Source organism: Arachis hypogaea, chromosome 19 (assembly GCF_003086295.3).
Source record: "Arachis hypogaea cultivar Tifrunner chromosome 19, arahy.Tifrunner.gnm2.J5K5, whole genome shotgun sequence".
Taxonomy (NCBI): Eukaryota; Viridiplantae; Streptophyta; class Magnoliopsida; order Fabales; family Fabaceae; genus Arachis; species Arachis hypogaea.
In genome coordinates this window covers 5815054-5939069 of record NC_092054.1, presented here as the reverse complement: position 1 = coordinate 5939069, position 124016 = coordinate 5815054, and the positions used below count along the sequence as shown (strand labels likewise).

Sequence of the window (124016 nt, the reverse complement as noted above, 5' to 3'; positions counted from 1 at the left end):
AAAAGAAGTAATATATAAGCGATAAAAATATTATATAACTAAGAATATATAATTACATAAAAAATAGAAAAATAATAAATACAATTATACAACATTTAGTACATACGTTTTTAGCAACTTAAAAAAATTATAGTTATCAACCAAATTAAATTTTAATTGTGCAAAAAATTAGTAAAAGTAAAGAGCAAGAAAGAAAAAGAGATATGAAACTATGTGCGAGGCCGATAAAGAATATGTGTAAAATGAATGTTAATTTATATAATAAATATAGAAAGAGGAAAGTATCGTTTTTGTCCCCAACGTTTGGGGTAAATCCTATTTGTATCCTAACGTTTGTAAAAGTGATTTAATGTTGTCCTGCCGTCAATTACACATCATGAACGCTTTAGTTTGAGTTTAAAAATCTCTTCTTGAAGTTAGAATACAAATGTTTGGGATAGAATCAATGATCCACTCCGAAAAATAGCTCATCAAAAGTTGAAACTAATTCCTACAACATTTACATAATTTACTTTTCTAGGGACATAATTGAATCTAAACACAAATAGTGGGTATAATATTAAAATCGAACACATGCAAGTGAGATCTAATTGAGAATGAATATATTCAAGTGAGAATAATTGAAAATATAATCTGATTTGTTAGTATAATTGATAATAGGATAACATTGAATCACTTTTATAAACGTTAGGGATACAAATAGGACAATTTAAACGTTAGGGACACAAATAGGACTTACCCCAAACGTTGGGGACAAAAATGATACTTTACTCATATAGAAAATAGTAATGAATATAAAAAAAGAGAAGGAATTATATTTTAATTAAATTTATATCTATTAAAATTTCATTAATCGTAACAATATTATTTTTAATAATATTATTACCACTAAAGAATATTAAAAGAATGTAAATTATTAAAAGAAAAAAAAGTGATGATATATAAGCCACAAAGACCTCATGTGTCTTATAAATACAATTACACACCAAAAAAAAAAAAAAAAACTATACAATCACATAATTATCTAGTATATATCTTTAGCAAATTTAAAAAATAAAAATAATTATGGTCATAAATCAAATTCTGGTTATACAAAAAAAATTAACAAGAGTAGAAAAAAAAAAAAAAGTATGACCGAATGAAATTATATGAGAGGAAATAAAAAAACGTGTGAAATAACTGTTGATTATTTATATAGTAAATATAAAAAATAGTAATAAGTATGAAAGGAGAGAAAAAATTAAATTTTAATTAAATTTTTATTTATTAAAAAAATTAATATTAATATTAAAAGTATCTGTTTAACCTACATAAAATAAAAAGTAAAAAATATGAAAAATTAATATTAAACATCAATTTTGTAATGAAAAATAATGAAAACTGAGAAGCAATAAATTTGATATGAAATAATAAAATAAATTTTATAATTTAATTATAGTTCTTAAAGAAAAATAATATGAAAAAATATTATAATATTATACAAAGATATATAGGTTATTATAAATGGATGAAAGAATAAGAATTTTATGACGTATTATAAAGATAGAAAATTATTATGTTATCTAGAAAAAAATTATTTAATAATATAGAGTGAAATTAAATGTCTAATAAATAATAATGATTGTAGAATTACTTTGTATTCTTTCTATAATATCAAGTTAAGGTGAAACACCAATTTTATAACGAAGAATGAGAAGCAATAGACTTGATATAAGATAATAAAACAAATTTTATAACTCAATTATATAATATTAAAAAAAATTTATGAAATTATACAAAAATTAGTTATTATGAGGAGATGAAATAATAGAAATTTATGGTACATTGTAAAAATAGAAAATTATGTTACCTAAAAAAATTTTATATATGTAGCAATATAGAAAAAATTAAATGTTTAAGAATGATTGTTGAATTATTTTGGACCTTTTTTTAATATGTTATATTATGACATTATATAAAAATAGATTATTATGAGAAGATAAAATAATAAGAATCTTGTAACATATTGCAAAAATAGAAAATTATGGCACCTAATTTTTTTTATGTAATAACATAGAGCAAAATTAAATGTTTAAAGATAATTATGAAATTATTTAGACTCTTTTTTAATATATTATAAATAGATAGATATTTGTATAGTGTTAAAATATGGATAATAAATAATTGATAAATATTCATAATATTTGTTATAAAATCGTTTATTTAATTTATTTCTTGCGTCATTTTAGAAGATTTCATTACCAATAATCTTATTTCTCAACATAATAATAAGGAATTGTTTCTTTCAAAGATTTATCATTTATTTATCGGCCTGGAAAAAATAATAATGCTATATACTAGAACAGTTTAGCGTATATAAAATACTTATGGTGAATTTATAAACTAAATTGAAAATGTATTAAGGTTAATTTATTTGATTAGAATAAGTATCCGTTTAAATAGGTCTATAATTAATTTTTTTAATTTTAATTTATAAAAAATTATAGTATTAATATTTGGTACCATTTTTAAAATTAAATTATAATTTTTTAAAAAATTGTTTAAGTGCTTACAGAAAATTAAAAAAAAATGTACTTTTTTATAATAAAAATATTTTTATCATTTTTTTAAAATAAGAAATTTTATGACAAAAAAATTAAACACAAAATAACTTATTTATAAACTACTTTTAATATAAATATTTATTGTTTAAACTATGTTTTTAAAAGGAGTTTAATTAAGTTATTTATCCAAACTGAGCTTAAGTAGTTTTCTCTTTTTATTTTTGACTTAAATTCTATCATGTATTAAAAAATAAACCAAAAATGCCTAAGGAAATTTTCATTTGCTGTAGAGCAACCATATAAAAGGAATGTTATATGTACAAGTTTTTTTTTACAACTAAATTTAATCAAATTGATCTAATTATAATAAAAATCATTCTCAAAATGACACGCAAACATTTTCATTAATGCACAATTTAAAGAGTTTGCACTACATGTACAAGCATTTTTACATTTTTTACTATACACAAATTTTTGTTAGAGAACATACAAATTTTAAAGCATAACACCCAAATTTTTAAAGTATAGCACACAAAAATTGAAAAGTAACACAAATTTATCGATATAGCACACAAATTTTTGTTACACCAAAATTTATGTGTATATTCTTTTATTGAATTCTATTATACCATACTATATCACATGTATAAATCAAATAAAGTGAAACAACGCACACATCCCTTCATTTTCACAGCACACAAGTAATCGAAGTTAATAGCTTGGTAGCTCATATTATTTTAACAGATATCATTAAACATATTTTAGTTTATCATAGCACACAAATATTTAAACGTGGCATACATTTTTATTCATGATAACACACAAATTCACATTTATTGACTAAGATCATCATAAATAACTATAATCAAGAAAAGAAAACACAAATATTGAGTATAGAAAAATAATACAAGTAATCGAAGTTAATTGTTTGATAACTCACACTAATTTGTCAGAAATTATTAAACAAATTCTAATTTATTACAGCACACAAATATTTAAACATAGTACATATTTTTGTTCAACATAACACACAAAAGTCCACATATAGCACATAAATATTAAATATAGAAAAATAATATAAAAAGCATTGGTATCTTTCCAATTTCACTCAATAAAGGAGATACATACAATTCTTAAAAAAAAAAATTAAACAACAATAACATCAACAATAAGAAGACATTAAAAAAAAGAAGAAGAAGAAGAAGAAAGTGACAGCTGCAGCAACGGCGACGACGATGGAAAGAAGAAGATAGTGGCAGCGACAGCAGTGACAACGACGATGATGGTAACAACAACAACGATGACGATGTTAAAGGAGGAAGAGAAGGAAGAAGAAGAGCGTAACTGAAGTTTAAATTTTAATAACTTGGTTAACTTGGTTAATGAAAATACTTATACACCTAACATTTTTGTAATTTAATATTAATTAATTTAGAGGAGTGCTAGGGACAAATAACTTTTATGATTTGTAGCTATTAAGTAGTCATCAATGATTTTTTTTTAATTGTGTGAGATTTTTTTTAATGATATGGGATTACTCACTTTTTTTTAATGGTTATATACGAGTCAAAATTTAATAAAATTGCTAACTCCTAAAATTTTTCCATTAATTTACGAATATGAGTTTTAGTTGAATTTTGGGTAATTTCGTTTACACCTCTGTACCTTTTTAACACTTCTTTGTGGCAGATGCAATAATTTAAAATTTCAATGATTTGTGGCACCTTGGATCCACATGCAATAATTTAAAATTTCAATGATTTGTGACAACGTGGGTCTACATGCAATAATTTATCCCTTTTGATAATGATAATATATATAGTGGAATTTAGTAGGACCTTTTTTATTTTTCTTCTGCATGATGCCACTTTCACCCGTACTACTATTTTAGTTCTAGCTGGCTGAAAAGTAGGGGTGTTCACGGTGCGATTTGGTTCGATTTTTTAGAGAAAGTCATTCGATCCAATTAATTAATTAAATTGCGATTCAGTTTAGTTCGGTTTTTTTATTAAGATCATCCGAATCAAACCAAACCAATTAAAATCGGTTTGGTTTGATTCAGTTTTTCAATCAATTCAAACAAAAACATGTCATACTATTTCATAAAGTGATAACATTAAAATTGTAGTATACAAGTACACCATAACTAACAAAAGTCTTGATCCAATAAAATTCAATGACAAAAGAAATTAAAATACGACAATTAAAGAAGTTTAAAGGTTCAATAGTCAACACAACAAAAAATAAAAACAAATTTCCAGCAATAGATAGCCATTTTTTGGTGTCCTCTCCAACAAAACAATGAAACTTCTTTAAGCAAATCAACTTGAAATCAAAAGATAGTTACATAATTAATAAGAACAATAATAATTGGAAAAAGCACTTGATCATGTCACAGGTGAATCTTCACCATCATCTCGTAGGACCCATTCTAGGGGCTACCTTATTCAAACAATGTTAAAATTCTACAACTGAAATGGTCTAATACTCCAATCAAAAAGGATCCACACACATAGACCACTACAACCTTTATTTAAAGTGCACTTGATTTTATGATTAATTTGACCAATTATTTCAAAAACAAGATTACAACATTAACCATTTTAGTTGTTAACCTGAAACTTACTTAACAGACCTATGATCAAGATATATGAAAAGCACATACGAAACCATGCAGTTAGATAGAGATGAGTTTAAGTAAATAGTTACCTTCCAATGCAATGGCGAAGTCACCATGGATAGTTCCACGCTCAGATGCCTAGGGGTTTGTTGCTCCCATCAACTTTTGGCCAGTTGCAACAATACCTTTACCCTCCCAGACATGGCAACAATAGAACCAGAGATAATGTATTAGACCAATCTATTAAAAAAAGGCTTTGTAGATAAGTCAGCACAGTGCTTTTCAGCATAAGGCTAAAAATGTGTGGAGTTTCTAAGCTAAATTGTTAGCACGTGTGTTAAGTAGTAACAAAAACAAAAGAAGTTACCTTTTCAAGTAAAATCCCTTCTTCTCAAATCTGCTAATAATCTCCCCAACCTGAAACAGAAAGTAGGTTTTTTTCAAATATTATAAGGGGAAAAAGAACAACATTGACCTACTTTATAAAATAGCTACTTTCATCAACCTAATTACTAACAATTTTAAACAATCAGTAATAAACAAATAATTAAAAAATCGGTAATAAATAACAATCATAAATGAACAATGAACAAAGAATAACAATCAACCATGAACAATGAACAACAATCATCAATTACTAGCAATTTCAAAAAATCAACAATAAAATAATAAATAACAATCAGCAATGAACAACAATCAACAATCAACAATCAAGCAACAAATATATAGAACAATAAAACTGAATACCTGGCTCGGAGGCTCCATAAACTCGACGTGGAAGAGACGGTGCTGTGGGTGCTGTCCGCGAGGGAGAAAACGGTGCTGTGGGTGGCTGGGTGTTGTCGACAATGACGCAAAAGGCTGCTATGGGTGCCGTTCGTGAGGATGCTGTCCACTGGCTGCTGCCCGCGAGTCGGCGACGGTGCTGTGGACGGTGGAGGACGACGGTGCTGGAAGGAAGGGGTTCGGCTGGGGTAGTGGGGCTTGAGGCTTGAGGTTTCTTACTTTCTTCGCTGGTAGAGAGTGATAAGCGGCGCTAGGTTTAGGTCTGTTTTGGGGCAAGGGGTTGGTTTTCTTAGAGTTTTTTTAGATAGCCGGTTCGGTTTGATTCGGTTAGAGTTTTTAGCGTCAAAATCGAAAACCGAACCGAACCGCAAAAACAGCAAAATATGATTTTTTTTTTTTCAATTTTTTCGATTATCAGTTTGTTCGGTTTTTAATTTTTTCGATTCGGTTGACCAATTTTGTTCGGTCCAGATCGGTTTTGAACACCCTTACTTAAAAGTAGTGTAAATTGCATATTTATTCGTCGTATTCATACACAAGAACTACAAATTATTGCCACTATTACAATCTTTTTAATTTTAGGAACATCAGAATTTCCAGCAACACATACTTATAGTCAAATTTCTCCTTCCTGAACTTACCTCGACCTTTCTGAGTGAAAGTTTCAGGGTAATTATATTCTTCTTTTATTTTTCTTTTACAAGCACAAACACGATAAGAATTAGTAACAGATTGCTACAAATTAACGGATATTTCACTTTAGTCTTTCTCACAATTATATTGATGGTTGTGCAAGTACAAATTAAAATAGTGGGAGAAATTATAAGAAAAAAAAAAGAGAAAAAAATTGTAAAAACTTAGGTGATCTTATGATAGCTAGGAAAAAAAATATTATACAAGTTGAATCATAGATGGATTCTGAGACATAAACTTCGTCATCACTCGCTATTTTGCTGTCAGCTATGTAGCACATTAGAATATCCAAAATTCAAATATGTAAGAACTCAGATCACTTAGACAGAATGTAAATGGTAAGAAGAAGCTTACACGATCAATGAAATAGTGTATCTGTTAGGATTTGATTGAATTAGTCCCACATTGCTCAGGATAGCAAATGGAGTGGGTGGCCTAGGCTATAAATATGAGGCTAAGTTCTCCATTTGTTTTTGCACCAGTCAGAAACACTTTAAGCTTGTATCTGATTTTTCTTTTCCTCTGTACTCTTTATTAGAGAGTGTTGTGAGGTGTAGTTAGATATTTGCTTTGAGAGAGTGTGGGTGTACTGGGGTGCCGGTGAGAGAAAGAAGTCTATGTGTTGTAACAATTTTCACATAGTGATATTCTCTGGTTGTCATTTGACAACGGCCGTGGTTTTTTCTCCGGTAATTGGAGTTTCCACGTTAAATTCTTGTGTTGTGATTGTGTCTATTTTATTTCTCTGTCAAAGGTGTTTTTTCAAGGGGGAATGGTATATTATTCCCAACAAGTGGTATCAGAGCTTCGGTTCGGTAGGATTTATTCTTAGTATGCTCTGTGGTTGCAGCCTAGTCTGACCTTCCACATCAGAAAAGAATTTTGTCCTGTGGCTTGAGGTTGATCTTTGGTTGTTGTTGTTGCTGGAAGGCAGTGTGACACTGTGAGAGTGCTGTTTGGAAAGGTTCTGGCTAAGGAAAGACTTGGTATTTAAGTGTGTCCATTGTGACCCACCTCTCTTTCCTGGGGACCCTTCCTAGTGCACGGTTGAGTTATACTATTCCAGTATACGGTTGCAACAATGTCAGGATATTCAAGTGCTGTGAAGCTTGAAATAGAGAAATTTGATGGAAGAATCAATTTTGGCTTGTGGCAAATACAAGAAGGATGTGTTGATACAATCAGGTTTGCACAAGGCGTTGAAGGAGAGGATCTCTGGTATGAAGGATGAAGAATGGGAGGAACTAGATTTGAGAGCTGCAAGTGCTATTCGCCTGTGTTTGGCTAAGAATGTTCTTGCAAATGTGCAAGGAATAAAAACAGCCAAGGAACTTTGGGATAAACTCGAAGGGTTGTATCAGTCAAAGGGCATCTCAAATCGGTTGTTATTGAAGGAGCAGTTCCATAATCTACGCATGGATCACAATGTGAAAATCTCCGACCATCTTAGTGCTATCAATGGTATTGTCTCTGAATTAGAGGCAATTGGAGTGAAAATTGATGATGAAGATAAGGCACTAAGGCTCATATTGTCTCTTCCCTCTTCCTATGAGTATATCAAACCTGTTTTAATGTATGGGAAGGAAACTCTGAATTTTGAAGAAGTTGCCAGTAAGCTCATTGCTGAAGAAAGAAGAATGAAAAATGAGGGTAGCACTTCATCAGATTTGGCGCTTGTAGCTAGAAGTGACAATTATGGAAAAGGAAATCGTGGAAGGAGTGTAACATGCTGGAAATGTGGAAAGTCTGGGCATGTAAAGAGAAATTGTCCAGGTAATGCGGTTTCAGAAAAAGACTCTCAATCTGATACTTGTAATATTGCTCTCTCTATGAGAGAAGATGATGTTCTCTAGAAGACAAGAAGTATCCTCATGGTATTACCGCACTGCCATGGATAAGGATGAGTTGTGGCAATCGGGTCCACAATTGCACACGGGCATTGGTTGGCGTTGAGATGCAAGGTGTGTGGCGGAGTTAGGTCGATGGCTGAAGAACTTCCAGGAAAAGCCAATTTGGAAGTTGCACCATGAATTTTCAGCAAGGTTTCGATCTGTACCAAGGTGAAATGCTTGGAGTGGTCTAATTCCAAGTGAGTATACTTTCATGGTGGAGTATGATAGTTCTCTGAACTATGATTGTCGGTATAGACAATGGCAGCAAAGAATTGTCGGTGTTGACAATGGAAGCTGAAGATGTGTGACTATTTCAATCAAGGTGGAGATTGTTAGGATTTGATTGAATTAGTCCCACATTGCTCAGGATAGCAAATGGAGTGGGTGGCCTAGGCTATAAATATGAGGCTAAGTTCTCCATTTGTTTTTGCACCAGTCAGAAACACTTTAAGCTTGTATCTGATTTTTCTTTTCCTCTGTACTCTTTATTAGAGAGTGTTGTGAGGTGTAGTTAGATATTTGCTTTGAGAGAGTGTGGGTGTACTGGGGTGCCGGTGAGAGAAAGAAGTCTATGTGTTGTAACAATTTTCACATAGTGATATTCTCTGGTTGTCATTTGACAACGGCCGTGGTTTTTTCTCCGGTAATTGGAGTTTCCACGTTAAATTCTTGTGTTGTGATTGTGTCTATTTTATTTCTCTGTCAAAGGTGTTTTTTCAAGGGGGAATGGTATATTATTCCCAACAGTATCCATACCAATAAAAGAAATACTGAACTAAAGCATACACCCAATGTGAGATTACAAAATGAATTTTGATACTCTTTGCCAAGTTGCAATTTGTAGTAAAAAATTCAAGTCAAAGAATGATGCTTAGCATGTACCTAAGGAAAGCAGGCATAAATTTAGTTTGGACTTGAGTCAAAAAAAGATTTGGATCCTCTAAATTTTGAATTTCATCTTAGAGAGTAAAATGTGATCTCTCACTATTTATTTCATAGGTAGGACCAAGAATAAATATGAGAAAGAAACCATTTAAGGATAAAAGATCACGCTTTACCCTCTAAAGTACAAATTCAAAATTTAGAGAATCCAAATTTTAAAAAATATAGGCATGCATATTGCCAACACATACATACAGCTTGCAATTTCAGGTACCTAACACCCAATAATTCATTTTTTTTTGTTTCCCACGGTATCCCCCAACCCGACAGGTTAAGAACTAATCCGTCGCGGATCTGAGCTCCATTTAAGGGTCTGTCGTTGGCCAATAGGTTGCTGTATGCACAAGGCGAGATTCGAACCCCCGACACTTGTTTAAGTGAACAAGTGAGCTGAACAATTGACCAATCCAAGTTGGTTCCAATAATTCATTTTTAATAAAGCGTTTCTAGGAACATACTTGTTGATAAAATCTACAATAACATGTGGCCGGTGACAAAGTTGTGCGCGTCAAGTCTTTTGATTTCATATCCACAGTGAAAAGACAGAAACCATATCACTGATTAGTGAGTTCACTGCTAAGCACTTTTTTAGTTTTAGAGAGAAAAACAAAAAGGAGGAAGATTGTTATCTTAATTTACCAGAACAAAGACTATGGTAATGAGATCAGTATATCTTTTGGGTAATCATTTTATCAAAAATAAATAGGCTAAAATGATACTTTACCAGTTTACCATGGGATCAATTAGTGAATATCGATTTTCACTTTTTGGGATAGAATTCTCTACCCTTCCACCTATCACCAACGTTCTCGAGATTTATCTTGTTAAAAATTTCTCAAAGCCACAAACTGAAAAGGATCATGTGGTATAATAACCCTATAATGCTATTTATCTAAGCATAGTCCTTAATTTCCATTCTCATTATTTATAACTTTTCGATTTAAATCTATGTGTGTAGAGAATGACTTAAAATAATTTTGAACTGGTGTTTATCAAAATAAATGGTAGTTGATGCAATGACAAATATGATTTACTTATAAATTTGTTTCTTATTTTGATATTATTCCTTGGTTTTGCTGCATAAAATGTTTTCATTATTAAATATGGTGTGGGTGCATCCTGTTGCTATTAAGGCTGGTGGTCAATTCCGTCTTAATTTGAACAGAGGGAAGCTCGATTGGAACGGATGAAAAACCGATCCTTCTTTTCGTGAAGTTTTCTTCTGGATTTTATTATTGTATCATAGGAAATGAAGTAGAGTTTACTAGATTGTTGGTTTATCTCTTATGAAGTTGTGACAAGAAAGCTGTTTCAATAATTTTGTATATTGGTATTTACGGTACATTTTTAGGTTCAAATAAATTTTTTATTTAGTTAATCTGAAACCATTTAATATATATTCCTTTCATGTTTCTGCTTGTTGTTATCTGATATTTTATCCCCACGTTAAGGTGGCTTTTTTTTAGAGGAATATTAGAGACCAACAGATTTTGTAATTTGTAACTACCAATTAGTTATTATTAATATTTTTAATGGTGTGAGATTACATTTAATAGTATAAAATTACTTATCTTTCTTTCACTAGTTAAACGCTGGTTAAATTTTAATAAAAGTGCCAGCTCCTAGACATTCTCTTTCTGTTATTATTATTTTGTACTAGTTATATTGCAGTATTTATGTTTAAATTTTTAAGACAACTATACCTTTAAAGATATTGGCTGCATAAGTGCATAGTGCATACAATGTAAATTCCAAGAAAAAGAATAAAGCAATTTAATTGAGAATTTATGACCATATTAATCGCTTATTGGGATGCATTATTTGTATATTAACCAAATGAGATGAGATAGGTACTCACAAGCACTTTAACATGGTAAGCTTAGAGATGTCATCAGCTGCCAATAGATGTTCTCAATTATTAAAAAAAGTTAAGAGTGTAAAGTATAATTTTTAATTTTTTATTATATTTTTTTATATTTATTTTTAATTCCACTTATAAAATTAATGGTAAAAAATCACACTTTACTCTTTTAATTATTAAAAAAAATTGAAAGAATCCATTTCCTAACTTGTATATCTCTAGTGAGTCCACTTGAAGACAAATTCCTCTATATATTTCATTTTAAGAATGGATTCTCTCAATTTTTTTAACAATTGAGGGAGTAAAGTAAGATCTCTCACCATTAATTTTATAGGTGGGACTAAAAATAAATATGAGAAAAAAAATAATGAAGAGTTAAAAATCAAACTTTACAGTTTACACTTTTAATTTTTTTTAACAATTGAGAAGATCAATTCCCATTCCATTTCCAAAAATATTATTATTATTTCAATCATGAATTTATATATAAATTCTATTAATAATATATTAGAATAGAGCTTAAGATAGTCTCTAGATATATTATCAGCGTATAATAAATACCTAATTCATATAATTTGAATACAATTTATCTAATTAAATTATGTTTTAATCTTTTTATTTCTAATTAAATACTTCTCAATCCTTTTAATGTGTTCTCATTATTTATCAAGTTTAATATTGATTTTTAAATATAATTAAAAATCCGTTACTATTCATTTATTATGTAATAAAAGTAATCAAATGTTACCATTATTTTTTATAGGTTTAATTATTTTGTTAGTCCTCGTAGTTTCGTGAAATTTTCAATTAGGTCCCTATATTTTTTTTCTTTTTAATTGGTCCCTGCACCAAATTTTTTTTCAATTAAGTCCCTCTTAGTAGTAATTGGCTTAATTTTATAGGGACCCAACTAAAAAAAAAAGAATTGGTACATGGACCTAAATAAAAAGAAAAAAAGGTGTAGGTATTAAGGATAGAGAGTAATAGTGTACAAGAGCTGTGTGTAAAACTGCATTGTTGTCTTTCTTTGTATTGCTGTCTTTCTCAATTAGTGACTAGTGTCCTTCTTGATAAGTATTGAGCTTTAATAGTCACTAGCCATGTATATATATAGCAAACTTGGCTTAGCAAGTGTGTGATTCTAAAATGAAATGAAACTTGATTACACTCTCATAACAAGTCTTTGTCTCTGTTTTAATTTTTCTTTTCAAACCTATCACTGCTCTTTCTCATAGAGCTGAGCTTACTATGTTCTTTTTTCTTCTTTCTCTGAATCTTTTATGGTATCAAGAGCCTATTGCTTAGTTTCAGCTCTACAATGGAAATCATCCTTTCTGATTCAACAAAGAAGACCTTCTCCCCAATTGCTGAAAAACTAAATGAAGATAACTATTCTACATGGAGATACCTTGCAATTCTCACTATTGAGAGTCTTGGTCTTGAAAGTCATCTCGATCCCTCAAAGATCCCTGAGCAGTTTACAACTGATGCTACCAAGAAAACAAGAACAGAATCTGAAGAATACAAAACCTGGCGCCAGAGAGATAGAACCCTCACAACGTGGCTCGTTGCTTCCATGACTAATTGCTTCAAGAACAAAGTGATTCACCTCTCAAGATTTTCTGAAGTATGGGCAAAGATTGATGATTACTTTCAGGCAGCCTCTTCTGCTCGTGTTCAAAGTCTCAAGAGTCAATTGAGATTGTGCAAGAAAACAGGTTCCGCTGCTGATTACTTGTCCAAAATTAGAAGAATTGTTGATGCTCTATTTGCTGTGGGATATGAAGTGCCAGAAGATGATCATCTTCAGGCTATTATTGAGGGTCTTTCTGAAGAATATACAGTGTATATTTCTTCCGTAACAGCAAAGAGAGGATCTTTTAGGATTGTAGAGGCTGAAGCATTTTTGCTTTTCCATGAAGAAATGCTTGAACGCTTCAAGAAACCAACCTCTGGTATGCCTATAGTCCATTATGTGCAGAACCCTTCTCCAAATTTTGATCCCAACAGAGGTAATACTTTTAGAAGAGGACGTGGAGGCAGAAATAATAGAGGAGGAGGCAGATTTGGATACAACAACAATAACACAAGAATGCAGTGTCAACTATGTGGAAGGATGGGTCATGTGGTATGGAACTGCTATCATAGGTTTGATCATTCTTTCAACCCTAATTCTGGAAACCCTAACTCATCTTCTCAGCCTCCCTACCTTAATGCTCAACCTCCACCACCCCCTTCCAGTTTCCATCAACCAACTGCATATCTCACAGGCTCTTCCTCCTCCATAAGTGATGCTGCCTGGCTTGCAGATTCTGGTGCGAGCCATCACTTGACCCCCGATCCATCCAATTTGCTAACTTCCACTGCGACCAACAATGACTCCGATCAAGTGTATGTAGGTAATGGGTCAGGTATTGCCATTCAAAACTATGGTTCTTCAATTTTGCATGATCCATATGTTAATGTAACTTTTCGATTACAAAATTTACTCCATGTACCCCAAATTTCCCAAAATCTGCTTAGCGTTTCTAGGTTTGCAGCTGATAATGGTGTCTTTTTTGAATTCTGGCCTGATTTCTGCTTTATTCGTGATCAGGCTACCAGGAAATTTCTCCTACAGGACATAGCTAGGAATGGGATCTATTCCTTTCACAATCTCAGAGTTCCTAGGCATGCTTCTGAGAAATCTGCTTTGTCTTACAACTCTACCTATTCTCATAAACCTTTTAGTAATAATCATCCTTCTATTTCAATACAATGTAATTCAGATAGGATTAGCAATCAAGAAACCAATCCTCCTAATTTTTGTGCTTTTAACAGTTCTTGTAATCAGAATAGTAATAATACAATCTTGTGGCATAAAAGACTTGGCCACTGTGCAATGAAAACAGTTCATATAGTAATGAATCAGTGTTCTATTCCTATCTCTAATTCTGGATCATCTTTACAATATATGTGTGAAATTTGTCCATTGGCTAAAATGCATAGACTTCACTTTAATGAAACTCAAACTACATATCATCAACCATTAGAATGTGTTTTTGCTGATCTTTGGGGACCTGCCCCGGTTAATTCCAGAAATGGATTTAGATACTATGCATGCTTTGTTGATGGTTTTTCTAAATTTACAGTTATCTTCTTGCTTGAAAATAAATCTCAATCTTTACTAGCTTTTCAAAACTATAAAAGACTTATGGAAAAACAGACAGGACATCAGATTAAGGCTTTACAAACTGATAAAGGAGGTGAATTTTTATCCACAGCATTTGTTGATTTTCTTAACACTCAGGGCATTCATCATAGACAGTCGTGTCCCTACACACATCACCAACAAGGAAGTGTGGAAAGAAAACACAGACATATCACAGAAATGGGACTGTCCCTTCTTGCTTCTGCATCTCTTCCCTTCCAATTTTGGGAAGATGCATTTGTAACCTCTGTCTATATCATAAATAGATTGCCTACACAAGTTTTAGACAATAAGAGTCCTTATGAAATTTTATTCCATCAAAAACCAGATTTTGCCTTCTTTAAAGTTTTTGGATGTGCTTGCTTTCCTTATTTAAGACCTTATAATAGACATAAATTTGATTATAAGTCTGACTTATGCCTCTTTCTTGGATATGATTCTACCCACAAAGGTTACAAATGTATGAATAAGAATGGTAAGATATATCTTGCAAGACATGTAACTTTTATTGAGAATTTGTTTCCTTATCAATCTATGTTTTGTGATTCCTCAATCCAATCTGCTATAGAGACTGTTGCAGATTCTGCAGAATTGACAAAATTTGTAATTGATCATCCTTCATCACTTCCACTCTCTACACAGCAACCTTCTCCAACTTCTCATCTTCCATTAGCATCACCTAATCCTTCCACTACTCTTGCTCAGCCTGCTCCTCAACCCTTACCAACTCAAACTCCATCACACCATCCCACACCCATTTCTATCACTGACCCTGAGACAAATTTACCTCCCATTATACCTTTAAATACTCATTCTATGATCACCAGATCAAAGGCAGGCATCCGTAAACCTAAGGCATTTGTCACACAAACCACTGATCTTATACACCATACCCCAACTACTGTCAATCAAGCCCTTAACTGTCCACATTGGAAATAGGCAATGGATGCAGAGATACAAGCATTACAGCGATGTCAGACTTGGATTCTCACTGAACCACCACTAAACTCAACCATTATAGGAAGCAAATAGGTCTTTGCTATCAAAAAGAATCAAAATGGTGAGATACTCAGGTATAAAGCAAGGTTGGTAGGTAAAGGTTTTCATCAAAAGGAGGGGATAGACTACGAGCAAATCTATTCTCCAGTTATTAGACCAACCACAGTGAGAGTTATTCTAACTATTGCAATTTCCTTAGATTGGTCATTAAGACAATTTGACTTTGATAATGCTTTTTTGAATGGCAGATTGGAAGAGAATGTCTTTATGACCCAACCACAAGGATATGTTAGTACCAATAGTCATTTAGTTTGCAAACTAAATAAAGCAATCTATGGCTTGAAACAAGCTCCTAGAGCTTGGTTCAAGACATTAGAAGATACCTTGTTCCAATTTGGTTTTAAGAATACAAAATCAGACATTTCATTGTTCATCAAACATAATCATTCACATGTAATCTATTTATTAGTATATGTAGATGACATTATTGTAACGGGCAATAATTCAAAAGAAATTGAACTATTGATATCTCAATTGAATAGAGTTTTTCCGTTGAAAGATCTTGGTAGGTTTAACTATTTCTTAGGCTTAGAGGCAACTTATCTCCCTCATGGTGACATGATGCTCTCTCAGGCCAGATACACAAGAGAGTTGCTTCTAAAGGTAGGAATGCAGAATTCTAAATCATTACCTACACCAATGGCTACAGATGTCAAACTCTTCTCCAATGATTCAGAACCGTTTGAAAATCCAACACAATATAGGTCTATAGTGGGTGCACTGCAGTATCTCACTATGACAAGGCCTGATATCACATTTGCTGTTAATCGTGTGTCCCAATTTGTGCACGGTCCAACTTTGCTACATTGGAAAAGTGTAAAAAGGATCCTCAGATACTTGCAAGGTACGTTGGATCATGGGATTGTGTTCACGAAAGCCGCTGATCTTCGAATTTTCTCTTTTGCAGATGCAGATTGGGGAGGGGATTTGGAGGATAGAAAGTCTATCTCTGGATTCTGTGTATATCTTGGGAACAACCCTATATCTTGGAAGAGCAACAAACAAACTAAAGTGAGTAGAAGTAGCACAGAGGCAGAATACAGGGCTATGTGTGCAGCTCAAACAGAAATTATGTCCATACAACAACTTCTACAAGAGCTTTGGATACCTCAAACCATGGTGCCTACTATCTATTGTGATAATCAGAGTGCGTGTCTTCTTACTGCAAATCCTATACTTCATAGCAGATGTAAGCATCTGGAGCTAGATCTGCATTTTCTAAGGGACCTAGTTAACCAGAAATCTCTTTATATTGTGCATATTCCCTCTTCTGATCAGATTGCAGATTGCTTAACAAAACCACTGTCACAACACCTATTTGATAGGTATAAGCGCAAACTGAGAGTATTTCAGAACCCATACCTAAGTTTGAGGGGGGATATTAAGGATAGAGAATAATAGTGTACAAGAGCTGTGTGTAAAACTGCATTGTTGTCTTTCTTTGTATTACTGTCTTTCTCAATTAGTGACCAGTGTCCTTCTTGATAAGTATTGAGCTTTAATAGTCACTAGCCATGTATATATATAGCAAACTTGGCTTAGCAAGTTTGTGATTCTAAAATGAAATGAAACTTGATTACACTCTCATAACAAGTCTTTGTCTCTGTTTTAATTTTTCTTTTCAAACCTATCACTGCTCTTTCTCATAGAGCTGAGCTTACTATGTTCTTTTTTCTTCTTTCTCTGAATCTTTTCGTAGGGACCCAATTAAAAAAAAATCTTGGTGCAGGGACTCAATTAAAAGAAAAAAAAGCATAGGGACCTAATTGAAAATTTTGCGAAACTATAAGGACCAGCAGAGTAATTAAACCTTTTTTATATCTTACTATATATATCACGGTGAGTTCTATGGTGCCTTTGTTATGGTGCCTAAATTGTCTAACTTTTCTTTTAAAGTAAAAAATAAAATGTTTAAAGTAAAAAGTAAATTATATAAAATTTATTAAATATTATTTATTTATCTTTTTTAGTAACTTAGGTACAAAGTGATAGGCACCATAGCATTCACCATATATCACATCAGTTTAAGTGGTTAATTGACACAATTTATTTATTATTTGTCTAATTAAATTATTTTTTAATTATTTTACTTCTAATTGAATTGTTTTTTAATTCTTTTACTTCTATTTTTTATGTGTTTGTCTATTTGATGTATATCATAAAAAAATTCGTTATTATTTTCATTATTAATTGTGATATTGATTTTTAAATACAATTAAAGATAACATAATTGTTTATTACGTAAGGAATTACTACTGAAATGATAATTAATTAAGAAACGAAAACCTCTCTTTGAATATTCAACACAAATGATAAAGCATCCTTACTTCAAGACTAGAGGTTCATAACCTCTCCAAACATCTCACTCTCCTCTTTGTTTGATTGTTGACTCATTCATTTTTCTGTGTTTATTTTTTTTTATCTCTCTCTCTTAGATAAAAGCTATAGGTATAAAAGCTTTATCTAGACCTTGTGATTTATAAAGTAAGAAAAGACTAATTATACATGCATATTTTATTAATTTGGTTTGCTTTGGTTATCTATTTTTTTATTTTTACAAAGTTTAATGATGTATTAACCCATTTATTTATGATAATTTGGATCATGTAGAATTGTAGAAATTAGAAGAATATTAACAACAACAATCACACAAACAAGAGAATAGGTACTCTATTTGATTGATTGATGGTGTAATGTCTATAGTGATGATTCTCTACAATATTAATTTTGCTATTTTTCAATCTATTGTCTATCTTAATCAGTCTCTTTTTTATTTATAAATTATAAGCAATAACTATCTGAAATTTTAATAGTATTTATATCGATAATTATCTTTATGACCATGTCCAAGGAATAGTATCGGTACAGTATATGAAATTTGGGTGTTTATTACTACAATTTATCAGATGATGAGAATTAAGCTAAGCTAATATAATTATAATTGTGATTGGATTTGGTATCTAAAAGATATATAGGGTGACCAAAGCTTACAGGAAATACATTGTTGAAGGAAATTTTGGCTAAAATGGGATAGTTCATCATCAAGACATTCTTGGAGTAGCGTTTTATTATCGGGTGTATCTAAACTTTGTAAAAAGGCACTTGGTGTATTGTACTGGTTGCATGTATTTGCAAGTTTTGTATTTTTATTGTATTTTTCTTTGATTCTGTTTTAGTTTATTGGAATGTATTAAATTTGTCATTTGATTTCTTTGGGACTTATTGGTCAGCTAATTAATTTGTGCTTTTAAATTACAATGAGAGTTATTAAGATAAAAACTATTATTTCAAGAAGAGATACTATTAGCATAAGTGAATTGCTCTACTTGTAGCTATGACCTATGGGTTCTTGATTTTGATTAAGATAGTAATTTATTTGGGATATTTAATTAATGGTATTAGTCTTTTTAGTTTGTATTACATTATTGTTATACTATCTCTCTTTCAATTCATTTATAAGATGTTAAGATAACTATAATTTACAAAAAGTTTATTTCCATTTTTATTTATTTCAGTATACCAATTTTTTTCATCGTTGTTATGTTATATACTGTGATACTATAATTTGTTCTCAAATAATATTTCTTTTCCTTGTACTACATAATTATTAAGAATTACGGTATTAAAATAATACATAAATTAGTCGCGCGAGTCTTAGTCTAGTTTCTAATTAAACGGTTACTAGTTTTCTAATTTATGTTGATGAATGATAAAATTACAAGGATGAGATTCTTAGAACGCCATCATAAGAGATACACTACACCTTCTCACATGTATGCAATTGGGCACATGGATCTCCTTGCCAGTTTCTGATACGCTTATAGAGTTATAAGAATGGAAGGAGCAAGCTTTAAGTTTAGACAAAATAACAAGTGTTTATTCATATTGATAATATAGTTCCTATGGACATAATAGGTATATATAGAGCAAACAAATTTACACCATAAATAAATAGTGAGGAGAGAAAAAAAAAATATATCCAAACACTCATAGACCTATGCAAAGTACTCTGCTACAAGAAACCTCAGCCTTCAAAGGTTAACTGTCTCATGGTAGATACAATCATCTTCTCATCTAAACATAAGAAAATCGGTCTAAAAACAGGTAACATTATAAAAAGGATAATACAATTATACAATGTAAAATTTGGACTGGATTTCTATTAGTTATCAAATTCAAGGGAGACATTGATAGCCGGACAAATTTGAAAAAGATATAATAAAAATGAACTCTATTCACTGATCCTCTCCACCAAATCAGCCACACAATGAGCATTTCAATGACTTTTACTTAACACAAAAAAGCGAAACCTCAGACACAGAAGTTTGTTTTTCGGCTTCCATTGAAACAGCAGAATGAGACGAGACATAGCACGTATATATGGATGATCCACTTTGATGTTCCATTTGTGAGTTCAGCCATAGATCAATTGAAGTTACTCTGGTTGAATATAAGGTTAGCCTGGTGAAATCCAAGAGTACTGTAACATCAACAAATAATTCATACAATAAGTATAATGTCACTTTCGATATAGTTAACAAATAACACATCACTTATCCACAAAGTCTTGAGTGTCTGAATTAAACATCATGCTTGGGCATTAAAAATTACAAATTATAGACTTGAAAGACACCTGAATATATATACATTTGGAAAACATATAATAACTTTTGGAGAGAATGAAACAAGTACGAGGAATGATGGAAATTATAATTAATGCATAACATGGACACAAAAAGCTATAGACTGTACGTAACCTTGATTATTTGCTTTCTTTGCAGCAGAAGCAAATTCTTTAAGTTGCTCCATTCATAAACCTGAACAAAGCAAGGTAGGATTATAAGGTCAATAAAAGTGTACAGACAGCACAAGAGGTAGTAGCATCGCAAGACATGGACAATGCAAACTTACCTCAGTGCACCCAAATTCTCACGTTGCCTCAACCATGTGTTAATGTTGACTCTTCAATCTTCCCTATTTATTGAAAACCAACATTTCATTTCTTTTAAAACTCACAAACTATATGACACCCTATGACTATGAGTATATCAGAGATTGTTGATAATGACATACAGAAGTATATTGGGATACTAACATTTGGTTTTTGCATAAAAAAGGTAAGCCTTTTTCTTGCTAATTGGAAATTGGAATGACTTTTCACAAATATAGCAAACTTATATATATTTCATGAAGTACGTACCCAACTGTATGCCTCTGACCGCTCTCATTGCACATTCATTTGTGTAAAATCAGAATCAATCGTAATTGGAATCAACTCTGTCCGGGACTGAAATAAACCATACAAATACTGTAAGCAATAAAGAAGCCATCATGAAAAAAGTGTACTTTTTGTTCTTTACTAAGCATCTAATTTGTTATCCTTAAAAAATTGGCACCCACATAAGAACAAATTATTTAAAAACTAAACTTGTAGTGAAACGGGTACCTACAGAGAAATGGCTAAGAATGAAAAGATAATAAAATTGTGTTGGTTTATTAATTAACAAGGGAATGAAAATGGGTGATGCAAAAAGTTAGCATTGTAATTGGAGAGCACTGAGTTTAGGGAAGATCAGAGCAAAAACACTTACAGTCGTAGAAAGTATCAAAACGAATCCGTGGGTATTTCATCTTTTCCAGCTTACGAGTCAAAGGCGGACTTGACTATGCAAACCCTTTGATGTTATCCACCTCGCTAGTTTCTCGCATCCCTTGACTTGAAGAGTTTTCAAACTCGCCGGGAGGCACTCGTCAGCAAAACAATCAATTTCCGGGCAATCGTTTATACGCAGATACACCAGGTGGGGCGCAGCCAACCCTAGTGCGGGCAAGGATACTAGTCTGGGGCAGTGTAAGATGCATAAATGACGGAGACCTGGAAGAGCCTGTGGCACCTCAACACATTTCATGCTTGGACATTCATTAATTATCAATTTCTCAAGATTTGGAAGGGGCCCCAATTGAAACGACGACAGTGAACCACACCCCTGTACATGTATCTTCGTTAGTGAAGCCGGCAAATAATATGCTGAAATTGATATCAGCGAGTGACAGTTCAAGATTTGCAGAGCTTCCACACGTAGCGATTGCAGGTGGGGGACCCACTCCAATACGGGTTGCGCCAGCTGGGTTTCTGAAATCTCCAACATGCGTTTCGGCCTAGATTTGCCAAAACATAATTGTTGAATCTTGGGAGCCCTCGGCAGCGAACATACAAGCTCTGAACATTTAAAAATGTGAAGTTCCTCCAGAGCAGGAAGGTGAGCGGGCAGATCTCCACTTAACACAGGACAGTTTCTTATTGAAAGGATTCTAAGCTCAGGAAAACCATCAAACTCATCAGGAAAATGCCACTCCCGCCAATGAGCCATCTTCTCAATTTTCAGAGTTTCAAGACATTTGAAAGGTGTCTCCTGCTCAAATGATCCACTATTGTTGTAAAACGCCAAATCAATTTTCTCCAACCCATCAAGTTCAGAAAACTCCAGATGCTGTAAAGAGGGTAACTGTCCCAGTGAAGGAAGCTTACAACAATTCTTACAACGCTGCAGACTCAATTTGGTCATACTGGAGTAGCGAGAAAGGCCTAACCAATCTGGGAATGTTTCGCCCCGATAACCCTCAATTGATAACTCTTTCAAGTTTTCATGGGGTTGTAACTCCTCAAGTATATGCCTTTCAGTTTCGACATCCATGTAACCTCCTGTAAACCAATACAATTTCAAAGTGTTGATGTGCCTCTTGTTACCCATCTTTGCCTCCAAAGCTTCATCACTATTCTTGACGTTCTCCAAGTTGAGAATGTCAAATGAGCCGTCAAGATTGTCCAGTGTTCCCAATTCTCTTATTCCATTCTCTTCATGCTCGCCGATGATATAATAACTTAGGAAGTTTAGATGCTTTAGCTTGCTCATTTTCTTCGGCATCTCTTTCAGACGAGGAACACCTCGAATATCAAGATGTTGTAGGTTCACAAGATCTTGCATGCAGCTGGGAAGCATCTCTAACTCATAACAATCCCTCAATATCAAAGTTTGGAGATTGTATAATTTACATATTGACTCTGGCAATGTCACAATACGTGCTTCAGACAGATTTAAATAACGCAAATAAATCAATTCACCTATTGATTCAGGCAATGACTTTATACGAAATGACAAAACTCTCAATTGTTGTTGTAAGAGCCAAGGAATGCTTTTAACATCAATTGATTCAAGATATTCATACCAAGTAAAATCTAAAGCTGTTCTCAAGTGTACTGCTCTCTTACAGGCCTCTCCAAATGACTTGTACGTGTTGATAGTGATATCCGAAGATCCTGAAGAAAAGGACAAATGACGAATTTTGCTATCTATCCCCTGTAGATTCTTAAATCCCTCGAGTTTGAAATAGAATTTCCCAGCAAAGAACGTTGCTAGATCATGCATGAGATCATGCATTACAAATAAACCTCTCTTAGTACTAGAAGGTTGAAAAAATGACCTTGCAACTAATTCATCAAAATCTTCACAACCAATATTTTTTAATGTCTTGTCTTTCTTTGGTTGTAAGAGATCTTCTCCCATCCATAACAAAATTAAATTGTCTTTCTCAAATTCATAATCTTGAGGATATAATGAACAATAAACAAAACACCGCTTCAAATGTGAAGGGAGATAATGATAACTGACTCTTAATGCTGAAACAATTTTACTGTTGGAGAGTTCCCAAATTTTACTATCAAGTACATTCTTCCAATCCCTTTCATTATAGTTGTTGCGCAATAAACCCCCAAGTGTCTTCACAGCCAAAGGTAACTGCTTACACTTTTCAACAATTTTTCTACCAATTATTTCTAGATTTGTATATTGTTTAAAATTAGTAGAAACAGATGAATGCTTCAAAAACAACAACCAACAATCTTCCTTCGACAATAAATTTAGTCGATAATGTAGATTATTTGGTGCAAACACAGAAGCAACCTTTTCATCACGGGTTGTTAGGAGAATCTTACTCCCATTATTCCCACACCGAAAAGGTTTTAGGAAATCCTCCCACAGCCACATGTTCGGTTGATCATGCCAGACATCATCTAAAACAACCAAGAAGGTCTTTTCTGTCAATTTTCCCTTCAGATTAGTCTGAAGTAAATCAAAATTATCCTGGTCACAGGGAGAAGAATCTATTGCCCCTATTATTGTCCTTGTAAGACGAACAAGGTCAGGATTTTCAGCAACACACACCCATACTCTAGTGTCAAATTTTTCCTTGACTTTGGCATCAAACCAATTGAGCCAAAGTAGTTTTTCCTATCCCGCCCATACCCACAATGGGAATCACAGTCACATGTGATTCAGCATCACAGGTATCATCTAACAGCAATTTGATTATGTTCTCCTTGTCTTTGTCCCGACCAAATATGTCAGGACTATCGAGAGACGTGGATGGAAGTCTCCATGATGTGTCCAACTTGGCACTCTTGTTCAGACCAAGTTTATCTTTTCGTTCAACAAGAGACTCTAGTGTGCTTTCAATGACATTGACACCACTATCTTCAATACATGAATCAACATAGTGAGACCAGGAAGAAGAGTTACCTTGATCCCTTGGAGTGGCAGTGGCAGCTTTAGTGGCGAGTTCATCGAGCAAGTCATCAGCCATATAGAGAGCATCTTGGAGATCAACAAGCCACTTCTTCACTCTATCGTTATCGAACTGCTTCAGCTCAGCATCATCAAGCACAGGTTCAACATCACACAGATAATCATCCGACTTTTGAAGGGACTTCCGAGCAGAGTAGTCATCTTTGAGGATAGAGTCACCTTCAAGTATTGAAGACAGCTTCTTTGAAATAGCATCAACAAAAGAAGAGAGATAAGGTCCACGTTCATGTTTTGCAGCCATGATTTAAAATCAGGTGCCGCAGATGATGAGAAAAGAATGAAAGGGGTTGAGGGAAGTTGTTGTAGCTAGATTGATATAATGTATTCAGGTCTCTGGGTTTTCTCAAGCACAAAGGATCTCAAGTATATGCGTTTTGCAGTGAACTATGAATGTTCTTTGCTTAGCATTATATACTTGTATAGTGCTGAAACATGTGCAATAATTAATTAATTAATTTATAACATGATAAGCATATTCGTATATACCTAAATAATTGTTATTTGTTTATGTATAACACAACAAAACCAACCTCAACCCCGCATTAAAAAAGTTACATGTGAACAAATCAAATCCAATTAAAAATCCATTTTAATTTTTTATGCGTCATTTTATAAAGTTTCACTTTCATATTATCAATCTTAATTCTCACACATAATAATATAGAATTGTTTCTTTTAAAGATTTATCATTTTATCAGTCTGGAAAAAGAATATTGATATATTGAAATAGTTTAGTATAGATAAAATACTTGAGCTGAATTTATAAATTAAATGTGCTAACCGAGGTTAATTCGCTTGGTTAGACAATAAGTAACTTTTATCTTTTTTTCTTAGCTTTGACACTCAAATTTTATAAACTAATTAAACTAAAATACTAACTGAGGTTAATTCACTTGGTTAGAGTAAGTAATTTTGTCTGCTTTTTCTCAGATTTTAGACTCAAATTCCATTGTGTTAAAAGACCGAAAAATTTTTATTTGCTGATCAACGGCAACCAGCTACTAGAAAGTTTTGACTTTCGTTTCTTCGACAATAGTTGTGTTCACACCTATTTATTTTTTTAACATTTCTTTGAAAGGTGCTTCATGATAAATTAAGAACACCTTACAGATAGTCACCCAAAAAAAATAAAGTAAAAAACCACTTGCAAATAAAATAGCAACTTAAAATTTTAAGGATTTGTGACACCTTGGCTCAACATAAAAGAATTTAAAATCCTTCCAAGACAAAGAAATGCTAATGGTGTCTCCTTAGATTTCTAATTTAATGCTAATGGTATGTTCTAGTGATTTGAGTTTGTTGCGTCAGGGATTAGCCTAGGAAAAATTTTCCTTTGCTGAAGGGCAACTAGTTGTTGGAAATAGAATATTAATATTAATTAATATACGAATCTATTAAAGAATTTTACCTTTTTTTGTTAGTGTTGAGCCTAGTTTAATTTTGGGTTAAGTTATGATGATAAATATTGTTTTGGGTTGAAAGCTCAATATTGTTTAATGTGTGTTTTATTGTGGCAAGCCCATTAATTCTCTCACAGCCAAACAATGCTACTTGTTTATTCCTTTGATGTTCCAAGTAAATGCACAAGCCCAATACTTCATCCTTATTACACCGTTCAGCAAAAATGAAAGGCTATGCATTTGGCAAAAGAAAAAGGGCAGCTGTCTACATCACAAGTAAAACAAGACAGCTGGAAAACAAAGAAAGCAACAACACACAAGGACAATGCCACTACACAAAAGACATCAGCAAATCAAAATGCAGAAGATCATTAGCAAGTTTGGAAGAGCAAAACAAAAATGCAGAGCTATGGACAGCAGTTGAAATGGCTCAAAAATGGAAGTGCTTTGCATGCCAAAGAAGATAGTAGCTCCAAGGACAACAGAGGTGGGTGGAGCAGCTCCTCCAACAAGCAGCGTTAGTGGAGCAGAATGGAAAAAGGACAGCTTGCTAGTTGTGTCAGCTCAAACGGACAGCAAGAACAAGCAAGAGGATGAAGCTACAATGAAGTCAAGTGGAAGATATTTAACAAGCTTCACTCCACCATTTCAAGTTAAGAAAGAGAGAGTACATACTCAGAGCACCATCTCTAAAACAGAGCTGAAATATCTTTCTTCTACTCAAGCTTAATTCTGATCTTTGTGTTATGGCTGTCTTGCGTTGTTTTCTGTTTTGAGAAAAGGCAATTATGTGAGGTTCAAAAGCCAAGAGAGAAAAGGCAAGAGTGATGCAAAATAGCCACAGTTTTCTTATGTAATTTGAGTGTATGAACTAGGTTTAGTTCCCCTTGCCAAGTTGGGTTAGCACTTGGTGAGAATTGAATCTGTGTAAATTCCCCTTCCAAGTTGGGTTAGCACTTTGGGGTTGCTAAGCTTTGGTATAGAAAGCTTGGGGTAGGTACTAGTTGAATTAGGGAGTAATTCAATAGTATTGGTGTATGTAATCTGAAGATTATAGTAAAAATTCTACAATTGTTTGTGGTGGAGACTAGATGTAGGATTCATGGCACTGAGAATCCGAACCAGGATACATGCTGGCCCCTTTCTCCTCTTCTCTGCTCTTTTAATGTTCTGCGTATAAGATAATTTCAAATAATTTCCTGCAACTTAAGCTTCCACTGCAACAGAGTTTGAAACTCTAAATTTTAAGCTAACTTGATTCAACCCCCCTTCTCAAGTTCATCTAGAACCATCAGTTAGGAAATTTTATTCGGAGGAATTTTCACTCGATGATTGTATTTGAATGTAGGTCGAAGAAGTTAATACAAGTTATGATTCAAATAAATGTGATAAACTGATAATGAAAGTTTAGATAAAAAATTCGATGACAGGCTTATCTTTTTAGAAGTTTTGGTTGAAACCTTTCGAATATTCTTTTTGTGGTTGTTTGTGTTGTACTGTGACTTCAAATTTTCTTTTTGGGGCCTTTTTTTTTGAGCCCTCAGTAGTCTGGAGAATTTTTATTGAAGAATTTTTAATCTCATCTAAGATGCGATTATATTGAGAATAATACTTAGTCCACCATTCCACAAAAGATTTAGTAACAAATAAACTACGCACGTAAAGAAGACGGGAGTAGTTATTTCAGTGTTGATGATTGACGGCGAGACAGTTCTCGATGTTTTTCTTCGATTTGAATTTGATATGACAAAGAGCTTTGTCATTTCGAGGAATAGGTGAAGGGATAGCTCGAGAGAAGCCCATCTGTCTAGCAATATAGTAGGAGACATAAAGGGTTACCTTGAACTGTTCTTTCTTATATTGAGGTAATCCAATCGGAAATACCTGAACAGCAAGGAGATTTGTCCAAGTTGTGTTGGCCACTTCATTTTCTTCATCATCGGATGGAAAGAAAAGACATTCGAACCTTGCTGGTCCACAATTTCGACGTAGAAATGGAGTGAACATCAAATTATTGTTGTTGAAGCTCTTGCAGGAGTGAAGGAGAGAGAAGACAGTCCAAAATAAGTCTTCAATGGAATTGGTATTTTCAAAATTTGGTTGAAAAGGGGCCAATTGAAACCCTTCAATATGTTATTTTTCTGAAGCATTACTCCCATCTTGCTTCATGTATTTTTCGAAAACAACATTCAAATAGAGTTGTAAAAGCCAGAGAGGACCACCTACACTTACTGATGAATTATTTCGAAGACCATCAACTAAATGTCCCAATTCATCGTACAAATTCCCTAGAATCAATTTGGCTAAGTTGAATTTGTAGCCTTCATGCAATAGGGCAGCTAAAGGGAGAAATAACTTTTGCATTTGAATGCTTCTTGAATAGAAAACGATGGCATTCAACCAGTAATACAGGAACGCCACACTCTCTTCATCAGTCACGGGGTCGTCTCCATGTCCCATATGGTGACTGATGAAATCGCTATAAAAGTTCTTTTGGGCTATCTTATAGGTTCGATCTGGATGCATATCACATGTTACTTCGGGGAAGTTTGTTGGGAGGCCAGTAATGACGGCCACGTCGAGTAGTGTGGGCCCTACCATTCCACAGGAAAGGTGAAAGTTATTAGTTGGTTTGTTCCAAAAACATGCAGCTGCTCCAATCATTTAGTGGTGTGTGGTAGGTGAGAAATGAAAAAGATGGAGAAGATCATGAATGCCTAGTGCCTTCCAGGCATGACTCTTTGTGGTTTCGAGACGTCGATACTAAGCTCAAAAATCAGCTCCTCGAGGGGTGACTTTAGGATTATTTCTGAAGGATTTTTTGGGGTCGATAAAAGAGGCAATGAAAAGATCTTGTTTGATGAGTAAATCTTCAGCCGCAGCATTAGGAAAGAAATCGAATTTCTTGCTGGCACGCTCCAAAGTCTGAATAGGGCCAACGAAGCAGCACGTTTCATCATCAACAATGAAAGGGATAAGAATCATCTTGTTAATAGGCAAAAGTTGAGGATCTTCAATGATTTCGTCATTAAATTGGCTCAATACTTGCAGATTTGGTTGTTTAAAGGTTTTGGTTGCAAGTCCTTTGTCTTCATCTTGGTCAATGGGGTTTGTTGGAAAGAAGAAGAAGCCATTGATGGATGTGAGTAAGGTTTATTGGTGTTTGAGTTGGTTGCAGAAGGTGAAATTGTGTGGGAGAGTTCAGAGATGATAGTTTTAAAGAATGATGGTTTTTGAAAGGAAGGATATTGAAAGATAGAAAGTTAATGGTGAATGATGATGGAAATTCAATTCAGTAAAATAAAAAAGGTGTTCTGCGGTTTTATATGTTGAAGTTTATACTTTGAAATTGGGTAACTTCTTGAAGAAGGTAAAGGGGTGGAAAGAGAAATTGAGAGTAGTGGGAAACGTGTCGGAATAGCCACGAATAAATGAAAAGTAATGGATTTCATTTATGGTTAATTAATTTTTCATAATGATAAAGATCGAGCAATTAGGATTAAGTGTTTTTATTTTGAGATGATATTGAAAAACACATTAATTTTTGGGGGCAATTTGTTAGTAAAAAATAATTAATTTCGAAGGAAGGTTAGATTCGAGATTTAGTAAGCGCGTGTCTTAAAGAAAAGGGCTGCATCGAGACAAAGGCCAGCAAACTCGACGGAGGTTAGCTGTGTCGAAGAAGAAGTTAACAGTGCAATTTGTTTGTCGGAAAAAATAACAAGTCGTGAATTTTAAGGTAGAGAATATCTATTTTGATTCATCGAGGATGGTCAATCGATGAAGGAGTGGATTCTGATTGACCAAAACTCATCGAGAAAGAGTGAAGCAATTGAAGGAAGTTAATAAGTGAAGATAGTTGGTTGCAGTTACAGACAGCACTCAACGAGTAGGAACGGTTACTCATAGATTAATATACGTGGAGGTTACATTTTAATTTGATTGGTTGAAGATTCTTATAAATAGAAGAAGACTCGAAGAAACAGGGGTTGGAACTTTATTTCAGAAAATACTCAAGCACACTCATATCCCAGAGACTTACTGAGTTTGCAATCGAATTACTTTTCTATAGGGTTCCTTCCACTGAGTTTTATTACTTTTTTATTTACGTTTTCTGCGAACTTTACTTTCCTTGCAAATTTATCTTTCAAGCAACATTTATTTTCTCTGTCCGACTTTAACTTCCAATATTTTAATTTCCATGTCAAAAGTTATTTGATCTAATCGAAGGCATTTTTACTGTTTTATTTAAAATTCAATGCAATTCATTTCAAATTAAGTTAATTTATTGTCAAAGTTTTTTATTTTTGTTTTCAGATTTCTTGGTTTCTGTTTGATCGAAAGGTCTTTGATGCACTTTAAAAAACTTGGTACTTAAATAGAGGAATAGGTTTCGTTCCTAAACCATTAGATATCGAACCACCATCGTTTTGCTAAAAATCGACAAAAACATATAATAATATGAAATTGTTTCTTTTAAAGATTTATCATTTTATCGGAATGATATATTGAAATAGGTCAGTATAGATAAAATACTGAAGCTGAATTTATAAATTAAATGTGCTAACCGAGGTTAATTCGCTTGGTTAGAGAGTAAGTAATTTTTGTCTTTTTTTCTTAGCTTTGATATTCAAATTTTATAAACTAAACTAAAATACTAACTGAGGTTAATTCACTTGGTTAGAGTAAGTAATTTTGTCTGCTTTTTCTCAGATTTTCGACTCAAATTCCATTGCGTTAAAAGACCAAACTAGAAATCTAAAAAGCTTAAGAAAATTTTTATTTGTTTATCAACGGCAACCAGCTATTAGAAAGTTTTTACTTTCGTTTCTTCGACAATTGTTATGTTCACACCTATTTATTTTTTTAACATTTCTTTGAAAGGTGCTTCATGATAAAATAAGACCAGTTTACAGATAGTCACCCAAAAAAATAAAGTAAAAAACCACTTGAAGATAAAGTAGCAACTTAAAATTTCAAGAATTTGGTTATAATAATCAAGCGTAATAAGACCACTTTACAGATAGTCTCTCAAAAAAATAAAATAAAAAACCACTTGCAGATAAAATAGCAACTTAAAATTTCAAGAATTTGGTTATAATAATCAAGCATCGACTAATAACTTGCTCTTGTTTTGTCCCTTGTGATAATGATGATACATATGGTGAGAAATTGAGAATCTAGTAGGACGCTTTTGATTTTTCTTCTACATACATGATTCCACTTTCACACCCGCTACTACTTTTAGTTTTAGCTGGCTAGTCGATACCTCTTTGTATTTTTAATTTGAATAATAAACGCACCAAAAAAGGGATAAAATAATAATCAACCACTAAAACTACTTACATTACGTATATACTTGACTATATTATATAAATGACTAATATTTCAATAATATCCTTCATTCTAACATATATATTCAGATTTCTGTGTTAATATGAACTTTTACTAAGATCATGTTCAGCAATAACATCAAGTTATTGTCACTATAACGTCAAATCTGATATAGTGAGAGTGAGACCGGTGTTGGAATTTTCTTATAATTTTTTAACCTAAAGATTATCCATGTTAAATCATTAAGAAATAAAATACTTAAATGCGAAAGTATATCTGAATTTATAAACATGAATCATGATCGAAAAAATTTGAATCTTGTGGTTCTTTCAATTTTGCTCAACCAAAGCCTTCTGTATTCTTAGGCGGCTGAATTGCAACTTCTTTAATGGGGAAGGAGTTGCTGAGGCAGTTTTGGTATCTTGAAGACCTGAAAGCACTATTTATATTTGAGTATGACACTCATTAAACCCTAAAGCCCAAATAAAATAGTATTTAAAGTCCAAAAAATAATATATCTAAAATTCAAAAGATAATTATTTAAGAAACAAAAGATAATATCTGATTTTATTCTCATTTAATTCCAAATCAAAAATAATTATGACTTATTTAATTTAGCATTTATAACAATAAATGAAATCACCATTATATAAGTCATTTAATTTGAAATAGCATAAATTTGTGATTATAATTAATATATGTATTGCCCACAAACAAAATTAGGAAATTAAAATACTTTCCTAACAATCTCCTACTTGGACTATATATATATATATATATTCTCCCTTGACATAATCACATCTTTATGTGCGTATCTGAATGTTATTTCCCTTATTATCTTAACAACCTGGTCTGTCTCACATATTAGATATGATATCACCGCAACTTTTATAACATTAATGTCGTGACTGAACCGCGACAATCACCATCCTAATATACTTAACGACATAGATCAAATTTGGATGAGTAATATGGAAATTACATGCCAAGTGATCTCATGCATGTCTATTTCCAATGGGTCCAACTTTAAAATTTTATTGAGATCAAACACAAAACAAATATTGTAAAATGAACATTTCACATAACATGAAATAAACCATCAACTTAATTTTACAGAAAAATAATTCAATATCTGTCATAGAACATATAGCATAAAATAAACTCCCACTAAACCAAGGCATCACAAATATTGACACCCATCCGAGCAGTGTGCTCATGAAAGACTTTAGGGATCAATCATTTGGTTAATGAGTCTGCTAGCATATACTCTGTTTCTATATGTTCTATGAAAATATGTTTTTCTTAAACTTTTTTCTTGACAACTAAGAACTTAATGTCTATATTTTTTTATTTTGTCAAGCTCTTATTGTTGTTGGAGTATAGTATTGCTGACTTATTGTCACAAAATATCTTTAATGGTCTTTCAATGTTATCTACTATACAAAGCTCAGTGACAAGGTTTCGCAACCATATGCCATGAAATCAGAATCAGAATACCCAATGATCTCCAAATTTTTTGATCTCCGGTAAGTAAGCATGTAATCATTTATTCTCTTCAGATAATGCATTACGCGTTTAATAGCTATCCAATGATACATGCCTGAATTGCTCAAGTATCTACCCAACACTCCCACTATGAATGATATATCGGGACGTGTGCAGACTTGAGCATACATTAAGCTCCCTAGTGTTGATGCATAAGGTTTATCATGTATTATTGTGCTCTCAAGATCATTTTTAGAGCATTACTTGAGACTGAACTTGTCTCCTTTAGCTATGGGTGTGTCCATTGGTCTATAACTTTCCATGCCATATCTACTTAAAACCTTTTCGATATAGTTCTTGTGTGATAATCCAAGAATAGCTTGAAAGCGATCTCTTAGTATCTCAATTCCTAATAAAAAGAGGCATCACCAAGATCTTTCATTTTGAATTTGTTCGATAGAAATTTCTTAGTTTCATACAACAAGCCTATATCGTTACTGGCAAGTAGAATGTCATCAACATATAAGACCAAAAAGATGTATTTACTCCCACTGAACTTGTAGTATACACTCTCATCTATGATATTTACCTCAAAATCATATGAGGTAATGACTTGATGAAACTTGTGATACCATTGACAGAAAGCTTGTTTGAGACCATAGATGGATTTTCTCCTTTCTCTGTTGGATCTTCTGAACGACACTTCTTGAGGTTGTTGAGCTTGCTGTATGGGTTGGGATTGAGGAGAATTCTCATTATTTTTCTGTACTGTAGCAGTATCTTGAGTAACAACAATATTTTCATTGTTCTCCTATACAGTAACTAAATCTACAGTAGGATTCTCATTGTGCTCTTGTACTATAATTGTATCTTGAACAATAATAGGTACAAGGACCTGATCATTGTCAGTTACAGAATCCTCATCAAAAGCAACATTCCTAACATTTTATTCCCCCCAAACTCAACATCCTCAAGAAATCTCGCATTTTCCATTTCAAAAAATAGACCTTGATGCAAGATTGTAAAACTTGTACCCCCGTGAAAGCTCAGCGTAACCAACAAAGTAGCAACTAATTGTCCTTAAGTCCAATTTTCTTTCAAGTGGCCTATAAGGTCGCACCTCAGCTGGACATCCCCAAATATGCAAATGCTTTATACTGGATCTTTTTCTAGTCCAAATTTTATAAGGAGTTTTGTTAACTGCTTTGCTTGGCACCCTATTAAGGATGTACACTGCGGTCTTTAAGACTTCTCCCTAGAGTGATTCAAGTAAGGAAGAATGACTAATCATACTTCTTACCGTATTCTTAAGAGTTCGGTTCCTTTGCTCTGCAACACCATTCAAGCTAGGTTTGCTTGGCATAGTATATTGCAGAACAATACCACACTCCTCTAGAAAAAGAGCAAAAGGTCCGAGACGTTGCTCATCTGAACCGTCATATTTTCTGTAGTATTCACCACCACGATCAGATTTGACAACTTTATTTTTTTTCCAAGTTGAAGTTCAACTTCAACTTTGAAAGACTTGAAAACATCTAAGACTTGGGAATTTTCATGAATTGAATATAGGTACTCGTAACGAGAGTAATCATCTATGAATGTAATAAAATACCGTTGTCCTTTCCAGGAGACAGTAGGGAATGAGCCACATATATAGGTATGTATTAGTTCTAAGACATCTTTAACTCTCTCGGCACCTAATTTTCTTTCGTTTGTCCTTTTTTCCCTTTATGCACTCAATGCAGACTTTAAAGTCCACCAAATTTAGGGATCCAAGAATTTCATCTAACACGAGCCTCTGAATTCTTTGTTTAGAGATGTAGCCTAGGCGTTTGTGCTATATTAATGCCGAATTCTCATTTAGTTTTCATTTTGTACCTATTTGCAGTATTTCATTATTATAGGAATTTAAATCAAGCATATATAGATTATCCACCAAACGACCAGAGCAAATATTATTCGATTTATAAAAGAGACTGACTTTATTGCTTCCGAACAAACAAAAATAACCTGATTTGTCCAAACGAGAAACAGGAACTAAATTCCGTCTAAATGACGGTACATAAAATGTCTCTAATAAATCCAAATAGAATCTACTCGTGGAACATAATCTAAAGGTTCCTATAGCTTCGACTGTAACTATATTGCCATCTGCCACATAGATATATCTTTCAGCATCACTTGGTGTTCGGCTCCACAGGCAATCCAGCATAGTAACACTTACATGAGTAGTAGCAGCAGAATCTACCCACTAAGTATCAACAGGTGCATAGCTTAAACTAGCCTCAGAACAAATGAAAGTAAGAATTATATCCTTCTTTACACGCCAAGTGGCATATTTGGTACAATCCTTCTTCATGTGTCCCACCTTCTTACAGAAAAAATAAGTTGAAACTTGATCCTGTTTCTTAGCTTTTTTCTACTGAGAAGGCACATTCGCAATAGTATCACGCTTTCTTTTATACTGAGAAGATGAAACCGTGTGAGCACTTTCAGTTTTATCTTGATGTAGCCTCTCTTCTTCTTACACACAGTGAGATATAAGCTCATTTAAGAACCAAGTGTCCTTCAGAGTGTTATAACGCACTTTGAATTGTCCAAAGTGTGCAGAAAGGGAGATCAAAATGAAATGCACGAGTAAGTCTTCAGACAAATCTAACTTTAATGTTTTCAATTTTGAAACAAGATGAGACATTTCCATAATGTACTCCCTTAAGTTCCCTTCGCCTTTATACCTCATGGAGACAAGTTTGCTCAAAAGGCTATTTGCCTCCGCCTTTTCATTCTTAGCAAAGAATTTTTCAATATTTTTCAGGAACTGTTTGACATCTTTATCCTCAATAATTGGGCCTCAAAACGCCTCAGAAATTGAGTGTTTCATGATCATAATGCTCATTCGATTGGATCTCTCCCACTTCTATATTTTAACCTCATTGAGATTTTCTAGAGTGGAAGTGGTTTCTTCTCTCGAAGAGCTATATCTAGATCTATACAACTGAAATAATTTCAAAAGTAACCTTCCAAACCTTAAAGTTTGATTCATTAAGCATAGAAATACTGCTAATTTGTAAAGAAACATCGGTAGCTGAAGCTATAGTTTCTTTATTAGAACAAAAAGGAACATACAGTAAATATTAGTTAAATAATGGGGAAAAAATCTATATTGAGATATCTAGAACAACATTAATTTTTAATCTTTGGATAGAAAAATTAACTGTAAGTGATACTCTCATTACAATAATAAAATATTGTCAAAATTTCTGTCACATGTTAAGCCTTTCTTTGGATCAACTGAATGCACACATTGAAACTTAAACTCTGCAATTTATTTAGTACTGCATATATTTTCTATTAATTGGTCAAACAATAACCTTCCTTTGGGCCGATTATTGATCGTATAATTAATAAAAAATAAACAAAAGTGTGCAAGGCTTATTATTTGGCCAAACAATAAATTTCCTTTGGGCCGATTATTGTCCACATAAATAATAAGTATTACTTTATTCTTAATTAGCTACCCAAACATGTATTTACCATCAATATGTGTATGTAATTCGGCCAAATATAGACCTTCCTTTGGGCTGACAAATATTTACATGAATTATATATTATCATATTCCTAATATTTTAAATAAATCAATTTTCACAAAAGAAGCTACTTTGACAGCATAATGTTCAATAAATTTATTCCAAAACTACATCTTTATAAAATAGGTGGTATAATAATCCAAATTGTTACTACTTTCCTTATGTAATAATTAAAAAAATATTTAAATCACAAAAAGAATTAAATCTTAATGGTATCTTTCAGACCTTAAAAAAGACATGATTATAATTGTTCAACAAATTCATATGTCAAAAAGTTTTTTGATTCATTAAAATTAGAATCAATCATTATTATTCCATCCACACAAAACAAAAAAAAAATAATGAATTTGCCAAAAGAATGAATCCATATAGAATGGTATAAAAAAATGATAAACAAACGAATAACTTTTTTTTTCTTTAAAAAAAAACTAAATTTATATTTACATATTAAACCATAGTGCATACAAAAAAAATTTATGATAAATATGTTAGATCTATGGATGCACAGTGTCTATGATAAAAAAATTAATTAAATTCTTTTAATTTTATTAACATGTGCTACACAATCCAAAAGCAACACATATTTGAATCTAATTTCACATACTCAAATTAAGATTCAAATCAAAATAAAATAAATTTACAATTTATTAATGATTTAATCATAGACGACTCTGATACCACTTGTTGGAATTTTCTCACAATTCCTTAACCCAAAGATTATCCATGTTAAATGATTAACAAATAAAATACTTGAATGTGAAAGCGTAGCTGAATTCATAAACATGAATCATGATCGGAAGAGTTTGGATCTTGTGGTTCTTTCGATCTTTCTCAACCAAAGCTTTCTTTATTCTAGGCGGTTGAATTACAACTTCTCTCATGGGAAGGGAGTTGCTGAAACGATTTTGGTATCTTGGGAACCGAAACTCTAAAGGGCACTATTTATATTTGAACATGGTACCATTAAACCCTAAAACCCAAATAAAATAGTATCTAAAGTCCAAAAGATAATATATCTAAAATTCAAAAGATAATTATCTAAGAAACAAAAAATAATATCATATTTTATTCTCATTTAATTTCAAATCAAAAGTAATTATGACCTATTCAATTTAACATCTACTTAATATACTAAAACTGGATTTTTTCTCGGCTAATAAAGGTGACATGTCGACCCCTCGTAACTCCGTTTTTCCTCCAAAATGAATACAATTTTCTCTATTCTAAATTATTTTATAAAAAATATCTTTATTATAATTGTATTATAATTAATATTTAATGAATAATATATAATTATACTAATTTAGGAACATATCTTCATTATAATTATATCAAATCAATATTTAATGCATTATTAAACTACTTATCAATTATCAATTAAAAATACTTTTAATCGTTTTAATTTTAATAATAATAATAATATATGATAATGATATGATAATGGCACCAATCGTGGTAATAATGATAAGAATATTTGATTCTAATCATAAAATGATCAAATCTTATGATATTAGTAACGCACATTGATTTTAAATATTTTTAGTTATTTTAAATATATTAATTTTAAAAATATTGATATAATTCTAATTCTTATTCATTATTCAAAAATAATAATTATAATAAAAATAATAAAAGATTGAAATAACTACAATAATACTTATAATAATAATTATTATTAATCGGGTAATTTCAATAATAATAATTACAATAATAATATACTTTTTCATTATTAATCGGGTAATTTCAATAATAATAATAATAATAATAATAATAATAATAATAATAAATTAATAATAATAGGAAAGAGAATAATAATAGTAATAACTTGAAAAATCCGTATATAAACTATTTCAATTACCCGTGTATTATTATTAAAATTCTATCTACTTAATATATTAAAACTGGATTTTCCCCAAACTAATGAAAGTGAGGTATCGATTCTTTATGAATCCATTTTTCTACCAAAATGAATGCACTATTTTCTCTTCTAAGTTTATTTTATAAAAATATCTTTATTACAATTATACTATAATTAATATTTAAGTAATAATGCATAATTATAGTAATTTAGGAAAATATCTTTATTTTTAGAAAGTACTATTCTCATGTAATGAAAGCACTATTCTCTCTTCTAAAATTATTTTTAGAAAAATACCTTTATTATAATTATATTACAATTAGCATTTAATAAATAATGCATGATTATACTAATTTAAAAAAATATTTTTATTATAATTATATAAAATAATCTACTTAATGTACTAAAATTAGATTTTTTTCCCAACTAATAAAAGTAAGGTGTCAATTCCTCATCAATTTATTTACTTTTCAAAATAAAAGTACTATTCTCTTTTCTAAATTTATTTTAAAAAATATCTTTATTAGAATTATATTACAATTAGCATTTAATGAATAATGCATAATTATACTAATTTTTTAAAAAATATATTAATTATAATTATATAAAAAATTAAACATAAATTTATAATTCTAATTGCTATAAATATGATACTAACGTTCGTAGTGGTAAATTGATATTGCAATAATTAGTTTTTATAATTATTTTTGTATTACTAAAGGCCATATATAGTGTTTCTTTGTGGTTAGTGAGTCTAAATCTAAGAATCAAAGCATTCTTTTTTTCTAATCTGTTATTCTTCTTTGATTGGACAATTGTTTCTAAGGAGCTTTGTAGGTCAAGTTCAAGTCACATCCCCTCCACGTTATCTACGTTTGTCTGAAAATACTCGAAGTGGAACATATAATGAGATTGAATTTCCTCAATTTTGGTTCAACTTTGAAAAATGCGTGCCAACCTTGAAGATGTAATTCAAAGATTGGTATTATATTTAAATTTTTGTCTCTTAAACTTTTTGTATTAAAAATAATTTTATAACATATTATGATTTTTTTCAGAAACTACCGGCCTTCTGGTGCATTAATGTAATGCCATTAAGGAGAATAAAAGTCAATTTAATTTGACAATTTTAACAAGAAAATAGTTTGAATTTGTACGGATTCTAAGTGTTTAATCTTATGATGTTATTTCGGTTGGTTGTTACGAGAAAGATTCTAATCTATACGTATCTAAGGATTAGAATAGATTAAATATTATTTAAATAATTTAGTTCTAATATTGGTAATTGATTAAATTAGTTTTAGAGAAATTTAAATTGTTGTCTCAATTTATATATTATGACTATTCTTTTTGGATATGTTATTTTTAAACTTTTTAATATGAATTTTTTTTATTTTAAGTTTATTTTCTTTTTTAGATATATGTATCACCTTTTTCTTTGTATTTCAGATTAGTGATGCAATTATTAAGAGAAATGTAATTCATCAATAAATTAGAATGATTAAAAGTTTAATTATATTGCATGGACACAAGATTGATTAATTAAGATTAAGGCGTAAAAAAGGAAAAAGAGTCATAATACGTAGTTTTGCTTTCTTGCTAATATATAAAAAAATACGTGAAAAAAAAATTAAAATATCACAATTTAAAAAAAATTGTTAATCATGCATATGAAAAGAGATTAGGGAATATGCATGGATATAAAATATAAAAAATTATTATTCGATTGTAGAATAAAAAATAATCATATATATATATATATATATCATAACAAAAAAATAATTAATATATGTGACTTAAATTTTTATATGTACAATTAATATATATGTATAGATAAATAAAAAAATTATTATAATTTATGAAAATTACACGTACAATGACATTACTAATAAAAAATAAAAAAATAATTGAATAATTATAGGCTAAAAAAAATTAATCATGATAAAAAAATAATTAATATATGCGATTTAAATATATTTACATACAATTGATATATATATATATATATATATATATATATATATAGAAGTATTTAGAATTATTTAACAAAATAAATATATTCTAAAAATAAAAAAATTATTAACTAAACAATTGATATATATACATATGAATAAATAAAGAAATTGGTATGATTTATGAATATTATTACGTGTCTGAGGTATTAATGGAATAAAAAAATTATTGAATGATTGAAGGCTAAAAAAAAATTCATAATAAAAAAATTAAAAAATAATTAATAAATGTGACTTAATATATATGTATACTTAAATAAGGAAAGATTTAAAATTATTTAAACAAAATAAATAAATATATCCTACAAATAAAAAATCATTGACTAATCGATTAATATATACTGGTAGTATAAATAAAAAATATTAAATAAAAAAAATAGTATGTTTTTAATTTTGGGAATAAAACGTAAATAATTACAATATAATAATTTGTTTAATTATTAATATTTATAATATTTATTTTAAATCATACATTTAGAAAAAAAGTAGATTAACAAAAACGATTAATAACTATATTAGAGTTAATATACATAACACTAGATTAAGAAAAAATAAATGCATAACATGATACTTTTTTATTAATCAAATTACTACAATTCAAATTAATTTCAATAAAATAATTTAAAATTATAATTTCAACTTTATCACGTGCATAGTATGAATTATTGAATAATTTATTATCATGTACATGGCAAGGATTGTTAAACAATTTTTCATGTATTTTTTTTCCAAAATAAAAATACTATTTTTATTTATAATTATTATTCTTTATCAATTTTTTCATTTAAACACTAATATTATTTATTAATTTTTTATTTTTATTTCTCACATTTTTTTAAAATTATTTTTCAATATTTTTGGTATTTACTTATTAAAATTTTAGGTATTAATTAAACCTCAATTACAGTATTAAGACTTTGAAAATAATTTCAATTTAATTTTAGACAATATCAAATATATATATATATATATATATATATATATATATATATATGATATTTTAGGTATTAATTATTATTATTTATTAACTTATTTTAGGTATTTAATTATTAAAATATTAGATATTAATTATATTCCGCTTACCGTGTTAAGGCTTTAGGCATAATCCCAATTTAATTTTGGACAATGTCAGAAGCAACTATATATAAAATATTAAATTAGAAGAGTAGATTTTAATTTTACATAAAATAATAAATAGATATAGAGTATAAATAAATTTACTTGACAAATATAATTATTCATAGTGATATTTTATTATGATAACATATCTTTGTGTATTGACTCTCTATATAATATATATTTCTTTTTAGTTTATTATTTTTTTATTATTATATTTCAAATTTAGAGTTTCCTTGATCTAACATTGCAGTGAAAGAATGACAAGCAAAAATATAAAAAAAAAAAACATGGAAATATTCTAAACATAATTATCATTAATCTTTTTTTCTTTAGTTTTCAAATATATTATTTATTTTATTTATTTAGAGTAAAAACTAAATTTATTATAACTATAGTAAAATTATCTTTAAACTGTTTGTATTATTAGTAAATTTTTAAAATTATTGACATATTATTAGTATATATAATAAGCAATAGTAAATTTTTTTTCATGTTTATCATTTAAAAAATTTATAATTTTCACATAGTCTTTATTCTATTTTTTTTCCATATCCAATGACTATTGACTACGATCATATCAATAGTATCACTTATAGTAGATTATACGAAGAGAAAGTATGAAAAATAAAGACAAGAATTATAAGGCTATAGAAAGTCTCATTCAAGTTTGACAAGAGCAAGACGGTTTATATAGAAATAGTTCTAATAGATGATAAGATTAGTTGATTCATTTACTAAATTTTTTCAAGTAATGCTAAGTTCAATTTATAAATAGAGATTAATTTTGATGCACTGACAATGTAAAGCATTTTACACAGTCGTGCAATCACATTTGTTCTTTTGGATGACTATTCACGCGGTCAATGTGAAAAGTATTTATTTTTATTGATGTGTCATTACGTAATTGGATGCACGTGTAAAACTACTTTACACTGTCAGTGCATCAAAATTAAATTTTTATAAATACTTGTAGTTCATATTTTAAGTTAATTTTATAAATACACCATTTCACAAGTCAAAGACAATTCTTTTTAATAGCTTTGTAAATGCTAATAACTTTTATATTTAATTTATTTTGCAATACGATAAAATTCATTGTTCAATCAAGAATTATTTGACAAAAATATTTGAGAATGAATTGGTAGAAAGGAAGGTCTATGTCTTCTCAAATTTTGAGATTGAGAAATCAAGCGAAATATATCTTCTGATTATACACAGGTGCAAAATATATTTTAAGATGGAGTCACGTATAGTACATACAGTCGATGATCGTAAAATTCTGGATAATCATTTTAATTTGCTTGCCCATGCTAATATATTGAAACAAACATATGAACGATTTTACTTATTTGGTACGTAATTAATTTATATTAACACACACAAAATTATTTTTCTTTTGATTTTAAGTTTTGCCAAAATATTGTATAATAGCATCATTTTATCAATAATAAAAATTTTAACAGTTTATTTATGAAAATATTTGAAATTGTATTGTGACTTTTTTAAAGGTATATCCTTTTATTAATATACTATTGTTAGTTTTATCGTTTAACATAAAATAAATCAGTAAATTCTCTTTATTTTATACATGTACGAGGTTATAATTTCTTATATTATTCACTCATTTGTCCTTAATTTAGTACTTTTAATTCAATTTTTTTTGTTCAATTAGATGTTATTGGATTCTTGACTAGAAAAGAAAAACTTATATCATGGTAAAAAATAGAGAGAAGTGACCAGTACATTGTGATTGATCTTCATGATTTGCAGTTTGTAAAATTTTAATATGAATATTTCTTTTGGTAATGTGTTGTGGTACAAATTTTTTTCTTTATGTATTACTACTTACTCTTTTAATTCCCACTTTCATTCGAAAAAAAAAAAAAGATGTATACTATGAGATCAATTTATAATCCAATTACTTGATCATCTATATGATCACCAAGCAACCGAATACATCATTTATTCTCTAATTTATAAAATTTAACAAAGACATTGGTAAACATATTGGTTTCGTATTTATTTATATATTTTATTTATTTATGTTATATTTGTAATTATATTATATCTATTTTTATCAATATATTTTTTTAAAAAATATCATTAGTGTTAACACACTACAACAAAAACGCCATTTAGCGGCGGTTTCTAGAGCCGTTTAGCGGCGGTTTTGAACCGCCGCAAAACATTTCGCGGCGGTTTCATGAAACGCCGGAAGATAGGGTGCGGCAAAACGGATAGCGGCGGTTTTAGTCAACCGCTGGAATAACCGCCGCGAAATGCGAATGGATTTTGCGGCGGTTATTATAATCGCCGCTAAATAGCAAATAAACGAAAGTAGCACTTGTTTTGCGGCGGTTCTAAACCGCCGGCAAATTTTAGTATTTTCGTTCATAGTTATTGGAATCGGATCGGATCGTCTGGTAGTCCAATTAAACCCGCGCTTCCACCAATTGACCCACAACGTGTGGATCAACTATGCACCGGTGGTCCAATTAAACTATGTAAAGCCTTCCACAAATGAAGAAGGCAGGGCTCGAACCTTGAACCTGAAAGAAGGAAAAGCTTTAACAATGTCATGCTGCCACCAAGCCAAATGACTCTTCGATATATAAGGCTAATAATTATGTATATCATATGAACACATTTTATTGCCACACAATTTCTTGTTGTATACTTTATATCTGATCATAGTTATTATAGGCACCTTATATATTGGGCAAAATGCACAATTAAACCAAATGGATGACCAAATTACACAAATCTACGAAATTGAAAAACATTACCAGGATATCCCAAAAGTACATTCTTATACAATTCGAATCAGTCCCATTCGACTGAGACAAACCAACACTAATTCGAATTAGTCATAATCGAATTAGTAGTGATGCTTGTAATTCAAATTTGTCCAATTCGAATTATGCTTGCATGTAATATTAGGGGAGTTCGAAATAGGGTGATTCAAATTATGCATGCTAGGACGTTCCTATTAATTCAAATCGGTCCATTTCGAATTAATTTTGGACCATAGTAGATCGAATTAATTTATATCTATTTATATATGATCCAAGCGTATATAAAGAGTACATTTAATAATATCCATAATGAATTCAATAAAGAGTACATTCAATAATAAATAAAAAAATAATAATTATAAATATTTTTTATAAATTCTTAAAAATCTAATATTTTCTAAAAATATTTATTAAGATTTAGAATTTAGTCTTTAATATTTAAAATTAGTGAAATATTTGCCAAAAACATTATATTTGTTGGTCAGTTAGCATTGTTGAATTTATTAACCATGATAACATGCAGATCATTAATTGGTTTTTATTTAAAAATATTTTTATTCTATTTAGTATTTAGTTTTGGTAAAATATTAATTAATTTTTAATTTTGTTATTATGAATTCTTATATCTAAGAATACAGGTTAAGATTGTTATTAATAAAGATTTTAAATTTTTTATTTTAATAAATGCTCAACAAATTATTAAAATAAAAAATTTAAAATTTAAAATTATAATTTTGGTAAAGATATAAAATTTTAAATTTCTAATGATTTGTAGAAAATATTTTTAATTATTATTTTTAATAATTTATAGAAAATATTTATAATTATTATTTTTAGAAAATATTTGATTTTTAATAATTTATAAAAAATATTTATAATTATTATTATTTTTATTTATTATTGAATGTACTATTTATTATATTCATTATGGGTATTATTAAATGTACTCTTCATTATACTCTTTATACACTTTTGGACCATATATAAATAGATGTAAGAATGATTTAAACATATGTATCTAAGATACTAGTGTTTACTTAACTAGATTATACCCAGATGGTTATTACTACAGAAAACATTACAATATGTGGTAATACGCATTTTGCGGCGGTTTAAACAAAACCGCCGCAAAATGTAAAATAATAAATCACCCGATGCACATATAGCGGCGGTTTTTGAAAAGACGCCGCGAAATGCAAACCTGATGGAAATATAGCGGCGGTTTTAAAACAACCGCCGCTAAATGTCGGCCTGATTGCAGCCCAACCTCTAACCGCCGCAATTTGTCTTTTCGCGGCGGTTTCACACAACCGCCGCAAAATAACCGTCGCTATCTTAAGGAATTGTTGTAGTGACACATGGTGTATTAAATAAATTAAATGATAGAAACACGTAACTATTTTTTTTTCAGTCAAGATTTAGTAAAATACTGTAATTTAGGCTTGCAATATTAATATATTAATAGTAAAGTGGAGAAAAAAATGTAATATTATATCAAAAAAATTTTTAAAATCATAATTGTAATTTATGATTGAAATCATAATTTAAATATTTTAAACGGGATAATTTCATTTAGAGAATTCATAATTCAAACATAATTTTTATACACTTAATAGCTACATTCGAGTTAATATATTTAATACTATATTTAAAAAAACACAACCAATGCATATCATATTATTTATTTATTAATTAAATTATTACAATTCAAATTAATTTTAATAGAATAATTTAAAATGATAATTTCACTTTTATCACATGCAAGGCACGAATTATTACACTTGTTTATAATAATAAATGAAATTACTATTATATATATCATTTAATTTAAAATAGTATAATTTATAATTATAATTAATATATATATTACTCACAAACAAATTAAAAAATTAAAATAATTTCTTAACAGAACTTACCTTGATCCTTCTGAGTGGAAGCCTTTAGGATATTCAATTTTCTTTTTGTAAGGACACAAGATAATAAAAAATAAATAAGAGACGCGGAATTATATTGGTTGTTGTGCAAATACAAATTAAAATCATGGGAGCAATTATAGAGAGAAAAAGACAAAAAGGTGTAAAAACATAAATGGTTAACATCTGAACATAAGAAAAAAGGGTCTAAATATAGTTAACATTCCAACAAGAATAATATAATGTAAATTTTGGATTGAATTTTTTAATTAGATATCAAATTCAAGGTGGAAATTTGTTCGGGACAAATGTAACATCAACAAATAACACCTTATTTATCAACAAATTCGAGGGTGTCTGAATGAAACATCACAATTTAGTCACATGCTCAAACATTAAATTACAAATTATAGCTATGTGTTCTACCGTAACAAAGTAATGAAAATGAACTGGGATTATTTATTGTAATTGTTTTACAAGTACAGCTATGTGTATATATATAGCAGAGCACGTACTACTATAGTTAAGAGTTTGTTACACCAGAAAACAAAAATCACAGAAAGTTCCCTTTAACAGAAAGTGTTATATATCCTATTTGTTTGAGGTGATAAAGATGACGAGTGGTTCAGTGCTGCTATTTCAGGCAATGATTTTATAGGAAATGATAAAACTCTCAATTGTTGTTGTAAGAGCCAAGGAATGCTTTTAACATTAATTGATTGATGATATCCATACGAAGAAAAATCTAATTATCTAAAGCTGTTCTCAAGTGTGCTGCTCTCTTACGAGCCTCTCCAAATGACGTGATGATATCCCTAGATTCTGAAGAAAAGGACAAATGACGAATTTTGCTATTTACCCCGTGTAGATTCTCAAAATTTCCCAACAAAGAACATTGTTAGATCATGCATGAGATCATGCTTACAAATAACCCTCTTTCAGTAGTAGAAGGTTGAAAAAATGACCTTGAAACTAATTCATCAAAATATGGACGATCAATATTTTTTAATGTGTTGTTTTCTTTTGGTCATAAAAGATCTCCAGCAATTCATAATAAGATTAATTCGTCTTTGTCAAATTCATAATTTTCAGGGTATAAAGAACAATAAACAAAACATCGCTTTAAATATGAAGGGAGATAGTGATAATTGACTTTTAATCTAGAAACAATCTTACAATCATCGTAAGAAAATTTCCGAATTTTACATTCAAGTTCCCAATCCCCTTCATTATACTTATTGTGCAATAAGCCTCCAAGTGTCTTCACAGCCAAAGGTAATCCCTTACACTTTTTAACAAATTTTCTATCAACTGGTTCTAAAGTTGTATATTGTTTAGAATCCATAGAAATAGATGAATGCTTCAAAAACACTAACCAACAATCTTCCAACAACAAACTTAGTCGATAATGTAGATTATTAGCAGCAAATACAGAAACCACATTTTCACTACGAGTTGTTAGGACAATCTTACCTCTATTATTCTCAAACCGAAAAGGTTCTAGAAATTTCTCCCACATGTCTCGTTGATCATGCCAGACATCATCTAAAACAACTAAGAAGGTCTTTTCTGTCAATTTTTCTTCGGTTAGTTTGAAGTAAATCAAAATTATCCAGGATACAGGGAGAAGAATCTATTCCCCCTATTATTGTCCTTCTAATATGAAGAGGGTCTGGATTTTCAGCAACATACACCCATGCTTTGACATCATTGTATCATTGTAAACCAATTGACATCATTGTAAACCAATTGAGCCAAAGTAGTTTTTTCTATCCTGCCCATACCCACAATATGAATCACAGTCACAAGTGATTCAGCATCGCATGTATCATCTAACAGCAAATTGATTATGTTCTCCTTGTCTTGGTCCCGACCAAATACGTCAGAACTTACAACAAGAGATGTTGACGGGATTTTCCATGATGTGTCCAACTTGGCACTCTCTTTCAGACCAAGTTTACCTTTTTGTCCTACAACGGACTCTAGTGTGCCAACTATTTTTTCATGACATTGACACCACTATCTTCAATACATGAATCAATATAGTGAGACCAGGGAGAAGAGTTACCTAGATCCCTTGGAGTGGCAGTGGCAGCTTTAGTCGCGAGTTCATCGAGCAAGTCATCAGCCATATAGAGCGCATCATGGAGATCAACAAACCACTTCTTCACTCTATTGTTACCGAACTGCTTCAGCTCAGCATCATCAAGCACATGTTCAACATCACACAGATAATCATCCAATTTTTCAAGCAACATCCGAGCAGAGTAGTCACCTTCGAGGATAGAGTCATCTTCAAGTATTAAAGACATCTTCTTTCAAATAGCATCAACAAAAGAAGAGAGATAAGCTCCACCTTCAAGTTTTGAAGCCATGATGCAAAATTAGGTGCAGCAGATGATGAGAAAAGAATGAAAGGGGTTGAGAGAAGTTGTTGTAGCTAGATCGATATAATGTATTCAGATCTCTGGGTTTTCTCAAGCACAACAGATATCCAAATAACAAAACGGATATCCAACTAAGTAAATGGCTACTCGGGAATCGATCACCTCGAGACCAACAAAACGGAAATTCAAATAACTCAACGGATATCCAAATAAGTAAACGGCTACCCAGGGATCGATCACCTCGAGGCCAACAAAATGGATATCCAAATAATAAAAAATGGTTTCCCTGAAATCGATCACTTCGAGGCAAACAAAACGAATTTCCAAATAACAAAATGGATATCCAAATAACAAAAAATGGCGGCCCGGGGATCGATCACCCCGAGACCAACAGAACGGATATCCAAATAACAAAACAGATATCCACATAACAAAAATGGCGGCTCAGGGATCAATCACCCCGAGGCCAACAAAACAGATATCCAAATAATAAAACTGATATCCAAATAAGTAAATGGTGGCCCGGAGATCAATCACCCCGAGAACAACAAAAAGGATATCCAAATAAGTAAACAGCGAGTCGAGGATCGATCACTGCGAGGCCAACAAAACGGATATCCAAGTAACAAAACGAAAAACGGTGACTCGAGAATCGATCACTTGCGAAACCAACAAAACAGATATCCAAATAAGTAAATGGCTACCCCCAGAAACTGATCACCTCCGAGGCCAACAAAACAGATATCCAAATATGCTAAATAAGCAAAGTATTAAAATAAGTTCACAATAACGGCCCAAAAAGGCCAAACAAAACAAGCATAAACTGACGGTCTTCCAACTCACGGAAAGCCAAACTCACTAACATCCCGCCATTCGGCGCAGAATGACATCACGCCCTTTCCAAGTACCTCACGGCATCCCCATAATAGAAAACCAAAAAACAAGCTCCTTGCCAAGTCACAACGGCGAGGAAAAGGTTCCTCCAGCGATGAGACCGAGCACGCTCACTCTCTCACTCTGGGGGAAACTATTACGGACCCGATTCTTGGGTCCCACACCGGAACGGCCTCCGACCCGGTTATCAGGGGTTTGTCTCCTTTTAACGGCCCTAACCGGTCCTACAATCTCTAACCAACATTCGAATTCAAATACCTCTCTTATCTTAGTTAATAGTCAGATTAGAAAAGATGAGATAACTACCACCAGTTATATAAAAGGGTGCCAGAGGCCCCCTCAGGTACTCACTCATTCCTCACACCTCTTAGATCTATTATGACTTGAGTGTCGGAGTGTCTTTGTAGGTACTCACCCCATTGCTCCAGTTAGATAATCTGGCAACCGCCTCAACTCGCAAGTCCCCGATCCATCTCACAATTCGTACCAGAGACTTCTGGTACAGAATACACGAAAACAAAAAATTATAAAAATAATATTAATATTAATATTTATATTATCTCAAATATTTAGAAAAAAACATTCTATCCTTTGTTTTTTATTTAAAACCTAACTTTTTTTTGACAGTATATTTAAAACCTAACTTGTCTTTTGAGACAATGATTAAAATAATTGAGTTGTGTTGTGAAATAAATAAATAAATAAAGGAGATATAACGAATATAATAAGTATAAATAGAAGACTGGAGAGTTGATATTTACTAATATAATTATCTCACTATAATATAAGTAATTTATATATTTACTATTATATTGCAACTTAAAAAAACTCACTGAAAAATAGTAAGAAAGAGAATTTTATATATTATTACAGTGTAAGAGAGAAAGAGATAGAGAAATGTTTTGTTTTATATATTGTTGTGTGTTCTTGTATCAGAATTAAGTTCTCTATTTATACACGTACAGGGTCATTACTTTCAAACTTCATTAAATATAATTTCTCTTGAAAACCTGAGCCTTCCACCTTTGGAAAGATTGAACCGCCCATTCCTTGAAAAAGTCTCAGGCTATTAAATGGGCATCCATCGCATCACAATACTCCCCCATGGATGTCCATTTAGGATTATACCTCATTAAAACATTACTAAAAAAAAATTTAGTGGAAAAAAAATTTAGTGAAGGAAAAAGAGTACAAAATCCTTTGTGATGGGGACTGCCTCATTAAAAACCTTCTCAAGAAAAACCCAATGGAAAAAAAACCTGATCAAGGGAAAAAGAGTACAATCTCCCCCTCTTATCAACATTATTTAATATCTCGAAATCGACCCATCCTAATCTGATGTACCAATCTTTCAAAGGAGGATTTTGGGAGTGACTTTGTGAACAAATCTTCCAGATTATTGCTTCAGCGGATCTGTTGTACATCAATTGTTCCTTGATTTTGGAGGTCATGAGTGAAGAAGAATTTGGAAGAAATATACTTTGTTCTATCACATTTGATGCATCCACCCTTAAGTTGAGCAATGCATGCTGTATTATTTTCAAATAGAACAGTTGGAACTATCTTATGATCAATCAGTCCACAAGATGATAGAATATATTGGATCAAACTCTTGAGCCAAAAACACTCGCGGCTTGCTTCATGTATCGCTAGTATTTCGGCATAATTAGAGGATGTTGCAGCTAGGGCTGGAAGTGAGTCAAGCCAACTCATGAGCCAGCTCGAGTTTAACTCATTAATAGCTCGATAAGCTGAACTCATGAGCTGGTGAGCCGAGCTTGAGCTTGGAATTGAGCTCATAAATTAAATGAGCCGAGTTTGAGTTTGGATAAGTTTAGCTCATTAGCTCGTGAGTTAGCTCGATTATATATATAATATTAAAAATATAGATTAAATACATATAGGATATGCGTATTAATAATTTAATATATATTTTTACACACACACACATATATATATAATTTTACACACACACACATATATATATATATATATTAATGTTCTTAATTATTTAAAATTTTATAGTCATTTTTTATATATAATTTTGATGTAGGACATAAATAAAAAATTTATAATTGATAGATAAACAATATATAAAATTTATTTTTTAATATTTTTTAATATATATAAGTTATAATTTATTGATATAGAATTATAGATTATGTTCCTATTATTTGAGACAGCTCATGACTTTCGTTGAGCCGAGTTTGAGCTTACGAAATAGGCTTGATTGTTAATGAGTCGAGTCATGAGCCAAGCTTAATTTTCATGAGCCGAGCTTAAGCTTGGTCTAGCTCAACTCATCTCGGCTCACTTCCAGCCCTAGTTGCAGCAATCGTCTATTTTGTGGACCTCCATGATATAGCTGTACCACCATATATGAACAGGTATCCTGTTTGAGATCTCCCTTTTTGTGGATCATTCAAGTATCTTGCATCTGCATAGCCAACTATTTGTGACTTGGATCCATATGGATAAAACAATCCCATATCAATCGTTCCATGAAGATATCGAAAGATTTGTTTGATTCCATTCCAATGTCTTCTGGTTGGAGAGGAACTATACCTTGCTAGAAATTCATCGCAAATGATATGTCAGGTCGTATATTATTAGCAAGATACATTAGCGCTCCAATGGTACTAAGATATGATACTTCAGGACCAAGGATATCTTCATTTTCTTCTTTAGGGGAATTGATCATTTTTCACATCCAAAGACCTTATGATCATTGAGATACTTATTGGATGTGACTTATCCATATAAAATCTTTTCAAGATCTTTTCTGTGTGTGTTGTTTGATGAACAAAGATCCTATTTTTTGTATGCTCGATTTGCAAGTCGAGACAAAATTTAGTCTTTTCAAGATCTTTTATCTCAAACTCTTCTTTTAGAACTTTTATAATTGTTGGAATCTCTTTATCAGGGGTTCTAATGATATTTAAATCATCAATGTACACAGCAATTATAATGAATCCAGATGCATATTTCTTTATAAAAACTCATGGGCAGATATCATCATTCTTAATTCCGTTTTTGGTCAGATACTCAGTAAGACGATTATACTACATTCGTCCAGATTGCTTTAGACCATATAAAGATCTTTGCAATTTGACTGAGTATAATCCATGTGAATATTCATTGGACAATTTAGATATCTTTAATCCTTCTGGGACTTTCATATAGATATCACAATCTAATGAGCCGTATAAGTAGGCTGTTACCACATCCATTAAATGCATATGTAGTTTGTGGTATGCGGATAAACTAACCAAATAATGCAATGTTATTGCATCCATTACATGGGAACATGTTTCTTTATAATCTATATCGAGTATTTGTGAAAAACCTTGTACCACAAGTTGAGCTTTGTAGCGTACAACTTCATTTTTCTCATTTCGTTTTCTCACAAATACCCATCTATATCTAACCGATTTTACATCTTCCGGTGTATGGACTACAGGTCCAAAGACTTCACATTTTACAAGTGAGTCTAACTCAGCCTTCATAGCTTCTTCCCATTTTGGCCAATCATTTCTTTGTCAACATTCTTCGACTGTTCTTGGCTCAAGATCCTTACTTTCATACATGATATTTAATGCCACATTATATGCAAATATTTCATTGACAATTATTTTATTTCGGTCCCATTTCTCTCTTGTAAAGACATAATTTATCGAGATCTCATTATTTTCACAATTTTCAGGTACTTGAACGTCTTCTGGCATTAAAACTATATTAGAATTTTGGACAACTGCAGGTATATTTAATATGTCTTTATCTTTTTCAACAGGAATAGTATCTACCTCTTCTTTTTCGAGATTTTTGTCTTTGGAACCAACAGGCCTACCACACTTTTGGCGTGAATTTGTTTCAGTGGCTATTTATTCGACTGAGACATCAATTCGAATTGGAGCATTTTCGGCTGGTATATAAGATTTAGTTATCCTTTTCGTATTAGAAAATGCATCAAGCAATTCATTTGTTATTCTTTGCAAATGTATAATCTTTTGAACTTCTAGTTCACATTGTTCTGATAGAGGATCTAAATGCACTAACGATGATGCATTCCAATTAAGTCCCTTTTCAGAAAGCTTATTCTCTCCCTCTAATGTCGAAAATTTTGATTCATCAAAATGACAGTCCGCAAATCGGGCTTTAAAAACACCTCACTATAAAGGGAGAATCATATCCAACATATATTCCTAATTTTCTATGGAGTCCCATTTTTGTGCGAGAAGGTAGTACAATGGGAACATATATCGCACACCCGAATATTCTTAAATGAGAAACATTTGGCGTCTGGTCAAAAGCTAATTGCATAAGAGAGAACTGATGGTAACTTGTTGGTTTCAAATGAATAAGTGCTGTGGCATGTAAAATAGCATGCCCCCAAACTGAGGTTGGGAGATTTGTTCTCATAAGTAACGGTCTAGCAATTAATTGGAGGCGCTTAATAAGTGATTCTGCTAACCCATTTTGTGTGTGAACATGAGCTACTTGATGTTCAATGGTTATTCTGTTAGCCATACAATAAGCATCAAAGGCTTGAAAAGTAAATTCACCAGCGTGATCAAGACAAATTGCTTTTACTAGATTTTCTGAAAACTGTACTTTTAATCGAATAATTTGAGCAAATAATCTCGCAAATGCCAGGTTGCGAGAAGACAATAAGCACACATGTGACAATCTCGAAGATGCGCTTATTAGAACTATAAAATATCTAAAAGATCCACATGATGGATGAATAGATCCACATATATCGTCTTGAATCCTTTCTAGGAATTCTGGGGACTCAAATCCAATCTTTACTGGTGATGGCCTTAAAATTAGCTTTCCTTGAGAACATGCAACACAGCAAAATTAACTAGATTTAAGAATCTTCTGATTCTTTAGTGAATGTCGATGGGAGTTTTCAATAAGAATAAATTACCATTTGTACCATGAAAGATACAGACGCTGACAAATGTACCTATATAAGAATAAAATGACAATTGTAACCACAGAAGATCATTTCTGTGTGCCAAGAGTACCCTAACGGACCAATTACGTAACCAATGTCTGGGTACTCTTGGCACACGGAGGCTATCTTTCGTGGTTACAATTGTCGTTTTATTCTTATATTGATACATTTGTCAGCGTCTGTATCTTTTATGGGTACAAATGGTAATTTATTCTTTTCAATAATTCTCCTCGTCATGGTTGTTCTCGGATGACCCAATCGATCATACCAAGTTATGAATTCATTTGGGCTGGTAAACTTCGGATTTACAATGACATGTGATTTAATTGCACTAATTTTAGTATAATATAACCCAGATGAAAGTGAGGGTAACTTTTCTAATATAACCTTTTTATTTGAATCATGAGTTGTGATATATAAGTATTCATGATTTTCCTCATTCATTGTTTCAATATAATATCCATTTCGTCGAATATCTTTAAAACTCAATAAGTTCCTTAGAGACTTAGTAGACAATAGTGCATTATTTATTATGAATTTTGTTTCTCCAAGAAACAAAATTATAGCTCTTCCAGAGTCTTCTATCACATTGCCTGAGCCAATAATAGTATTAACATATTCTTCTTTTGGCGCAAGATGAGTAAAATATATTACTTTTGAGAATGGTGTGTGAACTTGCACTATCTGCAAGGCAAACATCTTCACTATATGTCCTTGCCATTTTCTTCAATGACAAATAATAATAAAATGAGTAGAAATATTTACACGGTAAAATTATTTTCTTGATTGAAAATATTTTTTTAAGAAGTATAGTATATACTAAAAATTTTATTATTATTATCTTGGCACATTCAATAATTTTGAAATTCATAAATATTTTATTAAACATTATTTATATACATCGTACTTGAAATTCAGATGCATAGAAAATAAAACTTTAACAAGAAGTTTTTTATATTATTTATTTACATGAGTACTTAACAAACCCACATATAAAACTATTCCATCGTTAATCAAATGACCAATATTTCCTTCAGCATCCTCAAAGAAATCATATACTTCATAATGAGTAGTGTAATTTTCAGCATCGTTTGAAACAAAATTCGTCTCCTTTCTTTTGTCGTCATTTTTCAAAGATGCTTGATAAAGATCGACTAGGTGCCGTGGGGTACAACAGTTACGCGACCAATGGCCCTTTTCACCACAACGGAAATATTTATCCTCTATTAATTTATTTTGCCCATTGTTTCTTTCTTTATCCCACTCTGGTGAGATTCTTTCTTGTGAACATAATTTTCTTTTCTATAATTTTTTTGGTTGCCAAAACCTTGCCATTTACCTCTTTTGGGGTTATGATTTGCCGTATTTGCTTCGGAAAATGGAGCGGCGGCTGGACGCGCTTCATGATTTTTTAAAAGCAACTCATTGTTGCATTCAACAACAAGAAGAGAAGAAATTAACTCAGAATATTTTTTAAATCATTTTTCTCGATACTGCTGCTGCAGGAGGTTGAGAAAGTTTTCTTTAACATATCATTATCAGTTATCTTTTTCCCACATAATTTCATTCGTAAGGTGATTCGAAACATTGCTGAATTATATTCATTTATGGATTTAAAATCCTGTAGACGCAAGTGCATCCATTCATATCGAGCATAAGAAAGTATCACTATCTTTTGATGATTATACCTTTCTTCAAGGTCTTTTCAATAAACTGCAAGATCTTTTAATGTGAGATATTCATTTTCCAATCCTTCATCAAGATGACGACGAAGGAAGATCATGCCTTTGGTTTTATCCTTCTGTGATGCATTATTTTTATCCTTAATGGTATCTCCAAGATCCATTGAATCAAGATGGATTTCAGCATCTAGTATCCATGATAAATAGTTATTTCCAGATATATCAAGAGTATTAAATTCAAGATGAGAGAATTTTGACATAATAAAAATTTATTATTTGAATCTTCCTAAAATTTGATGAGAGTCTCATGCTGATAATGTGTTGTGAAATAAATAAATAAAAATATAATAAATATAAATAAAAGACTAATATAATTATCTCACTATAATATAAATAATTTATATATTTACTATTATATTGCAACTTAAAAAACTGGTGGAAGCCAATAACGGTGGGGTGGCAAAACGGGTTGAACCCGTCAGGTCGATTCGCTAAAAAAGGCGGGTCGAACTAGGATTTGGAGCCCGCTAAATTAAAAAAAATTTGCCAAACCCGCACCGCCAAATTGGCAGATTTTGGTGGGGCAAAGCGGGCCAGTCCGTCGGGCCAAAGATTTTTATATTATTATTTTTTTATTAAATAAAAGAGTAATTATTATTATAAAATTAATAATTATAGAATTTTTAAACACTTTTTTTTTGTTTTTATTCTTCTTTTAGTTATTAATTTTATTTATTTTATTTCACAATTTTATATATTTACTCAAATTATGTGACTTATTTTTTAAAATAAAGATAGTTCTATTGACAAATATTATTTTGATCAATTTTATTGAAGTTAAATATTAAAAAAAAATAATAAAAAAAATTATATTATAATTTAACTATTTTTTATTTATATTTTATTTTTTAATTATTATTTTTTGATTAATTTTAATAAATTTTATTTTGAGAAAAGGACAAATTAGTCCCTGACCTTTTAACCCGAGGACATTTTCGTCCCTGAGCATTGGAAAATACATTTAAATCCCTGACGTTCCTGAAAACCAGACCGATCAGTCCCTTCGTCCGTGAGCCACCGTCAGACCGGACGGAAAATGCTGACTTGGCTCCCCCTGTGCTTACCTGGCTCAACGGCGTTCCAGCGTGGCACGTTAGTGGGTTGGAGGACTTGAAAACAGGACACATAAGTCCCTCGAACTCAAAACGACGTCGTTTTGAGTGCTGCCCTAATACTAAAATTCATCTGGGTCGTTCCTTCATGGTGGTGGCTGGTGGTGAGGAGAAGACTTGTTCAGAGTTCAGTAATGGCTACGAAGGGGGCATCATCAACCTCAAGAAGAAGCGTTAGTGGAGGAAGAGAAGAAAATTCTGTTTCAAACTCAGTTGCAGGTGGTGTTCATGCTGACCATCCAGACGACGCCGTCGCCCCTAGGTGTTTTTGTGGAGTTTATGCAATAATGTATAAGTCGAGGACCAGAAGCAACCCTAACAGAATCTTCTTGGGTTGTCCATTCTACAAGGTTAGTTTAAAAATTCTTGCGCTGGTTTGATCTGAGATGGATGCGGGCAGTAGATGATGTTGGTGATTTTGACAGGGAAAGGAACCTCATTGCAAATTTTTTGTTTGGGTCGATGAGCATCTTGCTAGAATAGGAAGCAATTGTTGCATCTGTGACAGCAGAGATTTGGTTGAGAAACATGTTGAAGTTGTAGAAGAGGAAGAGGAAAACGAAGATGAACTGGATGCAAGAATTGCTGTTTTGGAGGAGAAAATTAGTGCTTTGGAGAAGAAGAAAAACCCATTAGCCTTGTGGTTTTCTGTAATTATATTTGCTGTTGTTGTTACCTTTTATGTAGCTAGTGCTTGAGAGATGAACTATAGCAATCATGATGGAGAATGGCATTTTGTAGGTTTATGTTGTGTATTGAAACATGCCATTTTGGCAAGTCATGGATCCTGTAATCTAATTGGAACTCTATTTATAATATTAGTATGTTAAACTTATGTTTTGAATATCTAAATAAACTTGGAAACATTGAGGAATTAGAGGCAGTAGTTGCATACATAATTTAAGATAGAGGATGGTATATTGCTAAACAAGATTTCAAGTTTTTCATAGCCACTGTTTACTAAATCTTCCCAAAATGAAAAAGTCTCCTAAACTGAAAAGTTTGATGAAGCTTAACATGTCAAAAGTAAGCCTCAAACACAAAATACAAGGCATAAGCCAAACTGCAAAATCAACATAACTAAAAGCTACACAGATCTTCACTTCTTAGGCACAATGGTGGGTGGATTAGGGATGAATTTAAACAATCTGGTTCTGGCCGGGCTTGTTGCCGCTAATGTCTCCTGGGTAGCTGATGCACTTGTTCCTGGTACGACTTGAGGTGGTTGTGGGCCAGTGGAGTTTGGCTGACTTTGAGGGGGTTATGGAATGGGACATAGTGGAGCTGGTGGCCTGAATATCTTCTGCTTGGGCCTCATCTTTGCTGGAGCTGCTTGAGTTTTTTGGGCCGCTGTAGATGGAACCTGGAGTGGAGGCCGAAACGGTGTTCTTCTGGTCACTGGTGCGGGCCTGACTTGGGGTGCTGCTGGTGTTGCTGCCACAGGGTTGGAAGGACCTGGGATGACACCACTTGAAACCTGTGTTGAGAGCTGGGTTGACAAGCATTGTAATTAGTCATACAAATTATACATGGTAGTCACCCAATAATCAATCATGCACATTGAACAGATTGTAACTTACATCAGGTGTGGATTGCTGAGTAGTTATGTTATGATCCTGAACAGATGGAGCATCCTGACTAGGTGGAGCATCCTGACCAAAATAGACAATAAATCAACCAGATTACTCCTAAACATATAAAACAGAACTAGTAAATAAATATTCAAGTAAGCACATAAACTCCTATCATAGTTAAGAAATCAAACCATATAACTCCTAAAGCAAATTACTTACACTATCATTTGGAGCTGATTGTGACAGTGGGATGACTGCCATTGTCTGAGATGTGGAACCTTTCTTGGGCTTCTTTGTCTTAGGTTTCCAATTGGGATCAGATGGAGCGCCCTTGCATGTCTTGTAGTTATGTCCCGTTGAACCACACTTACTACAAGTGACTTTGAATGACCTCTTCAACTTATCTCCCTATTGCATCATTGGCTCAGCTGGATCCTTCTGTCTATTATGTACTTTTGGCCTGCCAATTGGTCTCTTTATGGTAGGAGGATCCGGCCTAGAATACTCAGTCCTTGTCCAGAACTCCTCACTTGGCACTGGCTGAATACAATGAGCATATGTCTTGTGTATTGACTCCATGCATAACCATGGATGCACATAATCCTCTGGATGATCATGCCTCTTCCTTATGGCTGCTATGGCATGGATACATGGCATGCCTAACACACAAGATAACAGCATGAACCAGACTTCACTTAACCATTCATTCAGCAAGCATGAAAACCATATATAACACTAAATTCATCATTCAGCCAACATATTGACAGCATGAAAACCATATATAACTCCATCATTCAGCCAAAAACTTAACATCATGAAAACCATATATAACTCCATCATTCAGCCAACAACTTAACATATTGAAAACCATATATTAAAGTAAACTGAGCCAGCAAGTTAACATATTCAGCCAAAAAATTAAAAAATTGAATGCCATTTATTAGAACTAACCAGTCAGCTGCCATTTGCTGCAAGAGCAGGTCTGCCTCATGAGATCAACATCCACCTTTGTAGCTTTACGAGTTACTTCGAAACGCTTGCGTGCATCATCACCTGTCCAGTCGGCACGCCATTTATTGCTAGGGCTTATTAGACGCTCCATCCTCTTCTGCTGAACTGGTGCAAGCTTTCCTGTATAATCACTAAGTAGCTCTTTATGCTTTACCATTCTCCGCATTAGATAGCACCTAATTTCCTCACACATTGTGAGGATAGGCTTGCTTCTGTAGTTGACTATCTTCGAGTTGAATACCTCACACATGTTATTTGTGAGGTTGTCCACTTTTGGCCCGTGGGAGAAATACGCCTTCACCCAAGTTGCTGGCTCAAACTTGGAAAGATATTCCCATGCCCCCTGATTAATACCTTTGAGCTTCTCCATTTGTTCTTTGAACTCGGGTATGGTGGTGCACCTAGCACAATCCCAAACCACCTCCCGAATGTACAAATCCTTAAATCGGTTTATGAAGTTTTTCCAAATGTGCATCACACAGTTTCGGTGATGTGCATTTGGCATCACTTCTTTCAAAGCAGGCAGTAATCCCTAACACAGAACACAAAGGTTTCACAATTAAACATAACTAGTAAATTCTGAACAACTGCATTATTAAACTAGGCATATCAGTGACTAAATGTCTAACTGCAATAGAATTCATATGGAAATAATTAAACCATTATCAATATTATAAATAGTTGTTAGTGTTACCTTCTGTTGGTCGGACATGAAATTCCAACCATGAGTCTGCACATCCCCCAGCTCCTCCTGAAGTAGGGTAAGAAACCATTTCCAAGACTCTTTGGTTTCAGACCTTGCAACTCCGTAAGCAACAACATAAAATTGATTATTGGCATCCTGTGCCACTGCAGTTAGGAGTTGTCCACCGTAGTATGTTTTCAGGAAGCAACCATCAAGGTGGATTAGAGGCCTACATCCACTCTTGAACCCCTGCTTGCATGCCTCTAACCCTATATACAGCTTATCAAACAGTGGAGGGGCTTGAGGAATTGGAGTTACACACACCTCTGCCCTGGAGCCAGGGTTGCTTCTTAGAATTTCAAAATAGTAATCCCTGACATTATTGTACTGCTCCCTCTCATTGCCCATTATCTTCTCCCTTGCTTCCTTAACTGCTCTATAGACCATTTTTGGATGTGCAGTGACTGAGAAATCCTCTCTCAGAAAGTCAATTGCTTCATTTGTTCTCATGTGAGGCTGTGAACTCATTCTCTTCTCCACCTTCTTACTAATCCAATGTTGATCAACAGCGTTACTTCCTAGGTCCCTTGCACAAGTGTGATCGTTTTTGTAAGTCTTCACCTGGTAGCATTGCAGTGATTTATTGTATGATAAATGAACTAACCACGGGCAGTCATCATCCATGCATCCCACCCTAACTCTCTCCCTATCATTTTTAATCCACCTAAGCTCTCTACCCTCAGATATGAAAGAGTCTTTCACAACTTCTTTAAATCTCTCTATGGTTGCAAACCTTGTCCCTAACTCAAACCTGCCCTCTCCAAAAGCATAGTCATCATCAAATTCAGGAAATGTGTGCTTGCTGGACTCATCATCAGTGGAGTTAGGAGTGTGTAAATCCTCAGAATGGTAATCATATATGGGGTCATCATCATCATCCTCTGGGACTGCACTGACATAGAACCTCACAGTTGGACCTCTGTTGGGCTGTTGATCATTGGGCCCAGAATTGGCCTGCTGCTGTATATTGGGCTCACTACTGGGCTGCTGCCTTCTATTCACCTCAGATGTCCCTATTCCACTGCTTTGACCCTTCTTTAACCAACTTCTCCTATTCCTATTCACACCTGTCTTCTTTGCAGCTGGCTTCTTGGCACATGGCTTCTTTGCAGATGGCTTTCTTGGAGACTTCATTTTTACCTTTCCCTTACTTACTCTCTTCCTCTTGCGTGCTCTGTCCTCAGCACTATTATCACCATCATCACTGTCACTTTCATATCCGGATGGTGGTGGTTTATACGGCTCATCCTCCGTACTCTCATATCCATCATCTGAAGATGAAATCTGAATCTCTTCTAACACAGGACTCTTGCCTTTTTTTCCACCATCCTCCACAATCTCAGGCTCATCAATAGGGTGGTCAAAGTACAGGTAGAACTCATTCGTCTTTGTATTTTTCATTTTGTTCTCTCGCATGGCATTGATCCCTGCATCCCCTGTCAAACTGTGCAGCCCCGACTCAACATCTTCACTCAATGGATCATACCAATAAACTGCCCTGTACGACTGGTACCCCAAGCCTTTAAAAAGTGTGATCAAATCCCCAAAATTCACAAAATTCAGGTCCATTTCGGGGAATTTCTCTACCTTTCCATTCTGATAAACAAGGGAACCATTACTGTTTCTAACAAAACTACCTCCATGGTGGAAAACTGGCACCACAAACACATCTACCATCTGGAGAAAAAAATAAGAACAGAAATCAACGATCAACTACCTCTACACTCATACATCAATCTCCTACAAAAAATAGAAACAGAAAACAACCAAGAACTTTCTTTTGCCCTAACATTGAATCAAATTCCCTGTTACAACGCACATACAATTTTTACATTGCTATCACCATGCACGTACAACAGTTCATACTTTCATTACTATTGAACTACACAATCGACTCAATAAGCAATGGAACTGATTCTTACCTTCAGTGACGAAGACGGCAAATCAGACTGGATTCAAACCTAATGCACGTCGGAACCTTCTCAGGCTAGATGGTGGTTTTTTTTGGAGGGAGAAACAGAGCAACTCCTGTCTTTGATCTTTGGTCTTCTTTAGGGTTTTATGTAATTCTGTCAAAGGGTTGTGGGTGTAATAGAGATTATACACAAGGAAAGGGACGAGACTGTATATAAGGGGCAGCACTCAAAACGACGTCGTTTTGAGTTCGAGGGACTTATGTGTCCTGTTTTCAAGTCCTCCAACCCACTAACGTGCCACGCTGGAACGCCGTTGAGCCAGGTAAGCACAGGGTGAGCCAAGTCAGCATTTTCCGTCCGGTCTGACGGTGGCTCACGGACGAAGGGACTGATCGGTCTGGTTTTCAGGAACGTCAGGGATTTAAATGTATTTTTCAATGCTCAGGGACGAAAATGTCCTCGGGTTAAAAGGTCAGGGACTAATTTGTCCTTTTCTCTTTTATTTTTCAAATAAAAAATAAAAGTCAAACAAACTAGTCCGTCAATCCGTCAATTCGGCATATTAAAGCGGAACCAACTAGCATTTTAACCCATCTTAATTGGCAGAAAGGGCCTAGACAGAACGGAGCGAGTTGGGACAAGGCCACTTTGCGGCTGATAAATAACGGTGACGCACTTCAGTTCCACCCACTGATCAAAAACCCTAACCTTAACCCTAGTTCACTTCATCTCTTCTGCATATTCTTATGTACTCTGAAAATCTGATAGTGTCCGCTGAAAACCCTAGACCCTTCGCGTTTCAGCAACATCTGTCTTCTTCTTCGTCTACTACTAATTCGGCCAACGCGAAACCCATGAGCAATGAGATCGCACAGATGCCTCCCCCTTCCACTCTCGGTTGCAGGTTCAATGCTATGCTCAAGCTGCGCGACGACGAGCTCAGGGCCACCGCCGCTCACGTGCCCCCTCCGTCTACGGAAGAAATCGTTCAGCTGTACGAGATGCTGCTGTCAGAGCTCACGTCCAATCAGAAGCTCATTATCAACGATCTCACCTTCATCGCTGTGCACCAGAGGGAGCATGCCAGGGGCATCGCCGACGCTATCTGCGCTCGGATTCTCAAGGTCTGTCTCGGTTTCCGCGGAAAAGTTCCTCTCTTTTTCTTTTTGTTCTCGGAATTTCGTAAAAATCCCATTTTGGAGCTAGGATCGAAGATACTGCCACTGTTATATTTGGGTGAAAGTTTCAGTTTTCGTAACTTGAATGACAGAAGTTGGGTTCAAAGTCTTTCGGATTTTATTTTATTTTGTTGTTTTTGACTTTTTGTTTCTAACAATGAAAGGGGTGTGTGTGTGTGAGAGAGCGGACTTCAACTTGGGTTCAAACTCTGCTATTTCTGCTTTTAGGTCTAATCTTATCTGAAAAGCAATGTCGCCCAGACATAGAGTGAACAAATGGGTTATCCTCAACTTGTACTATATTATGTGTATTATCATCATTCAACTAAAACAATTAGTTGCTAATGGTCATTCAAAGAACAGGAATTAGTGCAATCTAACTGATTAGAAAAGGGAAGATTAGGTGAAAGTATGCAAACACGTTTGAGTACTTTAATTCCTTTCAGGAAACTCTAAGGGGGCGTGCAAATTGAATCTGGCTTCGTATCTAAAGGAAGTTGTTACTTTACTTTTGCTGAATTGAAGTCTTGCTATAACTTGCCAAAGAAAGGTCCATTATCGGGTATTTGATTATATATAGGCTTAGGAACACTTTCTCAGATTCCTTTTCACAAATACAACAGATCAGAAGAAATGATATACCTAAATTCTATATTGTTAATGATGGACTACAGCTATGTAATTTGTGACTAAGTGGTAGAGAGTTAGTTTGGGGTTGATTTTTAGAACCTCTGTTGAATTATACGCCTTATTATGCCACTTGTTGAATCTCCTTTGTGCAGGTGCCTGCAGAGCAAAAGCTTCCTTCACTCTATCTCTTGGACAGTATAGTGAAGAACTTTGGAGAGGAATATGTTGGATACTTTGCATTACGCCTGCCCGAAGTAGGTCAATTAGATTCACATTATTGTTTTACTTTGTATCATTTTGTTCTGTTCACTGAAACTTCTCGTTCTGTTCTGTCTCCAGGTTTTCTGTGAGGCATACAGGCAGGTTCAGCCTTATTTGCACCCTGCTATGCGCCATCTCTTTGGCACCTGGTCAGAAGTCTTTCCACCGTCTGCCTTACGCAAGATTGAAGCTGAGTTGCAACTTTCTCAAGTAGTTAATAATAGTCAATCGTCCAACATGAATCCCCTCAGAGCATCTGAATCTCCTAGTCCAAGTCATGGCATACATGTAAATCCAAAGTACCTGCAGCAGTTGGAGCGCTCAACTGTGGATAGTGTAAGCTCTTCATTGGCATCTCTGTCTTTCATACAAAAAATGTCCAGGGGCTAGTCTGACACTTGTTTTTATCAGCTTATTCCCCAAGGTTGTAATTTTTATAGAGCTGTTTTTTGTACACACGTTACCCCAACCAGAGTAAATTTTTGTGACAAATATCTTGTTTCATCTCAGATGTTAGGATCTTTCTCTACCCGTTCTCCTCTCCTCTCCTCTCTCTCCCTCTCTCTCTCGCTCTCTCTCTCTCTCTCTCACACACACACACACACACACACACACGCACACACACACACACACACACATGGGCGGGTTCCGGACTGGTGTGGCTGTGGTTGTCGCCCTGTGCTTAGGTGGTTAGCGACTGAGACACATCCTAACAAGCCCTTCTTTAGTTGCCCCAACTATAATGTGAGCGAAGGTAACTGATTTGTAATCTAATGCTTTTTTTTGTTGTGATATTAATTTGAGGAGGGTTGTTTGCAGACAAGTGGGAAAAAATGGTGTGGCTTATTCGTCGGGGATGATTGTGTGCAAGAGGAGCTGCTTGAAAAAGCTGTTCCAGGAGATGATGATGGTGAAAGGAAAATGAACTTTGCATGGCGGGTGGACAAGATGGAAGCAGACATTAGAAATCTGAAATTCATGACTCAAGTTCTTGGGTTTGGGTTGTTGGTAGTTGTAGTTTTTGTAGGAATGGTGCTCTTAAAGCGTTGAGAACATGGCAATGTAACAGAGTACCTAATTTAATGAATGAAAGTTTTTTGGGGTAACATCACAAGGTTCTGTTATTGATGTTAGTTTTCTATAATATAATATCCTGTTAGATGAACAAACAGCACATGTTAATAATTAATAGAAAGGCTGATTCAAACCATCCATAGTATTACTTAATCTAAATCAAAATATGACAAAGCATTAATAGTTTTTACACATTGAAGCCATAAGTATTTGGCCATAGCAAGTAATATGGCATACTTGACTAAAATTAACAAAATGAACTATACTTTAGAGTGAGCACAGTCACAATTTTTTTTGACAAAAGATGAACAATTCGCATAAGTAATGTCCTGGTATTAAGTTTCACTTCTTTCGTGGGTGCTTAAATCCAGGAGTCGATACAAACTTTAGAAAATTTGTGAATCGTGAGATTGTGGTTGAACTTGCATCCTTCATTGGATCCAGTGCTGTAGTGGGGGTTGGCGATGGTGATCTTCTAGTAGGTAATTTTGTAGGTCTTGTGGCTAGTTCAGCATTTAGTTTAGTGAACTACACAATACACGAACAACAAATGAAAACCCAAACTCATTAGCCACTAAACCTTTTTCAGAGTTAATAGTGAATAATTAATAAAAAAGTATATTAAAGAATTAATGTTAAACCTTTTAAGAATCTTCTGGTTCAGAACAACTTGGCTGTGATAGTTCAATCTCTGAAACTTGACCAATTGGAGCATCATTTGCTGCAATCGGAATATTGTTTATAGCAGTAGCAGTAGCTGTACCTGTAGTAATTGCAGTTGCAGTGGCCTGGGCAGTAGCATTGGCAGTAGGTGTGGATGAAGTAGCAGTTGCAATGGCATGGGGAGTAGCATTCTTAGGATCTTTAGCAGCCTCCACAGCCTTTGCAGCAGCAGCAACATCAAATGCCTTCTTCTTTTCACACCCTCTCTTGGTATGACCCTTTTGCAAACAATACATGCAGGTGAATTGTCGAACTTGTTTTTTCATGGTTGCACCTGGCTTAGCTTTCTTGCTAAAACTTGTGCCTTCGTCAGAGTCCTTCCTCCTCTTTGTTTGAAGGTTGCCTGACTTCCTCTTGATTGGTGGTGCCACTGGCCTGTTATACTGACTTTGTTCCCAGAAGGCTTGGCCAGGTAGAGGATTAATGTGATACTTGTATGTTTCTTTATAAGACTCCATGGTTATCAATTTGTGGCAGAAGTCTTTAGGGTGCTTGTTTACTCGAGCCAGTGCAACACAAGCATGAATGCATGGAATCCCTACAAATAATCATTTATAGGCAGCTCAAATTACAAACAATCATTTATAAGACAACATTAATTGTTGAAGAAAAAAAAATTGGTTGGGAAATAGAACCTGTCAACATCCAAAACTGGCAGGTACATAATCTTTTTCCAAGTCAACCGCATGGTTGGTAGGACGCCCATGAACCTCAAACTTCTCGCAGCCAGTATCTCCAGCCCATATAGCATGCCAATTCCTGGACTCCTTCCTAACCTTTTCTAGCCTACTTTTGATTACCGGTGGTAACAACCCCAAGTGACTGTCCAACTTGACCTTGTTCTTAGCCATAGTCCTCATGACGAACATCCTCACCTCTTCTAGAAGGGTAACTATTAGCTTTCCCCTTACTTCCTTGATTTTTGAATTGAATACCTCACAAGCGTTGTTGCAAATTGAGTCTAGTTTGGGGTTGTGTCTGAACTGTGACCTTGTCCATGCCTCTCTAGACCACTTGTCAAGATACGCCCATGCATCCTCGTTCATCCTCTTGATCCTATCCATGTATTCCTGAATCACAAGAATTGAGAGAGATGAACATTGTGCATACAACAAATATTGACTAACTTAAAGTAAAAAGAGACCACTGTCCTTACATACCTTAAACTCTTTAAAGGTAGTTTCTCGTGCGCACTCCCATAATAGTCCCCTTAGCTCCAAGTCCTTCTACTGCTTGTTAAAATTTTGCCACAAATGCCACACACAGAAACATTGACCCACATCAGGTATCACCGCTGTCATGGCAGACAGTAATCCCTAAAGGCAGCAAATATCATGTTACAGAAACACATACAACAGCAATAACAACTTTTCATGGTAAATCCTTACTCTATCACTCGTTCACCATAATAGCCCCTAACTTTAATCATCATTCACCATAATAATCCCTAACTTGTTCAGTCGTTCACCATAATATAGTCCTTAACTACCGTTCTCGTTCACCATAACAGTCCCTAAATTGAACCATTCAGACTCTATCTAAGTTAAACAAGTAAGCAAGTATAACAAATATAGTAATTAATCAAACAAGAACACAGTTTACAATCATCAATCACAGAATTTGTCTACACTTTATGTACTACTAAGGTGTAAACCAATTGAACACAGTTTACTCCATTCAGTTTAATATGAGATCATAAAGGTGATGCTAGATGAGTACCTTTTACATATCAGAGATGAAGTTCCACCCATGAGTCTTATAGTCTCCATGGTCTTCATGTAGCAACTCTAGAAACCACTTCCAATTCTCAAAGTTCTCCACTTCTACAATTGTCCACGCAATAACATATATATAGTGATTAGCATCTTGTCCAACAGCAGATAGGATTTTTCCCCCGAATACAGTTTTCAAAAAGGCCCCATTAAGTCCAATTAATGGACAAAAACCAGCCCTGAAACCAGATTTGCATCCACTCAAACAAATGTACATCCTCTCAAAGATGACGTCATCACTAGGTTGTGGTTTTGTGCAAATCTGAACTGTCGATCCCAGGTTGGTCTTCAACAGAGTTTCACCATAGTCCCTCAACATGGCATATTGCTCCTTTGTATCCCCATAAACTACATTCCTAGCATCAAACAATGCCTGTGATATTGAATTCCTATTGAGCGACAAATCGTATTTCGTCTTGAAAAAAGTTGTAGCCTCACAGTTCCTGAAATCGGGATATTTCCTTAGCTTTTTCACCAACTTACCTACTACCCAGTTTCTATTTGCTGCCCTGTTCCTATCCTCTATTGGACAGGTGTGATCATTCAAGAATGTCTTCACTTGTCAGCAACTGTCTCCGTGGTCCCTCGAGGCGTATACGAACCATTTGCAATCCTTCACCTTACATACTGCCCTTACCCTTTTGCTGTCGTTCTTCCTGAACTTCATCCATCTCCCTTCTTTTATAGTAAACTCCCCCACTGCCTATTTGAACTCCCACTTAGTGTTGAATTTCATGCCTACTTCCAAATGCAATTCCCCAAACCTAGCACCGTGCCTAAACATCGGAAATACATCATCCGAACTTTCTTTTCCACCCAGCTCATCCTTTGAATTTGGTGGGGTTTTCATCTCCAAAGAGTGCCATGAATGGGCACCATCCAATTCTGAACCCGGATTAAAAGCGTCATAATTATTAGCCCTGCCCCCCCAACAAATCCTATGTCCACATCTTTATCAGAAACGTCCTGCACAAATGCATCATCATCAACACAAACCTTGGCCTTCCCTTTTTCCTTTCTACTCTCTGGCTAGACCTTCTTTCTTACACTGGGTTTTCTAACTTTCTTCTCGGACAAAGGAATGTTGTCTTCAATGCCCGATTTACCTGAACTATCTTCCGGATCTTGTGGCTTATATGCCTCGTCCTCAACACTCTCATAGCTGTCATGAGAATCTGAGTCAGAGGATAGAATAACATGGTCACCTCCATCTCCCTTTGCTTTGGAAAAACCTTTCCTTGTAGCCTTGGGGGTGGAAGACCTATGACAATATCTCCTAGAACTGGAGACTTTGTTTTGTGTGAGTATGGGTTTGGGTTTGGGAACTGTCTTGGGCTTAGGCTTAGACTTAGGCTTAGGCTTGGACTCCATTTTCGAATTCATATTGATCTTCTTTGGTACTGCATCTTTATCTTGGGGCTTATATGTTACTATGCTCAAACTCATTAGAGGTTCCTCTCGGTAGTAGTTTTTGGAAGGGGGTTTATCACATTCCTAGCATTCGACTTTGCTTGCTCTCCAAGATCCCTCACCTGGTCATCAATGTGCACAATAACATCCTGCCCTTGTAGTATCTAGGGTTCTGAAATACTATGTTTAATGTAGACATCAACTACACCATTGTTCTTTCCACTCTGAGAACACATCTCCCTCAACTCGTTATCAGAGTTTAAATGTCTCAAACCCACTTCCAGGCTCATTCCTAGCACCTACCACCAAACTTCCTTCATTTTCTCATAGCCTAACTCTTTGAAGTAATTTATTAGGTAGAATGTATCCAACATGTCTACATCAAGCTCACCCAAACAGTGCTTATTGTGAGGATAATATGTCCATCTCCCATCCTTACCCTTCTCAAAATTTTTTCCATGATGAAACATTATATATAACACTTCGGCGTCCATCTGCAACATAACAGAAGAAAAAATAAATTTAACACACATGCAACACAAAAACAATAAATAACAACCAAATTATGCACCATTAGAGATTGCCCCTGTTCTATTGAAAAGAAACAGAGCATCCAGCAGCGAACATATCAACAAGAAAAACCCTAACACCATATGGATTCCAACAAAATTTGAATGCATCATATAAGAGTAACTTAAACAATTGCCCGTCCGAAGAATGAAAAATGATCCAAAATTTTTTTTAAAAAATTAACTGACCTTGAAGCTAGATTAAACGGTTTCTCACTCTTTGCTTCAATGGCTTCGCACGGACCTTCTACCAAGTTTAGTGCAACAACAGTAAGAAAGCAGCGAGCAAGCAGCAGTGCCCTAGGCTATCGCCACTGTCTCTGGTTATGGAGGAGGAAAACAAGCGTTGAGTGAGATGAGAAAGTATGAAAAAGACGTAACGAATGACAAACTCTTTACCCAAGCAATCATTACATTCCCTGGGATCAAAGCGGTGACGTTTAGGCTTTAAAACGTTTCACCCATGAAACGACATCGTTTCGTAGGTCCTAGGTGGCAGTGGCTGTGCCACATAAGCAAGTCCGTCACTGAGTCACACCGGAATTCCAGTGAAGAACTATTATATAGCCCGGAGCGCAATCTCGAGGATATGAATAGTGCAATTAGAATATAAGAGGTTAAATTGGTGCACGAGTCAAATCTGAAAGAACACTATGAAAATTTAGGAGGAGTTTGATTGGAAAGATATGACTCCAAGCGAAACATGTGCAATAATTAATTTATAACATGATAAGGGATAAGCATATTCATATTCGTATATACCTAAATAATTGTTATTTGTTAATGTATAAGCAACAAAACCAACAATTCAACCCCGCATAAAAAAAATTTATATGTGAACAAATCAAATCCAATTAAAAATCCATTTTAATTTTTTATGCGTCATTTCATAAGGTTTCACTTTCATATTATCAATCTTAATTCTCATACATAATAATATGAAATTGTTTCTTCTAAAGATTTATCATTTTATCGGTCTGGAAAATGAACAATGATATATTGAAATAGTTTGGTATAGATAATATACTTAAGCTGAATTTAAAAATTAAAATGGGCTAACCGAGGTTAATTCACTTGTTTAGAGAGTAAGTAACTTTTGTCTTTTTTTTTAGATTTGACACTCAAATTTTATAAACTTAACTAAAATACCGAGGTTAATTCACTTGGTTAGAGTAAGTAATTTTGTGTGCTTTTTCTCAGATTTTAAACTCAAATTTCATTGTGTTAAAAGACCAAACTAGAAATGTAAAAAGCTTAAGAAAATTAAGACCACAGGTAGTCACCCAAAAAAAATAAAGTAAAAAACCACTTGCAGATAAAATAGCAACTTAAAATTTCAATGATTTATGACACCTTGCAACATAAAAGAATTTAAACTTCGTCTTGTGCATGGCGATAGATTAGTCATAGCGATAAATTAGTTCTTGGCCTACCCGAATGAAAGATACGGGTAAAAAACCAAAACAAATTCTATATAACCAAAACAACAGAAAAGAGAAGACACTTGATGCCCATATACCTTTTATAAACATGTGTATAAGTGCAGCAGATTACCCTGGATAACATATTAACATAAACTACTGCTGCTTCTAGCGGTTTTGTTACGACCCAAAATGAGCCATGACCGGCACTCAGGAAGATAAACCCTAACAAGTCTAACCGACTCAAATATAAGTTGAATAAGAAAGTTACAAATATTTTAAATAAATTTATAGTTTCTAAAATAAATATTTACATATTTTAACAAAAGGTAAAATAAATAAATATGGATGGATTCTGCCTGTGACATGTAGAGCATATACATCTAGGAACTCGACAAAGAATAAGTACTCATGGCAGATCGTTACTCTTGAATAGAAAGTCTCACATAGTCAAGTATTTCTTCCTGAAAAATATTTTAAAAAAAAAGGGGCGAATTTTGTAACTCAGTGACTAGACAATACATCTATAATCAACATGAGACCATATAAACATTATTATCAAAGTAATTTTAATTAGAAAATAGTAATTGATAATAATAAGTGAATCAATAAGGGAGTTCTCATATAGAAATCAAATCAAAAGTCCACACTTGGGCGTCTCCACCTCTACGGGTAGCCCTTTCCTCTCGTGTGTCCATACGGAATAACAGATCCAACGTGTGACCTACACGTTAGGCTAGCAATGCCCCTGCTAGCTGAGGTCTGAGCCAGATGCATCTAGGTTAACGTCATAACCATCGTTAACTACGATTTTCTAAAACGAGCTTCCTAAACCAATTCAAAACATATAGTTTCAAATACAATAAATCTCTGATCTTTCAAATATAAGGTATCAAATCAAATCGAATCAGATAATAATTTTTCATTAGAAATGTTTCCAATCATATTTTTCAATCATAAGAACATATTTTACCGTTTCAAAGTAATTGAGTGCCAACAAATACTTCAATGCTTGAAAGGTATATATTCGAGTAAAATCAAATATTCTAAAATAATATAAAGCTTACCAAACATATATATAGTCTCATGTAAAATTTATAAGGTATATATGAAGTTCATAAAAATAATTATTCAACTATAATAAATTAATTATTGTAATAAAATCAAAGTTCTTCAATAACAGTTTTATAAATATAATTAAAAACTCAGAATAACATATACCAAAAGGTTATCGGTTAGAAATATAAAGCCTACTCACAACTTGGTCTCAAGAGACCAAACTCAGAACACCAAACTAAAGGGTACGAAAGAGCACAAAATTTGGACTAGAGCAGCTGCAGCTCCAATAGGCAAGTAGAACAGTGAACAGGGGCACAACAAAACAGAAGCGACGATGGCTAAAAGCAGAGCAACGACAACAACATCAGCAACTGTGGTAAAACAGTAGCAGAAACAAAACTGAACAAGCAACCACTAACTAGGTTAAAATGGTGGTGAAATAGAATTGACAGATGTGCGAAATGCTTCCTACAACATTTTCAAAGGGCAAGGGTAGTGGCAAAAGGCTCCAGTGGAAGAAGAATGGAGGATAGAGCACAGCCGGAGGCAACACAGCAGCTCAGCGATGAGCTCCTTCAGTGACGACGACAACCACCGTGACAGCCCCAACAGCGACGACAACCACCGTGACAGCCCCAACAGCGACGACAGCAGCACTGCTCTCTCTCTCTCTCTCTCTACCACTGCTCTGGCCCCTCTCAAGCATGGTGAGGGTGGTGGTAGTGACTCCCACAGGCGCTGCCTTTCTTTTCCCCTCTTCTCTTCTTCATTCCTCCATCACTACCCCTCTCCTTTCTCTTTCTCTCTTTTTGTTTTGTCTTCTGTCCGTGGGATGGGGGTGTATATGATAGAGTGAGTGCTAGTGGGTTTAATTTGGAAATTAGAGTTAGGTTTTGGTAAAAGATATAAGGGTAGTATAGAAATTTTAATAAAATTGGAGGGTTAGATAGTAATAAAAGAAATCAAATGTAAAATGTTTTAAAAAAAATTCAGGACGTTACATTCTACCCTCTTATAAAAATTTTCGCCCTCAAAAATTGATATAGTATGCAAAATATTATGTGGTTTTAACACTTTACCAAACATGAGAAAGAAGTATAATGGAATGAAAACGTTACAAATAGGTTTGTGTTAAAACGATGCGGTTGACATTCATCTACTCTCGTTCCCTTGACGACTCAGATATACATAGCACTTTTTACTTTTTTCATCATTCCCAAAGTACATCCGAATTTTAAACATCAGGACTAACCTTTCAACTTGTACTAAAATCTCCTTAATTTCCTCCTCATAACACTCCTACTTCATAATCTTCTTATGACATCGCACCCCTACAAGTTTTACCTTCTGAGTCCATGAGCTGTGTCCTAGAAACTAACGTATCGCTTGCTATATCTAGAAATCGCACGTGACACTGAAACAAGCTCAAGTTTACTCAAAATGATACAAAACTTATGAAGAGAAAAGCAAACATCATAGATGGTGTTCGCAAGATCTTGGAAGGATGTATAAGATCACAATTAAGCTGTACAAAAACAATGAAGTGTGCCAGAAAGAGTGTCAATCGCATCCTAATAAGAAAACCTGAATCAAGGAACTTTGATAGAAGCAATAAAAGAAGGATGGAGTATTATATCGGAACAAGTTCAAGCGAAATAAAAAGAGTACATAGCTCACAAGAGATAACCACTAAAGTCGATGTCAACGTTCACGAAGGTTTAAGAGAATGATTAGGAACACAATCAAGTAGGATATCCATCAACAATGGATACAGCTAAGAGAGAATCATTTCCAATCTCAAAGGAAAAGATATAAGACGAACATTTCAAAAGAAATAATAAAAGTATAAATGCTATCACGTCAAACAAATTCAAGTTGAAATAAAAGGTGCAGAGTTTATGAATTGAATATTAATAAGGGTTAAGGGCAAAGTTTTTTTTTTTATTTCCTCAAGAACCTTAGAGGATACCTAGATGCACAATCAAGCAAGGAGTAACAAAGAAAGCAAAGTAAAACAACATAAATTAAAAATACGACAACACAATTTAGAATAGCCAACTTGACAGTCATAAAAATTAAAAACAGCAACTGTCACAAAAATCAATATGCTTCCTTTCCTATTCTATAGAAACCTTCAACTAAGTGCCTTTTAGATTATCATCACGACTTTGGATATTAAGTAACTATGTCATTATAAAATTTAATATCTCATGACTTTAAATAGTAGATAAGTTATGTAAAGCATGACAAGAATTATAATTGATCTCCTTGTCGTCCTTTATGCCAAAATTTACATATACATTTAACTCATTCTTGTCATCGTTGTAAAATAAAGTTAAATGATTTCCTACAATCATACAAGACTTAGTATGAAGTTACAAATTAAATTCGCATATAAAATAATAATAATAGAACTAAAACTTGAAGTACTGGTAATTAACACACTAAGATCAATTATAATATCAACTTTTTTATTTTTATTTTTATTTTTATTTTAACATAATCCAAGCACATAGCAAAAGAATTTTAGAAAAATGGTATGGGATCATATTTCTTGTAAAGATAAAATACTAAAAAGAAAATTCACCTTTATAAATAGTTAATTGAACTTAAAGCTCGTGAACTAAGGACAAACTCATATATATATCATAAGAATAAAAAACTTTTATAATATCATAAGAATAAAAAACTTTTTTTTTAATACACAAAGTCTTTCACAAATTTTCAACTCGGAAGTGAGGTTAGGAAACACAAAATAACAACTAAATACAAATCAAGAAACCCAAAAGTCCAATCACAAAAGAAATTGACTTGCTTGTTACTTAAAAAATCTCAATGATCTCTATTAATATGTCATATAACCACATTTTGGGTTCAAACATACTAAGAATCCACTTATCACTCTTTTCTTCATATGCATTGTTCTGAGTTTTCATATATACGAATTGTAGGTTTGTAGCTTTCTAGGGAACACTTATGTCATGGCCATGGACACACTCCAACGCTACCGTATCAGCACTCAGACTTACTCAACCTTTTGAGCTAAGGCCAAGTCAGCCTAACCCTTAATACTTAGCAAGAAAGCTAAGAACACAAGAGAAAGAAAGTTTTGGTGGAAAGAACACTTTATTACTCAAGTGCTTATTACAAATGACTTACACACCCAAACTCTAACTCTCACCCCTATTTATAACCATCCACCTCCTTAATGGATGGTTATGATTAAATCTAATTAACGGTCCAGATTGATCATCTAGAACCTTCACTACACATATCTATCCTACCACATTCCTCTAAATATTTCAAGATTATTCCATACTACTATTCATACTTTTATATACATGCATACTCTTCTAAATTATCTATGACCTTCCAGAGTCTTCTAGAACCTTCTAGGATATTCCAGAACTTTCTAGGACATTCTAGAATGTTTCAAAACTATCTAAAGCGTTCTCAAACACTCTAAAAAACTATACACACACACACACCGTTAAATCTAACCTTCTAAAATTTACCGTGACATTCTCTCCCACCTAATGCGTAGACGTCCTCGTCCGTTCTGTTCACGATAGCGCTCTAGGTGTTCTTAGAATTGCCATAGGCCTTCACGAGCTTCCCAGCTAGCTTTGGTTATCGGGAGTCCTTTCCACTTGATCAAATATTAGATACTTGGTGGTACTCCTCTTCGTCGCACGACGCAATTAGCTAAGATCTCTTCGATTTCTTTATCAATGGATCTAATCACCACAGGTGGAGCATGACTCGAGTCACCTCTACTCAGTTTATCTTGGTCTTCATGATATGATTTAAGCATGCTCACATGGAAGACGAGATGAATCTTCATAAAGGGAGGGAGTTGTACTTTGTAAGCAACCTCCCCAACACGTCCAAGATCTCAGATGGCCCTTCATATTTGTGGATTAAGCCCTTATGAACCTTGCAAAAGGCTTTGAATTGTTGTGAAACAAGTTTAGTCATTACCTTATCTCCCACTTGATAGCTTGCAGACCTCCCCTTCTTATTTGTCAATTTCTTCATTCTCTTTATAGCTTTGTCGAGGTAATAACGAGTGACATCTTATTTAGGGCTTAATTTCTTCTGAGTTTGGAAATAACTTGTAGCCACATTGTCTGTCTTGATGATGAAGTGTGAACCAAGCAAGTAGTGGAGCCAAATTCTCAAATAATGGACCACCGCGGTCATCTCCTTCTCTTGGATAGTATATCATCTATCTGTAACATTCAACTTGCGACTCTCAAAGGCAATAGGATGCCTTCTTGCATCACAACCCCTCCAATAGTGTAGTCAAAAGCATCAGTGTGGACTTTAAACACCTTTGAATAGTCAAACAGTGCTAGTACTGGTCCTTTTGTGATAGCAACCTTCAACTTATCAAAGGCCTTTTGACACTACTTTGACCATTTTCAAGAGTGATTCTTCTTGAGAAGATCAGTTAATGATGCAGCCTTGGCAGAGTATCCCTTGATAAACCTCCGATAGTAATTAGCCAACCCAAGGAATGACCTCAATTCAGATACCTTGTTTGGCAGCTCCCATTCTTTGATAGCCTTTACCTATTCTTCATCCATGCAGAGAGTTCCATCCTTAATGATATGTCCCAAGAAGTGAACTTCGTCCGATGCAAAAGAACATTTTTCCTTCTTCATATATAGCTTATTCTCTTGCAAGATCTTGAACACAGTTTGTAAGTGTTCTACATGTTCTTCCAAGGTATTGCTATAGACAACAATGTAATCCAGGTAGACCACTACAAATCGATCAAGGTAAGGTCGAAAGATCTCATTCATCAAGGTACAGAAGGTCGCAGGAGCATTGGTCAAGCCAAAAGGCATCACCAACCACTCATACGATCCATACCTCGTGACACACGTGGTCTTAGGTTCATCACCATCGCCAATCCTCACTTGGTGATATCCTGACCTCAAATCTAGTTTTGAAAACCACTTAGATCTACCAAGTTAATCAAACAAATCGGCAATCAAAGGAACATGATATTTGTTCTTGATGGTTACCTTGTTAAATGCTTGATAGTCGATGTATAGCTTCAACGAACCATCATGCTTCTTTTGGAATAATATTGGTTCCCCATAAGGTGCCTTCGACGGATGGATGAATCCAGCACCGAGCAAATCCTTGAGTTGCTTCTTCAACTCCTCAAGTTCTGGCGGTGCCATCCTATAAGATGCTGAGGCAGACGGCTTTATTCTTGACTCTAATTCAATCTTGTGGTCCACCTTCCTCCTAGGTGGTAGTTGTTTTGGCAACTCGAGAGGCACCACATCCTTATTTTCTTCAAGGACTTCCTTGATTTCAGGAGGAATTTCTTCTCTTTCAGATGTTGACTCCTCTTGTAATATAGTCAAATATGTAATCTCTCCCTTCTTGAACCCTTTCTTGAGTTGCATAACAGAAAGCATTGGTAGTCTTCCAGCTTTAGAGATTGTAGGGACCATGCATGCAGACCATTTCTCCGTGACACATACTATGTCGTAGTATGGCATAGGCATTATATTTTCCTTCCTTTTTAAATCGAGCTCGATGAGTATTTTAAAATCATCCATGAGTGCTACTGAGAAATCCACAAAGCCCTTCCAAGAACCAAGAGTCATCTCAACCCCTTTTGGTACTCCCTTAAGGGGTTCAACTTTGGTATTCACAGGTTTGAACCTGCCATTCTTTTCGATGATCTTTAACCCAAGCCTCTTTGCTTCATCGAGTGTGATGAAGTTGTGTGTAGCACCAGTGTCAATCATAGCCATGACGGGTTTTTTATTGATAAAGGCTTTGACATACATCAAGCATTTCTTTTCTACAGTGCTTGCCACTTTGCCCTTCACAACATTCATGAGTTGGATAGATCCAACACACTCAGTTATTTGAGATTGAGCCTCTCGTTCCTCGGCGATAGATGCCAGAGTTCCCAACTTGGGACAATCCTTTATTTGGTATGGTCCCTTGCACACGAAGCATCCTCCTTTGGGTACGAAATCTTTCTTCTTTTCCTCGTACTCTTTCTTTGAAGAGTATTTTCCTTCCTTCTTGGTTGAGAAACTCTTCCCCTTGTCTTCCCCACATTTAGTAGAACTAGGCTTGGAAGAAGACTTGGGTTTAGAGTCTTCCCAATGATACTCAGTGAGTGATTCGGCCACCACAATGGCCTCATCGACATCCTTAATATTCCTTCTTTGTAGTTCTTGCTTTGCCCAAGGTTGGAGTCCATCAATGAAGAAGAACAATGCATCTTCTGATGCTAAGTTGAGGATTTGAAGCGTAAGAGTAGTGAACTCCCTTACGTAGTCGCTAATCGTATTCTTATGCTTCAACTCCCTCAACTTTTTTCTTGCTTCATAGACCACATTCTCAGGGAAGAATTGTCTTTTCAACTCTCTTTGAAATCTTCCATTGTGGCTATGTTGCAAGTACTCTTTTCGATATTTGCGCACTTTCTCCTCCACCACAAAGTAGCATTATCAGAAAGGTAGAGAGTTGCAGTGTGTACCTTTATTGCTTCCCCTTGGTCTTCAAAGTACCTCTTTATTTGCCATAGGAAGTTATCCACCTCTCGAGCGTCCCTCACGCCCTCGAACTCATTTGGCTTTGGAAGATCAATTTTTGTCATCTCCCTTATAATGGTTGGTCGAGATTTTGCCTCCTCGAACCAAACTCGAACTTCCTCAAATAGCTTCAAGGGATTCTCAAGCTTCTCTTTGATTTGGAGCATGCTTTCTTTGAAAGCATCTAGTTCTCCCACACATGAGTTTCGAGGGTCTCCTTGTCACGTTCTATCCTTTGGAAGCATTCATCCATAGAGGATAGAACATTCTCCAACATATAAACTCTCTTCTAAGAAGTTAGAGTCCTTACCTCTAGGCTCACTTGAAGAACAGGCCTTTTCGCCTCCCGTTGAGAAGGAATAGTGTCCCTTCCCCTTTGAGATTCAACATGCTCCATGGTTACACTAGAAACCATATCCACAAACTACTTGTGCTCCCTCTCGAACCTTGCTCTGATGCCAAATTGTCACGGCCTTGTACACACTCCAATGCTACCATGCTGGCACTCGGACTTGCTCAATCTCTTGAGTTAAGACCAAGTCAGTCTAACCCTCAATACTTAGCAAGAAAGCTAAGAACATAAGAGAAAGGAAGTTTTGGTGGAAAGAACACTTTTTACTCAAGTGCTTATTACAAATGACTCACACACCCAAACTCTAACTCTCACCCCTATTTATAGCCATCCACCTCTTTAATAGATGGTTATGATTAAATCTAATCAACGGTCCAGGTTGATCATCTAGAACCCTCACTACAAATATTTATCCTACCACATTCCTCTAAATATTTTTAGATTATTCCATACTACACATACTTCTATATACATCCACACTCTTCTAAATTACTCTATGACCCTTCAGAGTCTTCTAGAACCTTCTAGGGTATTTCAGGACCTTCTAGGACATTCTAGAATGTTTTGAAACTATCTAGAGCATTCTCAAACACTCTAAAAAACTATACACACACACACACACCCCATTAAATCTAACCTTCTAAAATTTATCGTGACACTTAGCTCATGCTGGATTTTATCATCTTATTATCGAAATGTAAGAAAAATCAGTCAAAATTTCAAACTTAACATTAAAAATACTATAATAAAAGTTGAGATAAAATATTAGTTAAATTATCAAAATCAAGATACAAGATCTGGAAAGACAAACTGGAAAAGATGCCATTTCAATGTATTAAAAGGTATAGCAAATTTATTAGCAATAATTAAGTTACAATAGTAACTAATGATATGTGTGAGATAGTTAATTAAAAGGAGAATAGAATCATTTGCAAGAATGAAATATGTATCATCTTATGATTGTCACAATATGTTGACTAATAAGATAATTATTTTAACTATAAATCTATAAACATGAGAAGTAATAGTACATTTGACTATTCTTTTTATTATATTAAACAAGAAAAAAATTTCGCAAACATCAGATAAAAAAAAAGGGAACACCATAGGAGATATGAACTTTTTAAAAACCGTGTTGAGAATAGAAAAGACAATGGCTACTGTAAATTTTTTTTTTGTGTGTGTGCGAGTCAGTAATTATAATATACTAAAGATGATTTTATATGACAAAGGAAGAAAAATTCTAGTGCCAAAAACCAATATTATTACTATAGAGCAACATGAATTAACACTGCAAATTTTTTTATAGTTGGGTTCTCTATACTTTTGGCAAAATAAATTACTTGCTTTTAAAATACAAACAAACAATCTTTACGAAACAAATAACATGGTTCATCAGATGAAATAATTTGCATCACAAAACACATTTCTACTTCTAGTTGTCATCAGCGTTATATTTTCCTTAACTTCGTAATAGTATAAGAAGTTTTAAGATGTCAATTCCAATTATCTTCTTATTCCAGAATCATCCCGCACAAATAAGAATTTTCTAGCTAAAGAAAATTGACTTCACAAGTTCAATTAGATGATTTCACATGACTTGATTTAGAATACTTTTGTTATTATTTGTTCTGTACCAAGATGAAGAAATTCCTTCACATGCCATGTAGTATTTATTTAATACATCTTTTCCATAATGCTCCAACATAAATAACTACTCAGACATTATCAATAATACACTTTCATATTTTAGCCAAAAACAAAATTAATCTTTTAATCACTAACCAAAAGCAAGCGTTCATAATCTTTATCTCAACTTATCAAGCAGAAAAATAGTTCCGTGATAGAAAAGCCATGTTCAGCAACAAAGAACCATAACAGAACCAGATCATCCAATTAGAAAAGCACAACCAAACTTCTAGATCAGAAAAGACTTTCAATCCAGCTGACTGATCACCCAGATAATTCACTCCACTTAAGCAAAAAAAAAAAAAAAATCACCAATCGAACAAACAACAATAACACTCTATTCATATGTTTCATCACTTAGTCCTTCTTCTTGAGCAACTAAATAACAGTTTTTAAAATTATTGATTTGAAAGAAAGAATCAACAACAAATCAAAATTATGTTATAACTTCAAAGATTATCAACATAAGAAGAAAAATTCCAATATCGCTTAACAAATCCAGAACAAAACATTTTGATCAGAAACTTAGCAAATCCATGTAATCCACAAATCTAAATATAATTCTATAAGGGAATTAGATAATAACTAGAATAAGACCTGCGCGATTGGTAAATTAATGATATTATATAATAAATATTAAAAATTGTTATGTTTTGTAGAAATAAATTAAATACGTGTAAATTAAAGTTAAATTTAAAATGTGTTTTAATTAAAATAATTTGTAGTACAAAAGATTGGGATGTTGGAGTTGTACAAAGTGACATTTTTATTTGGTGGTTTGATTTTTACATTTGTTTTAGTTGATGGACTTTAGTCTTTTTATGTGGCGCTCGTCTTCCTTTTTTTTATTGGTTGTTGTTAGAGTTGTTGCTTTTTTTCTTTCTGTCGTAGGTTCTTGTGAAGGCATGTTCTTTATGAATTGTTGAGTTTGATGCACTTTTTATTGTGTTGTTTGTTCCATCTTTGTATATATGTTCTTCTTCCGAAGATGTGTCTTGAATTTGTATGGTTTTCTTTCTCCTTAATCTCTTGATGTAATGGTGCTTCAATGTCATTATTTTTCTGAAATGTTATTAGATTTGAAGCAGTTGTGCCCAATAAGTTTTTTGCTTCGCCATCAAATAGTATAAAAGTTGTTGTAACACTTTGATCTAAAACCCTTAATTGAATTCTGAACCTAAAATAAGTATTGGGTTAGTAACTAATAATTTGATAGATGAGATTATGAAAAGTATATAGAGTTACTTTATTGTTGGATATTGTGGTGTTTGATTACATGTGCCACAAATGTAGTTGTTTCCTTTTTTATATACTTTTTTCTAACACTTTTTACATTCAACATAGTTCCATCCAAACATAGTTCCATCCAAATTTGTCATCAATTTCGTTTATAGTTGCTAAAATTATGAAGATCTTTTCCTATTCCAATATTCAATTTATGTTATCATTAGGTATATGGTATTTGAGTAAGTATGAATGTATAATGCATGTTGTGAGTTTTTTTTTGTCAAACCTGATCATCAAATTCTCATTGCATGGCCATTAGATCTTTGATAGTTATTCGATTTCTAATCATTCTGCTCTGAAAGAATGATACTCTATTGAGTAAGTTTGAGATGTGTAGTTCGAAAATAAATTTCTTGTGCTAAATTTGATGTTATTTGAAGGAATAGTGATAAGAGACTTATATAAGTAGTTTAAATAGTGTGAAATTTAAATACTTATAACGTAAAATTTATTATGATTATAATATTATTATGACATTTGTAATATGGATGTTTATTAATTTTAGTGAGATATTTATAAAAATTAATAAATTAATTGTTGGGGTTATAAATTTATTGTATTGTTTATAACGGTAATATATAATAAATATAGGAATATAAATTCAATATATTTGTAGGTTATAAATTTATTGTATTGTTTATAACGGTAAGATATAATAAATATAAGAATATAAATTCAATGTATTTGTAGGTTATAAATTTATTGTGTTGTATTTTTTAGTTTTTTATTTGTATATTTTATTTTTTTGCTGATTTAGAAATAATAATTGATTTGGCAAGAATTGAGTGGTTGATTGTAAAATTTTGCCAAGTAAACAATATTGCTGACATGGCATTAGTAGGAAGAAAGAAATGTTTAAAAAGTAATGTAGATAACCTTATGTATCTACTTTTATATATTAAGAATAGATTCACGGTAACCACCGATTGAATCTTCTAAGTAATTAATGAGATATTGACATAAAAAATCATAGATAACAACACAAAGATGAAGAAAATTAAAGCATACATTCACAAAAACGAGGAAGATTAGAACTAGCTACAAAGCAGGAATTGCAAACCAAAACCGAAACTGAAGTCATTGCAAAAATTAAATAAGTTCAAGAAAAGCTACCGAATATTAACTCAAGGTTGGGTATAAAGAAGAGGAAAGAGGTGGCAAGAATTGACAGATGACTCATGATGACAAGAACCAGAAGACAAGAATGACAAAAAGACAAGGATGACATTCCTGTAGACCTTTAATAGTGCCACAATTTGTACAAATAGGCGCACTTCTATTTATACCATTGTGATCCTACCATAGGACACTTACTCCATATTGCATAGGTTAACCTAAGCTCTGATACCACTTTTTCACGGCCCAAAATGAGTCATGACCGGCACGCGGGAAGATAATTCCCTAGCAAGCCTAACCGACTCAAATATAAGCTGAATAAAAAAGTTACAAATATTTTAAATAAATTTATAGTTTCTAAAATGAATAATTATATATTTTAACAAAAGGTAAAATAAATAAATATGCATAGATCCTGCCTGTGACATACGGAGCATATACATCTAGGAACTCGACAAAGAATAAGTACTCATTGCAGATCGTTACTCTTGAATAGAAAGTCTCATATAGTCAAGTATTTGTTCTTGAAAAATATTTTATAAAAGAACGGGGTGAGTTTTGTAACTCAATGACTAGACAATACATCTATAATCGACATGAGACCATATAAACATTATTATCAAAGTAATTTTAATTAGAAAATAGTAGTTGATAATAATAAGTATCAATAAGGGAGTTCTCATCTAGAAATCAAATCAAAAGTTCATACTTGGGCGTCTCCACCTCTATGGGTAGCCCTTTCCTCTCGTGTGTCCATACGGAACAATAGATTCAACGTGTGGCCTACACGTTAGGCTAGCAACGCCCCTGTTAGCTGAGGTCTGAGCCAGAAGTATCTAGGTTAACGTCATAACCGCCGTTAAGTACGGTTTTCTAATACGAGCCTCCCAAACTAATTCAAAACATATTGTTTCAAATACAATAAATCTCTTATCTTTCAAATATAAGGTATTGAATCAAATCGAATCAAGATAATACTTTTTCATTAGAAATCTTTTTCAATCATACTTTTCAATCATAAGAACATATTTTACCGTTTCAAAGTAATTGAGTGCCAACAAATACTTCAATGCTTCAAAGGTATATATTCGAGTAAAATCAAATATTCTAAAATAATATAAAACCTTACCAAACATATATATAGTCTCATGTAAAATTTATAAGGTATGAACTTCATAAAATTAATTATTCAACTATAATAAATTAATTATTTTGATCAAATCAAAGTTCTTCAACAATAGTTTTATAAATATAATTAAAAACTCAGAATTACATAAATAAAAAAGTTATCGGTTATAAATATAAGGCCTACTCACAACTTGGTCCTAATGGATCGAAGAGACCAAACCCGGAGCACCAAACTAAAGGGTATGAAAGAGCGCAAAATTTGGACCGGAGCAGCGGCAGCTCCAATAGGCAAGTAGAACAACGAACAGGGGCACAACAGAACAGAAACAACAACGGCTAAAAGCAGAGGACCAACGACAACATCAGCAACTATGGTAAAACAGTAGCAAAAATAAAACAGAATAAGCAACTACTAACCAGGTTAAAACGGTGGTGAAATAGAACTGACAGAGGTGCGAAACGATTCCTACAACATTTTCAAAGAGCAAGGGTAGTGGCGGAAGGCTCCAGTGAGGAAGAATGGAGGATAGAGCACGGCCGGACAGGACAGCAGCTTTCTAACGAGCTCTCCTTCGGCGGCGACACAGCAACTCAGCGACGAGCTCCTTCAGTGATGACGGCAACCACCGCGACAACACCAACAGTGACGGCAGCGACACTACTCTCTCTCTCTCTCTCTCTCTCTCTCTCTCTCTCTCTCTCTCTCTCTCTCTCTCTCTCTCTCTCTCTCTCTCTCTCTCTCTCTCTCTCTCTCCACTCCTCTGGCTCCTTTCAAGCATGGTGACGGTGGTGGCAGTAATTCCTCTGGCCTTCAGGACGTTACAGGTTTATAGCAACGGATTATGCTTACTTCACCTACCTCCTTCAGAAATCGTTACACTCTGTAGCGGTTTTTGATAATTCACGTGCTGCATGAAAATCACGTTAACCTATAGTGGTTTCTATTATTTTTATAAACCGCTACACTCCGTAGTGATTTACATAAAATAATGAAAAAAGTGTATATAAGTAACCCTTATATAAAAATTGTATATGGGTAATTTTGATTGCCATTTATTTTATTTAAGTAACTTGCCCTCTAATTTATTTTTCTTCTACATGATGATGCCGCTTTCACTGGTACCTCTTTGCATCTCTCAAAAGCTAAAACTATTTACATTATACATACTTGATTATATTATATTATTTAAATGACTCAATAATACCCTTCTAACATGGATATTCATACTTGAGTATTAAATATGAACTTTTATCAAAATCATGTCTTGCAATGTAACTGTTAACATAAAATTTCAGTCCCCACATTTGATAGAAATATATCATAATAACTGATTGTTCATATAGGCTCACCTTACAAATGAAAAATTGTATAACCAAACTAGTTAAGCGAACACAAATTATCTTATTTCCCACATGGAAATCTCAAGGCCCCTATTGACACTAGGCATTATTGAAGGAGCTGCAAAATAAAAATGTGAACTAGAATGTGTCGGAAAAAAGAGCTTAAAGACTTCGTGAGACAGATGATATGAAACTGAATAGATTCATTCATTGATTATGCACAAGATACAAAAGCACAATCTTATATATATGTGAGGGAACTAACTGATTGACAGAGAAGAGTTTTTCGCTCTGACGGGATCATAGTAATCAAATGGGATCACAGTTGGATTCTAAGCAAAGATGGTATTAATTCTATGAAGTATCCGACATGTGATCAACAATTTCAAAAGAATCCTCGACAGACCTGGAAAGTTCGTTTATCTTTCCATGACAAATTGGAAATCCATGAAACACAAAAGAAAAGTAGTGTAAATTGAATCTTTGTTTACCTTATTCATGTCACAAAAATTACAAGTTATTATTACTATCACAATCTTTTTTAACATTAAAAACCTCGAAATTTACAGCAACACAAATCCATGATTTCTAGTCAAATTTCCTCCTCGTGAACTAGCTGACATTGTGAGACCAGAACTTACCTTGATCCAAGTGGAAGTTTTAGGGTATTTAGATCCTTTTTTTTTCACAAGGACAAATATAATAAGAAATATTTCAAAAAACTAAAAGATATTGACATGTACACTTAGGCTTTGTTTGATTGAAGAGAAATAGAGGAGGAAGATAAATTGGAAAATTTTCTTTACAAAATTAGGCATCAAAATTTGCAACTTCTTTCCCCTCTCCTCTATTTCCCTTCTACTTCACTCCAAATAAACAAAGTCTTAGTCACCAATATATTGGTGGTTGTGCAAATACAGATTAAAATAAAGGGAGCAATTAGAGGGAGAAAAAGACAAAACAAATATAAAAACAAACTAATGGTACTTCATTTATTTAACTATATTATTGACAAGGAATACCAAAATGGACTAAGGAGGGTTATCAGACAAAGTGCATTTTAGAAGTGTAACTGTGTAAGAGACTCCAACCCTCTCAACTCTCAAGGCCAAAGAATATTTTAAGGCTTGCCCATGCCTGGTGATTATAAGGTCACAACCTTAGATGAGTTTTTCCATTATGCTGAGGTATTCCTACTCCTCGAAAAAAGCTGGGCAAAAGATAAATAGGAAATTAACAGAAAACAAAATTAGCAGCAATTCCTTGCCTACTCGAGCAGAATTTAGAGATGGTCAATGATTGCATTGGTGAACTCGGTTGTCTTTGCTTTGCCTCCAAGATCAGCAGTTTGGTACTTCCCTTCTGCAATTGTGTTGAGGATGGCATTTTGAATTAGGTCAGCTTTGTCATGGAGATTCAAATGGCGCAACATTGAACACCACTCAGCAGTAAAGCAGTTGGATTTGCCAAATTCTACACAAGCACAAAGTTTCCAAGGTTAGAACATGTTTGTGACCACTACCGGATAAGTAAATTGACAACAATCACTATTCACAATTTGTTCTTTTAAGAAAGAGAAGACCAAATTAGTTTTATGAAATCACAGAGGGCAAACTGATATTAAGCACTTTCATGAAACAAGCATTCAAATCCCATATTCTGTAATGAGTTCATAATAAGGTGAAAAGATCCATAACGGATAATATATAAGGTTGAGAAAGAACTTTGCAGCTTACCTTTCCAGCAATATCAGGTGCTGAACCATATACAGCCTCAGCTAGTGCAATACCTCCCTCACCAATGTTGCAGCTGAAACATGTATGAATCAGAATGACGGAATGGTGTGAGATGATAAGACTGTAACTTCTAGCTTTTGCTGATCGACCTGTTTTACCTTGGTGCAAGCCCAAACCCCCAACCAAGCCAGCTCAAAGGTCACTAATATTGTCACCATAAAGGTTTGGCATCACTAGTACATCAAAAAGAGCCGGAATCTTCACAAGCTGTAAATTATAAAAATGAATGAGAGTAATTCAATTTTCAAACTCAAAATGAATTTCCAAATACAGTTACACCCTAAATCCAAGTTCACAAGTATACCATCATGCAGCAATTGTCAATGACAACTTCCTCATACTTTTATATCAAGATACTTCACCGCAACCTCACGACAGCACCTAAACAAATTTCAAAATAAAAGGTTACTATTAGGATTCACAAATAAAATTAGATAGATATCTGTAGGTAATTTGAACATAATGATAGACCTTGAGGAAAAGACCTTCAGTCTTCTGCATAATGTTGGCCTTGTGAATAGCAGATACCCTCTTCCATGTTTTTTGGCATAGTGAAAAGCATACTCATCGACCCTTAAACTTGCTTGGCGTATATTGATTTTGAGACTTTCTACTACACCTCTCACAACCTGTTAAACAATAATACTGAAAGATATATTAATCAGAACATGGTTGATAGTATTTAACATCAACTGTTGTAAAGCTTACCTGATGTTCAAGCCCACTGTACTCTCCTTCTGTGTTTTCGCGGATCATGATGAGTTTTTATCATACTGAGGTTTGTAGCCAGGAAGTACTCAATTTCCTAAGAATATACTACATAACAAGATACTGAACCTGATGAAAATAAAAAATCAAATATCAAACAAGTGAAAAATCCATCATTGGCAACTGCCTAAATCAAATAAGTCCACCAATGCTTATATCATAGAAGCTTGCCAATAAATAAAATCTACATTCAGGCTAGCGCTTTACATGGAATTAAGATCAATTGAAACTATACTTTCATAAATATTATAAATCGTTTAGACAAAATAACAAGCGCAAGAGGTAGTAGCAATTGCAAGACATGGACAATGCAAACGTACTTCATTGCAATCCCATTCTCACCTTGCCTCATCCTTGTATTAATGTTGACTCTTCAATCCTCCCTATTATTAATAAAAGCCAACATTTCATTTCATTTGTCACTCACAAACTCTGTAACACCCTATGACTATGAGTATATTAGAGATTGTAAATAACTAAATATTAACATAGAGAAGTATACTGGGACACTAACATTCAGTTTTTGCATAACCACCCACCTCACCGAATGATAAAAGTCAGATGAGTAACACAAGAGAGAATTCCATGAGTGCAAATCTGGAAGACCTGATCCAACAGTATGCTGAAAAACATAGAACCTTAATAAATAAAATCTGGGTTTAGACCAATGCTTTAGGCGGGATTAAGATAAATTAAAAAAATACTTTTATAAATATTACAAATCGATAAATAGATTGGAGCACTTTCAAAATTAGTTACTCGTCAAAGTGTTCAAGATAACAGAAATAAAGAAAAACGGGTTTAAAAATTAAAATTCATGGCATAAGAAAAGTGAGCCTTTTTTTTCTAATTGGAATGGCTTTTCACAAATAAAGAAAAATAATCTACTTCATGAAGTATGTGCTTACCTGTATGCCGTTGACTGCTCTCATTGCACATTAAATGATGTATAAATGATTAGAATTCTAATTCACTTTCTTAAAGACTCGAGAGAAGCAGGGAGGCAACCCTGTCTTGGGAACGACTTTACATCAAACCCACAAAGATAAAGACGGGTAAGGCGGCCTTGACTCTGCAAACCCTTTGATGTTATCCACCTCGCTAGTTTCTTGCATTGCTTGACTTTAAGAGTTTTCAAACTCTCGGGGAGGCACTCGTCAGCAAAACAATCGATTTCTTGGCAATCGCGTATATGCAGCTCCTCCAGGTGGGGGCGCAGCCAAGCCAACCCTAGTGCCGGCAAGGATACTAAACTGCAGCAGGCTGAGATCCATATATAACGGAGACCTGGAAGAGCCTGTGGCACCACAACACATTCCATGCTTCCGCATTCAATAATTGTGAATTTCTTGACCCCCAATTGAGACGACGACAGTGAATCACACCCCCGTACACGTATCTCCGTTAGTGAAGCCGGCAAATAATCTGCTGAAATTGATATCAGCGACCAACAATTAAAGATGTAGCGATTGCAGGTGGGGGACCCACTCCAACACGTTGCGCCAGCTGGGTTTCTGAAATGTCTAACGTGTGTGGTGCCATATAAGCTTGGGAGCCCTCGGCAGCGAACATACAAGCTTTGAACATTCAACAATGGCAAGTTCCTCCAGAGCCGGAAGGTGAGCTGGCAGACTTCCTCTTAACTTGAGACAGTATCTCATTGAAAGGCTTCTAAGTTTAGGAAAACCATCAAACCCATCAGGAAAATGCCACTCCTCCCAACTATACATTTTGTGAAATTTCAGAGTTTCAAGAGATTTGAAGGGTGTTTCCTGCCGAAATGATCCATCGTTTTTGTTGTAAAACTCTAAACCAATTTCCACCAATGAATAAAAATTAGATAACTTTAGATGCTGTAAAGAGGGTAACTGTCCCAGTGAAGGAAGCTCACAACAATTCTCACAATCATTCAGACTCAATTTGGTCATATTGGAGTAGCGAGAAAGGCTTAACCAATCTGGGAATGTTTCACCCCAATAACCCTCAATTGACATTTCTTTCAAGTTTTCATGAGGTTGTAACTCCTCAAGTATTTTGACGTGATCGGTGTAAATGTAACCTAATGGAAGCCATTGCAATTTCAAAGTGTTGAGGTGCTTCTTGTTACCCATCTTTGCCTCCAAAGCTTCATCACTATTCTTGACCTTCTCCAAGTTGAGAATGTGAAATGAGCCGTGAAGATCGTCCAGTGTTCCCAATTCTCTTATTCCATTCTCTTCATGCTCGCCGATGATATAATAACTTAAGAAGTTTAGATGCTTTAGCTTGCTCATTTTCTTTGGCATCTCTTTCAGACGACAAACACCTCGAATATCAAGGTGTTGTAGGTTCACAAGATCTTGCATGCGGCTGGGAAGCATCTCTAACTCATAACAAATCCCCAATATCAAAGTTTGGAGATTGTATAATTTACATATTGACTCTGGCAATGTCACAACACATGCTCCAGACAAATTTAAATAACGCAAATAAATCAATTCACCTATTGATTCAGGCAATGACTTTATAGGAAATGACAAAACTCTCAATTGTTGTTGTAAGAGCCAGGGTTTGCTTTCAACATCAATTGATTGACGATACCAAGAAAAATTTAAAGCTGTTCTCAAGTGTACTGCTCTCTTACAGGCCTCTCCAAATGACGTGATGATATCCCAAGAAACGGACAAATGACGAACTTTGCTATCTACTCCGTGTAGATTCTCAAATCCCTCGAGTTTGAAAAAGAATTTCCCAGCAAAGAACGTTGCTAGATCATGCATGAGATCATGCATTACAAATAACCCTCTCTCACTACTAGAAGGTTGAAAAAATGACCTTGCAACTAATTCATCAAAATATGCACAACCAATATTTTTTAATGTGTTGTTTTTCTTTGGTTGTAAAAGATCTTCAGCCATCCATAACAAGATTAATTCGTCTTTGTCAAATTCATAATCCTTGGGATATAAAGAGCAATAAACAAAACATCGCTTTAAATATGAAGGGAGGTAATGATAACTGACTCTTAATGCAGGAACAATTTTACTGTTGGAGAGTTCCCAAATTTCACTTTTAAGTACATTCTCCCAATCCCCTTCATTATGCTTGTTGCGCAATAAACCTCCAAGTGTCTTCACTGCCAAAGGTAATCCTTTACACTTTTCAACAATTTTTCTACCAATTATTTCTAGAGTTGTATATTGTTTAGAATTAGTAGAAACAGATGAATGCTTCAAAAACAACAACCAACAATCTTCCTTCGACAATAAATTTAGTCGATAATGTAGATTGTTTGGTGCAAACACAGAAGCAACATTTTCGTTACGGGTTGTTAGGAGAATCTTACTCCCATTATTCCCATACCGAAAAGGTTTTAGGAAATCCTCCCACATGTCTCGTTGATCATGCCAGACATCATCTAAAACAACCAAGAAGGTCTTTCTTGTCAATTTTGCCTTCAGATTAGTCTGAAGTAAATCAAAATTATCAAGGATACAGGGAGAAAAATCTATTGCCCCTATTATTGTCCTTGTAACATGAACAGGGTCAGGATTTTCAGCAACACACACCCATGCTCTAGTGTCAAATTTTCCCATGACTACGGCATTATTGTAAACCAATTGAGCCAAAGTAGTTTTTCCTATTCCGCCCATACCCACAATGGGAATCACAGTCACAAGTGATTCAGCATCACAGGTATCATCTAACAGCAATTTGATTATGTTCTCCTTGTCTTCGTCCCGACCAAATATGTCAGAACTTACAACAAGAGATGTGGATGGAAGTCTCCATGATGTGTCCAACTTGACACTCTTGTCCAGACCAAGCTTATCTTTTCGTTCAACAAGAGACTCTAGCGTGCCAACTATATTTTCAATGACATTGACACCACTATCTTCAATAATTGAATCAACAGGGCGAGACCAGTCATAAGAGTTACCTGGATCCCTCGGAGTAGCAGTGGCAGCTTTAGTGTAGAGTTCATCGAGAAAGTCATCAGCCATGTAGAGCGCATCTTGGAGATCAACAAGCCACTTCTTCACTCTCTTGTCACTCAACTGCTTCAGCTCAGCATCATCAAGCACAGGTTCAACATCACACAGAATTTCATCCAACCTTTCAAGCAACTCTAGGGCAGAGTCATCTTCAAGTATTGAAGACAGCTTGTTTGAAATAGCATCAACAAAAGAAGAGAGATAAGCTCCACCTTCAAGTTTTGAAGCCATGATGCAAAATCAGATGCAGCAGATGATGAGAAAAGAATGAAAGGGGTTGAGGGAAGTTGTTGTAGCTAGATCGATATAATGTATTCAGATCTCTGGGTCAAAGGATCTCAAGTATATGCGTTTTGTAGTGAACTATCAATGTTCTTTGCTTAGTATTATATACTTGTATAGTGCTGAAACATGTGCAATAATTAATTGAACCAGGAAATACAAGTTACTCTGGTTGAATATAAGGTTAGCTTGATGAGATCCAAGAGTACTGTAACATGAACACCTAACACCTCATTTATCAACAAACTCGAGTGTGTCTAAATTAAACATCACAATTAGTATAGTCACGTGCTCAGACATTAAATTAAAAATTACAGCTATGTTTTACAACTACTATGCGAATTTTAAAGTTGACCCGGAATAGGAGAAAAAAAAAAACCTACGTCCGCTTCTATACTATTCCTTCTTAGGATTTGTTTATTTAAAATACGGATTTTAGTTCCATCCCTTTTGATGTTTTAAACACCAAATTTTTTGTCAATCCTTTCGTTAAAGAATATGCAAGATTTTATTCTGACCTTATAAAGTTTATAGATATAACTCTATTGCCAATAAGGTTTTTAACATAACTATGTCTTACTCCAATGTCCAATGTACCTAAATTTTTCATTATAAACTTGGCTTGATATTTTGTTGAGAGCTTATAAAAATTACTGTTAAACTGTTATAAAAATTACTGTTTAAGGGCTTGATGTTTTGTGTAAATAGTTTTAAAACTCTTTAGACTTGTTAAACTGCTCCATGTGACACAAGCAGGATCCGATTTTAGTGACTTGAGTCTGTTGCTTTGTAAATATTCTGGTAGATGAAGCTAATAGACTATGTTTTGCTGTAAATACTTAAGTCGAATTTTATATAAATATGTTCAGTATGTTTTAAATATGAGGTTGAGAATGTGTTGCCTTTTAGTATAATCGAAAATTCTATTTGTTCTGTTTTCTATAATATCGATTTTTGAGGCTTGCTTGGGAAGATTTTCCTAAGCGCCAGTCACAGTTAGAGTGGGTTGTGACAAATTGGTATCAGAGCTCAGGTTTTCCTGTGTAATATGGAGTTGTTGTTTTATAGTAAGATCATGATTGTGTAAATGGAAGCCTGCCCATTTTCACAAGTTGTGATGTTACTAAGGATTTATAGGAATGTTCACCTTTAAAGTGTGTTTTCATTGTTTTCTGTGTTTGAGCCTATTTGTATTTGATATAATCATTCATTCTTAGGTGGAAGATGCCACCTAAACGTCGTATTCCTACTCCACGGGCAGGAGTGTGTAATGCTCCTAATGTTGAAACTAATAGAACACCTTCTCCCCCACTCAGTCAATGGGGTGGTGGTCGTAGAAGACCAATAGGGCGAGGCAGAGGTGCGACTATTACAGAAGAGCCAGTGAATGTTGCTGCTGAGATACGAGGACTTCATCAAGCTATTAATAATCTTGTGGAGTCCTTGACTGATCGAAGAGAGGTTAAAGCCCCACCTTCTGCGGGGCCAAATGTTCCTAATCAAGAAAACCAACAACCTCTTGGGGAACGAGCTGTCACTCTCCAATCTTTCCTTAAGCTGAATCCACCTACCTTCTCTGGAAATCTTCTGGAGGACGATCCTCAGCTCTTTATTGATAGCTTAAACAAAGCTTTTCGAGCCCTCAGATGCCCAGATGATACAACGGTAGATCTAGCTACATACAATTTAACAGGGCATGCTTATCATTGGTATGAAACACTTCTTCAAAGTTGAAGGGCACGTCGAATGCCACCTCTTTGTGGGATGAGTTTGTTAAGATCTTTTTGGAAAGATTCCTTCCTACTAGCATAAAGGAGAAAAATGTTGCTGATTTTGAAAAGTTTAGGCAAACTCCTGGTATGTCTGTGATGCAGATGAGAATCGTTTCATTGAGCTTTCTAGATATGCTGAGCACTTAGTGACTCCGGATATCATGAGAGTCAAGAGATTTGTTCGAGGACTAGCAAACCCTTACTTCACCGCTCTTTCACCCATGGTTGGGAGCATGACCTATTCAGAAATTGTAAATGATGCTTACGGTATTGAAGCTGGATTGGAGGAAAGGAGAGTGAACAAAGAAATTAGTAAAAAGAAAAGGATACAAGGAGCATTTTCTTGAGGATCAAGCTATGGGGGCATATCAGGTCATCATAATCGCCCACAAACACAATCAGGTGGGGTAAACCATTCTGAAGCTGCCTCAAAGGATACCTTAGCCTCGGGGAGTCGAGCTAGGAGTACATCTGAACCAAACATGCAGAGATCCAAGCCTTCAAAAATTCTTAGGTCACCATGTCAGCATTGTGGGAAATATCAGTCTGGAGCATGCTTCAAGACTACTGGAGCATGTTATGGTTGTGGACAGATTGGTCACCTTTGTAGAGATTGTCCTCATCCTCGGGGAAGTTCCATTCAAAGTTCAGCACTACTTGCAACATCCACTCCATCTTTCTCAGCTATGTCGCCTGGAAATTCTTCAGCTCCATTAGTTAAGGGTGCAGGTGGAGGATCTGGTGGTCAAGGGTCTAACAACAAAGGTGCAGCACAAGGTGGCAAAGGTCAGTCACAAATTCATGCTTTAACCCGTCAGGATGCTCAGGCTTCAAATGCAGTGATAGCAGGTACCTTACAAGTTTGCTCCTTAGATGCTCAAGTATTGTTTGATCCGGGTTCTCATCACTCTTATATATCCCCATATTTTGCATCTCGTTTAGATAAGCAAGTTTAAATATTAGACTGTCCATTTTATGTTGGTACTCCACTAGGAGTTTCTACAATAGTTCAGTATGTTTATTGATCTTGCATTGTTAGAGTGAACACTGTTGATACCTTAGTTGATTTGATCCTTCTTGAAATGATGGATGAATTTGATGTCATCTTGGGTATGGATTGGTTATCCTCTTATCATGCCAATGTAAGTTGCTTCTCCAAAACAGTGAAATTTGATATTCCGGGCATTCCACTGATGCGTGAGCATCTTTCCTATCTTTTCCTAGTGAATTTGCATTCAATTTATTGAGTTTAATCAAGAATTAATTATCTTTTAGACACTATGGATGCTACTTTGAGTCGTGTACAATTTTGTTTATTTTGGGTAGCATTCGACTGGATTTGATGGAGTTTCCGCAAAAAAAGAGAAGAAAGCGAATGATGCTGTCAACCCTAAACTCTCTGCACTCAAACCTGAATATCTCGAGCTACAGAGGTCCAATTGACGTGATTCTAGTGGTGTTGGAAAGCTAACTTCCAGAGATTTCCAACGATATATAATAGTTCATACTTCTTTTCCATTAATTCTGCCAAGACTGCGCCTAACTTGAGATTTCTCAAGTTAGGCGCAATGCTCAACAACAACACGCAAGAGAAGTTACTTCCTTCAAGTAAGGCGCAGTTCTCAAGCAATGCACACCAACACACCCTGGCCACTTCAAGTAAGGCGCACTCCCATCTCAAGTAAGGCGCATTGTTTCCTCTTCAGTTCAAGTTAGGCGCCTTGTGTGGTGAACAGCATGAAGTTAGGCGCAGCTCTTTGCCAAGTTAGGCGTGGATCCTAGTGAAGCCAAGTGGTCCCCACGTTACAAGGCACAGATTATTTAATTAATTCTGATTTAAACTTTATTTTTATTTTAAAATAGGAAAAGATATTATTTTAGTTTTAAAAAATAGATTTTAAATTAATTAGGATTAGATATAAAAGAGAAAAGAAACTTCTCTTCTGGGGATTATTCTACCTCAGCCCAATTTACCTGAATCCTAGTTTTCTCTCTGAACCATGAGCAACTAAACCTCTACTGTTAAGGTTAGGAGCTCTGTCTATTGTATGGATTGATACTATTATTTTTCTATTTTAATTCATGTACTGATTTATAATTCAAAAATTATTTTCGTTCTTTATCTTATGAATTTGGGTGGAACGGAAGTATGACCCTTTTTCTAATTGAGTTCTTGTATAACTTAGAAAAGCTCTTTACTTGAACAACAGCTTGAAAATATATTCTCCTAAATTTCTAATTATCTGGACTTAACGAGATACGTGACGTATAATCCTCTTATATATAGTTTGCCATGAATTAAATCTTGCATGATTAAAATAGTTAATAAGAAAGTCAATCAAGAAAATAGATATCTCTGAAGCCTTAACTGTTTTCTCCATATATTATTCACCTCAATTTACTACTTGCTTTATTAATATTCTGAATTTACTGTTAATGCTTTTGAACCTTCAAACACCATTTTCTACTTGTCTAACTAAGTAAATTAATCAACCATTGTTGCTTAGTCCAACAATTCTCGTGGGATCGACCCTCACTCACCTGAGGTATTACTTGGTACGACCCGGTGCACTTGCCGGTTAGTTTGTGGTTAGAATTTTCGCACCATCCACCCTTTGTTTTCTTTGGTGAAGGTTGTTCTACCTTGTCTGATCTTATCTTTTCTATAAGTTCTTTACACTTGATGGATAAAGGAAATTAAAGATTTCTTGCAGTAGTTAGGGACGTTGAAGCCAAAGTACCTAGCATAGATCAAGTTCCCGTGGTTAGAGAATTTTTAGATGTATTTCTAGCGGAACTACCAGGCATACCACCGGATCGGGAGGTAGAGTTTTCCATAGACCTAGCCCCAGGGGTTTATCCTGTGTCAATCCCTCCTTATCGCATGGCTCTCGCGGAATTACGAGAGTTGAAAATTCAGTTACAAGAGTTATTAGACAAGGGATTTATCCGTCCTAGTACTTCTCCTTGGGGAGCTCCGGTCCTTTTTGTAAAGAAAAAGGATGGTTCAATACGATTGTGTGTCGATTATCGGCAATTTAACAAAGTAACTATTCGCAACAAGTATCCCTTACCAAGGATTGATGATTTGTTTGACCAACTCCAAGGAGCTTCTTGTTTTTCCAAGATAGATCTTCGTTCTAGATACTATCAATTAAAGATTAAGGGAGAAGACATTCCAAAAACGGCTTTTCAAACTCGATATGGGCACTATGAATTTTTGATGATGCCCTTTGGTTTAACCAATGCCCCAGCTGCTTTTATGGACTTGATGAACCGTGTATTCAAGCCTTTTTTAGATCACTTTGTGATTGTCTTTATTGATGACATTCTAGTATATTCCAAGAGTGAAGAAGAACATGAACATCATCTAAGAGTTGTTTTGCAAACTCTAAGAAATCACAAACTGTATGTAAAATTTTCTAAGTGTGAGTTTTGGTTGGACCAAGTAGCATTCTTAGGTCATGTTGTATCAAAGGATGGAATCAAAGTGGATCCAAAGAAAGTGGAAGCCATCCAACAGTGGCCAAGACCTACATTAGTAAAAGAGATCTGTAGCTTTTTAGGATTGGCAGCCTACTACAGACGTTTTGCCAAAGATTTCTCAAAGATATCAGCTCCTTTGACCAAGCTGACTCAGAAGAATGTAAAATTTCAGTAAACTAATGAATGTGAATAAAGCTTTCAAAAGTTTAAGAAGTGTTTGACTACTACCCCAGTTCTAGTTTTACCTTCAGGATCTGGAGGAGATTCAGTATATTGTGATGCATCTCAGGTTGGACTTGGATGTGTTCTTATGCAACATGGTAGAGTCATCGCCTATGCATCTAGACAACTTAAGAAGCATGAGCAGAATCACCCCAACTCATGATTTAGAAATGGCAGAAGTGATTTTTGCCTTAAAGATCTGGAGACACTATTTTTATGGTGAAACATGTGAGGTTTATATAGATCACAAGAGTTTAAAGTACATCTTTCAACAAAAAGATCTTAACCTCAGACAACATAGATGGATGGAGTTGCTTAAGGATTATGATTGTACCATCTTATACCATCCAGGTAAGGCTAATGTAGTTGCTGATGCATTGAGTAGAAAATCTATGTGTAGTTTGAGTCCAATTGCTCTATCAAGGAGACCTTTAGTGCAAGAGATTCACAAGTTGGAATCTGAGGGTGTATACTTTAAGCTCGAAGGGTCAGGACCACTCTTAGCTTATGTACGATCTCAGTCTTCTCTAATAGAACAAATCAAGTTTGCACAAGGTGATGATCCAAAGTTGAGAAAGCTAATGGAAGATGTTCACAACCTTTGTAAGGACACAAGATAATAAGAAATGATAACTGACTCGCAATTATATTGGTGGTTGTGCAAATACAAGCTGAATATAAGGTTACCTTGATAAGATCCAAGAGTACTGTAACATCAACAAATAAAACCTCATTTATCAACAAACTCGAGAGTGTCTGAATTAAACATCACAATTTAGTCACATGCTCAGGCATTAAATTGCAAATTATAGCTGTGTGTTCTACTGTAAAAAAGTGATGAAAATGAACTGAATTATTGATTGTAATTGTTTTACAAGTACAGCTATGTGTATATATATAGCAGAGCTCGTACTACTATAGCTAAGAGTTTGTTACACCAGAAAACAAAAATAACAGAAAGTTCCCTTTAACAGAAATTACCTGAATTCTGTTAAGACTACATCTGCCTTGTACTGTCTAAGCTATTTATCTATATATTCCTTCACTGACGGACACTTGAAAAAAAAATATATCTGCATGAAATTTCTGATGCAAAAAATAAAATCTTGGTGCAGAAAATATACATTTGGAGAACATGCCATAACTTCGGGAGAGAATGAAAACAAAATAATGAAATATACATTTTAAGATATGCAATAACTTAAAATGCACCACAATTTCCAAGCCATTTTATTTATCGCACTAGTATTAATTTGGAATGAACTATGAACCTACCTATCTAAGGGAGTCATATCACTACTAATCAAGTTGAGACTGCCCTGCCCACCTAAATCTTCATTTTGAAGTTCACAGCTATCATATTTTCGGGCTAACTCTGCAGCCAAACACTCCTTTGGTTCTTTCACTATATCACTCATGTATGGTCTTTCCACCGAAATGGCAGACGCAGAAGCCATTGCTATTTCAACTACTCTCCATGCTGAATTACTGTTAAAATCTCCTTGTAACCTTGAATCAACAATTTTTGTTATATCCCCTTCAGCAACCATGGAGTTAACCCGTTGACTTATATGATGAATCATGTCTTCCCTTACCATTATCACCGCTTGACTTGTGATTATCCTTAGTAGAGCTACTCCAAAACTATACACATCACTTTTTTCTGTCAATCTGTTTGATGTCGTGAACCTAACATGACCAATCGAATAATAATTTGGTTAGTTAATTTTTCGTTATCTCTAATAAAATTTCTTTGATTAATCTTTAACAGAATATTTATGCATTTTACATCTCTGTGGATTATAGGTGGCTCACAGCCATTATGCAGATATTCCAATCCTGAATTTTAGTTTCCACCATGTATAGATAGTTATCAGTTAAAAACTAAAATTTGACGAAGAAATTAAATTTACATATAAATTATTTTTCTTGCGCCAACCTTGGGCGGCATCTAATGCTATTCGAAGTCTATCTTCCCAATTCAAGGACTTTTCCCTACTGTTTTTTCCTGTAAAAAAAAGCAATGTATTTCATAGTGTTAAAAGCTTTTAACATGTATATGTTGAATAACATACATGATTAGAAAAAGAAAAATAATATTCTTTGTTATCCTCTATTATAAAGTAATAGAATTTTTCTAATTAAAAACTTTTTAAAAATATGAGATCAATTACAAACTTTTTAAATATAGAAATTCATTTTTAAAATTTCATGAAATTATAACAATTTTTCCACTAATTCAACTATACTATAATAGAAATAATTGTGATCTCAGCCGACAGATGTTCATCTAAGTTTCGATTTGCCATATATTCATAGATGAGTCCGATATTAGTTTCTTCATTGCAATAACCAATAAGAGAAGTTAGATTTCGATGATGTACTCTCATTAGTAGCTTAACCTGTCATTAAAAAGCCAATTTTTGTTTTTGTAAAACATAGCAACAATATAATTTAGATTGAGATGTCTTCCGCTTTTATTTTGATTTTTGAGCACTACTTGCCTCTGCAACAAATTGCTGATATCCATGCACCGATGATAGGGAAAGCATCTTGACAGCCACTTGAATATCCCCAATAAAGCCATGGTAAACTGTTCCAAATCCACCTCTGCCAAGAATACTATCAAAGTTGTTGGTCATCTCAACAACCTCATTAAATGAATATCGTCGTTGCTTGGATTCCAATTCTGACCCCTTAATGGAATTACAATGCTTTCCAAGAATAATGTTTCTGGCAGCAGCTGATTTTATTTGATTAAAAATTTCAGTTATTCGCAGACTATTTTGAGTTATGGAAATCAAAACTGGTACAATCAACCAGACTTCATCCATCTGTTTCATTGTTTTCTGCATAATCATCCTCCCACTGGAAGTCTAATGAGGCAGTAGCATTTTTTGGTGTAGCTGCATTCTCCATGACAACTGCTGGTGGTTTAAAGTCATTCTGATCCAAGTCATCATTGCTAAGTCTACTGCTTAATTGTGTCCACTTGTCGTCCCAATAAGGCTCCCATATCCAGTCATATGGATTATCTTTATACCTGTCTACCAACATAACATCTCTTCCCATAACTTCAACAACAACAAAAAAAATACTTTTATAAATATTACAAATCGATAAATAGATCGGAGCACTTTCAAAATTAGTTACTCATCTAAGTTTTCAAGATGACAGAAATAAAGAAAACGGTAATGTTAGAAAGACAAAAAAACAAGCCAGAACTTACTTTATTTGACATTCATTAATTGTTCATTAATGAATGCTAAGTTCTGGCTCATTTTGGCTAAATTTTTTTTTGTTACAAAACATTTCCTTAAAAAAAAGGGTTTAAAAATTAAAATTCATGGCATAAGAAAAAGTAAGCCTTTTTCTTTCTAATTGGAATGGCTTTTCACAAATAAAGAAAAATAATCTTCTTCATGCTTACCTGTATGCCGTTGACCGCTCTCATTGCACATTAAATGATTAAAATTCTAATTCACTTTCTTAATTATCTTTCTAACTTTAAATATTAGAAAAATAATTAAAAAGATAAATTAAGATTTATAATCATTAATCAATCAGAATCAGAAGTAGCATCCTCATCTTTCAAAGCATACTCATCACTTGAGTCTGCAATAAACCATACAAATATGGTAAGCAACAAAGAAGCCATCATGAAAAAGTTTACTTTTTTGTTTTTTCTAAGCATCTAATTTGTCATCCTTTAAAAAATTGCAAAAATTGGCACCCATAACAAGTTTTTATTCAAAAAGTAAAACTTGTGAGTGAAACGGGTAGCTAGAGTACAGAGAAATGGGTAAGAATGAAAAGATAATAAACATTGACATTGTGTTGGTGTATTAACAAGGGAACGAAAATGTTTGATGCAAAGAATTAGCATTGTAATTGGAGAGCACTGAGTTTAGGAAAGATCAAAGCAAAACCACATACCTGATTCGTCACAACCCAATTGAATCCGTAGTTGTTCCATCTCTTCCAGCTTGCTCCTCAAAGGACATTCTTCCCCTATGTAGATTTTTTTTATGGAGGCAAGCAAATGTTCTTCTGTGATATTCTGAAGCTTTTCAGAGTATCTAATTGCTAAATATGTGAGGGAGGTAAGATGGTGAAGCCCCTTGCAGTCAAGCGTCTCCAGATTTGGAAAGTCCCAGAATTGTAGAGACTTGAGAGAAGCAGGAAGACAACCCTCTCTTGGGAACGACTTTACATCAAAGTATGAACCAAGCCAAAGATGGGTAAGGCCTTCACTATGCAAAACATTTGATGATATCCAACTCGCTAGTTTCTGGCACTCAACGATTACAAGTTTTTTCAAACTCGGCGGTAGGCACTCCCCAGCAAAACAATCGATTTCCGGGCAATTGCGTATATCCAGCTCCTGTAGGCGGGGCGCAGCCGACTCTAGCGGCGGCAAGGATACTAAACTGGGGCAGTCTGAGATGTTTAAACAACGGAGACTTGGAAGAGCATGTGCCACCTCAACATTTTCCATATTTTTGCATTCACTGATTGTGAGTTTCTTGAGATTTGGAAGGTCCCCCAATGGAAACAACGTCAGTGAATCACAGTCCTCTACAAGTATCTTCGTCAGCGACTTGTGTTGCAGTTGCTCCGAGAATGTTAATTTTGAACAATCAATGATTTCCAGAAATTGTAATGAAGCTGGCAAATGATTTGCTGAAATTGATATCGCTGACTGACAATCATCGATGTACAGACATTGGACATGTGGTGGTTGGATGTGCAGCAGCCATTCCCATACAAATTTCGCCCGCTGGCTTCCTGAAATGTTTACGTGGTGCAGTCCCGCATACCCTTGAAACATGTCGCACTTTACATCTAATTTGTGAAGCTTGGGAGCCCTAGGCAGCGAATATGCAAGCTCTTTACATCCATCAATGGTAAGTTCCTCCAGAGCCGGAAGGTGAGAAGGCAGATCTCCACTTAACACAGGACAGTTTCTTATTTCAAGGATTCTAAGCTGAGGAAACCCATCAAACTCATCAGGAAAATGCCACTCCCGCCAACTATACATATACTCAATTTCCAGAGTTTCGAGACATTTGAAGGGTGTCTCCTGCTGAAATGATGCATTGTTTTTGTTGTAAAACTCTAAATCAATTTTCTCCAACCCATCAAGTTTAGAAATCTTCAGATGCTGTAAAGAGGGTAACTGTCCCAGTGAAGGAAGCTCACAACAATTCATACAACTATCCAGACTCAATTCGGTCATATTGGAGTAGCAAGAAAGGCCTAACCAATCTGGGAATCTTTCACCCGGATAACCATTAATTGATAACTCTTTCAAGTTTTCATGAGGTTGTAACTTGTCAAGAATATCTCTTTCGGTTTCAACATCATCAATGTCACCATCTGGAAGCCAATTCAATTCTAGAGTGTTGATGTGCTTCTTGTTACCCATCTTTGCCTCCAAAGCTTCACCACTATTCTTGACGTTCTCCAATTTGGAAATGCAAAATGAGCCATGGAGATTGTCCATTGTTCCCAATTCTCGCATCCCATTCTCTTGCTCGCCGACGATATAATCACTTAAGAAGTGTAGATGCTTTAACTTGTTCATTCCCTTGGGTATCTCTTTCAGACGAGAAGCACCTCGAATATCAAGGTGGCAAAGGTTCACTAGATCTTGCATGCGGCTGGGAAGCATCTCTAACTCAACACAACCCCGCAACTTCAAAGTTTGGAGATTGTATAATTTACATATTGACTCTGGCAATGTAACAATACATGTGCCAGAGAGATTTAAATAACGTAAATGAATCAATTCGCCAATTGAATCAGGTACTGACTTTACACGAAATGAGAAAACTCTAAATTGTTGTAAGAGCAAAGGATTGCTTTCAACATCAATTGATGGACGATATGAAGAAAAATCTAAAGCTGTTCTCAAGTGTACTGCTCTCTTGCAGGCCTCTCCAAATAGTGTGATGGTATCCTCATAATTTGAAAAAAGGGACAAATGTCGAATTTTGCTATCTACCATGTGTAGATTCTCAGATACCTCGAGTTTGAAATAGAATTTTCTAGCAAAAAATGTTGCTAGTTCATGCATGAGATCATGCATTACAAATAACCCTCTCTTAGTATTAGAAGGTTGAAAAAATGACCTTGCAACTAATTCATCAAAATATGCACAACCAATCTTTTTTGATGTGTTGTTTTCCTTTGGTTGTAAAAGATCTTCAGCCATCCACAATAAGACTAATTCGTCTTTGTCAAATTCATAATCCTCGGGATATAAAGAGCAATAAACAAAACATCGCTTTAAAGACGATGGGAGGTAATGATAACTGACTCTTAACGCAGGAATAATCTTACAACCATCCTCAGAGAGTTCCCAGATTTTACATTCAAGTATATTCTCCCAATCCTCTTTATTATCCTTGTTGCGCAATAAGCCTCCAAGTGTCTTCACAGCCAAAGGTAACCCCTTGCACTTTTCAACAATTTTTCTACCAATGGGTTCAACAGTTGCATAGTGTTTAGAATTAGTAGAAATAGTTGAATGCTTCAAAAACACCGACCAACAATCTTCATTTGACAGTAAACTTAGTCCATAATGTAGATTGATAGGTGCGAACACAGAAGCAACATTTTCGTTACGGGTTGTTAGGAGAATCTTACTCCCATTATTCCCATAGTGAAAAGGTTTTAGAAAATCCTCCCACATGTCTCGTCGATCGTCCCAAACATCATCTAAAACAAGTAAAAAAGTCTTTCCTATTAACTTTTCCTTCAAATTAGTCTGAAGCAAATCAAAATTATCCATGTTACAAGGAGATGAATCTATTGCCCCTAATATTGTCCTTGTAACATTGACAAGGTCAGGATTTTCAGCAACACACACCCATGCTCTAGTGCCAAAATTTTCCACAACTTTGGGATCATTGTAAACCAGTTGAGCCAAAGTAGTTTTTCCTATTCCGCCCATACCCACAATGGGAATCACAGTCACAAGTGATTCAGCATCGCAGGTACTATCATCTAACAGCAATTTGATTATGTTCTCCTTGTCTTCGTCCCGACCAAATACGTCAGAACTAACAACGAGAGATGTGGATGGAATTCTCCATGATGTGTCCAACTTGGCACCCCTTTCCAGTCCAAGTTTACCTTTTCGTCGTACAACAGACTCCAGTTTGGCAACTATTTTTTCAATGACATTGACACCACTATCTTCAATAATTGAATCAACAGGGCGAGACCAGTCATAAGAGTTACCTGGATCCCTTGGAGTAGCAGTGGCAGCTTTAGTGGAGAGTTCATCGAGAAAGTCATCAGCCACATAGAGAGCATCTTGGAGATCTACAAGCCACTTCTTCACTCTATCGTTACGGAACTGCTTCAGCTCAGCATCATCAAGCACAGGTTCAACATCACACAGAATTTCATCCAACCTTTCAAGCAACTCCAGGGCAGAGTCATTTCCTTCCAGGACAGAGTCATCTTCAAGTATTGAAGATAGTTTCTTTGAAATAACATCAACAAAAGAAGAGAGATAAGCTCCGCCTTCAAGTTTTGAAGTCATGATTCAAAATCAAGCGCAGCAGATGCTGAGAAAAGAATGAAAGGGGTTGAGAGAAGTTGTTGTAGCTAGATCAATATAAAGTATTCAGGTCTCTGGGTTTTCTCAAGCAAATGGAATCTCGTGTTTTCAGTTTGCAGAGCACAAATAATAAAGTAACAACGTTCTTTGCTTTTGTCTAATATTTGTATAGTGCTGAAACATGGATAATAATTAAAGAGACCACTTCGACACTAAAAATATCGGAAAAGTATAGGTAACTAACAATATTTTTGAATAATGTGTAAATAATATAAATTAATAGGGTTAAAAGAATAAATTAATCTTAAATTTAATTAGTAACATTAAATTATGATGTAGTGTATTTTTATTTGATTAGTGGTTGTTTATGTTATTCAAGATGGTCATTGTTTACCTAGCACTCCCCAAAAATATCTTTCTTTTTTTTAAGACATTTATACGTGTTATGATATTATTAGACATTTTTATTAAATTAATTAATAATTTATTTTTTAATAAACCAGAACAAAATCGATTTATTATAGCAACAATAATAAACACAATTGTCTGCATTATAATTATTAGACTCGATTTGATCCGATCGATTTACACAATCTAAACTGAATCATGTTTAAATTTTTTTATAAAAAAGACAAATATATCTCTTATTTTTGTTTTAAAAAAACAAAAAAAAAATATAATCCAATTAGTTATGTAAACTGGTCGGTTCAACCGAATCTAATAACAATTGGGTTTATTCTTTATTGTTATTGTTATAAAAAAATCGGTTTTATTCTAATTTATTAAAAAATTAAAAAATAACCAATTCATTAATACGTCCAATAATAATACGACACATAAGTGTCTTTATAGGAACATCCTCCAATAATTAATTAATAATATACATAACAATTGTTATAAAATCGTTTATTTATTTCTTGCGCAAATTTTATAAGATTTCATTACTAATCTTAATTCTCAACATAATAATAAGGAATTGTTCTTTCAAAGATTTATCATTTTATCGGTCTGAAAAGAATAATAATGATATATTAGAATAGTTAAGTGTAGATAAAATACTTATGATAAATTTATAAACTAAATTAAAAATGTATTAACTATGGTTAATTCACTTGATTAGAATAATTAGTTTTGGTTTTTTTTTTTTTAGATTTTCGACTCGAACTCTATTATGTATTAAAAGATAAACCAAAAATGCCTAAGAAAATTTTCATTGGCTTTAGAGCAACCATCTCAAAGAGATAGAATATTAATTAATGTACGAATATGAATTTTACTTTTAATTTTGGCAATTTCGTTTACACCTTGTAGTCTGTAAATTTTTAACACTTCTTTGTGGCAATAATTAAAATTTTCAATGATTTGTGGCGCCTTGGGTCCACATGCAATAATTAAAATTTTCAATGATTTGTAACACCTGTGGGTCTACAACTCTACATGAAATAATGTATCCCTTTTGATAATGATAATTAATATGGGGTAAAATACTAAATTGATTTTTTATGTTTGGGTATAATTTTATTTTGGTTTTTAAAGTTTAAAATTTTTTATTTGAATTCAAAAAAAAAATTTATTTAGTTTTAATATAGTCCTACCGTGAGGTCAAAGTTAAATAATTAACGAAATCCTACATAACAGCAGTACCAGAACAAGGTTGATAATTTGGAGAACAAGTACAAACTTCAGAGGTACAAAATAATTAATGAAATGTCCTACATAACACCAGTACAAGTACAAACTCGATAATCTGTATTTCTTTATCAACAATGATCATAAATAAACTGAACTCATTATTTATTTTTTTTAAAAAAAACTGGGGTTGTTATATGCACAGTATACCACTCCGCCATCGTATGACTATGATATGTTGCTGACCTCCTCATGGCCTCTAATTACCCCTCCATCAGATCCACCGTCTCACCATCAGTACACCACAGTTCCGTACTCAGGTGAATACTACGTCCCGCCTCTTCCACCTTCTCCACCACCCCCCATAGGATTCTACTATTCAGCACATGCCTACGGGAGATCCTCGACCTACCCAACCTCAGTGCCAGATGCAGCCTCCACTGTGTGGTACCGGGCACAGGCGCCATTATTAGGATCCACACCACCGTTGATGTGTTATTATATGTTGAGGGTTTAGGATCTGTTTTGTAGTCATGTTGCATGTCTTTATATGTCGTGATTTTGTAATTTAAAGAAAAAGGCCCTTGGTGGTAGTCGTAATGTGAACCGCTCCTATTTGTTACTTTATTGTTGTTTGTTATGTATATGTGCTTTGTTTATAGACTTAGCGCTGTTATATTCCTTTTGCATTATATTTCCTATGTTACGAATTATATTTCATAAGAGTGCAAAACTATAAGCGGGTACTTAAATAAACTAGATCGTACGTTAACAACAACCTGACATAACATAACAGGTACTACAATGGAAATAAAAAGATGACATACCATAACATTACAAGTACAACAAAAGGAAATAACAAGATGAACAAACTACTACAATGAAATGGATGGACAAATCCTAAAAGTACAATCTACACTAAGAATCCTCCATGGGTTGATTAGGACAATCTCGTCTGGTGTGACTGACTTGCCTGCAGAGGTTACATCGCTTCTGCTGTCGCTCTACCTCATCCATATCACCTCGGAATCTAGTCGACACGGGTCTCCCAGTCGCCTTCCGCCGCATGAGTGGGTTAGGATGCAGCAACCTCCAATACCACTCTGGCCACAGAGACTCATCTGGGATCGGTGGAAACTCCATCTCGTACACCTTAAAGACTGCCTCCTGTCTATAAACTGAATGAACATAAGGGGTCCACTCAATGCTAGCAGTGGCACATCTGGCAAGGGCATGGCGGCACAGGTAGTGGAGAGACTGAAAGAGACCGCAGTCACATGTACCCGCTGAAAGACGGACACGAAATGAACCTTGCGACCAACCCTCGAACGGCTCCAACTACTCCACGACAAAAACAGTAGCCCGCCTATCACAATGAGTAACACACATCTTCGGGATGCCTTCTCTATTCTTCTCAATGGCTGTCAGCAGCTTCTGGGAGAAGCGTTTTCCAGCAGCCAGCTGTGACTGTGCCTCCCTGCCCTTTGTGACGAACAACTTCTGCAATCGTTCGTATATTATGCGTACGATGGCAAAAATCGGCAAGTATCGTGTACCCTTTAGGACGTCATTGATGCATTCGGACAGATTGGTAGTCATGTGACCAAACCGCCTACCACTGTCGCAGTGTTGGAGCCATATCTCTTTGTTGAAACGACCAGCCCAGTCCATCATCGCTGGAGAAATTCCTTTCAAGGCATCAATATACCACTCATACACATCCTTGCTTGGACTGTAAGCAGTGTTTATAAGATATCTCTTGCCCTCGGCCGACTTAAAATGAGTCATGAAATTAGCGGTCATGTGTCTAATACAGTAAGCGTGAAACGCCTTCGGAGGATGCCAACCACTATCATCGGCACTAAGTGCGGCCATAATAGCCTGCGATCTGTCAGAGATAACCAGCAGACCTTCCTGTTGGGTGACATGGAATCTCAGATTAGTTAGGAAGAAGGACCACGACTTGGTACTCTCAGACTTCACAATGGCAAAACCAATAGGTAGGATATTGTTGTTGCCATCTTGTGCCACCGCTATAAGTAACACCCCACTATATCTGCCATACAGATGCGTGCCGTTAACGAAAACAAATGGCTTGCAATGCTTGAAAGCCTCGACACAGGATGGAAAAGTCCAAAATACTTTATCGAACATGCTACAATCGCGTAACAGTTGGTGCCCATCGTAGTACGGTGCGACCCATAGCTCACAAATAGTCCCAGGGAAGCTACTCTGCAGTGCCTGAAGTAGTTTTAGCACTTTGTTGTATGACTCCTCCCAGTCCCCGTAGATCTGAGCAATTGCCTTCTACTTCCCCATCCACACCTTTCTGTGGGAGGATTTGAAGTGATAGCTTTGTTGGACCGCACCTTGCAGGACAGAGATGTTGACGGAGGGGTTTGACTGTATCAACGACAAGATGACCTTACAGATGAGATTGCTATCCAACTGTCGGTGGTCCTAGGACATGGTGGGTGCTAAACAACTGTGAACTTCTCCAACCCTCCGGACCTCCATGACGAAATAAAATAGCGATGTTTAGGTGTCATGCATCGAAAATATGTTATCTATGGAAACCATGAACTACTAAGTACGCCTCAATGAATCTTGAACTCACCAGTATCCGAGGTTCTATCGAAGGGCAACACAGAGACTCCATGGACAGCCGTTTGCAGCTTGACGACATTGCACATAGTACTTCAGTCTGTCGGATTCGATTACCCGGTACTCTGCACTCCGGCGAATACTGTAGTTCTTCACACCCTGAATCACTGCTCTCGACATTTGAATCTGTGGCCGACCCGAAAATCTACCCCACCGTCTAGGTTTTAATCCTCCTCCACCATGCTGAAAAACGGAGTTCTCTCGTGCATGGCGTCCAAATCCAACGTATGATAGTGACTTGTTACATCGGATAGCGTCAGAATTGGGTAGGGGGAGGCAAAACATAGTGCACAGCTGCCTGAGCGGGCGTCTCCGGTACAAACTCCTCATCGTCACCCCCCTCGGAAGAATCACTGTCGCCATTATCGGCAATGTACTCCTCATCAGAGTCTTCCTCACCCAACTCCATGTCCTCCACTGGAATAAAGACATAAATGGGTGGTGGTGTGAGAGGTCAGTCATCCTGTACGTAGGTTGAATGTACAGAACTACCACCACCAACATCTCTAACCTCGGCAGAAAGCTCCATCACTTGCTCCGTCATGATTCTCCCATGGATGTCGAATATCAGTCGCACATGCTCGTCCCCTATAAGCCGAAATAGTCAAAACCGGAACACTCCATTATTACCCAGCGATGGCAACAACCTATAGCCCACTCTTCCGACCTCCCTCGTTTCGGTGCCCCTAAGATTTCTCAATATCAAACTCTTTAACTCAGACAACGAACTTACATGCTGGGTCTGCAAAAGAATCGGATTCTCACACTCAAATTTCACCCCATTGTCACCATTTCTCATATGACAATTGGGGTAAAGACACACAACTATGTATATGTAACACCCTAACTTTTAACCCCTCATGATCGTACTAAAAGTTCAGGCGTTACTTACCTCTAAACCTTTTTATTTTATACTATTTTTATTTTATGATGGTTTCAGTGGCTAAGAGAAGGGGGTTGAATCTTAGCCCCCTTTTTTGCTTTGTAATACTTGCTGGCCTTAAAAAAAACTTTTAGGAGACTTCTGGATTTTTGTCTCATCCCAAGCCACGAGACTTTTATTTTTATCTCGTCAGTTGGCACGAGACTTTTCTTTTTGTCTCATTCCTTGGCACGAGATATTTTGGTTTTTGCTCCTGTGCAGTAGAAACAAAAATGGAGTAGGAAAGAGAGAAAGTTACACCCAGATATATCCTGGTTCAGCTGCTAAGTGCAGTGCAGCCTACATCCAGTCTCCATCACAAACATGATGGAATTTCACTATAATCTTCCCACAGAATCATGAAACACAACATAGATGAACAAAGGAACTCTAAGACATCTATGGCTTTTTCTTTTAATTTTGCACTCTCTGCCTTTTTTTGCTCTATGGCTTTTTCATACAAACCTCATAGTTTGCCTTTTTCCATGAGACTCAAGACATGACAAAATTAAACAGAAAAATACTAAACAGAATACATTGAAGGAGAAGAAAATCTGTAAGCTTAGGTAGTTCTGAGAATCCTGTGCCTTGCACTCTCACTGCTTACTTCTAACTCCTTGCTCCAAACAGTGGTTGTTCACTCTTTTTATAGAAGAGGGAAGCCTCCACACTTGAAGCCAAAAAACCCAAGTCAACTTCTTCTTCCTTTAAGAAACCGGTTCGGCCACACAGAGAGAGAAGAGATAACCATGCAATATCCAACATGCAATTACCTCTAGTCCTTCCTTGGTCATCACTCTTCATCAATCCGAGCTCTCCATCCTTGGCTTGCTCTCCAAGATGGATTTCTGGCCCTTGATGCTTCATGATGATGATGACTTCATCTGCTTCAATCTCTGCCTCTACCATCACTTCGCCACTCTAGCTACTTCCTGTGGTGGTTGAGCAGAATCAAAGACAAGCCATGCCTCCAAGAATCTCACCTTGCTGGCCGAATCTACTTCCTTCTTTTTGAGCATGAAGAACCCAAGATTACCTCACAAAATCTATCCATATTTGGTGACAATCTCAGCCACAGCTCATTTTTATTTTAGTATGTTTTCTTGCCATCATTGTGATGGTCTTGTAGCTTGCTCTTTCTTCACTTCGGTGGCTCAATGTAGCTTCCATGGCATCCATTGTTTCCTGTGTAATAACCGAAGAAGAGAAGAAAATAGAGAGAGAAGAGAGATATGTGAAAAGCATTGATTTAGGAAAGAGAATGAGATTAAATGAATTGATTCTTTCCTTGCTGAGTAGCGTGTAGCCATAAGTGCTACAATCAAATCAAAAGTTTTGTTTTCTCTCTCATAGTTCCCATGCAATAAATGACAATGTAATAAATTTTGGAATCCATCACATGGTGAAATGCTTGGATCCGTTGGAAGTTCTTTTTCCATTTGGTTTCGGATCTTGCATGAGGAACTCTCATCAAATGTGAAATTGGGCTTAGTTGCAACAACTTTTAATTTCTGACCCAATATTAACATTTGCTTTCCTGATGAAATTTGGATCAAGCATTGAGCAAATAGGAAAGCATTCATTTTGGGCTTGTAGCAATAATAACTCAATTCTGGCCCATGTAACACAATAAACAATTCATTCATATTAAACCAAAGCTGAATATAATTGGGCTTGCATCAGAATTTTATTTTTGGCAAAATCAAAATCTGCATCACAAAAAATTATTAGTTAACATATGTGTAATGAAAATCAAATTAATAATTTTTGTAAGTAATTATTTCAATAATGTTTGTTCATCATCAAAATTAAATTAGAGTTTTCCAAACTCATCATTTTAATATTGAGCCTTTGCAAATACGAACCGAAACCTTCTCCAAGAAAATGAAGAATCAGTACTTTAAATCATTTAATCACAAAATTATATATATTCACGTAGCATTATATACATAGACTTACTCAAAGATCCTCAAATACAATTCCTACCCCTCTAAAAACCAAAATAGTAAATGACGAGGGAAAAATAAAATCTAACAACTCAACTCATAAATATAATCTTCTATGCTCCTGTAGCTCCGCACTAAACCTCACACTTGTAGCTGAAAATGGATGGAAATAGGGGGTAAGAACTGGGAAGTTCTTAGTACGATCGGGGTGTAGACTTATATTCATTTTATATATATTTAGTCCGCAATAACAGTCAACAAAGCTCAATCCAATTTAATAATCATAGAACACATAATCCAATCACAAGCACACACAATTATAGAAAATACAATCACAAACAAGTATGCACAAACAAGTATGATGCATGTCTAGTCCTATACAGGCCATGATCTCGTGTGTCGGTTTGTTGCCCGATTCCCGACACTAGTCCTGAGATAAGCGTCTCGTACCGCCGTCCTTATCTCAGCCAACGTCTCCTCTACGGCGTTACATATTGCCGTCCTCATGGGAAAACCTTCCTTTTGGTCTCCAGTGAGCGTTACGCATCGCTGTCCTCACTAAGTTGTCTTTATAGTATCAAGTGAGCGTTACGCATCGCTGTCCTCACTAGACACTTAGCACTTAGGCCTAACATCAATCAATTTCTTTTCAATCTTTGCTCTCTACTTTACTGTGGTAGAGATCCCTTTAATTAATACCTTCTTTTCTATCTGCTCTACTGTAGTAGACGTTCATTAAAAAAATCCTTAACAATCATTGTTTTCTTAAACTGAATTTAATCAAATAAAGTTTCTATATCAAATCAAAATCAAATCATACAAATTAGAAGTTCTGAACCAATTTAAAAACCAAAACCAATCTCAATTTCATCCTTAAAACTAAATCTTTAACTTTTTTCAAGAAGTCGCAAAACGAAATCATTCAATCAAAATTCAAATACTCTTAAAGTTCACTAAAACTCCTCCGAATGAAATTCTTAAGTTAAGTTCAAAACATAAGCTCTTTTCATATTTAAATCAACCTTAAAACATAATACTTTTTTTAAAAATAATTTAAAGTTGTAAAATAATTCTTTTCAAAATAAATCGAACTCAAAACATATACTTTTCTTAAATAAATTAAACTCGAAACATAAGTATTTTCTTAATAAATCAAACAATATAACTTCTCAAATCCAATATTTTTCTAAATAACATTTCAAACAAAGTCTTAAATTTTGTAACAAAACTTTGACAGCATCTCCCCTAAAATTTGGACTTTTGCCGCCCTTCTTGGGTCCCATCCTAACTATTTCTCAAACTCTTTCAAATCATTTCCAATAAATCAAAACCATTTCTAATATCAAAACGTTTATAAAATCCAACTAATTAAAAATCAAACTGCCTCCAAAATCAAACCATTTTCATATCTTAAATCATGTTATCAATTCATCAATTCATTTCTTATTAAATCTCAATGCCATCATCAAATTTTACCAATTCTACTTGATCACCAACAATATTCCAGCCCCAAATTCATCAAAATAATTCGGTTTTTGGCTGCATTTAAACCGACCAAACCCTAAACTAATCACAAATATCAATGTATCACAAAAATTTAACATAAATTCAGTCAAATTCAATCAACAATCAATCACAACATCAATTCACTTATCCAATACCAATTTAACCAATGATAAATTACCAAAACCTACCTCCATGTGAAATCAAAATACTCGAGGCTTCGAAAAAGTTTTCTAATCAAGCTGTCGAAGAAGAGAATGTCAAAAATCGTCTGTGCCTGCTAGAACTCCAATTGGCCGAACTCAAGGAGAAGGGGAGCTATATGCCACCGTCAACTTCCACCGAACAAAAATGACACCAACATGTAGAAGAAGAAAACACGAACACTTTCATTGGATTAGATTTTTTATTGGAGTTACGTATCATAAGAAATCGAAACTGAAATTTTTGGTGTGGGTCACAATTTTCTCATGCATGCATTCGGTCTCTCTCTCACTCATGGTCTCCCTTTCTTATTTTTTTGCAAGTTCATTCGGTGGTTATTGATACGTAACGAATACCTCAGACAACACAACAAGCGAATACCTTGGAAGAAAAAAAAATCAAATATCAACAAACCCACCAAATCCGGACGAGCTATGAAAAGCTCGGAACATAACTGACATTTTAAAACGTTATCATTAAGGATAACTTCGGAAGACACGGAGAATCCCGAGATATACTATAACCGAACATACTAAAGTCGCCTATATAAACACATAGCTAACCTCGGAGTAAGGCAAGTCACAGAACTCACTCTAAGTTATTTCTCTTACTTTCTTATAACTCACATTCTTACTTGAGCATCGGAGTGCTTTTTGCAGGTGCTCCCGCCGCGGTGTTCCAACTCAGCCGACGTATAACTCTCCCACTCAAGCACAGTTGCGGGCAGAAGGAGTTGCTATACCTCGGTAGCGTACGAACGGAACATTTGTCGCCCACCGTGGGGCCCTGAATTAATCTAACCCCACTATTTCTCCTACATTGCTCTTTGCTCTTTTCTTTTGTGCAGGGATTTTGACTTTCCAAACATGACTGAGAACGGACTCAACAATTCAACCAAGCCGAGCTTCTAGCCCAGATGGCCGAACTCCAGGCAGAAGTGCGAAGGCTTGCCGAGCTTTCCACGCAGAATAATGCAGGAAAGCACGAGGAAGGTAGCTCTAAAAGCTCAGCCCTGGGAAACACAGATCCTTTAAGCATCACCTTGCTAAAGGAAAAGCTGACGCTAGACAACCCCTTCTCTGAAGAAATTACCAACTTCAAAATGCCGAAGAATTTCGTGCCACCTAACTCCCTGGAACCATATAAGGGGATTGGTGACCCCCGAGCTCACATAAAAAAATTCCAGTTTATGATGTTCTTTAACGGCCTAATAATGAACCTATACTTTGCCGATCTTTTTCCCACTTGCCTTGATGGTGCTGCTTTACTTTGGTTCTCTAAATTATCTGTAGGTTCAATTTCATCCTTCGAGGACTTAGCAAGGTCTTTCATCGACTATTTCGCCGCCTCAAGGATATATGTCCACGGATCGGACTACCTCGGCACGATCAAACAAGGACAACACGAAAGTCTTAAAGACTACTTAACCCGATTTGCCGAGGCCACCATGGAAATCCTAGACTTGGACCCCAAAGTCCACCTACACGCACTTAAGACCGGCCTCAGACCTGGAAAATTCAGAGAGACAATTGCAATTACCAAACCCAAGTCGTTGGAGGAATTCCGGGAAAGGGCCGCAGGCCAGATGGAGATCGAGGAACTTCGGGAAGCCCAAAAAATGGACAAACAGCCGACAAGAAGAGGGGAAGAGAAGATATTCAAACCGCTGAGCAAAAAAGAGCAAAAGAAACCCTTCAAGCTCACACCAAAGTTCGACACCTACACCAGATTCAATACAAAAAGGGAGAACATAATCAAGGAGATCCTCAACGCCAAGATAGTAAAACCCCCCCGCCCCCCGCTAGAGCAGGAAGTCATCAAGATAAACGATTCATGGACAGAAGCAAGCACTGTGCTTTCCACCAGAAGTACGGACACACAACAGACGAATACGTAATAGCCAAAGACTTGTTGGAGAGGTTAGCTCGACAAGGACTCCTAGACAAATATGTCGAGGGGCAAAAAAGCAGGGAAACCAAAAAGGAGCAAGAAAAACGATCAACGGAAAAAGAAAAAGGGAAATGGACAACAACAGACCCTCCTAGAGGAATCATAAACTGCATATCAGGAGGATACGCAGGAGGAGGCGAAACAAGCTCGGCCCGAAAAAGAAGTTACCGAGCAATGTTGGCAATCGAAGGAACGATACCTACAACAAAACACAACACAACGGAGCCAGAGATAACCTTTAATCAAGACGACCTAGCTTCAACAGGCCCGAACCTCGATGACCCAGTAGTGATCTCCATCCAAACAGGAGAGTTATTGGTAAGAAAGGTCCTTTTGGACCCAGGTAGTAGTGCTGATGTATTATTTTATTCAACCTTCATAAAAATGCAACGATCTGAAAAAGCCATGCAACCCTCATTAGGAGAACTGGTTGGGTTCTCCAGAGAAAGGGTCCCAATAAAAGGACACATATGGCTAAAAACAACAATGGGCAACCCCCCATTAGCAAAAACTATTGATGTCCAATATCTCATAGTTGATTGTCCTAGTCCTTATAACATCATTCTCGGAAGGCCCGCCCTGAATAACTTCAGAGCGGTAGTATCTACATTACACTTGTATGTTAAGTTTCAGGTACAAAACAACAAAGTAGCAACGGTACACTCAGACCGACAACAAGCTCGGCAATGTTACAACGCCAGCCTGAAGAAAACCAGCATAGAACCAAGGACTAACCAGGGGACAAAAATAATTCATGCCACATCCGAGGTATTGTCCCTCGCGGAATTGGATCCTAGAGAGGACTTCCAAGAAAGACCCCAACCAACAGACGAACTCCAAAAGATTCCCTGACAACAAAGGCCGAACAATTCACTTATATTGGCCGAGCATTAGAAGGAGAGGAGAGATCAAAGTTAATAAGGGTGCTGCAAGACAACGCCGACCTATTCGCCTGGATACCAGTAGATATGCCAGGAATAGATCCAAATGTAATCTGCCATAAGCTCGCCATAGACAAAACAAGTAGACCAATCGCCCAGAAGAAGAGGAACCTCGGAACTGAAAAAATGAAAGCAGCTCTTAAAGAGACCAAGAAGCTCCTCAATGCCGGCTTCATCAAAGAACTCCGCTTCACCACATGGCTCTCAAATGTGGTAATGGTAAGGAAAAGCTCAGGTAAATGGTGCATGTGCGTCGACTTTACAAATTTAAATAAGGCTTGTCCAAAAGATGCCTACCCCTTACCTTGCATTAATAAACTAGTAGATAATGCTTCTGGATTTAAAAGCCTAAGCTTCATGGATGCATACTCTGGTTATAACCAGATCCTCATGCATCCAGAAGATCAAAGCAAAACAGCTTTTATAACAGAACACGGAAATTTTGTTACAAAGTTATGCCATTTGGCCTTAAGAATGCAGGAGCAACATACCAGCGACTGATGGACAAAGTCTTCCAACAACAAATAGGATGAAATATGGAGATCTACTTAGACGATATGGTAGTAAAAACCTCGGCACATGGATCACACTGTGACGACCTGCAAGAAATCTTCAAACAAATCCGAACATATAACATGAGACTCAACCCAGAAAAGTGTGCACTCGGAGTCCAAGGAGGAAAATTTCTTGGCTTTATGCTGACCTCACGGGGAATCGAAGCAAATCCAGAAAAATGTGAGGCCATCATCAAAATGAACAGCCCGAAAACGATAAAGGAGGTACAATAACTGGCAGAAAAGGTAGCCGCGCTGTCACGATTCATACCTGCAGTAGCTACCCGATCATATCACTTCTTCCAGACAATCTCTAAGAACAAAAAATTCAACTGGTCAGACACTTGTGAGCGGTCCTTCACCGAGCTTAAGCAAATTTTATCATCTCCAACAATCCTCCAGAAGCCAGAGCTCGGTAAACCATTATTTTTATATCTTTCCGTTTCTAACCATGCAATCAGCTCGGTACTAGTTTCTGAAACAGGGAAAACAAAATGCCCAGTCTACTTCATTAGCAGAATACTACAACCAGCAGAAACCAGATACCCAAGAATAGAGCAGCTAGCACTAACACTGGTCACCACAGCAAGAAGATTGAGACAATACTTCCAAAGCCACACAATAATAGTAACAACAGACCATCCGTTGAGGCAGATCCTAACAAAACCAGAGTTAGCCGGATGCCTAATAAAGTGGTCCATTGAGCTTTCGGAATTCGACATACAATACCAGCCAAGAAAAACTCCAAGGTTACAGCTGTTAGCTGATTTCATCTACGAGTTAACAACAAAAGACAAACAAGCAGAACAAGGCTGAAAGCTATATGTAGATGACGCATCAAACAGAGAAGGAAGTGGAGTAGGGGTGACACTAAAGGAAGGAGAAAGAGTCATAGCCGAACAGTCGCTACAATTTTCCTTTACAGCAAGCAACAATCAGGCAGAATACGAAGCTCTGTTAGCTGGACTAAAACTGGCAAACGACCTACAAATACCTCGTCTCACTGTATACTACGACTCACTACTCGTGGTGCAACAAATCAAAGGCGACTTCCAGGTAAAAGATCCTTTGTTAGAGAGGTATTGGCTCATAACAAAGGATCTCATTTCAAAATTTGATAAATTTGAAATCGTACACATAAACAGAGAACAAAATACATGAGCTGACATATTATCTAAGCTAGCTACCACAAGACCACAATTACACACACCAACACTTTTACAACTAACACTAATCGACAAACCGAGCTTCGAACTAAATAGTATACTGAGTATTACACAGGTAAGAGATTGGAGAACACCACTTCACGAATATATCAAAACAGGAATCATCCCAAGAGAGGAGCAAAACCCACAACTTTTCTGAAGAAAAGCAAGCTACTATACAATAGTCGGAGACAACCTATATAGACGAAGAGTCTCACAACCTCTCTTAATATGCATAAATAAGAATGAAGCCGAGCTAGTGATGGCAGAGACACACGAAGGAGTGTGCGAAAACCATATAGGAGGCCGAACACTATCCGCCAAAATACTACGAACAGGGTATTATTGGCCTACAATGAAGAAAGACTGCATAGCCAAAGTAAAAGCATGCGACAATTGCCAAAAACACGCCACAATCTCAACAACACCCGCCGAGAAGTTACACACCCTGAAGGTAAGCTGGCTTTTTGACAGATGGGGATTAGATATCCTCGGCCCTTTCCCAAAAGCGCCAGGACAGGTAAAGTTTCTTTTGGTGTCAATAGACTACTTTTCCAAATGGATTGAAGCACAACCTCTAGCACGAATAACATCCGAAAAGGTGAGATCTTTCCTTTGGAAAAACATAATATGTCACTATGGCATACCAAGAGAAATAATCTCTAGAAATGGAAGACAATTTACAGATCATAACCTCGTAACTTTCTTACAAAACTTCAATATAAAACATCATTTTAGCTCGGTCGAACATTCCCAAACAAATGGGCAGGTAGAATTAGCTAACCGAGTTATTTTGCAGGCTTTAAAAAAGAAATTGGACGACGTAAAAGGAGAATGGGCCGACCTTGTCCCAGAAGTACTATGGGGCTACAACACAACAGTCCAGTCTGCAACTGGGGAGACCCCTTTCAAACTAGTATACGGTGCAGAAGCTCTTATACCTATAGAGATCGGAATGCCAACCCTAAGAGCCGAACTATACGATTAAGGCAAAAACAACGAAGCAAGGTCAACCAACCTAGATCTCATCGATGAAGAAAGAGAAATGGCAACAATAAGGCAACAAGCAATGAAACAATTTTTGCAAAAGCGACACAACAAAAAAGTAATCCCCAGAACATTCGAAAGGGGAGAGCTCGTCCTCAGAAAAACGAAGGAAGCAAGAAAGCCACAAGCCCATGGGAAGTTAGCAGCAAATTGGGAGGGCCCATTCCGAATTAATAGGGTCCTCGGCAAGGGAGCATATCAACTAGAGACATTATTAGGAGATCAAATACCAGGGAACTGGAATGTATCCTCTTTGAGGAAATATCAGTCATAATGTATGCCAAAGCGGATGAAGGTACTCTTTTTCCCATTTTGAGGTTTTATCCCCACAAAAAACAGAGTTTTACTCAAAAGGGGTTTTAACGAGGCCGGACGCCATATCCTATTCTTTCAATAACATAACTACTTTAATCAAATACTTCCAAAAAACATAGTCCATGGTGACTCCTATACCACTCATACAAACCACATCTAGTCAATATATATATATATATATATATATATATATATATATATATATATATATATATATATATATTCAAAAAAGCTAAACTGAGCTTCATACTCGGAACAAGTCATAATAACCGAACTACATAGTCGGTAACAGCATAAAGAAACAAAAACCAAAACCTTGGCAATATCCAAAAACATCAAAATATCAAATCTACAAAAGACTAACAAACTAACAGTCCTCATTCTATTTTATCACCAATACTAGAACTTTCGCTTGGCTTGTCAGCCTCATCATCAATCAGCTCTCCATTTACAATGATCTTCGTCGCGTCAAGCTTACCAACATCAACCTCAGGAAACAGAACCCGGACCTGAGAAGCAGCTCGCTTGAAACACTGAGCAAAAGCCTCATAGACTTCATTTTCTAACTCCTTCACTCGCGCCGCCAACTGACCATTATCATATTTCAGAACCTTGTTATCCTCGATAACAAACGAATGAAGGCACTTTTCCTCAGCTAGCTCGTTCTCCTTCCCTTTCAGAGATGAGGAGAGCTCAACGATCATTTTTTCTTTCTCCTGAACAGCAGTAGACAGCTCAGCAATATCAACAGAGTCCTTCACCTCTGACTCGACAGCAAGCTCCTCAACCCTCCCAATAGCAACAATCTGAGCTTCAATAACCTGCCATAGAAAGCATCAGTCAATGGACCAAGAATGGAAAATATGGCAAACACAAACAATGGAATAAAGATACCTGAAGGAAATGGCTGATTCCAGCCTGACCAACTTCTTCAATCATCTTCGAATCATTAGGGAAACGGCACAGCTCATCAGCAAGGGTGGCAAAGGGAAGAACCTCGACCATAGAGACCTCATATTATCATCTTCACGGTAGGTGTGAAGCCTCTTCTGAGATTCATACACAGCTTCCACAATCGGCAAAGCAGGAGAGTTCTCTTCTTTACTCTCAACCACCTCAGCACAAGCCTTTATCCTTTTCCTCTTTGGACGAGGATTAACCTCGGTCTGTGCTGCAGCACCACCACCTTTGCCTAAATTTGTCGTCGACCCCTCCTTCTCATTTTTCTTCCTCTGGCTAAAAAATTATTTCAGCCCAGCTGTGGTGATAGTGGGGGCTTTTTCAGCTACAAACAAGATAGCAAAAAACAAACATCAGAAACAACAGTAGAACCACACCAAAACTAATTACCTAAATAGTCCAAAATAGCTTCTTTATCCGAATTCCACTTTAATAACTCGGCCACAGATAAAAGCCCACTAGATTCCAACATTTCTAACAAAAATTCCAGAACAATATCATCATCAAGCACCCTATCATCGACATCAAGCACTTGAACAGGCTCCAGAGACCAAGAAACTGGAAACCTCTCTTCTAAAAATTGGTTCAGGTAAAACGGAAACTCCTCCTCCACACTTCTAATTTTAACGAACATGGTCTTAAAGACACCGCATTGAAAATCAGAAAACGGAAGCCGGACACCTAACTCAGTCAGCAAACAGGTATAAAGATAAAAATAAGCTCAACTGTCAACCTTCTCACACACACGGTCACTCTCCCCACAAGGCAAAACCTCTATCCTTACCCCAGAGCCATCCCTGACCCACACATCTGACCCTAAGAGTTTCACGGACTCAACATCTTGAAAACATGACACACAACACTTCAATTGCTCACTGACCCAACTACAAGGATCACTTTCCACAATCACAACCTTACCTTTTTCCGTTACCATAAGACAACAACAAAACAGAGAAGAAAGGAAGAAGACCAGAAAACGTCAAAACTTACCTTTTCCACTCATTTTCTCTAAACACAGAAAAACTCAAAGTGCAAAACCAAACAAGGTAAAATTGGGGGCTCACTTAAGACAAACCAGGTAATAAGCTAATGAGGGAAGTGAAACAATTTTTTATCTTTCGATAACCGTTCCCATCCTGTCCGTCCAATTATTACATCAACATCCAGTAGCTCAGATAACTCCGAAAACTGAGCTACGACTTCACATCAATCATTTCCCCCAGTGCGGGAAACGAAGCGATAATTAAATGCTCCATATTCTTTTTCCCAAGAAAACCAAGGCAAGCTCGGGGGAAAAGGAACACCTCCAAGGACATATTTTCGGCCGAGGTATACAAAAAATTTTTTAAAGCTCACCTTTGTTTTCTTACAACAAAGCAAGCTTGGGGGCTATGATACATAACGAATACCTCGGCCAACACAACAAGCGAATACCTCGGAAGAAAACAAAATCAAATATCAACAAACCCACCAAATCCGGACGAGCTATGAAAAGCTCGGAACATAACTGACATTTTAAAACGTTATCATTAAGGATAACTTCGAAAGACACAGAGAATCCCGAGATATACTATAACCGAACATACTAAAGACGCCTATATAAACACATAACTAACCTCGGAGTAAGGCAGGTCACAGAACTCACTCTAAGTTATTTCTCTTATTTTCTAATAATTCACATTCTTACTTGAGCGTTGGAGTGCTTTTTGCAGGTGCTCCCGCCGCGGTATTCCAACTCAGCCGATGTATAACTCTCTCACTCAAGCACAGTTGCGGGCAGAAGGAGTTACTATACCTCGACAACGTACGAACGGAACAGTTATGAATGAAGGAAATGAAAATATTAGAGGCTAATAGGTGTCATTATATATATATCTTTGTTTCAATTCCCTTAAGGCTTCGGCCAACTTCTTCCTTCCTTTCTTCTTTTTTTTTTTTTTACTTTACTAATAATAATAATAATAATAATAATAATAATTTTTATCTTTTTTTAAATATTTTATTATAATAAAAATAGTTTAAAAATCTTAATAAATTTTAAAGTTAAAATATTATAAAATTTAATTTTAATTATTTTTAAAAAATAATTTTTTTAATTAAAATAATAAATTATAAATAATTTATTATTTAATTTTAAAAAATTCGGAGTATTATAGTATACGTTATTACTAGTCATTATTGCCTTCTTTTTGTGAAAAAAACGGAACAAAAAAAGATATGAAATGAATGTGAAGAATCCCAAAAGTTAGACATCCTTTTATAGTTGTTGAAAAATTATTTACACGTATCTCGTCTATTTACACTGTACACGAGTTGACGTTGCTCATATCTCGTTTATACTGTGAACGAGATGAGTTTATATCACATGTAAATTCAACTCGTTCATAATATAAACAAGATATGACAAGGTGACAGATTTTGGTAATAATTTTTGAAATTATTTAATTCAGTAATTAATATATTTATTTTATTTATTAAAATAAAAAATTCGTCACTATAACGTCAAATCTGATACAGTGAGAGTGAGGCCAGAACTTACCTTGATCCTTCTGAGTGGAAGCCTTAGGGTATTCAATTTTCTTTTTGTAAGGAGACAGGATAATAAGAAATGATAACAGACTCACAATTATATTGGTGGTTGTGAA

The 124016-nt window shown here is 34.7% G+C and overlaps 10 protein-coding genes across 23 annotated transcripts; 2 read left to right on the top strand and 8 right to left on the bottom strand.

The window, feature by feature from the left end:
- Window positions 1-19441: 19441 nt before the first annotated feature.
- LOC112775578 (putative disease resistance RPP13-like protein 1) lies at window positions 19442-24609 on the bottom strand. 4 transcript variants are annotated; one of them, XM_025819293.2, is made up of 5 exons: window positions 21178-24609; window positions 20787-20873; window positions 20498-20560; window positions 20344-20403; window positions 19442-20066 (listed from the first exon to the last, which is right to left on the bottom strand). In XM_025819293.2, the coding sequence occupies exon 1, from the start codon at window positions 23629-23631 to the stop codon at window positions 21235-21237; it is 2397 nt and encodes a 798-aa protein (XP_025675078.1). In that variant the 5' UTR covers window positions 23632-24609; the 3' UTR covers window positions 19442-20066; window positions 20344-20403; window positions 20498-20560; window positions 20787-20873; window positions 21178-21234. The 4 variants fall into 4 exon arrangements, with proteins under 4 accessions (XP_025675078.1, XP_025675079.1, XP_025675080.1 ...); XM_025819294.2 differs by having other exon boundaries at window positions 19442-20047; window positions 21178-23706; XM_025819295.2 differs by lacking the exon at window positions 20498-20560 and having other exon boundaries at window positions 21178-23706.
- LOC140182094 (disease resistance protein RGA2-like) lies at window positions 23846-24469 on the bottom strand. The gene has a single exon (XM_072228199.1). The coding sequence runs from the start codon at window positions 24467-24469 to the stop codon at window positions 23846-23848; it is 624 nt and encodes a 207-aa protein (XP_072084300.1).
- Window positions 24610-47439: 22830 nt separating the features above from the next.
- On the bottom strand, window positions 47440-48044 carry LOC140182093 (putative disease resistance RPP13-like protein 1). Its single transcript, XM_072228198.1, has 2 exons — window positions 47801-48044; window positions 47440-47726 (listed from the first exon to the last, which is right to left on the bottom strand). The coding sequence occupies exons 1-2, from the start codon at window positions 48042-48044 to the stop codon at window positions 47440-47442; spliced, it is 531 nt and encodes a 176-aa protein (XP_072084299.1).
- A 10363-nt stretch (window positions 48045-58407) lies between these two features.
- Window positions 58408-59914, bottom strand: LOC140182046 (uncharacterized). Its single transcript, XM_072228049.1, has 3 exons — window positions 59353-59914; window positions 58621-59060; window positions 58408-58479 (listed from the first exon to the last, which is right to left on the bottom strand). The coding sequence occupies exons 1-2, from the start codon at window positions 59885-59887 to the stop codon at window positions 58810-58812; spliced, it is 786 nt and encodes a 261-aa protein (XP_072084150.1). The 5' UTR covers window positions 59888-59914; the 3' UTR covers window positions 58408-58479; window positions 58621-58809.
- Window positions 59915-62665: 2751 nt separating this feature from the next.
- On the top strand, window positions 62666-65248 carry LOC112776531 (polyadenylation and cleavage factor homolog 4). Its single transcript, XM_025820730.3, has 4 exons — window positions 62666-63197; window positions 64034-64135; window positions 64221-64478; window positions 64962-65248. Exons 1-4 carry the CDS (start codon window positions 62820-62822, stop codon window positions 65190-65192), a joined length of 969 nt encoding a protein of 322 aa, XP_025676515.1. The 5' UTR covers window positions 62666-62819; the 3' UTR covers window positions 65193-65248.
- A 21377-nt stretch (window positions 65249-86625) lies between these two features.
- LOC112777753 (putative disease resistance RPP13-like protein 1) lies at window positions 86626-92724 on the bottom strand. 11 transcript variants are annotated; one of them, XM_072226801.1, is made up of 8 exons: window positions 89131-92724; window positions 88543-88844; window positions 88163-88291; window positions 87926-88083; window positions 87759-87835; window positions 87544-87661; window positions 87395-87467; window positions 86626-87131 (listed from the first exon to the last, which is right to left on the bottom strand). In XM_072226801.1, exon 1 carries the CDS (start codon window positions 92425-92427, stop codon window positions 89746-89748), a length of 2682 nt encoding a protein of 893 aa, XP_072082902.1. In that variant the 5' UTR covers window positions 92428-92724; the 3' UTR covers window positions 86626-87131; window positions 87395-87467; window positions 87544-87661; window positions 87759-87835; window positions 87926-88083; window positions 88163-88291; window positions 88543-88844; window positions 89131-89745. The 11 variants fall into 11 exon arrangements, with proteins under 11 accessions (XP_072082902.1, XP_072082900.1, XP_072082898.1 ...); XM_072226799.1 differs by having other exon boundaries at window positions 87553-87661; XM_072226797.1 differs by having other exon boundaries at window positions 87395-87661; window positions 88543-88605; window positions 88737-88844.
- On the bottom strand, window positions 86941-88210 carry LOC140182092 (isocitrate dehydrogenase [NAD] catalytic subunit 5, mitochondrial-like). The gene is made up of 5 exons (XM_072228197.1): window positions 88163-88210; window positions 87926-88083; window positions 87395-87467; window positions 87287-87317; window positions 86941-87131 (listed from the first exon to the last, which is right to left on the bottom strand). Exons 1-5 carry the CDS (start codon window positions 88208-88210, stop codon window positions 86941-86943), a joined length of 501 nt encoding a protein of 166 aa, XP_072084298.1.
- A 978-nt stretch (window positions 92725-93702) lies between the features above and the next one.
- On the top strand, window positions 93703-98578 carry LOC114925920 (uncharacterized). The gene is made up of 7 exons (XM_029295675.1): window positions 93703-94207; window positions 94353-94517; window positions 94623-95099; window positions 95313-95392; window positions 95783-95931; window positions 96954-97896; window positions 97988-98578. Exons 1-7 carry the CDS (start codon window positions 93703-93705, stop codon window positions 98576-98578), a joined length of 2910 nt encoding a protein of 969 aa, XP_029151508.1.
- A 1750-nt stretch (window positions 98579-100328) lies between these two features.
- Window positions 100329-105697, bottom strand: LOC112775365 (putative disease resistance RPP13-like protein 1). Its single transcript, XM_029295460.2, has 3 exons — window positions 101895-105697; window positions 101389-101573; window positions 100329-101032 (listed from the first exon to the last, which is right to left on the bottom strand). Exons 1-2 carry the CDS (start codon window positions 105511-105513, stop codon window positions 101518-101520), a joined length of 3675 nt encoding a protein of 1224 aa, XP_029151293.1. The 5' UTR covers window positions 105514-105697; the 3' UTR covers window positions 100329-101032; window positions 101389-101517.
- A 2381-nt stretch (window positions 105698-108078) lies between these two features.
- Window positions 108079-109944, bottom strand: LOC112777751 (uncharacterized). The gene is made up of 3 exons (XM_025822141.1): window positions 109882-109944; window positions 108544-109401; window positions 108079-108498 (listed from the first exon to the last, which is right to left on the bottom strand). The coding sequence occupies exons 1-3, from the start codon at window positions 109942-109944 to the stop codon at window positions 108079-108081; spliced, it is 1341 nt and encodes a 446-aa protein (XP_025677926.1).
- Between the last annotated feature and the right edge of the window lie 14072 nt (window positions 109945-124016).

Excerpts from the sequence above, each read along its gene's own strand:
- LOC112775578 (XM_025819293.2), bottom strand. The coding sequence starts at position 23,631 with ATGTGGCTGTGGGAGGATTTCCTAAAACCTTTTCGGTGTGGGAATAAT.
- LOC140182094 (XM_072228199.1), bottom strand. The coding sequence starts at position 24,469 with ATGGCTGCAAAACATGAACGTGGACCTTATCTCTCTTCTTTTGTTGAT.
- LOC140182093 (XM_072228198.1), bottom strand. The coding sequence starts at position 48,044 with ATGTCTTTAATACTTGAAGATGACTCTATCCTCGAAGGTGACTACTCT. Across the intron at positions 47,727-47,800 it reads TGCCACTCCAAGGGATCTAG|TTGGCACACTAGAGTCCGTT; the intron begins GTAACTCTTCTC and ends ATGAAAAAATAG.
- LOC140182046 (XM_072228049.1), bottom strand. The coding sequence starts at position 59,887 with ATGCACATTTGGAAAAACTTCATAAACCGATTTAAGGATTTGTACATT. Across the intron at positions 59,061-59,352 it reads CAGCAAATGGCAGCTGACTG|GCATGCCATGTATCCATGCC; the intron begins GTTAGTTCTAAT and ends CTTGTGTGTTAG.
- LOC112776531 (XM_025820730.3), top strand. The coding sequence starts at position 62,820 with ATGTACTCTGAAAATCTGATAGTGTCCGCTGAAAACCCTAGACCCTTC. Across the intron at positions 63,198-64,033 it reads TCTGCGCTCGGATTCTCAAG|GTGCCTGCAGAGCAAAAGCT; the intron begins GTCTGTCTCGGT and ends TCCTTTGTGCAG. Across the intron at positions 64,479-64,961 it reads AGCGCTCAACTGTGGATAGT|ACAAGTGGGAAAAAATGGTG; the intron begins GTAAGCTCTTCA and ends GGTTGTTTGCAG.
- LOC140182092 (XM_072228197.1), bottom strand. The coding sequence starts at position 88,210 with ATGATCCGCGAAAACACAGAAGGAGAGTACAGTGGGCTTGAACATCAG. Across the intron at positions 87,468-87,925 it reads CTGAAGGTCTTTTCCTCAAG|CTGCAACATTGGTGAGGGAG; the intron begins GTCTATCATTAT and ends TACATGTTTCAG. Across the intron at positions 87,318-87,394 it reads CACCTGATATTGCTGGAAAG|AATATGGGATTTGAATGCTT; the intron begins GTAAGCTGCAAA and ends AACTCATTACAG.
- LOC112777753 (XM_072226791.1), bottom strand. The coding sequence starts at position 92,427 with ATGGCTTCAAAACTTGAAGGTGGAGCTTATCTCTCTTCTTTTGTTGAT.
- LOC114925920 (XM_029295675.1), top strand. The coding sequence starts at position 93,703 with ATGCCACCTAAACGTCGTATTCCTACTCCACGGGCAGGAGTGTGTAAT. Across the intron at positions 94,208-94,352 it reads GTATGAAACACTTCTTCAAA|ATGAGAATCGTTTCATTGAG; the intron begins GTTGAAGGGCAC and ends TCTGTGATGCAG. Across the intron at positions 97,897-97,987 it reads CCAAGCTGACTCAGAAGAAT|GATCTGGAGGAGATTCAGTA; the intron begins GTAAAATTTCAG and ends TTTTACCTTCAG.
- LOC112775365 (XM_029295460.2), bottom strand. The coding sequence starts at position 105,513 with ATGACTTCAAAACTTGAAGGCGGAGCTTATCTCTCTTCTTTTGTTGAT. Across the intron at positions 101,574-101,894 it reads ATTGGGTTGTGACGAATCAG|ACTCAAGTGATGAGTATGCT; the intron begins GTATGTGGTTTT and ends GGTTTATTGCAG.
- LOC112777751 (XM_025822141.1), bottom strand. The coding sequence starts at position 109,944 with ATGTCGAGAGCAGTGATTCAGGGTGTGAAGAACTACAGTATTCGCCGG. Across the intron at positions 109,402-109,881 it reads GCCGGAGTGCAGAGTACCGG|GCACTGCAGAGTAGCTTCCC; the intron begins GTAATCGAATCC and ends AAACTACTTCAG. Across the intron at positions 108,499-108,543 it reads AAGGCATCCCGAAGATGTGT|TTGGAGCCGTTCGAGGGTTG; the intron begins GTTACTCATTGT and ends GTCGTGGAGTAG.